Here is a 141,270-nt window from a genome sequence, read left to right as displayed (position 1 = left end):
AACGCTTCCATCTCTCATCAAGGGCGGGTGTCCCACGCCATCCCTTTGCTCCGGCCTTTTATTCCCTATGGGTCCCCTCCGGGATCTCCCTGCCTCGTTCCCTAGCTCCCTTCTCCCGGGCCTCTCAGTTCCCCTGGCCTTCCCCTTGGCCCCTAAGGTGCTCCCTGTTCCTGCTTCATGGGCATTGAGTCCAATCAGATCTAGAAATGCCCAGGGACTCTGCAGCTGCAGGGGATGGGGAGGGGGAAGGGGCTGGGAAGCTATAAGAGCAGGGAGATACCCTTCAGCAGTCTCACTTGAGGAGGGAGCCACATCAGCCTCTTCTGATCCTGAGTCCAGGCCATGTCCCACCTGCTGCCCCTCCTCCTGCTCCTGCTCCTGCCAGCCCGGGGATGGTCCAGGGAGGAACCCCAGAAGCTCTGTGCCCACAACTTCATCCGAGCCCTCGTGAGGGTCTGTGGCGGCCCCCGCTGGACCATCCCTGATGGAAGGCCGGGCACTGGGGGTGACCGTAAGTCCTTGGGACCGAGGTGGGTGGGGTCCCAGCTCCCTGGAACTGCTCATCTGTTTGGGTACCTGCATCTTTAAGGTGATTGATGAGCATGTCTCCAGACTGTGTCCAACTATGTCAATTTCTCCATCCATCCATCACTCTGCAATCCTTTACTAGACCCCCTGACCCAGAGGATAGGAGGTGAGTACCATGGGATAATAGAAAGAGAGCCCAATTTGGCCTTCCGTAATCAGGGTCCACCTCCCAGGCCTGCTCCCCATAAAATCAGATTTAGAATTGGATGGGACCATCTAGGCCAGGGCTTCTTCGCCCTTTCTTGGGTCCCAGGCCCTTCTGATGGCCTGTCCCGGCCTGGGGACCTCCTCTGGGAATCACGATTAAATAAATGGCCAGTGAAGGGAATGCCAAATTTCAGTTACAGGTGAGGGAAAATGAAGGTGCAACTTTTCCCTGTCCAAGTTCACGAGCTCTCCTGGAATCCGGCCAGGTCCGGGAACCCCAAGTTAAGAATGCCTGATTGAGTCCAACACCTTTATTTTAATGATAAAGTGACTCGGTTTACCCAGGATTACACAGCTTGTGGCAGATCTGAAATTCAAACCCAGGTCTTTGGATCCCAGATCCAGTGTTTTTTCTCTGACATCCCCAAGCCCCACTGTTGTGCTTTATAAAACTTAAAGGGTCAAGTAAAGGCTGATTATGCTTATTATGAATGGATAATAAATATCACTGTTAACATTCATAATGTGATAAATTAAATTAATAAGATGTTGGTAATCCATATTGATAATATTGTTGCTAATGATTGATAATATAGGATTTAGAGGTTTACATCTTAGAGGTCATCCAGTCAGTTTATAGAGGAGGGAGCTGAGGCTCCAAACAGGTGATTGACTTGCTCAAGCTCAAACAGATAGTAACAAGGTTAAGATTTGAATCCAGAGGGGCAGCTGGGTGGCGCAGTGGGTAGAGCCTCAGCCCTGAAGTCAGGAGGACCCGAGTTCAAATCTGGCCTCAGACACTTAACACTTCCTGGCTGTGTGACCCTGGGCAAGTCACGTAACCCCAGTTGTCTCAGCAATAAATCAACAAAAAAACAAGATTTGAATCCAGAACCAATGCTCTTTCCCACTATATCACAATATATTGTACCTCATTGAATGCCAGAGAGATTAAGCAATTTGTCCCTGGCCACACAGCCAGTAGGTATCTGAGGCGTCCGTGGGCTTCTGTGTCCACGCTGATGACCCTTAGTTGGGGAGGATGGGGGGGCTGGGAGGTACACTGCAGGGGACACATTTTGCTGACTTCCTTGGTCTCCGCCCTCCCTCAGGAGAAATATTTCAGTGGATGAACAACAGACCCTTCCGGGGACTGGCCCCAGATGCCAACATGGGAGAGGAGTCGGACGTGGGACTACTGCTGAGATCCGGCCTGGCTGTGGATGCAGGGGGGCTGGAGCCCCCCTCGAGGGTCCAATGGGCCCCCCGCCGGCGAAGAGCCCCCCGCCCAGCCAAGCACTGCTGTAGCAACGGCTGCACCCAACAAGACCTGCTGGCCTTCTGCCCCCATTAGTTTCCCAGACTGGTGCTCCCAAGGGAGCACAGAGCCTGGGGTCTAGCCTCAGCCCCCCAAGGACTAACATTTGGGTTCAAGCCTGTGGCCCCCAAGCAGCCGTGGCCGGGTCTGTAGCTCCCGTAGCCAGGAAAGCCGGGTTACCCTGCCAACCCTGAGCTCGAATATTGTGACTTTGAACGTCCTGATTTTGTCCTCTGTAATTGTCCCCGGGGAAAAATCCCTAAGAAACTGGCAAAAGGTTATGTTTGTCTGTGCTGTTGGGGGATGGGCTGGAGACCTTGGCTGCCGTCACTCCCAGCAGCAAGCTGGGTTATTACCTTCCCCAGTTCAAGGAGAAGAAAAATCTTTAATACAGTGGGGGGGGGGTCCCTAATCTCCCTGGGGTGGAGATGGTGGGAACCTTTTTGACCCCAGCTTGCAGATAAGGCACCTGAAAAGCAATAACAACATCCTGGATCATAACAGTCCAAGGCCCTTGTTTGCAGATAAGGAGCGTGTCTCTCAAAGTAAAGGGAGAACTCACAAAACCGGCCTCCAAAAGGGTCTCCTGCCTCCTCGGGGGGCTCTTTTTCCCACACTGAGCTGCCTTTGTGGATTTCAGGACCCGTGGCCCAGAAATCCACTGTGGCTCAAGGGACAGAACTCAGACTCATAAGGCCCTATCAATAACTGTGTGACCCTGGACAATTCACGTCTTAGTGCCTGTCTGCCTCAGTTTCTTCAGCTGTAAAACGGGATAATAATAGCACCTACCCACCCAGGGCTGTGGTGAGGATCAACCGGGACATTGGCAAAGTGCTTCCGTAGCACAGTAGCCAGCACATAGTGGTTGCTTAATAAATATTGATTTCCTTCTGGTCCGGCCGTCCTCTCCACAGTGCCATATTTCCTCCCCTCCAGCATCAATTGAGCTTAGAGTAAGGAAGATTCCTGGCACAGAAAGGGGGGAAGGGACACCCAGAAATCTAGAGGGGGAGAAAAATTGGGAGTCCAACCCCTGACGCTCCCTTCAAATAGAAGCTTCCGTGAACCCTGGGAGATCACGGATGGAGAGAAAGATGGGTTCACATCATTTTATTGGGGAATGCATTGTTCCACTCCCTCCCAGCATCCAAGTCCCAAAAAGTTAGCAGGACTCGGTACAAAGTCCCCTGGGCTTGGATTTAAGTCCTGGGATCTTACTGGTGTTGTTTTCAGTCTGACCGACCCCATTTGGGGGTCTTCTTAGCAGAAAAACTGCAGTAATTTGCCATTTCCTCCTCCAGCTCATTTTACAGATGAGGAAACTGAGGCAAACAGGATGAAGTGACTTGCTCAGGGTCACACCTAGGAAGTGTCTGAGGCAGATTTGAATTTGGGTCCTCCTGACTCCGGGGCTGGTGCTCTATCCACTGCGCCACCCAGGGCTCCCTCTCTCCCCTGGAGATTAGATTGTAAACATGTTGATAAGAACAGGGGAGGCCTTTTGACTCTCTTTGTGGCCCTCATGCTTAGCTCAGTACCTGGTGCCTGGCAGGAGCTCACTAACAGTAGTAATAATAACGATAGCTTTCCCTAGACCAGATGGGCATCCAAAATCATTTCCATAAATCCCTCTGGAGCCCCAGTCTCTTCCTGCCAGAAGAACGAGGAAGTCGGTGCTCTAGCTTTATAGCCAGGAGATTATTGATTTTGAACGGGAAGGGACCTCACTCATTTCACAAATGAGGGGACTTTCTAGACCCAGAGAAATAAATCCGTTGTCTGGTCTCACCCAGTAACGAGTCTCAGTGACAGGATTTTAACCTGGGTCCCCCAGCTCTGGGGGTATTGATTCCCCTACCATCTCATGTTATCACTGGGCGTGCTGTGTGGTTACATAGCCCACGTGGGACTTCCTTGGAAATGAGGACTCTTGGTGAGAGAGGGGCTCCTCCTTCCTTCTCTGTGTATGATTTCTTGAGGAAGAGCTGATGGACCCTGAGGGAAACCCAAAGTATCACAGGATTTAGGAAAATCTCAAAAGCCCACCCAATCCAAACTCGCCCATTTTGCAGATGGAAACATCTAGTCTAAGCTCATCCATTTTGCAGATGGGAAAATAAGTTTTGAGAAGAGAAGTTCAAATTTGACTTCAGACCGTTGCTACTTGTGACTGTGGCTTTGTACCTCAATTTCCCCATCTGTAGAATGGGGCTCATAATAGCGGTAACATCCCAGGATTAGGTGGACAACCTGAGAGAACATTTTAAAGGAGACTTGACATATCACACTTCTTTCCTTCATTCAATCGCCCAAGACCCAAGTTTTTGGGGCTGGTTTCAAAAGCTTCCGGGCTCTTTTCTGCCTTTAGGCTACAATCCCCCGATCTTGATCAAATAATCCAGGGCCTTCCCACAAAATGAAGGCTCTGGAAGCGATAACCTTCAAGTTCCCATTTGCTGGAAAATTATAATCATGATTTTAGGTTAATCTGCGTTCAACTGGGCCTAAGTCAGATGGGCAGTCCCATTAAAAACAGGCTTCGTGAGCAGATGTGCTGTTCCAATCTACCCCCACTTAGGGCCAGCAGCTAATCCAGCTTGGCTTTGTCACTGTCAGAGGTATCCTCCCAACCAGGCCCTTTCCTAATGTAGCCATTTCCCCCCACTTTTTCACTGATTCTAGGGTCTTTTCTTGAAAATGCCTGCCTGTGCCCATGCCTGGAGCACCCTCCCACTTCTGCTTCTTAGCCCCCCCCCCATTCTCTTAAAACTGAGCTCAAAAATCCACCTTAAGCAAGAGGCCATTCTGTCCCCCTCCCTCCTAGCCCCAGCCCCACTCATGCTTCCCCTTCCAAAGTTCCCTTCCAGCCATTCCCTCTCGTGTTTACCTAGTGATTTACATGGGTGATTTTGTCCTTTGTTCTCCAAGAAGACCCAGAAATCAGGGAGGGGATGTGACTTGTAAGGGAATTGGATTTAAGTGAGGGCGGCTGGGCCAGGTCCCGGCCTCACTTCCCCCTCCTGACCCGCTGGGCCCAGAGGCCAGATAGAGATCCGGACAGTTGGAGGCGGCCGGGATGCTGCGGGAGCTGAGGCCTTTAACAGGTTTCAGTTTGACTTGGGCAACACCCATTCAATGCTTAAGCCTCGGTAGCTACGGAGGCAAAGAATCTCCTTACCCCCCCCCTATTACAATAAATTCCGTGAGGGCAGGGATGGAGTTTTTTTTTCTTTTTCCTTTGCATCCTCAACTTTTTTCAAACTTAGCAGAAAATTAATAGATGTTAGTTCACCCTTGTGAAAAAGGACCGGGGCTTCTGGGTTGGGGGGGAGGGGAAGAGCAGCATTCTAAGGATAAAGTCAAAATTCCTTAGGGATTTAAGTCAGGGAAGAGAGAGGCGTCTCCTATCTGTGCTCTGGATCTCTAAGCTCCCTCAGCCCACTTTAGGGGGAAGACCGCAGAGCTTGCCCACTCTTTCCCCAGCGCCTCGGGTTTCAGAGTAAGGCAGGGGGTGACCGGAGACGGAGACCACTCTGGATCTCACCCCGGAGAGAGGGAGAAGCCACACGCAGCCTTTTGAGGAAGAGAGGTGGTGCAGCGCATAGAGAGCTGGACCTGAATTCAAATCTGGTCTCCGATATTTACTAGCTGTGTGACCCCAGACTAGTCACTTAACTGCTGCCTGCCTCCGTTTCCTCAACTGTAAAATGGGGGTTTACTTCCCTTAATGAATTCACAAGCTCTTGCAATTAGTGCCGCGCCGGCACACAGCAGATAAGTGCTTGTTTCCCTCCTTCCTTACTCTCAGAGGGTAAAGCGTGTAGAAAAGCCACTTCCCTCCTTAATCTACTTTTCCCTGACATTGTGCAGCCCTGTGCCCTGTCCGAGCTGTGATCTTCTCACCCTCCCTGCAGCCTGGGGAAGGGCTCTGCCACTCTGCCGACTGGGGAAATCGAGGTAGGATGTAGGAGAGGGACTCATCCAAGGCCATTCCAGCTGGGCATACCAGAGACTCTCTGTTCCCTCCAACCCCCCGCGAAAATTCACATTTCTGTAGCTTACAAGATGTGTTCCTCACAACAGCCCTGTGAGGTAGGTCGTGTCCAGTGCGCTCCCCATTTTACATGGAGGAAGCCGATTCAGGGCAGGGGAATGATCTGGCCACGTGTTGGCTTGGACGTTTTCTGTCCCGGTTTGTTCTTCTGAGTTATCGTGGGCTGTCTCAGTCTCTCCGGGTCTCATCCTCCAGTCCTCCAGGGCAGCCCTCAGTTACTCTGGGTGGCCAATACTGACTTGCTACATTTCAGATTTGGCTTCTTGAGGGCATCCCACATCAGTAGCATCTCATAGGGTAGGAAGCGATGAACCAGTAGCAGGTCCTGATAGAAGCAGGGGTCAAAGGACCCTATGCGAGGTGACGGTGATTGAACCCCAACCATCTTAACCCCCATATGCCTGGCTGGGGCCAGCCCTTCGTGCTCCAGGCACATGCCCAGATAGACATCATCAATTGGGAAGAGAGGGATGGTTTGGGAGGCGCGCCGGATGGCCCGAGTTGTGAACCGAGACATCAGGATCCCCCCCCCTCCACAGTAGGGGGGGTACCTCTCTTCCTTCATCACCATCTTGGAGATGTAGTATTTGCTCCATGGTACTCGGATGGGCCCCACGTGGCTGATGACATGCCCTATGTACAGGTGCTCGTCTGCTTTGTTACCCTGCAGATACACTACCATGTTGTCCGTGTGAGCGAAGACATCATCATCGCCGTTGAAGATGAAGGAAGCATCAGGGAGGTGGGCAGCCTGCCACTCTAGAAACAGGACCTAGCAGAGGGAGGAGAGCAAGGGAGATAATGCTGAGACCTCAGGGGTCATGGTACTCAGCGGTTAGTCTCTGAGGCTCTTCCTAGTTCGTGAAGTTCCCAAGGGTTCCCAATACCAACCCTCTCAAAGACCCTGGGGAAGAATTTCCTCCCCATCTTACCAACAGAGAACCCGGGCTCTGTCCTATCCAGGCATCTGAGGGCTCCAAAGCTTAAAGGGATCCCTGAGATCATCTAAACTAGTATTTCCCAACTCATGTAGCATTAGAGCATCTTGTCACTGAAATGCCCAGATGGGACTATTGGTGCTAAGCTAAAGAGTGAGAGAATGTGAGCATGATCCCTCTAATAAAGGAGGGGACACATGCTGGAAATTTTAGAAATTAAACTGAGCTTGATACTGAAGACTGAAATAATAATTTTAAGTCATTTCCCCTCTGAGTGTTTTATTTTCTCTTCTATAGTACGATATAATAGACTGGTTCTGAAGAGAGAAAACCTAGGCTCAGATCTCGTCACAGATGTTCATTAGCTAGGGGACTAGCTTACTAGCAAGTCATTAGACTTCTCGGGGCCTCAGTTTTCTAGTCTGTAAAATGGGAATAAAAATCCTCACCTAAAGTTTAAAGTGTCCTATCATTTGCCAGGTGCTGTGCTTACACTGGGGACAAAAGACAAAAGCGAGAGTCCCTACTGTCGAGCACCTCACATTCCACTGAAGAGGGGGAAGGAGGACAAGGATGTTCACAGATCAGCAAACATAATAAATAATATAAAAATAAAAAAATAAAATAAAGGATAAATGAAAAATAAATCCAAAATGAAGATGGCACTTGAAATGAGATTCTGAGGTCCTGCCCCCCAGCTCTGACATCTTATATCCTAAGGGCCCTTAAGCTCTGACATTCTGGGCTCAAGGGTCCCCACTGGCTCTTATGATTCTGTGAATTCGACACGTTAGAAAGGCCCCTCTAGCCCTCAGATTCACCCAGCCTTTAGTCACTGTCGAACAGTAAGGCTCGGTGGGCAGCTAGTCCAGTACTTATTTCAGAGAGGATCTCAAAGACAAGAGGGCCTGTGATTAGCCCAAAGTCACACCGTAAATTGAAGACAAACATTCAGGACTGCAGTTCGGGTTTCTTTTTCCTTCACCGCACTGCCAAGAGGAAGAAATTATTAATATAAATAGAGAAGATTGATGCTAATCGAAGAAGTCATGGAGGACAGAGAGAGACTTCAGGCCATGGGATGAACCAATTTTCTCAAAGTACAGCAGGTCCGGGTGGTGGAGTTTGAGATTGGAAAGGAGAAAGGTACCGGCATCTCCACCCCTGGGTTGGCCACTCACCTGCTTCAGGGTCAGATTGAAGAACGTGTCATGGAAATCCCACTGGATAATATCCCCATGAGCCTGGGCCTCCATGGCCAGGAGCCGATCCACTTTTTGAGCTTCCAGGATATCAGACTCTGTGCCCACCAAGAAGAGCCGGCAGATGGTGGCTCCTCTGACCTCTCTCTCCTCTCCCCACGTCCGACGAATGAGATCCCGCCTCTCGTAGTTCTTAGGAGATGACTTGATGGCCAGAAGGAGGAAGGGAGAACCTGAAGCTCCGGGGGACCTTGTGCACTTATTTGGGGGGACATTCTGAAGGATCGGGAAATCCCGGCAATGTTTGTAAAGGAGAAAGTTCTGGATGTTCCGGGGTTCGGCCGCAAAGCCAGACACGTTGGCCACAGAGTCATTGGCAAAGCAAGGTTCCAGAGGACGTTGAAACACGGTGAGAGGCTGGGTCTCCGAGACCCTTTGCTGCTGCTGCAACTCCAGGACCTTTTGGTGCGGGGGCTCGAGGGTTCCTGAACCTTGCCAACGGTTCATATAGGGACGCTGTGAGGCTTGGTCATGGAAAAGGAAAAACAGGAGCCCAACAGTTAAGGGCAAGAGGACCAATGCCTGAGTGACTCCTCTCTTCAGTGATCGCATGATATCCTGGTGGGCAAGAGAGAAGGGTAGGAATGAGTGGTCTTGGGATGGTCACTTCTCTCTGGGTCTTAATTCTGCAATTGTAAAATGAGGAGTCTGGTTAAATGATCTGTTAATTTCAAATCCAAAACTCCATGTCCCAAGGCCTCTTCCAGTTCTGACCTCCCGGGTTCTAAGGATCCTCCTAGATCTGACCTCCTGGGTTCTAAGGGCCCTCCCAGCCCTGACCTCCCGGGTTCTAAGGGCCCTCCCAGCTCTGACCTCCCAGGTTCTAAGGACCCTCCCAGCCCTGACCTCCTGGGTTCTAAGGGCCCTCCCAGCTCTGACATCCCGGGTTCTAAGGACCCTCCCAGCTCTGACCTCCTGGGTTCTAAGGGCCCTCCCAGCTCTAACATTCTGGGTTCTCAGGGCCCTCCCAGCCCTGACCTCCTGGGTTCTAAGGGCCCTCCCAGCTCTGACCTCCTGGGTTCTAAGGGCCCTCCCAGCTCTGACTTCCCGGGTTCTAAGGGCCCTCCCAGCTCTGACCTCCCGGGTTCTAAGGGCCCTCCCGGCTCTGACCTCCTGGGTTCTAAGGGCCCTCCCAGCTCTGACCTCCCGGGTTCTAAGGGCCCTCCCAGCTCTGACCTCCTGGGTTCTAAGGGCCCTCCCGGCTCTGACCTCCTGGGTTCTAAGGGCCCTCCCAGCTCTGATCTCCTGGGTTCTAAGGGCCCTCTTAGCCCTGACCTCCCGGGTTCTAAGGGCCCTCCCAGCCCTGACATCCTAGGTTCTAAGGGCCCTCCCAGCTCTGACCTCCTGGGTTCTAAGGGCCCTCCCAGCTCTGACCTCCCGGGTTCTAAGGACCCTCCCAGCCCTGACCTCCCGGGTTCTAAGGGCCCTCCCAGCTCTGACCTCCCGGGTTCTAAGGGCCCTCCCAGCTCTGACCTCCCGGGTTCTAAGGGCCCTCCCAGCTCTGACCTCCCGGGTTCTAAGGGCCCTCCCAGCTCTGACCTCCCGGGTTCTAAGGACCCTCCCAGCTCTGACCTCCCGGGTTCTAAGGACCCTCCCAGCCCTGACCTCCCGGGTTCTAAGGGCCCTCCCAGCTCTGACCTCCTGGGTTCTAAGGGCCCTCCCAGCTCTGACCTCCCGGGTTCTAAGGACCCTCCCAGCTCTGACCTCCCAGGTTCTAAGGACCCTCCCAGCCCTGACCTCCCGGGTTCTAAGGGCCCTCCCAGCTCTGACCTCCCGGGTTCTAAGGGCCCTCCCAGCTCTGACCTCCTGGGTTCTAAGGGCCCTCCCAGCTCTGACCTCCCGGGTTCTAAGGACCCTCCCAGCTCTGACCTCCCGGGTTCTAAGGACCCTCCCAGCCCTGACCTCCCGGGTTCTAAGGGCCCTCCCAGCTCTGACCTCCTGGGTTCTAAGGGCCCTCCCAGCTCTGACCTCCCGGGTTCTAAGGACCCTCCCAGCTCTGACCTCCCGGGTTCTAAGGACCCTCCCAGCCCTGACCTCCTGGGTTCTAAGGGCCCTCCCAGCTCTGACCTCCTGGGTTCTAAGGGCCCTCCCAGCTCTGACCTCCCGGGTTCTAAGGACCCTCCCAGCCTTGACCTCCTGGGTTCTAAGGGCCCTCCCAGCTCTGACCTCCTGGGTTCTAAGGGCCCTCCCAGCTCTGACCTCCCGGGTTCTAAGGGCCCTCCCAGCTCTGACCTCCTGGTTTCTAAGGGCCCTCCCAGCTCTGACCTCCTGGGTTCTAAGGGCCCTCCCAGCTCTGACCTCCCAGGTTCTAAGGGCCCTCCCAGCTCTGACATCCCATGTTCTAAGGGCCCTCCCAGCTCTGACCTCCAGAGTTCTAAGGGCCCTCCCGGCTCTGACCTCCCGGGTTCTAAGGGCCCTCCCAGCTCAGACCTCCTGGGTTCTAAGGGCCCTCCCGGCTCTGACCTCCTGGGTTCTAAGGATCCCCCCAGCTCAGATCTCCTGGGTTCTAAGGACTCTCCCAGGTCTGACTTCCTGGGTTCTAAGAGTTCTCCTTGCATTGATATTTTGTTTTTTAAAAGTTCTTCTCAACTATCATGTTCTTTAGTTCAAGGATCATCTCAAGCTTTATTAATCTGAAACTGGGGAAATTTTTAAGTAATAGAAGAAAGGAACAATAAAAATTCATTTAAAAAAAAAATAAAGCCAGAAATTAAAATTAGCTTCCCTATAATTGTCCCCCATTGCTTCTAGTTCTGTTCTCTTGGGTCAAAGACCACAAGTTGGCTACCTTTGTCCTTTGATGGCCCTTTAGATATGTATGGATTTTAGAAAATCATTTAAATTTTTTTTCCAATTCAAATTCTCCCTCCCCACACATATGCATCTTTCAAAGTCACTTTCAAAGTCATTGAAAGGGCAAGGGAAAAAAAAAACATTATAAATATGCAATTATGCAAAACAAATTCAGAAGGAAGAAAAGAAGGAAAGAAGCAAGGAAGGAAGGAAGGAAGGAAAGGAAGAAGAGGAGGGAAGGAGGGAGGGAAGGAGGGAGGGAAGGAGAAGAGGGGGAAGGAAGGAAGGAAGGAAGGGAAGAAAAAGAAAGAAAGAAAGAAAGAAAGAAAGAAAGAAAGAAAGAAAGAAAGAAAGAAAGAAAGAAAGAAAGAAAGAAAGAAAGAAAGAAAGAAAGAAAGAAAGAAAGAAAGAAAGAAAGAAAGAAAGAAAGAAAGAAAGAAAGAAAGAAAGAAAGAAAGAAAGAAAGGAAGGAAGGAAGGAAGGAAGAAAGAAAGAAAGAAAGAAAGAAAGAAAGAAAGAAAGAAAGAAAGAAAGAAAGAAAGGAAGGAAGGAAGAAAGAAAGAAAGAAAGAAAAGAAAGAAAAGAAAGAAAGAAGGAAAAGAAAGAAAGAAAGAAAAGAAAGAAAGAAAGAAAGAAGAAAAAGAAATAAAGAAAGAGGAAGAAAGGAGGAAGAGAGAAAGGGAATAGAGAAAGAGAAAAGGAAAGAGAAAGGTAGAAAGGGAGAGAGGAAGGAAGAAAGGTAAAAGGGGAGGGAGGAAAGTAAGAAGAGAATGAAAGAAAAAAGAGAAAAAGAAGGAAAAAAGGGAGGGCAGGAGGAAGGAAGGAAGGGTGGAAGAGAAGGAAGGAAGGAGGGAAGTATCATGCTTCAGCTTGAAAATTTATTCTTTTTCTATAATTTTATGAATGATAATAATAGTCACTATTATTATATTTTTATATATATATTATATATATATTATTATATTATTATATTTTAATTATATTTCTGTTACTCTTAAACTGTCTTCTGGCTCCCTTTAGATATTTGGACACATTTGAGCTTGTAATCAGATGATCTGAGATTGAATTCCCAGCTCACTCACTTCTTGTGTGACTCACCAGGGACATCTCTCTCTTTGGGCCTCAGGTTTTTATCCATAAAATAAACACCACTCCCACATTTCTATGCTCTCCCCCCATTCCTTCCTCCAGTCCTCGCTTCTCCCTGAGTAACATTCTTGCATCCTTCTGTGAGAGCACTCAGTAAGAACCTTCCACTGCTCCTCCTGCCACACACCTCAGCCTCCTCACCATCTCGGTTCTCCTCTGACCTTGCTCACCCTTGCTGATGTTCCTCTGGAAACACAGCCCCTAAATTAGATGGCGTTTTTCAGGTATTTCTGCTCAGGGTAGAAACCAGCAAGACAGCTTTCCTCCCTCATTCTGGAAGCTCTGTTTTTCTTAGCTCAGCCTAGAGTCATATGAGCTTTATGAGATCAGGGGTGAGGTCCACCTGTCAGCTCATGTAACATTGTGGCCAATATTCCACATGCTCTTTATTACATGAATTTCTGGTTTTCTTAGATAATCCCCATCTTGTGCTCGTGTGTCTGGATTTCAGAACACAAGTACTCACTCTAAAGGCAGAAGCTGGGTCCCCCAGAATCCTCTACGGCAGTTGTGCCCCCATACCTGCAGGATCTTGGGGGGGAGATTCAGGCCAGATTGCCATAAAGTGGGGTAATTCCCTCACGAGGAAGCAAGCACACAACCCCCCCAAGAGATATTAGCCACATGCAGCAAAGGGCCACTCCTCCCGAGCTAGTTATGGCTCCCACTGGGATTCCACCGCTCTGACCCCTGTGCATGGTCAGCCTTTTGTACATCATTAGCTACACCTTCCATGCTCTTCCACTGTTCACAGGCTTCCTGTATCTCCTCAACTGGAGCTTAACTTTCTTGCAGACAGAGCATTTTCTCTACCCCAGTCACCCAGTGCACAATTAATGCTTCATAACTTGATTAAATGGTTCCTGCAATCTTTTCAAATATGTGAGAACACCCTCTCTCTACCTTTCTATAATTTATGGTCTTAAAGATTTGCCTGAGGCTCTGAGAGATTAGCTGACTTGTTGCTTAGTCATTTTCAGTGCTGCTGGAGACTTTGTGACCCAATTTGGGATTTTCTTGGCAAAGATACAAAGATGGCATTTCCTTCTCCAATTCACTTTACAGCTGAGCTGAGGCAAAGTTAAGTGACTTGCCCAGAATCACACAGTTAGTGTCTAAAGTCAAATTTTAACTCGGATCTTCCTGACTCCAAGCCCCATGTTCTATCCACCTAGTTGATTTGATCAGCTAGTGTCAGAGGCAGGATCTGAATCTAGGTCTTTTCTCCAAGTTGAACAATTCTCTCCATCCAGCTATTCTGTCTCATATAGGAGGGAATGTCAGCCCCACATGTGCCAAGGAACTAGAAACTGAGTGGGTGCCCATCACTGGGGAATGACTGAATAAGCTATGGCATTTGATTGTTAGGGAATATTATTGTTCTGTAAGAAATGACCAGCAGGATGATTTCAGAGAGGCCTGGAGAGACTTACAGGAACTGAAGCTGAGTGATGTGAGTAGAACCAAAATTACATTGAACTAGATTATACCAAGATCAATTCTGATGGACGTAACTCTTTTCAACAGCAAAGTGATTCAGGCCAGTTCTGATACACTTGTGATGGAGAGAGCGTCTACACCCAGAGAGAGACTGTGGGGACTGAGTGTGGATCACAACATAGTATTTTCACATTTTTTGTTATTTGCTTGCATTATGTTTTCTTTCTCATTTTTTCCCTTTTTGATCTGATTTTTCTTATGCAGCATGATAATTGTGGATATATAAATATATATAAGAATTGCACATGTTTAATATATTTTGGATTACTTGCTGTCTAAGGGAAGGGGTGGGGGAAAGGAGGGAGAAAAAATTTGGAACATAAGTTTTGAAAGGATGAATGTTGAAAACTGCATGTTTTGAAAATAAAAAGCTTTAAATTTTTTTTAAAAGGGGGGGAGGGTCGGAGTTCATAGAAACTCACTAAATGCAACCTCAACCTGAAGCATAAGAGGTATGATGACTCAATAAACTTTGAGATATCTATGAACTCTGATATTCTCTGTTCTTGGCAGGATCTAAACCTGGATTTTGCTTTCCAAGAAGGCAGCCGACTTCTATAGCTTGCATAACTGATCATTGTCTCAGGCACAAAAACAAACTCATCCTTTTTGGTTCTCCCAGAAAGTCAAAACTCAGAATGAGCTGAGTCTTGAGGGACGTGCTGAAGTCCATTTTTGTTGTTACTGTTCAGTCGTTTTAATAGTGTGACTTCCTTGACAAAGATATTGCTGTGGTTTGCCATTTCCTTCTCTCACCAAGAGTCTGAGGCTGGTTTGCACTCAGATCTTCCAGACCCCAGACTTACGGCTCTTGCTGAAGTGTACAGGAAGCTTGAACTTTTCTTTGATGTTTTCTACAACAAAGTTAAAGACCAAGTCACCAAGGGAAAAAGCATTTAAGAAGCCCCTCTAAGGAATGGCACTTGCTAAGCCCAGGGGCCACAAAGTTCTGGACCTCAGGGAGCTTCTCGTCAATGAAAGCAGAGGACTTGCAAACAAGACCAGATAAAGTAGATGTAATCAACAGCTGGAGGGCAGGAGGGGAAGGGGAAAGAGGTCTTTCAGTAGAGACTTTGGTGAGATTTAAAGGAAATCTCGTTATCTAGGTTCAAGGTACAGGTGGGTTTGCTTCCAGATGGAAGAATGGCTCTGAGAATTCCATGTTATAAAGGGACAATGAAATGCTGCTTAAAAAAAAAGAAAAGAGGTGAATCCTATTTCTTGGAGAGTGCCATGGACTATAGGCTATCAGAGGTAGCAAAGAACAGAGAATGAGAGAACTTGTAGGCACCTCAAAGTTTATTTAGTCATCACACCTAGCGATGTGTGTGAGGACTTACACACAGTAAGCCCCAGGCTGAAATTGGATTTATGAGCTCCTACTAATTCTGACATTCCTTTTACATGACACAGAGTAGCTGGATGGAGAGAGTTGTTCAACTTCCTCCTGCATAGGAGGAAGGTTTGAGGAGTAGAAAAATTATCTCAAGAAACTGACTGTGGGGAGTGGGGAGGGAGAGAGAAGTAGACTTAGTGGGAAAGAGCTACTTGTTTTCCAAGGAATAAAATACTGACAAGTATTGCTGGAGGAGAATATACAATAAAAGTTGGAGGAAGAAAAAGAGTCAGGAAGTTGGAAACATCCTGATGAGGACATGAGAAAACAACCTGTCAATCCTTTCACAACAATAGAGAAGGTTGTTTTCCTCCTGTGACAGGTACCTAAGACAAGACAGAATGTCCCCAGGCTTGTGAAAATAATTACTACAAAGGGAGTCCTCTGGGTACAATTACTAAGGATTAAATTTTTCTAGAGGAGATCAACCCAAGGGACACTATCAAGAATGGAACACGGAAGATGGGGCAAATTCCAGCAAAGAAGAACAAGAATTATCTGGAGACTGAAGTGAATGCATAGGGAACTCACTACCCAACTTTGATTTTTAAAAGATGTCTATAGGAGATGGAAGCAAGGAAAAGCAGCCTCTGCTTCCTCTCCTTTTACTCCTCCATTTTTTTTTTTTTTTAAATACAAATCAGCTGTTAATTTATCTTCCTTATCTGACCTTAGACACTTCCTAGTTTGTGGCTTTGGGCAAGCCACTTTACCCTGTTTGCCTAGTTTCCTCACCTATACAACGAAGTGGAGAAAAATAGCAAACCATTCCAGTATCTCTGCCAAGAAAATTCTAAAGAGGTTTGACATCAGTGAACGCTGTTGTAGACAAAGTGCTTTACAAACCTTTACAAATCTAGCATTTATTATAATGTTTCCTCCCTGGGTTTTCATGACACTGCTATTTCTTGGTTATTTACAAATCTGATTTTGTTTGTTTGTTTGTTTGTTTTTGCTGAAACATCATCTAAATCTTACTGTGTGTGTGTTTGTTATGTTTTATTTAAACATATGCATGGGTAATTTTTCAACATTGACCCTTGCAAAACTCTGTTCCAAATGTTCCCCTTCTTCTCTTCATCCCCTCTCCTAGATGACAGGTAATCCAATACATGTTAAATGTGTTAATTTCAATATATGTATACATATTTATGCAGTTATCTTGCTGCACAAAAAAATCAGATCAAGAAGGGGAAAAAAAAACTGAACAAGAAAATAAAATGCAAGCAAACAACAAAAAGAGAGAAAATACTATGTTGTGATCCACACTCAGTCCCCACAGTCCTGAGTACAGATGGTTTTCTTCATCATTGGGACTGGCCTAAATCATCTTATTGTTAAAAAGAGCCAAGTCCATCAGAATTAATTATCATATAATCTTGCTGTTGCCATGTACAATGGTCTCCTGGTCCTGCTCACTTCACTCAGCATCAGTTCCTGTCAGTCTCTCCAGGTCTCTCTAAAATCATCCTGCTGGTCATTTTTTATAGAACAATAATATTCCATAACATTCATACACCACAACTTATTCAGCCATTCTCCAACTGGTGCGCAGCCACTCAGTTTCCAGGTTCTCTCTTCTTTTCCATGGTGATTTACTTAGATCCCACAGTTTAACTACTTCTATGCAGGTGACTCCCAAATATTCCTATCCAACCTTATTTTCTTTCCTGCACTGCAATTTCCTACATAATCCCCACCGACTGGCTCATAGATATCTCAACTAAAATGTCCAAATATGAGATAACAAGCTCATTATCTTTCCCTATGTGGGAATTTTGTTTTCTTGTCAGTTTTTTCCCCCCCTTCTTGATCTGATTTTTCTTGTGCAGCAAGATAACTGCATCAAATTTTTGGGCTGGACTGGTCTTGAACGGGGCTATGGAGGCTAGTTGGCTTCCTTGCCACTGAAGGCATAAAGTTTAGCCTACATGGAGTTGGGGTAGAAGGTTTTACTGGAGCTCCCTTCCAGATTGAGTAGTTAGTTGCCATGGAGAATGCAAAGTCAGAGGGAACAGTTCTCTTTATGTGAATTAGTATCTTTTTAACCTTAGGAATTTTATCTTTTTTTCCTGTCATCAGGGGACAAATTTGTTTTTATCACATGTCACAGTCCAGGAGTGCCTCATTACATTCTAAACAAAATGTTTTTATTCTGAATATATATATATATATATGTATATATATATATATATATATATATATATATATATATATATAAAATTATTCCTATGATACTCAACTCTTAAAGACATCGGATACATAATGGTGTACGCTTTCAGCAAAAAGGAGTACCTTATTACATTAAGTCTGGTCCAGAAGATTTTTGTACAGTTGACAGGGTTGTTTACAATGGTTTCATGTTAAATTCCTAATTTTTAAAATGGGGGGAGGGTGGAGAGAAGGCGGATTTAGAACAAATAGTCTCAGATGATGTGCTGGCCAGATACAGCAGTGAAGCATCCTGCAGCCACAGTGCTTTCTGAGCTATGTTGGGAACCTTCTCAGAATGATAAAGATGAGCTCCCATTCTTCTTGTAGCATTAGTGCAAAGGGTGCTTTAAAAAAAATCTGAAAGGAGCTAAGTTAATCTTCTTATTCAGTGCCATACCAATCAAACTCTCAAGAAATTATATTATAGTGCTAGAAAAAATAATAACATTCATCTGGAAGAACAAAAGACCAAGAATTTCAAGGGAACTAATTTTAAAAATGCAAAGGAAGGTGGCCTTGCTGTGTCAGACCTAAAACTGTATTATAAAGCAGCAATTATCAAAACCATTTGGTACTGGCTAAGAAATAGAATAGTGGACCAATGCAATAGGTTAGATTCACAAGATACAATAATCAATGACTAATAATCAAGTGCTTGATAAACCCAAAGATTCCAGCTTCTGGGATAAGAATTCATAATTTGACAAAAATTTTTGGAAAACTGGACAACTGTATGGTAGAAACTATGCATTGACCAATCTATCATCTTAAAAACAAGATAAGGTTGAAATGAGTTCATGATTAAATATAAAGAGTGATCCTATAAGCAAATTAGGAGAACAAGAGATAGTCTACCTGTCAGATCTGTGAAGAAGGGAGGAATTTGTGACCAATAACTAGAAAACATTATGGATAATTTTGATTACATTAAAATAAAAAGTTTTGAACAAAACAAAACCAATGAATCCAAGATTAGAAGGGAAACAGAAAACTGGGGAAAATTGTTTACAGTCAGGATTTCTGATAAAGGTTTCATTTCTAAAATATGTAAAGAACTAATTCAAATATATAAAAATACAAGCCATTGCCAGTTGATAAATGGTCAAAGGATATGAACAGACAATTTTCAAAAGAAAACATTAAAGTCATTTTTAGTCGTATGAAAAAAAATGCTCTAAATCACTACTGATTCGAGAAATGCAAATTAAGAGAAATCTGAGATACCATTTCACACCTTTCAGACTGGCCAAGATGACAGGAAAAGATAATGATAAATGTTGAAGGAGATGTGAGAAAACTGGGACACTGGTGCATTGTTGGTAGAGTTGTGAAATGATCCAACCATTCTGAAAAAGAATTTGGAAGTGTGCAAAGCGCTATCAAACTGCACAACACCCCCTTAGATCCATCAGTGTCTCTACTGGGTCTATAACCCAAAGATATCATAAAAGAGGAGAAAGAATACACACATGCAAAAATGTTTGTAGCAGCCTTTTTTTTTTTTTTTTTTTTTTTTTTTTTTTTTTTGTAGTGGCAAAAAACTGGAAATTAAGTAGATACCCAACAATTGGGAAATGGCTGAATAAGTTATGAAATGGAATATTATTGTTTTATAAGAAATGATGAGCAGGCTGATTTCAGAAAAGCCTGGAAAGACTTACATGAACTGATGCTAAGTGAAGTGAGCAGAACCAAGAGATCATCGTACACAATAACAAGATTATGTGATCAACTATGATGGACTTGGCTCTTTTTCAACAATGAGATGATTTGAAGTAATTCCAACCGACTTGTGAGGGAAAGTGCCATCTGCATCCAGCGAGAAAATTATGTATGGATACCAAATATGGACCAAAACAGTTTTTCCACCTTTTTATTTTGTTGTTTGCTTCTTGTTTGTTTGTTTTTCTCATATTTTCTCCCCTTGATCTGATTTTTCTTGCACAACAGGATGAATATGAAAATATGTTTAGAATGATTGCATATATTTAACCTATATTAAATGCTGTCTTGGGGAGGGGAAGGAGGAGAGAGAAGGAGAAAAAATGTGGAACACAAGGTTTTGCAAAGGTGAATGATGAAAACTATCTTTGCACATATTTGGAAAAATAAAATTCTATTCAAAATTTTTAAACATTTGAAAGGGAAATATAAAAATCAAACAATCCCTGATAGTTTTCAAAAAGTTGGATCACCAATTAAAAGAAAATAAGAGTAAATTGTCCTTGTATATTAAGCAATTAGAGGTGGAGGCAAAGCAGCTTTTAAGCTTTCCAAACTGTTCCTCCGAAGGGGTTTGGGGGATGCAGGTAGAGAATATGGTACTGCCAACAGCTCTGGTAATAACACTGATGAAAAGAACAATGATAATGGGAATTATAGAATATAGATGGCAAATATGATCTCTGACCCAAAAATTTTCTGGACATGTTAGAAAATCTGCCAAGATTAGGGCTACGAGGGAAAAGACTAGGGGTAGAAGTGCTCGATTTAGAGAGTAACCTAGAAATTGTCCTTTGTCCCTTTCCAGATAAGATAAAATGGTGAATTCTGTAGACATAGTTTCACAAAGGATAGCAAATAGGTGAAAATTTTAACTCTCTCTCTCTCTTTCTTTCATACACACACACACACACACACACACACACACTTCTATTTCAAATGCAATGATATCCTGTCTTTGGGGGAGCCCCATCTAAATTGTGTGGCCCCTTTCAACAAACCATGATCAATTGGTGAAGTTTAAGCCTGTTACTATGTTATTCCTTAGTCTAGACTAATGATATCCTTTCCCATAGAGATTTAATGTGATCATGGGATAGGTGATACTAGTCAAATTCTAATTAAATATCTGGGACAGATACAGTAAGGAGTCTCCTACTCCAACAAAATTTAGGACATCTCTGAAAGTCTCTGCTTTTTCATAGCTCCGCTACACCTGGCCATCTGGAATCATCCAAGTCTTTGCATTTAGATTTGAAAAAGTATGAGAATAAGTCTCCCTAAGGTAAGGAACAAAGTTTCTCCTATGTTTACATTATTGTAAAGTGAAAGACCACAGGGAATCATATGCTTGAATCCACTGGCTTGGGAAGGAGAAAGAGAAAATCATTAAACATAAAAGGGTTTGTTAGATCTTAGCAGGTCTTTTATACAAGGCAATTCTCAACATGTCCATAGGTTTATCCAGTTTCCATTGAGGTTTGGGAGTCAAGGCCACAGAGGGAAAGAACATTTCTTGCTCATGTAAAGTTGGGTGGAAGACCTGCTGTTTGTGTCTCAGTTGGGATAGGTATGGCTAATCAGGGCAAATATATTATGGACGTGGATATTAAGACTTGGGCCTACACAGGCATTTACATTTCTATACTTGTTCTTGTAGGCTGGGCTCAATGGATGCCCTTGGAATTGCCAGAGCCACCGTGTATAATTAAATACTAAATAATCTTAGATAAAGTGTGTGAGTATGAAAGATATTTCTTTGCCAGTAATGGAAATGAAGAAGGCTAAAGTACTTTGATATCTATATTTTCCATATAATAATGTTGTGTGCCCAATGAGGAAAGTAGACTGGAGACTGACAGTAGATTATTAGGCGTTAAATAAGATTTGTTTGCAAAGTATTTCAGCTCTTGTTGACCTTGTCAGGTTGGTGATCCAGGAAGTCCTGGGCTTGGACTTAATTGATTTTCCCATTGTCTTCTCCATCCCTTTGACCAATCATGAAAAATTTGTTCCTATCTGGAAAGGAATTCAGTGTCCCATCACTACTCTTCTTCAAGGTTCATTGAATTTACCCTCATGCTGCCAGATTAAGTGGCTTTTTCTGAAGAAGGCCACCTTGTCTGAGGGTAGTGGCACCCACTTTTATACTAAATATACTAAATATGTAACAATGGCTGGGCTAGATGAGGCCATGTGGTCGTCAAACAGGGGCAAGAACAGGAAATTAACCCAAAGAAAAATTAAGGGGGAGGAACTATATAAGGAAAACCCAGTTATAGATAAATAATTTGCTAACACTCTAAAGCTTACTAATACTCACAGACTTAGAAGGAAACTCAGAGGTTTATTATACTCCTTCAGGAAGAATTATATGACCAAGATGGGCAACATTTGGATATAATTCCAGTTAATCCTCTCTGCTCCTTCCTGATTTCACATTCTGGGGAGTTTCCAATACTTTGGGAAGATTCTATACAATTGGGACAAACAATCTAAGCACTTCTTTATTGCAAAAGTCTGGAATAAATGAAAGTGTGAAATAATTAGGAGGTGCTTTGTTTTTCAATGCTATGAGGAAAGTGAAACTATCTCCCTTTTTTGGCAATGGGAATTCACTGGGGGGGGGAAGGGAGGGGGGATCCTTTAGCTGACTAGTTAATAATTCCCAGTTTCTAGGTAGAGGCGAAAGGGAATTTGCACTCAGTTCCCACAAAGAAAGAATTCCCCAGCAACAAAGGCCTCTAAAAGACTAAACTAGCTAATAACAACTGCTATTTATATAATGCTTTATTTCAGAAGGCTTTACAAATGTTAATTCATTTGTTCCTCAAAACAACCCTGTGAGGTAAGTGCTATTATTAATCTCCCTTCTACAAAAAAGGAAACTGAGAAACAAACAAAAGTGATTTACCCAGGGTAATCTAACTGCAAAGTGTCTCTAGCAAGATTTGAACTAGTTTTTCTGGACTTCAACCCCCATCAGCTATTTATTGAATCACTTAGCTGATTGTCATCCAATCCCTACTCAGACTAATAGAGAAGTGGAAGTTTGATCTGGTGGCCAGGGAACAATGAGTGGGTCCATCATCTCTGGGAGAGGTTCTGTCAAGAGATTAATGACTTCCTAAGCATACACTTTCGTACAGGTGAGTCATCTGTAAGGAGGATAAGTAACAGTTTTGGATTATTTTATTTTCCTTCCTTCCTTCCTTCCTTCCTTCCTTCCTTCCTTCCTTCCTTCCTTCCTTCCTTCCTTCCTTCCTTCCTTCCTTCCTTCCTTCCTTCCTTCCTTCCTTCCTTCCTTCCTTCCTTCCCTCCTTCCTTCCTTCCTTTCTTTCCTCCCTCCTTCTTTCCTTCCTTTTTTTTCCTTTATTTTTTAAATTCCCCATCCTAGGAAAAAGTTTTGACATAAGTATATGTCAAAAAAAAAATTGGTGAGCTTCTAACACTAATGTGTTAGTGGCTTCCTATAGTGTATCCAACAAACAAAAAAATAGTTGGAAGAGGAAGAAAAACATGACTAAAATTAAGAAATACAATTATCCCTTCTATATCACAGGGATAGTGGCACCCTCATAAAAACATGGAAAATCCATGGAGAATTTTTTTGGCTCTTTTTTGTACCAGAAAAGATGTCTGAATTTTTATGGGGTGTTTTTTGTTTTGTTTTGTTTTTTCCTGAGGCTGGGGTGAAGTAACTTGCCCAGGGTCACACAGCTAGGAAATGTTAAGTGTCTGAGATCAGATTTGAACTCGGGTCCTCCTGAATTCAGGGCTGGTGCTCTATCCACTGTGCCATATGGGGTGTTTTATTATAAAATCTGGATTAAGTATTTGATCTTGATTATATTATACAATACTATACATATATTTTATGAATTTCTGAGTTTCTAAACTTTTTCTATATCTTCTGCCTTCACATGTTGTCTGTAGCTTCCACATAACTTCCCAAAAAATCCCATTTAATTTCTAATGCCTACCTGTGAAATATCAAAACTGTGAGGGGGGAAATCACAAAATAGATGGGATAACTATACAGTATTGTACAGAAGCTGAGATGATCTGAAATGATAACAGCCAGCAATGTTTTAGTGCCTTCAGGTTTGCAAAGTGTCATATATATATTATTTGATTTCATCCTTGTAAAAAATCTTAGAAGATAGCTGCTGTAATTATCTCCATTTTACAGATAAAGAAACTGAGGCTGAAAGGTAAGTGATTTCATTGCCCAGAGTATCATAGCTAATCAAGTTCATATCTTCCTGATTTCAACTTGGCCATAATCACTGAATAGGTGTTGCCTCAATCAAACTGAGACCTATTAAAGCCCTTAGCTTTAGGCTAAGGTTTCCCAATGCACCCAGGCCATCTCCAGTCATATGGATCTACATTTGGCCACTGGACCCAGATGTCTCTGGAGGGGATAGGAAGGCTTTATACAATCCTCTCACTTATATCCAACTCCTTACTCATGCAAGTCATAACATCTCCCTTCTGTCACGGTCCTCTTTGACAACGAAGGATGAACAATCATTATTGTATATCCTATAATACTGTGGCGATTAAAATCCAGCCTCACTTTTGTCCCCTCCCAATTTTATTTTATTTTATTTTTCAAAATAACTGAGGAATGACTGTGGCTAGGACTCTTGCACCTAACTCAAGTACTTGAGCTCTCCATCTTATTGTTCAATAATATATAGTAGCTATTCTTTTCTTCCAAATAAGGGACTTGTGAGTTAGGGGAACAATAGGACTTCTTAAACTTTTATGTGTGTGTGTGTGTGTGTGTGTGTGTGTGTGTGTGTGTGTGTGTCCTGGAATCCCTTAGGAGTCAATCTAATGAAGTCCAGGTGAAGATCTCTTCTTAGAATCATGTTTTTAAACCCATAAAATAAAATACATAGAAGTTCCAAAGAAACCAATTTTATTAAAAATACTATTAGCAAAACCCTTCATGGTACATAGTAAACAAAATATTCTTCTTTTTGCTCATTTTCACTGTCTATACTGATTAAGCAAAACACTGAATTTGTCCTCAAAATCTTGAGTCATTTCAGAAATGGGATTTTTGCCAGTGTAGTGAAAAGAATGTGAGTTGAATTTATATTATAGGTTTTTCTTGAACCTATATTGAAATAAAATAATATAATCTGTATCATCTGTGCTGTGGACTTAATTTTCTTCATACTACTCCTGGCCATCTTGGTTGTCTATACAGCAATCAACCTACTGACAACTTCATTACCCTTGTATGATTTGGATTTTAATGACATGTAATGTTCCAGGATTTCTATTATTTGTATTAAGCTCTTCCTCCAAAGCTATTCTAGGATTCCAGTGTCTATTCTAGGACTGTTTTCTTTTGTTTTCTGAGTGAGTCATATTAGAATTGTTTTAAGAAAGTACCTAGAAAATGGTGGGGATCTTGCCACCAAGAGGTAGAATGTGGTAGGAATAGTATTCATTTTATGTCAGTTGGGTAGGTTATTCTTTTTTTTTTTTTTTTTTTAACTTTGCTGAGGCAATTGGGGTTAATTAAATGACTTGCCCAGGATCTCACAACTAGGAAGTGTTAAGTGTCTGAGACCAGATTTGAACTCCGGTGCTCCTGAATTCAAGGCTGGTGCTCTATCCACTGCCCACCTAGCTGCCCCTGGGTAGGTTCTTTAAGGAGGGCAGAGAGGCTGTTTGGAGAGTTGGCATAGGGAGTTTTACTAGTTTGAGACTGGTCTGGGGAGAACTGGCATGGAGTTTTGCAACAGATTTTTCTGTCCTTCAGGGAATGTCTTCCTGACTTAGCCTGAGTAATTGCCACAATAAATGCAGAAGGCTATAGGAGTAGCTGTTATCATATTAATTAGTTTCTTTTTAACTTCAGGGATTACATAACCTTTTAATCCTTTATCACTAGTAAAAAATTTTTAATTGTATTTTATGGTCCATAAGTAACCTATTTCATTCTAAATCATGAATCACTGGACTGATATGAATTAGCCTAACCCAGAATACTCCTTCCCACCTTTCTTGTGAACTGCCTCTTTCTGCTGAGGACATTATCCTTCTCCTAAAAGGGCAGGTTCATAACCTCAGCATAATTTTTGACTCCATGATCTTTTCCCAAATGTGCAGCTGCCAGATCTTGTTATTTTTTTTCTCTATTATTTCTCTTGTGTACACTCTCCCTTCTCTCCATTCATTTGGTTGTTACCATGGCTCAAGCCCTTATCATTTATTAACTGGCTGACTGCAAGAGCCTACACTCATTGTTGTTCATGACACAAGTCTCTCCTGCACAGCTGCCACAATTATTTCCCCAAAGCACCTACTATGTGCCTGGTATGATGTTGAGTTCTATGGAAAGGCAAAAAATTGTTCCCACCCTGAAGGGCCTTCCAGTCTAATGGGAAAGCCAACAGGTAATCAACTACAAACAAACAAGAAATATACACATATATTAAATATATCATATATACAAAGTATATATGTGTGTATGTATAAACTATATATAAAACAAATCTATATTTCATATAGGAAAATATCCATGCTATATATGGCACATATACTGTTCATGACAAATATTGCTACACACACCACAAATATACATGTCAAAAATGGCTATATATGATATATAGTATACATAATTAAATATATATGACATGTATATTATGTATACAATACATGATATATATGAAAAATATATATCTATAGACACCATACATGACATATATATATATATATATATATATATATATATATACTGAAAATATCAAAGTTAATAATAACTCTCATTTCTCCTGCATTAATTCCCCAATGTAAATTATTTTATGCTGTGTTAATTTTAAAATTGGATCTGCACCCACCTGATTACATCCCTGAGTTGAGCTCAGGATTTCCACATTCCTTCTGAGTTAGTTTAAAGTTATAATTAATGGAAGAAATGGTTAATACCATGGAGCTTTGAGAAAATACCCAGGCCAGGTTATCTTTAAGTCCTGAAGCTAGAACTAAGAGATAGTGAAAGCTTTCTCTCTCTAACAAACCTTCCTAGGAACCAGGAAGTACTTAACTCAGGTCCATTAATGAGGCCTGCAATATGCAGCCATCTGCATCCCATAAATCCCATAAATGAATCTAGCATCCCTCCATGACAGAAAGGGGTGGTTACTAGCCCAGTGCTAGTCCCTTTCCTTGATGTAACCAATCATCTTGTCTTTACCCCACTGTCCCAAGATGCTGTCTACCCTGTAACCAATCACACGGTCTTCCTCATCTACCTTACTCCCCCCCAAACTATAGGAAGGCTAGTGAGCCCTACCTTGGGGTCTTTGGTCATTGAGAGAGGCCATTGACTCACTTTCTTGGTTTCTGTTAGTCTAATTAATAAATTGACCATTTATTAACAACAAATTATTATTAACAATGCTCAGACTACAGGTTACCTTAATTTTCAAAAGGAAGAACACTTTATATGACAAATATGACAGATACATATATCTATATCATAGCTATAGATATATATATGACAAATAGGAGATAAAAAGCAAATGTGTAGCCCTGTTACTCCTCTTCTCAATAAATTCCAGTGGCTCCCTATTGCCTCAAGGATTTAAGGGATATCATAACCAGGCTGCGACATAATTTTCCAGTCTTATACATTACCTTGCCTATTCTAAAATTTCAATCTACTCTTCTTGCTGCTCGTCATGTATGGCTCGATCATCTTTCATCTTTGTGGCTTTGCAATGGCCTAGAATAAATATACTTTTTCTTCAATTCTGCTTCTTACAAATTCCTTGTTTCTTTAAAAATCCAGCTTGAATCACCTTATATACAGATGTCCCTAGCTATAAGTGCTCTTCCCACCTGAATTATCTTGTATGTATATAGTTCTAGCTGCATGTACTATATACGGTAATAAGATATATGTATTGCTTGAGGGAAAACATGGCCATTTTTGTTTTTGTATTCCTAGTACCTGGCAACATCCTCTCTCACTTTTGCCTTCAGATTGCATTTTCTACCCTCTTGCCTCAACCTAGGATTTTTTTCCAGCCCAACCCCCTCTCAGCTTCCCAACGAGTCCTTTGTTGCAAGAGTCTTACACAGTCTGAGCAAACAGAGAGATCAACGGTCTCATCATTGTTCCCCGAGGGCTGAAACCCAGGGTTTTTTTTCTCAGTCCCCCCACCCCTCCCCTTCCTTCCTAGTAGACTCCCACTCGCTGTCCTTCCCCCAACATAACCCCCTGCTCTTCTGCATATACCTGACCCCAGGTATAGAAGTCCTGCTGCCCCCTCTCCAGACAACATTATCCTTATCCTTCAAGGTCCATAATGAACATCATCTCTTCCAGCAAGTCTTTGTCGTGAAATATCCAATTTGGATTTGAAGTCAGGTTCAAATCCTTCCAGACACTTATTAGTGTGTACTGCTTACCTCCCTTGGGCCTCAGTTTCCCCATTTGTAGGGTGTTGGACTCAGTGACATCTAAGGACCTTTCTAGCTCTAAATCCTTCCCAGAGCCTCTCCATTGTGTCCTGGGCACTCCCACATTCCTGTGTCAGCCTATTTCCTGAGGGAGGGGGTAGGGAAGAGATAGGGAGGAGATATTGCCTTTTTTCTCTGATTATCCTTATCTCATCTCTCAGCTAGCCGGTGAATCCCATCAGGATCTGTTTTACCTATTCCTCTCTTTCTCAGCTTTACTCAGCCCAGGACCTTACCAATAGCAAAGGGTAGATGATAAAGTTTTGAATTGAAATGAAAGTGCCTTAAATGAAAAATCTTTAAATCTCATAAACTGTTGAATGTATGAAAGGAGAGGACTGGAGGGGAAGTTGGTTTATTGTGCTATTTGGTGCAGGGGTTAGAGGGTTGGGCTCGGGATAAGAGAGTCCTAAGTTCTAATGCTGTATCAGAGATTTAGTAGTTAGGAGACCTGGGCAATTAATTCACTTTTACTTCTCAAAGCCTCAGTCTCCTATTCCATAAAAAGAGGAAATTGAACCCAATGGCCTCCCAGACCTTCAGGTGTAGCCCATGGTTCTTATGCTGATCTTTCTACTTACTATCTCTATATACCACAGGGCAAAAACTCCTTTCTCCTCTGAGATCCTAGTTTCATCCTTTATAACACACAAGGGCCAGAGTGAGTGATATCCAAGATCCTTTTCAGTTCTGATGATTTTAAGAGTCTTGTGGTAGGAAAAAATCAACTAGTATCCCAGGGCCTGGTACAGGGAGCCTAGGATCCACCTGGCTTGGGGGATGGGAGTCATTCAGCACCCAGAACTAAGCCAGAAAACATTAGGCGTCATTCAATTTCACAACCATTTTTTGAGTATTCCTTTATGTCCAAAGACAAAACCAACACATCCACTGCCCTCAAGGACCTTATATTCTATTGGGGGAAAACCAATATATACAAAGATAACTATCTACAGAAACTACACAGAGTCATCTGAGCACCCCCAACTCTACCACTCTACCCCTTGTCTGGCAGGGTAAAACCATGCCCTCTAGCAATAGGGGTTCTGGTTCCCAGAAAACAATGACACTTCTCCTACCTCTTTCCCCTCAGTAATGGAGGGATGGAAAATTGAAGAATGGCTGCACAAACTATGGTATATAAATATAATGGAATATTATATTTACTATAACAAAGGGGGAAGGGACAGTTTCAGAGAGACCTGTATGAACTAATGTAGAGCAAAGTGATTAAAATCAGAAGGACAATTTATAGAATACAACAGCACCTAAAGACAAACAACTTGGAAATATTTGAGAACTCTAATTCATATCAATTATGAAGTATACCATCTACCTCAGAATAGAGAAGTAGGGGACTTAGGCTACATGCATTCTTGAACATGGCCAGTTTGTTTTCCTTCATAATGCTTGTTTGTTATCAGGGATTTTAAGATTTTATTTTACATACTGGTGAGGGGAAGATAGGAGGAAGAGAAAAGTTTTGCTAATTAAAAGAAAAAAAGTTAGGGTGAATACAGGGAAAGGAAAAGGTCAAAATCCCTTTGGCTTTTGGGACTTCTGGGTCTGGTTCTCCAGTTTGGATTCTTCCTAGGGCCCATTCTCCAGGAGGAAAGACTAGCAAGGGAGTCAAAGAAGTGGCAAAGATTTTCTTTTGCTCTTCCCCCAACTCTCTCCAACTCCTAAAGTGAGGGGGGGGAAAAAAGGCAAGAAAAACATGTTCTACCCCAGGAAGTAGCTGGATGATCTTCAATAATCAGATTAGGGTGTGGTCAGTGTGCAGGTGAGAGATTGGGAAGAAGGGTTGGGAAGAACAATAGAATCAGAGAGAAACTTTAGGGCTGAGAAACGATTCTTCTCACTAAAGTATCCATACCAAATCTTCTTTCAGCCTTTGCTTGAAGACTTCCAGGAAAGGGGAAACCACAAACCTTGAAGCAGCCTCTTCTACTCTGGGGCAACCCTATTTGGTAAGAAAATTTTTTCTGATCTCAAGTTTAAATTTTCCCCATTCCAGTTTTTCATATATTTTCTTTCTATGGGTTTTAGATAGATACTGCTTATTATTTTAAGGAAAGCTCCCTTTATCCCTATGCTCTCTTGTGCTTTTAATACTAATGGGTGCTGTATTTTATCAAAAGTTTTTTCTGCATCTCTTGAGATTATTATATAATTTCTGTTGGTTTTGTTATTGATATGGTTGATCATGGTAATAATTTTCCTGGTAGTGAACTAGCCCTGCATTCCTGATATAAATCTCACTTAGTCCTAGTGTATTATTCTGCTGATAAGTTGCGGTTACTTCTTTGTTAATATTTTATTTTAAAAGTATGCATCAATATCAATATCCATTGGTCTGTAATCTTCTTTCTCTTTTTTGGCCTTCCTGGCTTGAGTATCAGTTCTGTTGTTGAGGGCGGTAGCCCCTTGGTATTCTTTGTTTGATCTCCAACTTCCTTTGGGACTTGGACCTTTGATACAAGATGTGGTCAAACTAGTTTGGGCTATCTGAGATGGCCAGGGTTTTACAGCCCCCCATCTAATTTGCTCAGATAGACCAAATGCCAGCAGGGGAAGAGACTTCTGTCTGTCCCCAAAAGATGACAAGAGAATCCTAATCTTAATTTACATCAGTCTCAGGAACCTCCCTATATATCACTGCATAAAAGAGAGAACGGGAATCTTCTCTTTGCAAATGGCCTTGTACCATGCAGCCATTTTGCCCACCGGCTCTGGTGTTTCCATTCTAATCAATAAAGACTATGTTTCCATACAGCATTAAGTAGCAAATTCCTTTGCTGCCCAACCCGCCCTTGGTTACTTTGGGGAAGGAAGGAGAGAGAGAAAAAGAACTGACCCATCTCTGTTTAGACCACAGTTTACTCCTCAATTTACTACTCATCATTTGGTGGCCCGATCTTTCGAGGTAATTTTACTGAGGTAAGCTGGAAATTCTCCCTTTTATAAGCGTGGGCAGATTAAAACCAAAATCCCGGGAAGAATAGTGATTTTAAACTGCGGGGAGCTGAAAGAGCTCTGGGAATCGTTTGATCTGGGATGCTAGATGCAAATGGATTCTGTTTTGGGGCAGATATTTCCTAAAAGGGGAATATTTGTGGGACCTGACAGAGACGTGTGATCAGGTTGCGCTATAAAAGTGGAAATTTTCGGGCTTGTGTAGTGGTAAAAATGGGTCAACTCTTCTCTTCCATCCCTAAAGACTCACCTCTGGGATATCTCTTGAGAAACAGGAAAAATTAGGCCTCAAGGATTTCAAATTAAAAAGTCTTATTCACTTCTGCAACGAAGTGTGGCCCCTTTATCGACTTTATCAATGTGGCCTGGCCTGTTAACGGATCTATTATTTTCTCTACTATTAGGGAATTAGATCTATATTGCAGAAGACTCGGTAAATGGTCAGAAGTTGCATACGTGCAAGCTTTCTGTGCCCTCTACAGGGATCCCAAATCGCGGTTAACTTGGATGTTTCTGCCTAAGTTTACTGAGGTGGAACTGGGGAGAGGCGCTGATCTCCAGCAGAACTTAATCCCAGAGCTGGACTCCGGGAATACTCTGATGCTTTTGCCCTTCTTGGCTGAGAAGCGGAGACCCTTCCTCCTCACCCTGCTCCCTCCCGGCTCCTACTCAGGTTTCCCTGCCCCAGAGCCTCCTATCCCTACCACGCAGCCTGACTCTACCACAGCTGCGGCCCAGGACTCTGATTTAGCTATCTCTAAGCCTGGCCTCCGAGAGAAATGGCCAGCTCCTTGGGGGAAACGCTTAGACTGCAAAGGTCCCTCCCTTCTTGAGCTTAAAGTTAATTAGTTAGTGCTTTTTGGGGAGTAGTAAAGCTCCACCCTTTTTTATATGCAATCATTGTATCCTGATTGCTTGGGCAAATAAGCATTTAGTCTGGTCATCTGTCTGCTACTGTTAGAAAAGACTAATGTTTTGTTTTAAAGTTTTCAATCATTTTTTCACATAGGAAGCTGCTGACCAATCTATTTTGGCCTCTTCACATTTTTGCAGCAGTACTATGGACCAGTCTTTCTATCACAGACTGTTCTAACCTTTATTTGTTAGATTTATGTTTTGTTCTAGATTTTGGGTCAAATTTCAGATATTGACCTGCTTCTGGGACCTAGATCAGCTTCGATTGTCAGCACAGCAGACCCATCCCATGGAACGAGAGCCTCCAACCATTTCTCAGCCTGCAGCAGCTTTAGAAGAGACAATGGAATAGACCCTGCTGCTTCTAGGGAACTTTGGGCTGATGTGGAGGACTTTAGGAATGGTTGATGAATGACTTTTAAACCTTGTCTGGGTTATTTATTATTGTGTTAAAATTTGGGTTGGAAGTGGTTAAAACTGTGTAACTATTGCTGTTATTCTAAGACAGTATGGGAGATTAGCTTTGACTTTCTCAGCATTTTCTCCTACTTCTCTTTAATAGATGGGCCATTAGCATTTTACCAACAGCCCACAGAGGGGATCTGAGATATTTCCCCATTTCCAGGTGTCACCATCTCTACCCTGGATGACACCCCACTTTTAATCTGTTCCTGAGATTTGTTTTCTCTAGGCTTCAAGTTTTGTATTCTCATCTGGACTTCAGACTGGAGAAAATTGACGGGACAACTGACTGGGACACCCCTTAGATGCCCTGTTGCCATCCCCCACACCTCACACCTCACCTCCTGGCATGAACCCCAAATCTCTTCGACCCTTGTCAGCTCGAAGTAGTAGCCCCTATTCCCACATGCATGTGGAGGTGACTTGCTTGAGGGGAGGAACAAGACAAGGGGACCCCACTACTCTGAAGATCCTTGGAGAAAATCTTCCTCAAATAAGAGACTCTGCCCCAAAATTTTTTTCTTAAAAGAATTTAAGAGTTAATTGCTTGAGGGGGGTTATGTTGAGGGCGGTAGCCCCTTGGTATTCTTTGTTTGATCTCCAACTTCCTTTGGGACTTGGACCTTTGATACAAGATGTGGTCAAACTAGTTTGGGCTATCTGAGATGGCCAGGGTTTTACAGCCCCCATTCTAATCTCAGATAGACCAAATGTGCCAGCAGGGGAAGAGACTTCTGTCTGTCCCCAAAAGATGACAAGAGAATCCTAATCTTAATTTACATCAGTCTCAGGAACCTCCCTACATCACTGCATAAAAGAGAGAACGGGAATCTTCTCTTTGCAAATGGCCTTGTACTATGCAGCCATTTTGCCCACTGGCTCTCCGGTGTTCCCATTCTAATCAATAAAGACTATGTTTCCATACAGCATTAAGTAGCAAATTCCTTTGCTGCCGAACCCGCCATTGGTTATTTTGGGGAAGGAAGGAGAGAGAGAAAAGGAACAGATCCATCTCTGTTTAGACCACAATTTACTCCTCAATTTACTACTCATCATTTAATACTCATCACTGTATTTGAGTCATAGAAGGAATTTGGCAGTATTCATTCTTTACCTATTTTTCCAAAGGGCTATAAAAATTCAACCCAGCAAAGCTATTACTGAATCTATATCCAAAGGGAATCATAAAGAAGGGAAAAGGACCCACATATGCAGAAATATTTGTAGCAGCTCTTTTTGTGGTACCAAAGAACTGGAAAATGAGTAGATGCCCTTCAATTGAGATAACTCAATTGGCTGAACAAGTTGTGGTATATGAAAGTAATGGAATATAAATATAAAAAATGATGAAGAAGCTGATTTTAGAAAGTCATGGAAAGATTTACAAGAACTGATGCTGAGTAAATCAAGCAGAACCAGAAATATATTGCATACAGTAACAGCAAGATTGGATTATGATCAACTATGAAAGATCTGATTCTTCTCAGTGGTTCAGTGATCCAAAGCAATCCCAGTAGATTTTGGACAAGAAATGCTATCTGTATCCAGAAAAAGAACTAAGAACACTGAATGTAAATTAACACATGCTATATTCAGTTTTTTTTTTTTTCTGTTGTTTTTTTTTTTTTTTCCCTCTCTACCGTGGTTTTTCTCTTTTGTTCTGATTTTTCTCTTCCAACATGATTCACAAAGCAATATATATTAAAAATAAATACATTTACTAAGAAAAAAACTTTCTATAAAAGACATCTTCTTCCTTCCAAATACCCATATTTACAACCTCAGCTCTTCCCTATCTCTCTCACCGATAATATCTAAGCAGTTGACAAATCTGGATAACTCCCTCACATATCTTACATATGTCACATCCATCCTCTTTTCTTTTTGTACAAAATCACCACCTTCATTCCATTTCTCCTAGACTACAGCAATAACTTCCCAATTGGCCTCCTCACCCTGAGTCTCTTATCACTCTAATTTATCTTACACCCAGCTATTAAACCAATATTCCTTTTTTTAAAATTACATCAATATATATTTGTGGAATAAAACAAGCATTTCCATAACACAGTACAGTAATAAAGATGATTGTACATGGAACCATAAATCTGCTGTGTATAACTAGCTCTTCCTTTCAAATGTCCAACAAAATTATAGTGTAATTTTTTTTCTCCCCTCCCTCAATTCCATCCTAGAGAGGGTTACCATTTGACACAAATAGAGGTGTGTGTGTGTATAGATGTAAGTATACACACACATATAGGGGTACACACATAATATACATATATTTTATATATACATATATATTTTTTTTCTACATATACTTCTATTTATTAGTTCTTTCTCTGGATGCAGATAGCATTTTTTTCATATGTCCTTTATAGTTACCTCTATAAGTTGTACCTTTATATATAGTATTTTTATAGATAATTTGATATTTATAATAGTCAAAATAACTTATTCACCCAGGCATTTTAAAAATGTTATTACTCTTACTGTATACAATATTTCCCTTGGTTCCCTTGGGTCCTAAATTACAGGTCAAGCAAATTGTCATCCATCTGCTTAATCAACTCCAGTGACTTCTGCTAGCCGCTAGGACAAAATACAAATTCCTTTCTTTGACTTTTAAATACCAGCACAATCTGGTTCCAGTTCAGCTCTCAAGTCTTATTGTAATTAAACTATTTTTTTCAAGTAACAAGTATTTTTAAAAATTAATCTGTACCTTCCATTGACCAATTTTTAAAAAATTTTCCTGACATATTCCAACAAAACAAATTCCTATATTGGCTATGTCTGCAAACATCTGTCTCTTCTGCCTTTTAAATTTAACACCTCCCTGGCAGGAGTTGAGTGACAGGTTTCATTTTCATTCTTTTGGTCTCCTGGTTGGTCACTGCATTGATCAGAATTCTCGGGTCTTTCAAAATTGTTTTCCTCTAATATTTGCTCTGAACAGCTTACTTCTCTTTGTATCATTTCCTAGAATGCCTCAGTTTCCTCCGAAATTGTCCATTTCCTATGACACATGAAAATATTGTTATATTCCTGTAACACCATTTGGTTAACCATTCCACTTCCAGGTTTATGGAAGATACTCTCCCATCATGCATTTGCCATACTAACTGGCTAGATTCTACCTCCCATCTTTGCACGTTGGTACAAATTGTTCACGCTTGGAACTCTCCTTCTCACTTGGGCCTCTTGGAGTTCCTAATTTCCTTTGAAACTTAGCTTAAGTGAAGCCTTTTCTGATCTAACCCAACTGTGAGTTTCCTTCCTTTGTGGGAGAGGGGTGTGTATGCTGGTAAATGTTTACTAACCCGATTGGGGATGGGTAGGGACAGTTAAAGTTCAGTTTTAAGATTAATTTGCACTCATATTTTCTCCATGTAGATAAGCAATAAAATTCTAGCTCAAACCCTGATTTGTAGTTCTGCCAGGTTTCTGAAATGTAAATGCTTACACTAAAAACATTCCATATGCTTATTTTGGTATATGTTGTCTCCAAAAAAAGGGTAACTCCCAGAGAAAAGGGTTAATTCACTATTGTCTTTTTAGCTCCAGCACTTAATCCAATGCTTAGGTTTATGTAGGCATTTAATGCTCTGGGAATTGAATTAAGATTAGTTATCCCCTGTTTGGACATGTATACATATATTGTATTTAATTTATACTTTAACATATTTAACATGTATTGGTCAACCTGCCGTGGGGGGTGGGGAGAAGGAGGGGAAAAATTGGAACAAAAGGCTTGGCAATTGTCAATGCTAGAAAATTATCCATGCATATATCTGGTAAATAAAAACTATAATTAAAAAAGAAAAAGATTACAGTTATCCCTTTTTAAGGATTAGGGCATGGAGCACCCATGATCTGGAAAATGCAAGTAAAAATTTTTGTACCTTCCTTTGTACCAGAGAAGTCTGAATTATTATGGCATTAAAAGATAAAATATGTTGAAATTGTACAGTACTAAACATATATTTTATGCATTTTTGAGTTTCTAAATTTTTTTCTGTGTTATCTGCTGGACTTTGCTGATAAGATGTCGACTAGCCAAGTCTCTCCCTTCTATGTTTACACGGGCCAAAAAAAAAAAAAAAAAAAAAGCCTATTAAATTCATTCTTAATGGATTCAGTTCAATATTCTAAAAGTTAATGTCTTTTCAAATCCTGATCTTGTCGTCCAAAATACAATCTACCCTCTGATCTATATGTCATCTGTCAATTTAACAATCATGCCCAGTGCCTGGCATCTGAACAGTACTTCATAAATGCCTGCTGAATGATTCATTTCTGCATTTACCTAAGGCTAATAAAAATGTTAAATAGCCAGAGCCAAGCACAGCTCCCTTGCTGATTCTATTGGTGACCACCTTCCATGCTGATCATAAGAATCATAGAGTTAAAGCTGAAAGAAACTTTAGAGGTCATTTAGTCCAACTACCTTTTTACAGAGAAAAAGCTAAAAGCCAAGACACTACAAGTGATTTGTTCAAGGTTGTATAAATGAAAGAATCAAAATCAGCTATAAATCCTAGATTCTTTTCATTGTGCCATGCTATTTCCTTATTGAAAGAGGAACTTCTCTTTTGATCCACTGTTCAACCACTTTCAAATTCATCCAATTGTTCTGTTGTCTATAGGCAGCTATGTTAACCAGTAAAGAAAATCCATCAGCTCTTCATCTGGAGTCAAGAAGATCTGAGTTCAAATCCAGACTCAGATACTTCATTAGTGTGTGACTTCCTCAGTTTCCTCAATTGTAAAATGGGGATGATAATAACATCTGCCTCCTAGGTTGCTGTGAGGATCAAATGAGATCATATTTGAAAACTGCTTAGCACAGTGGCTGTCATATAACAGACACTATATACATCTTATTCATCGTCACCGTCAGGATTGCTGTTTAGCCCACATTTCTCCATTTCCCCCACTTTGTTAATAACTGCTGAAATTTTCATAAACTCTACCTGCAGCATCCCCTGGATTTGTTTTTTAAAATAGTCAAAAAGGAAAATAAATTTAGTCAGATATGATTTGCTCTCAACCACTCATCCATTTAATCTCGGGCTGTTGATTTCCTCTCCAGAAGTTCATCAACACCTCTTTAATGAGCCTTTCTAGAATTTTGACAGAAATACAAAACTCCATTCTCTTCTCTTTCTTTGAAAATCGGGACAATACAGGCTCTTTCTCCATTTGGGCAACAGATTTCTTGCTCATTATCATTTATCAAAGATCCTTGACAATCCTTCAGCAACTTAAGCCAAGCTAACAAGCTCCTTCCCTGGACTAGGCCACATGCTAAGCAATGGAGATACAGAGAAAGTCAAAAATAGTCTCTGCCTTTAAGGAGCTCACAATGTAATGGGGAGTTGTGCAGTCCCATCTACTGGTCCTTCCATTACTCTGTGACACAGTCTACCTGCTTGGGTGGATTACAGCCTCCCATTAATTCTCTTCCTGAAACCTCATTTTAAGAAGGGAGCCCTGGTCACCCATCTCTTAATTTCCCGGTTGGCTACACTCCTTGAAGTCTTTCATTATGCAACTGGACCCCGCAGAGCTCTAGGTTTCTGATCCTATGTGCTCATTCTCTTCCCATAGCAAAGTTTATATTTCTTAAGGTCAGAGATGGAACCATTTTAAAATAATAATGGCCCTTAGCACAAGTCTTTGCATACAGTAGGCAATTAATGTGTTCACTATCCTCTATCCAGGCAGGTGAATCAAAGCTAGCTGTCTGAGTGACCACTGACTGTCATCAGACTATGAGTCTCCTGTCCTGCCCTGCCTCCATCTTAGGGCAATAGGGAGAATTTGAGGAGAGAATGGGTTAGAGCTTTTATAAACTTCTGAGGAAAGTAAGCTATCATTTATTCTTTTCTTCTAGAAAGACACATTTCCATTCCAAGCCTCTAACTCCAATCTAGAGTTGAGTGACCTGATAAAATGTTGCCCTCCCAACTCTGCCTTCCCCTAGGGCAGCTGGGTGCACCTGGTTGGATTCCTCTAGGATCAGGGGAGGAAGAGGTTATATGCTTGTGCCAACAAACCTAAAAGATTAGCAATATTAAATAGATTCAGGTCATGGGCCAACCTTGGGCAAAGCCCTAACAACCCTGGATTCCACACCTAGTCACATACTGGCCCATTAACACATCATTCCACCCTAAAAGCTTGGCTATATATTTTAAAGGACTTTTAAAACTCACAACCCTGGACAAACCCTTCCTGGTTCTGGACTGAGTCTATAGAAAAGGAAATATTTAACTGTGAATATATATGGAAGGAGGCCTTGGTCCTGTGCGGACCTAGCCCCACCCTCATCTAAATGGTAAATAGCTGTCAATCCTTGCCCACATCTTACTCTGGCTCCTGATGTCAGGCTGGCCACCCAATGTGCCCTGATCTCTGGATCCAATCTCTCTCTCTCTCTTTTTTTTTTTTTTCTTTTTTTCTGAGGCTGGGGTTAAGTGACTTGCCCAGGGTCACACAGCTAGGAAGTGTTAAGTGTCTGAGACCATATTTGAACTCGGGACTTCCTGAATTCAGGGCTGATGCTCTATCCACTGCGCCACCTAGCTGCCCCCGGAATCCAATCTCTTCAAACTTCTCAGTCCTGGCCAGTATGAGAGATGGTTCTTGAAAAGCAATGGTGCCCAGGACACCGCTTCAGCCCACAGCCTTGGCAACCAGTCTCTTTCCATCCAAGTGCCATTCAAAGGGGTTAGACATCTCCTGGGGTTCTCCTCAAACTGATGGCAGAAGGGTCCAGGGCCAGAGCCTCTGGGGGGTCTGATCTTTCAGGGACCCTCCTAACTCTGACATCATTTCAATAGCACCTGTTCCCCTGCTTCCAGTATGACATGCTTATAGGAAATCCCTTTACCCTCTCTGGGGTAAATTTCCCCATCTGTAAAATAAGGAGATTGGAGTGGATTGAGAGCTCTTCATTTACAATCTGTGGCTTTTTTTTGGTAGTAACTAATTCAATATAATTGATTTTCTTTATAATAAAAATAAAGTTCAATACACACACACACAAATTAATCCCTGGCCTAGATGATCCATAAAATCTCTTCAAGTTCTGGAATTATATAGTTTATTTAGTGGAATTATATATTTATATAGTGGGCCAAGCTACTGCAACTCATTAAATGATCAACAATAACAAATAGATTCACAGAAGCATAGATCTAAGACAGAAAGGGACCTCAATGATCATGGAATCCAATCTCATTTTACAGATGGGGAAACTGAGGCCTGGAGAATGAAATGACTTGACCAAGGACATCATCAGAGGCAGGATATAAACCAAGCTTTTGCTGATTCATTGCTTTCTGAAGTACTTCACTCTGCTTCTTTTATAAACTTTCTGTATACCTAATAATATCACTTTCCAGGAAAACTATTTTTGAATAGATGCAGACTCTGCCGTAAGTTCATTTAAATTCATTTTAAACTGTTAATTCAAAGTGTATTAACTCAGTTAGTGGATAATAATAATGGTTAGCATTTATATGGCACATTAAGATTCGCAAAGCACTTTACAAATATTCTCATTTAAACACCCTGTGAGGAAGATGCTGTTAATAGCTTCATTTTACAGATGAGGAAACTGAAGCAAACCGAGGTCAAATGGCTCATTCAAAGTCACACAACTAGTAAAGAATCCAAGATGGAATTGGGTCTTCCTGACCCTAAGTAGATCTAGTGCTTTAATTACTGCATTACCTAATTGCCTCAAGATAGTTTAGTCATTTTTTCAGTCACTTCCAGCTCCTCTTCTTTTGGAGTCTTCTTGGCTGACGTACTGGAGTGGTTTCCCATTTCCTTCTACAGATGAGGAAACTGAGGCAGACTGAAATGACTTGCCCAGTCTAGTAAATGTCTGAGGCTGGCTTTGAACTAAAGAAAAGGAGTCTTCCTGACTCTAAATTCAGCACTTGACTCACTTTTAGCACCTAGTTGCAGCTGGCTGCTATGAGATCTTGATAATACAAAGATAACTTTGTGAAGATTTAAGACATTTTCTAGGTAAAACGTCAATTAATCCACAAACATTTACTAAACACCTACATGATGTTGTGTTAAGTCCTGGGGATAAAATGAAAGGCAAAAGCTAGTCCTTGATCCTGAGGAGACACAGTCTCACATGTAAACGAGTATGGACAAACAAGGTAGACACAGAGTACATTGAGATAAAGACCAGAGAAACATGAGCATTAGGGGGAATCAGGAAACCCATACAAAGTGGGATTCTAGAGGAAATTTGAAGGAAGTCAGGAAGTGGAGATGAGGAGGGAGAGTATTCTAGACATGGGGGAAGAGCCGCTGCTCTAGAACATGGAGTGGTAAGGGGAGAGGAGTCAGGTTTTATATCTGATCATAGAAGTGATAAAGAACCACCTGAAATTGTTGAATGTCAGGGAGAGAGGGGGACAGGATATGGTCAGCTCTCTACTTTGGGCCGGTTCATTTGTGCTGAGTAGAGAATGGAGTGTAGTGGGGGATGAGTCAGCCGGCTAGTACAGTGGTCAGGCATAAGGTAATGAGTGTCAGAGGAGAGAAGGGGGCACATAAGAGATATGTTATGAAGGCAAAATGCACAGTTCTTGGTAACCAACCGGATGGGAATGGGCAGGAGAAGGGAGTGGGGAGCCAAGGATAAAACCTAGAGTGTCAAGCCTGGATGGCAGAAGACAGTTGAGTCCTCAGAAACAATGAGGAAGTCAGGAAGTGGGGAGGATTGGGGGTTGGGGGGAAGATTTCCCATTTTTAAAGATTGGAAACCACTGACTTGGGTCATTTTTCTACATTTCACCCAGCTCCCATACATCTTGATGTCTGTAGTCAACAGTTCTTGGAAGCTTAGATACAGAGGCCATTTTATACCCAAGGTACCTCTCTCCAAAGCCGTCGGGGTGACCGTCCCACACTCTCCGTTCTAGTCAAACTAGCCTGCTAGCTTTCCGCAGAGGGCCTGCCATCTCCCAGCCTTCCCTCCACATCTCCCGGAGAAAGGCCCCTGGCTTTCTTCAAAACCCTTCCAGGAGCCCATCCGTTACTCTCTCTCTTGACTTTTATACTTTGTATCAATTTAGAATTTCCCATATTTGTATCCATATAGTATCTCCCCCCCCTCCCCCCACCCACAGCCAATAAACACTCATTAAGAGCCTACAAAGTGCTAGAGCCGGGGAGCTCCAGCCGCGAAAAAGGTTACATCCCAGTGGAGTGTTTCCCCCAAACGCAAGCAAATGTATACAATGTAGATGGGGAGTAATTCCGGGTCCTGGCCCCTAGGAAGCCAGGAAAGCCTCCTCGGGCAGAAGGGGGGAACCGAGCGGAGCCTAGAAGACACATTCAGAGGCGGAGACGAGGAGGGAAGGAGGAGGACTTTCTCCGGAGTGGGGATTATTTCACCGCGGTGCTCCCCACACCTCCCGGGCTCCTGCTACACACCTGACATAAACATTTGTGGAATTTATGTTAATGAGCATCCCGACGGTCTCGGGTGCCTTCCCCGAGCCCTCCTGGCTCTGACATTCCGTTCTCCCGTACTTACGTTCTATGCCTTCCAAAGTCGGCCACAGGCTGCGGGGTGAAAGAGCATCGGACCACCGCGGCGGAGGGAAGTAAGCAGAGAAAGCAGAAGCGGAGGCGGGGGGAGGCGGGCTGGGCTGCAGTCTGGGTGTTTTAAATGGAAACCCTTAGCACCCTCAGCCGGGGATTTTTACCCCAAACTGGGTGTCCACACGGTCTCAGGCCCCCGCCCGGACAACGGGTGAAGGGGCTCCTGGGTCCCTAGGTGGGGAGGGAGCGGCTGGAGTCCCGGGACTATTTCAGCTCCTGGTTTTCCCGAATTCTGGATTCCTTACATTCTAGTTCCACCCAAAAGTTTCCCGTAAAGGAGAAGGAGGGATTTTCCTTCGGAGAATTGGAAGCAGGTGACAAGCTCAGAATTTGGGACTGGCCTTTGGTGTCTGCCCCAAGGATCGGCGGGGGAGGGGGGACTCTGGTTGGTTCAGACAGTTCACATCCTCAGAAAGCTCTTTGTCCCTCAAGCACCAACCAGGACGCCAAAGGAAATGGTGGTGGAGGGAGACTGGGAAGGCTGGGGCTTCTCCCTAAGATTCTCCTCCCTTGGAGGTCTGGGAAATCAGCTCCCCCCAACTCCTCACTGTCCTAAGGTGAGCCCCGTCCCCTGGCAGGAGGCTGGGTGATCTCAGGCCCCCTTCTTAAAGCACTCACCACTAGGCAGCCCGGCCCTTGAAGCAAGAGCTCTTCCCTGGAAACCGGCTCCTACGTTCTGGCCACAGTATTTCCCTCTATAGACTAAAAAAGCTCGGTTTCACCTGATCGGAGAATTGGCCACCTCCCCTTCTTCCCCCGCCCAGCTCAGGCCCCTCCCCGCAGCCGAGCCAAAGTTTCCTGGACTGAGGCGATGCTCGGTGCTTTGCTGGGAGACTCGGAAGTTCAGGTAGTTCAAACTCTTTTGTCTTCACGCTCAAAGTTTCTCCCCTCATTTCCCAGTTACAAAGAGCTTGGGCTAAGAGGAGGAAGACTTAGAATTCCTTGCTACACCACAGATTTTTCTGCAGCAAATTGTTGAGCCTCAGTTTCCCCACTTGTCAAATAAGGACTTTGAACTAAGTGGTCTCAGAGGCTTCCTTCTCCGTTCCTCTCCCTCCTTCCCGCCCAATTTTGATAGTCTTTGTTCTGTGATCCCTCCTAGTTCTAATATTCTGCAATCCCAAAAGCCCTGCTGGCTCCCACGTTCTACATTTCCAACTTCTCTCCCCGCGGCGACGCAGTAGGCTCTAACGTCCCTTTCCCAACCCGCGGGTCTGCCCGGTAGGCGTCCGCCTCCTCCGCCTCAGTAATCTCTTAATATTACCCCTCCTCCAACACTTGGGGCCTCTCCTAGCTTCGAGGAGAAAAAGGGAAGAGGTCCTTCCCTTTGAGATGTAGATTGGGCTTTGTTCTCAGAGACAATTAACACCTCAAGGCTACTTTTCTCCCTCCGCTTCTAGACACTTTTTTCTTTACCAAACCCCATAAACATCCTCTCCCGAATTCCTCTAACTGCCCTAGGTAGGAGGTCCGGAAGAGGGAATTTCTCCCCCTTAAAAAATGGAAAATTAGGAAACTGGAACTTGGGGGTGGGGGGAAGACTTGTTCTAGTGACTGGGAATGAATCAGCTACAAAGGCTCCAGCTACCTGAAATGTCCCCATCCCACAAGCAATTATTTATTTATTTATTTTTTTACTTAGAACCCTTCTGGCAATCTGGTGAACTGGATCCCTGAAGTAATTGAAGGTCAAGCTCAGTTTCCATCAGTGGTCAGTGAAAATAAAGCTAATTTTTGCCCTAACTAGGCTCATGGACCTTCTCACATCTTTCTATGGATCTTGAACATCTTCAGATAAAGAACTCCCGTCCCAGGGCATCCTGGGAAACAGTGGAAGTATCTGAGGGCTCGAGAATCAAGAAAATTTATCTGAGGGCCCAAGAATCAAGAAATTTTATCTGAAGGCCCATGGCCAGGCTCATCATCTCAGGAACAGGAAAAGGTTGGTTAAATGACTCAGAGTAGATGGCTAAAGGATGTGTTGGAGGATGTGTTGGAGGGTAAGCAGGGCCCCCACCCTCTGAGAGGAAAGATGAGGATATCACTTCATAGAATAAACATCTTATTTTGCCAGCGCTTCCGCCCAATAATTTCTGTTTTTCATCCTTATGGTGTGCAAATATGTTTTGAAATAGGTATACAAAACCCTCCCATATCCCAGAACTATATCAAAATTGTAAATATGTACATTTTTATCAAAATTGTAAATATGTACATTTTTTCAAATTGTGTTCAAATATACCATGAAACTAGTTTAAAGAGGCTAGATGTCCCAGCTGTGACTTCTTGTGCCCAATCTTCCTGGAACCCAGATATTGAGAGAAACCTTGGTGGTGAAGAAATCTACCATTGGAACCAATGAGCCAAATTATAGCCAGTCTCTTCCAATATCACGGGATTAGGGATCACAGGATTAGGGATCAGGGAATCACAGGATCAGGGATCAGGGGATCACAGAATCAGGTTTGCCTTCCTCAATAAACCAGCTAGTGAAGTTTCTGGTCTTATGTACAAGTGTCCAGTACAACTTAGCGTGCTTCTACCCTTCTCATGCCAGATCCATCTTTCCCTCTAGAAGAACAGTCCTAGGACTAGGGAAAAGGGGAGGCAGACAATATCTGAGGAAGAAAGATTGGTTCGAGGGGGAGGTAGGAGCTTTAAATAGGCCAGATACCAAATTCCAAAATGATTTCCAAAAATGAACCTTGTAAGGACTAGGAACTTGTAGGAGGAACTCCGAAATCTAAGCCATGATGCTTACAAGTGCCAAAGATAATGTCAAAAAACAAAAAGGAAGGGAATTAGAGAGAATGGTTTCTGGGATGGGAACCAGGAGAGCAGATTTCACAGAGGCTGAAGAGAGATAGGGCTGGATGTGGGGGCCCAAAGACCTGAGCAGGATAGAAGTCCACCTCTGCCACCCACTGGCAAAGCTAGTAAGTGACCATCAGCCTTCAGTAAAATAGAACAATTGTATCTCCCTTGGCAAGATAGGTGGGAATCCAATAGAAGATAACCTGTGTGGGGAACCTGCCAAATTAATACTAAAGAAAGATAAAAGCCAGTAGCATATGACTAGCCTAGACATTACCATGTTTAAGGACTCTCTGGGTCCTATCTGACATCCATGATATCCTGGGTTCTAAGGACCCTCCCAGCTCTGACACTGTTCTAAGGCCTAGGGCCCTCCCAGATCTGATATCCTCCCAGCTTTGAAATTCCATGTTCTTAGGGCTCTCCCAACTCTTACATTTTGGGTTCCAACACTGCTGCTTGCTGATCACTGCTGCCTGCTGATCTTAAGAGCTTTTCCTTGAAAAATCCTCTCCAGTGTGGAGAGTATCTGGATGAGGTTTCACACTGAAAAGTTCCCAAAGTAGCCAAGCTAGGCCCCCTCCCCCTCTTTCCCCAAATGAGAAGCCCAGAGCCAGAATAGTTTTATTAGAAAATAAAGTGTTTATTCAAATGACATAAAACCTCAGGGGCTGACCTGGCCTTGGGTTGAGCAGGAGGAATGTGGGAGGGAAGAGGAAGTTCAGGGGAAGGGCTCAGCCCAGGATGGGGAGCTTTAGGCCCCCCCTCTTTCCCAATTATTCTAGTCCAAGCTAGGAGCTGTAAAATCAACTTGGGCCCAAGTTGGGAAAGAGGGGGGGCTTAGACGACTCCCCCATGGAATCCAAAGTGCAAATCTAAGCCCGAGAGGAAGCAGCACAGGCTAGCACAGTCCAGCTCCGCAGCTGGCCAGATAGGTCCCTGTGGAACAAGAGCAGCTTGCCTGGGAACAGGGAAATGGTGTGGGCTTCCTTGCCTAATTCCATGCTATTGAACGGGTTCCCCCCTTTCCATTCTATCAGACCCTCTGGAGGTTCCCTTTTCTCTTCCAGTCCCAGATTTCAATCTATTCCCTCCTCTCCCCTCATCACCTCCAGGCAGCACAACTGCAGATCCCTTCTTGAGGACCCAAGGGTGGAGCCTCATGGAGACTTTGATGATGAAGAAGCCTGGGGAAGGGGAGAATGGCCCCCTCCCCATTCTAGTACCTGTAGTAAATCTTCTCTTCACCAAAGACATGCGGTATCCATTGCCCACAAGCTCCACATCCACCCCAGACAGGGTGCTGCCCTCACTGGTGAAGTGGGCTGCTACCGGGCTAGGCAGGCTGGGTCCGGACAGAGGTTCCCAGCTGGCAGAGAGATGGCCTTGGCCTGGGGGGGGGGTAAAAGGAGCCATATGCTGGTCCAGCCTAAGCTTGGGAAGCAGGGCATTCTCTGACACCGTTCTAGCTCTGACCTCCTGGCTTCTAAGGGGCCCTCCCAGCTCTGACCTCCTGGGTTCTAAGGGGCCCTCCCAGCTCTGACCTCCTGGGTTCTAAGCCCCCTCTCAGCCCTGACCTCCTGGCTTCTAAGGGGCCCTCCCAGCTCTGACCTCCTGGGTTCTAAGCCCCCTCTCAGCCCTGACCTCCCGGGTTCTAAGGGCCCTCCCAGCTCTGACCTCTTGGGTTCCAAGGGCCCTCCCAGCTCTGACCTCCTGGGTTCTAAGGGCCCTCCCAGCTCTGACATCCTGGGTTCTAAGGGCCCTCCCAGCTCTGACCTCCTGGGTTCTAAGGGCCCTCCTAGCTCTGACCTCCTGGGTTCTAAGGGCCCTCCCAGCTCTGACATCCTGTATTCTAAGGGCCCTCCCAGCTCTGATATCCTGGGTTCTAAGCCCCCTCTCAGCCCTGACCTCCCGGGTTCTAAGGGCCCTCCCAGCTCTGACCTCTTGGGTTCCAAGGGCCCTCCCAGCTCTGACCTCCTGGGTTCTAAGGGCCCTCCCAGCTCTGACATCCTGGGTTCTAAGGGCCCTCCCAGCTCTGACCTCCTGGGTTCTAAGGGCCCTCCTAGCTCTGACCTCCTGGGTTCTAAGGGCCCTCCCAGCTCTGACATCCTGGGTTCTAAAGGCCTTTCATCTCTGAGATTTATATTTTAAGGTTCCGTAAGGGAAGACTTAGGACTGGGGACACACTGCCAGAAACCTTAAGAGGAATCTCATCCTTCTTCCCCCCCCCAAGGGCTCACCCCCTTCTTCTGATACATCTGGAAGTCTCCATAAAAGCCTCTTCTCCTCCAGGCTCCTACAGGTAGAAAAAGGTACAGACCTCAGCTAAGTCTACTAGCCTGGGCCGAGTCCCTTCCTTAAACCATTCCTACCAGAGTACAGACTCTTGGCTCTGGGTTCCTAGGCCCAGACAGATGCACTTGGGCCTCATCTAGGATCTCAGTCTCATCCATAGGGTGACCCACTCTTGTATCTTTACTGAGAAAACTCCAAATAAGCTCACGAAGAATCAGACGTGATTCACAGATAAAACAGCTTTTCTTCACCCAGCCATTCATCCGGTTCTTCTAGGTCCCACTTCTGGTCAACTTCCCGTTTCCCTCAGAGCTTACACACCATTTACTGAGGTCTGCCCAGCTGGTAACTTCCACCCTCAATTACCTCAGTGCTCTGCATACAGCCAGCACATGATAAGTTATGTATCCACTCACATGCTTATGTGGCTTCCCTGGGTGGCTTCCTATGTAAGCAAGTTCCTTGAGGGTCAGGACCGCCCGACTCTTTAGCATCGGGCACAGTGCCAGTACTTCTAACAGGCTTGTGGACTGAAGTTCCAAGATCCCAGAATATAATAAAAGTCCCCTGTAGCTACATCCTCATTGGAAAACCCAAGGAAGTCTTACCAGCTAGCAGAAGGCTGCAGACGGACGTTGGTGACTGGCTCCTCCACAGGCAGCAGAATCTGGACATTGGTGAGTGGGGTGGGCAGAGCCATGGCGCTTGGGCAATAACTATACTCCACTGAGACTTGGGTCAGGGCCCGGCCACATTGCCAGTGGGCACTGAGCTGCAGAGGGGCCGCCTGGGCCCCAGGCTTAGAGAACTGGGCAAGGAAAAGGGCAGCAGTTTAGGGAGAGAAGCAGCTGGTCTTGTCCCCTTCCCTAATTTGTTCTGTGGGTTGGCTGAGACCCCTTCCAACTCGATCTGCTCAATACTGTCTCTGTATGTGAAAGTTCCCTATCCTGTCCATTGGAGTGCCCTAGAGAACTCCCTTCCCATCTCCCTGAGTTTCCATTTAGAGCCCCCATCCCCACTCCCATCCCCATGTCTAGGCCTTGAGACCACACGGCCTGGGCGTCTGTGGAACTCCCACCAACTTTCCCTCCATCTCTTGCTATCACAGCTGACATCTTCCTTTTGGACTCCCAGCTTCCCCTCTTCCTGTACCCCCCCTTCTAGGCCTTCACCTGGTATCTAAGCAGCACCACATTGTAGTATGAGGCTGCCGGGGTCTGTTCCGCCTGGCGCTGGAGATGCCCTGTCAGAGCAGACATGTTCAGCCAGAAGTCCTTGGTGGCTGGGTCGCTTTGAGAAGGGTCACTGGAAAGCAGGTTTGGGGCTGGTGGGTCCAGGCTCCCCACAGCCATCCCGAGCTCCGGGACAAAAGCTGGCTCTTTCTTCTCTCCCCACCCCAGTTAAGATCCAGGGTTTCCTTCCCTCCCCAACACTCCCACCCAGTTACCTCCTAGCTTTGGTCCCGTGCCCCCAGGGTACCCCCACAACATTGTGGCCAGACCAGCTGCCCCAGCCTCCTCCACACCTGAAGAGCAGGTCAGCGTTGGGCTGGAAGTGTTCAATGATGGTGGTTCGTACCAGACGGAAGCTGAGCACAGGCAGGGGCATCGTCCCATTGAACACCCTCACAATCCCCGCAGGGAAGGACATGGTCAGCTCGCCTGTCACCTTCACCATGCAGCTGTGGGGCACAGAGCTCAGAGGGGGCCCTGGGCCTCCCCTCTCCCCTCCCCCACCCTCCCACTGAATCTCACCTCCAGAGAAAAGAGCTTTCCAGAGCGTAGCTATGGCATCATGGATACCACGTTGAAGTGGAGTCAAGGAGACTCCAGTTCAAATCCTCCTTCAGACTCACTAACTTTGTGACCCTGAGCATAGCCTCTTTCAGCCTCAGTTTCCCCATTTATAAAATAGGGATCATAATAGTACATACCTTCCTGGGAAGGAAGTGGTTCCTGAGATGAAACACTTTGTATGTCTTGAAAGGCTTTATAAACAGTCTCAAAGTTTATTATTTTCATTTTTGTATTTTACATATTTTATTATTCTGTTAATGTTTATCTTACATTTATATTATAGTTCTATAATATAATTTAAATATATTTTACACCAGTGGTCCTCAAACTTTTTAAATAGGGGCCAGTTCACTGTCCCTCAGACTGTGGGAGGGCTGGACTATGGTAAAAACAAAAGCTCACACTCTGTCTCCATCCTCAGTGGGCCACATGTGGCCTGTGGGCTGTAGTTTCAGAACCCATTTTACACATTAAAAATGGAATATTTATATATTTAATGTGCAAATATATTAAAATATATGTTAAAAATTATGACATTTTATGTAGATTTATAAGATACATCATATATTTTATATAACATATAACATAATTGTGTTGCTTTATATTATATAAACTATATAGAGTTGTAATTTAAAAAATTATATATAGTGTAATAAATTTTATTAATATTTTTATATTACATGTTTTGTTAATGTGTAATACATTTTCTATATTGTATATTCTACTAATGTATAATATATTTAATATATTTTACATTGTTTTGCTTTTTGCTAAAACCTGTGATTCAGTATTATAAATTTTATTAATATTTTTATATTACATGTTTTGTTAACAAATTTTCTATATTGTATATTCTGTTAATGTATAACATATTTAATGTATTTTACATTGTTTTGTTTGGCTTTTTGCTAAGGCCTGTGATTTTATCATTGTAGGAAACTCCTAGTATGTCAGCTTCCTCCACAGACGCAGCCCCGGGGTTTCTCCGGCCTTTCTAATCTCAGCCATTGGTCTGAGCCAGGAGAGGTGTTTTAGAGGCCAAATGTAAAAATAGCCTTTCTGTCCTCCCCATTATGTCTTCACAGCTCCCTTAGTAAGATCCTAGGCTATCACTGCATCTGATGTCACTGTTGTCTACAATGTTCTTTACTATCCATGATCTCACCTGAGCCTCAGAACTCAAAATAGTTCAACAGAACTATTTTGCATAACTATATGGATATGTATACATATAGTGTATTTAACTTATACTTTAACATATTTAACATGAATTGGTCAACCTGCCATCTTGGGGGAGGGGAAGGAGGAGAAAAATTGGAACAAAAGGTTTGGCAATTGTCAATGTTGTAAAATTACCCATGCAGACATCTGGTAAATTAAAACTATAATTAATAAAAAAAAATAAATACTAAAAAAAAAACTATTTTGCAAAAAGGGAAACAGTCTCAGAGGAAGATGCACCCCGAAGGTGGTCCTGTAAGTTAGTTAGGGAACCTCAATTCTTATTCTAGTTCTATCCCTGATCTCTTGATCTCTGGAATTCTTAGGGGGCAGGACTACCATAGCTCAAGAGGCAAGGAGAATGAGTGATGGTCAGACCTGCCAGCCCTCTTTCCTCCTTAACCCCATCTACTCCAATCCGTGTCCTACCTGAGGGCATCCTGGCCCCGGAAGTAGGCATTTATGTACTCAGTGAAGGCTGTGGCTACAGGCAGGGCATCCTGGGAACCTAGCACCACAGGGCTCGGACCCCTGGAGATCCCTGTGGGGAGAGGGAGGGAGAGAAAAATAAGTCCCAAGAGCCAGGCCTGCCCCTCAAAGAGTTGTATCAGAGGATAAAATAACAGAGCCAGGAAATTCCTTGGGGATAATCAAATGCAGCCTAATTTTACAGATGGGGAAACTGAGGCCCAGAGTTGGGGAGGGGGGGATACTCATCCAAGTCAAATCTGGGCAAGGCTGGGACTCAGAATGACAGGATGTCACGGTTAGAAGGCACAGATTGCAGAGAGGAATGCCCTTAGCAACAGGTGGTACAGGCTGTCCAGGGATGGGAAGCTCACTACCAGTTCCACTTCTGAGCAGCCTTCTTGGTATCTAAGTTTTTCCTAACTTAGAGCAAGAATCTGCCTCCTGGACCTCTCTTCCATCCATTGCCCCCAACTTTGCCCTCAGGGGACATAACAAAGGAAGTTAATCCCTTTTCCTCTGGAATGCATTTTAGGCACCAAGAAGATTTTAAGAGTTTGAGCTGGCCCCTTTCTCAGAAGGGAAAACTGAGGTCCACACAGCTGAGAGAGGCAGAGTTGGGGACTGAAACTTTTAAGGATCTCCTGTTTCCCAGCCCAGAGCCCTCTCCTTTCTGTGACTTACACAAGCTCTCCACAGCAGCTCAGAGCCCCCCCCCCACTTCTGACTCCCACCATTCCACAGGCCCCCAAGACCTACCAAGGCTTGACTGGGAGAATCCGCTGTTCCTCTCTGGGAAGCTGGTGGGGCCGGAGGAACTCAGTGGGGAGGGACTCAAGGAGCGAGACTGGAAGCAAAGTAGAGACCATTGGAGCTGGCCAAAAGTCAAGTCTGGCCCTCTTTATAGGAAAACAGAGGCCCTTAGACTTTTTCTTAGTAGCATCTATTTAAAACCAGCCACAAGCACCATATGTAATGGGGACAAACTAGAACTATTCCTAGCAAGATCAGGGGTGAAACAAGACTGCCCACTATCACTATTATTCTACAATATTGTATTAGAAATGTTAGCTTTGGCAATAAGAGAAGGAAAGGAGATTAAAGAAAAATAAGAGGCCCAGAGACCAGGGAGTTGGGATGTGAACCCTGCACTCTGGACTCCCTCCCCAGAGGTAAACTCCCACCCTGGGCAGTGCCCAGTGCCCACCTCCCTATGTTGTCCCGAGAGCCTCTTCCCATTCCTCTCCACCTCCAGGTCCTCTTTTTGTCCTGGGACTGTGACAGCCCAGAACCATGAGTGACCATGTACTATAGGAAGTCAAGCATGTGTAGCCAGCTGCCGACCCCATCCTCCCAGGCGCTGAGCTGCCCTACCAGGTCTCCATTGCTCCGGGTGAGGGCACTAGGTATCTTCCTGGTATGGCCTCTTCTGGGCAGCATGGCCTGTCCCTCTCGCAGCCCTGTGTCAGGCAGAGCAGGCACCTGGTCTGGGTATTGTGGGATGAGAGACGAGTAAGAACAACAATAGTAACCATAATAGTTAATATTTATGTAGCATTGTAAGGTTTGCAAAGCACTTCACATGCACATGTAAAGTACACATATATAAGTGCACATATATGCATATATATGATTATCTGATGCTTTCAACAATCCTACAGTGTCATCCTCACTAGGAAAGCAGGGCTGATAAGGGCTGAGTGATTTCCCCAGGAACCTGGGCAACTTGAAGTATTTGGGGCAGGATTTGAATTCAGGTCTACATGACTGTGTAAGGTACTCTGTCAGTAGAATCCAAAGGATACAAGTTAATGGTGATTAGAATTTCCAATGAAATTTGGGAATTTACTTCTAAATCTACAAAGTGTTTTCCCTCACAATAGTTCCCTCCAGGGTATGTAAAAATTATAATCTCAATTTTACCAATTGGGAAACTGAGGCTCAGAATGGGGAAGGACCCACCCTGGGCTGTACCTGGAGTCATTGGCCAAGCCAGGACAAAGCTTCCTTGTCCTTCTGTGTCCTTTCCACCACATCCTAGTGCTTCCCTTCCATATTCATCGTACCCTAAACCCCCAGGCATCATGGAAAGGAAGAGGAAGGGAGAGGACTCAGTTTCCCTGAGCAGTGGGTAGTAGTCAGAGGAAGGCACTGTCACTGGGTGTATTTGAGCAGAAGCTTAGACCTTCTGGGAAGATGCAATAGCAGGAGGCTGGTCCGGACCTGACAGCTTTCTGGGGGTTCTCCCAACTCTGAGACCTCCTGAACCTGGGAGAACTGGAAATCTTGGGGAGGGGACTCAGACTCACCATCACTGGCCCAGGGGTCAGGGCTGGGCTCGGATCCTGGAGGCCCCCCTGGCGCTGTCCAGGCCAGGCAAGTGTGGGGCCGGGATGATGGGGAACGAGGAGGTCTCCTGGTCCCAAGTGGACTCTGGGGTGTGGCTGGTCGGGGAACCCAGGAGTCTGGAGAGGGGCCAGGAGCTGGGTGGGATGGAGAGTCCAGGCCTGAATCTTCCACATTCTCTGGGGATGAGGAGGAAAAGGGAGAGGGGCTGGAGGTAAGGCCATAGCTGCCAGAACCTGGAGAAGGGCAGAGGGAGAGGAAAAGAAGGGGATCAGACACAAGGGAGTCCAGTCTCACAGCCTGGCCTCCCCAAGTGGCCTTCCCTCCAGCATCACCTGGAAAGTCTTCTGGCTCCAAGGCTGACTCCAGAGGAGGGCCAAACAGGGCCTTGGACAGCTGTACTTCTGCTTGGGGTGTTTCTGCACAACTGGAGAGGGAGGAGGGATTAGACAATGGATCTCAAAGGGTGGGGAGGGAGGGGATTAAACAAAGGGGGAAAGGGCATGATCCAGGGTTCAGGGGAGAAGATACAGGGAACAGAAGGCAGAGGGTTCTTCATCCCCCTCCCTCCCTACACACGTACACACCTGATGGCTCTGGAGGCCGAGTGGGGCCTCAGTCGTTTCCCTGACATCTCCCCTGTAAATAGACCCCACAACTCAGTTTAAGCTCATGTTCTCCCATCCATTACCCACAAGATGTGCCCACCAGGGGTCCCCAGAGGCCCTCCTCCTTTTCCCACTCAGAACTCAGACTGGTCACTCCAGGACAAGGACAGACTCCAGTCCCAAGAGCACAGAAGTGGTCCAGGAGCAGAGGTCTGAGAGACCCGGAAATTGCCAGAGGCTCCAGAAGTAGGCCGGGGCAAGGGCCCAGCCGCTCCCACCTTCTGTCTCTCACTGCCCCCAGCCCTGCAAGAATGAAAGGTGGTACTTACGGGAAGAATGGCGTTTCATGGTGCCCTGTGAACAGAACAGGGATGTCAGGCAAGTGACCCAGTGTATACCCACCAGCTACCCCATCCTGCAACCAATGGGCCAATGCGCATGACCTCTGACCTCCCACTGCCCAGCTCCTTACCCCAGGGGCTGGTGGCAGGATCAGGTTGCCCGCTGTGGCTTTGAGCTGGGCCGCAGCAGCCTCAGTGTCCCGGGGCTGGCTGGGGGGTAGAGCTGGCTTGATTTGCACAAAGAACTTCCGAGGTTCCTCCTCATCATCGAAGTCAGAATCACTGGACGAGCAGAAGCGAGAGTTCTCCCGCTCTGGTGCTCAGGGGGTCAAGGAAGTGAATGACTGTCACGCCCTCCTGGCCCCTCTCCTGCCTCCACCACAGGCATCTCCCCCCCCCATCTCCCCAGTTAAGAATGGACAGAGCCTCCAATCCCACAGACTGCACCAGTGGACAGTGGAGATGGACTCAGAACCTATGCCCAGGTGGCAAATACAACTCCAAAAACTTATTGGCTGTGTGACCCTGGGCTAGGCCTTTCACTTCTGTTTGTCTCACTTTCCTCAACTATAAAATAGGGGCGTAATAGCACCTACCTTCCAGGGCTGTTGTGAATATCAAGTGAAATAATATTTGTAAAGTTTCAGCACACAGGAGGAATTTAATAACTATTTCCTTCTTTCCTTCCTCCATTCCCTCTCTTCCTCCCTCTTTCCTTTCTCCCTCTTTTCCTTTCCTTTCCTTCTTTCTCTCCTTCCCTCCTTCCTTCCTTGGACCAGGGATTCCCTTAGTGTTCCTGTGGGTAGCCGCACATCTTTTGCTCACACAAGTGGCTCCCTGAAAGCAGACCCAATGCCAGGGTCATCATAAATTATTCTAAGGGACAGAGACTGGACCTGTGATCTAGCTGATATAAGAACTCCCCGATGAGTTCCCTCCCTCTACCAATTCAGGTTGGTCCCTGCCAAGAGATCCCAGCCTCCCTAGAGCCTCAGTCATACGGTCATACAGCCAGTATGTTTCAAAAACAAGACTCCAACCCAAAAACTTGATTTTAAATCCACTATGTTTTGCTGCTTATTATTATGATTATTCCTTAATATATATATATATATATATATATATATATATATATATATATATATATATATATATATATATATTCCTATTTTAAAAACACCAACTTTAGAAAATTCTCCAAGTTCATTAGTTGCAGAAAAAGTGTTATTGGCCGGAGTGTCCTTATCTGGGAATTCCCTAGGCCAATTAAATCAAAAGCCCGGACCTTGTTACCCATCCTCTCCCAGGCCTGCTCCAGGGTCCAGCCCCAGGCAGCGGCCTGGCTGCCATTCTCCAAGCTGACCACCAGGTGGTGACCATTTACCACTTTCCAGGCCTGAATTCTGAGCTTGTCCACTGAGCTGCCAATGGCACAGGCCTGGCTAGGAAGGGGGAGAGAGGGGCAGGGAGTCTCTAACTTGGCCCCACTCCCCAGGTCCCACCTTTCCTGGACTAGGGATGGAAGGATATTGTTCTGATTGACATCTGGCCGGACAGAAAATCCTTCCTCGTCCACCACGGGGCATGTCTGGGGGAAGAGGTGTGTCAGGGCACTGGGAAGGGGGGAGCCCCCATCTCATGCCCCCTCAGACAGATACCCCCCCTAGGAGAAGGGACAGTGGGAGGAGCCCGGCTCCCCTCAGGCCCAATGCTCCATCAAGCACCGATGACTTTGTACCGCTGGGTCCCATAGCTGGGAGCCCCGACTCCTCACCTATGCTCCTTCAGTTCATATCCTTGGCGCCCCCCCCCCAGCAGCCGCGGTTTTCACATAACCTTTTTATACTCCGTAATATGTATCTCGCGTGTCCCTAGATAGCTACATGCCTTCTTCCAGAGTAGGATGTGTGCTGCTTCAGAACGGGACTGAATTTGTTTGCCAGCCCTTCCGTGTACCACCCCAGCACTTAGCACAAAGCCTGGCTTACAGCTTGTTGGCCAAGTGTTATTGGCTGACCCAGGGTGTGATTTGGGGGAAGATCTTCCCCTTTTGTTTTGGAGGCTTGGTTACCTATACTGACTTCCTCTCCTCGAGTATGGTTTTTAAGGGCAGCTCCTTGTCTTCTGAGTAGAGGTGGGAGCCTCCCCTGCCTTCAGTCTCCCCAGTGCCCCAAGCCTGGGCCCCCATCAAGATCTCAGGCTTGAGGAGAGCAGAACTCTCACAGCCCCTACTCACCACTGATTCAGCCTCCGGGGAATCCCTGGAGGAAGAAGATCCCAGACTATTAGAGACCGGCTCCCCTTTGAGCCCCATCCTTTCTCACCTTTCCTTAGAACTCCTCCCCCCAGCTCCTCCATGCTCACATCCTCCTCTCAGATCCCAGAAGGGAGTTCCCTTTTCTCACCTCACAACTTTCTACCCCAATCCCCCATCCCAAGGGTATCTTAGGCCCATCTACACTCCCTTCTCTATTCCCCACTCCTACCACAAACCCCAACTGTCTCAACTCTGACATCCCTGGCCTCCCATCACCCACTATCTCCAGCTCAAGTCAGGATCACTCAGAAGATGGCAAGGACGCCTGGTGCCCCTCATGGGGGGGAACCGGGCTTCCTGAAACGCTACGTACGATGGCCGATGTTCACGCTCCCTCCGGCTCAGCCCGGGAATTCGGAAGGGCCTGCTTCCACCACTGGCTCGGGGGCGTCTCCCACCTGTGTTGAGGAGGGGGGAATAGGGAGGGGATAGACAAAGGCATTGAGCCCCAAGAGAAGGGACCATGGAATCTGGCAGCTCCAAGAGAAGAAGTCATGGAATCTGGAAGCTCCAAGAGAAGGGATCATGGAATCTGGAAGCTCCCTGAATTTGGATATAGTGGGAAACATAAGGAGAAAGAAAGGAGCCCCCCACACCCGCCCCACCATGCCACATTCCCCTTCCCCTCCTCTGTCCAATTGCGAGGATTCTGGGGTCTTCGGACAGGAGTAAGGGGAGAGGGGGTGGAGGGCCCAGGCAGGGCCTCCAGGGGCCCCCACACGTACTTGCCTTCCGGAAGGGCCATAGAGCTGTACTCCTCAAAGTCTAGGACACCTGAAAAAGAAAAAAAAATTGGGAGAGCCCATCAGCTACTTTCCTGCCATCTCTATCTGTTGAAATCTTACCTTTAAGGGCTATCTCTCTTTCATCTCTCAGAATCAGATCTTTTTTTAAAATATATTTTAATAATTTAAATCAGAATCAGATTTTCAGAGCTCATCAGGTTCAGAAACCTTGACTACAACATCCCCTTTTTTCACAGAAGAAGAAACTTGGCCCAGACACAGAAGTGACTTGGCCAGATCATAGATACGGCAGAGAGAGAAACTAGGTCTGCTCATTCTTAGTTCATTCATTTAAATCTAGGAGGGAGCTTAAAAGTCCATCCAAATCTGCCTACAGATAGCTTACCCAAAGATACACAGGCAGAGCCAGAATTTGAACCCAGATCCTCTAAGTCCAGCACTCTTTCTGAGATCTTTTAATTTTAGAGTAACATTTAACTTTGGGGAAAAAAAAACACAACAAATACCTAGCTACAATGTTTAAAGTTAGCAAGGTCCAGTCACTGATTTCTAGTTCTGCCTTCACAGGGCCCTCTCCCTCCTCATGGCAGGCCTCCTTTGGCTCCTCACAGCACAGAAGTGGCCCATAAGGTCCGATAGTAGGTTAGTAAGGTCCAGCCACTGACTGCCCGTTGTCTAAGGCCCAAATTAGCTAAGTAGAACCCCCAGGCCACTAGACCAATCTTTGGCCACGGCATCCCACGATGCCTGCGTCGGTCCTTTTCACATCTATGGTGGAAAAAAGGGCAGAGGATGCAAAAAAGCATGGCTCCGAGACCATTTATGGACCTGCACTCAGGCCTGGCTCCCTAAACGGTAAAATCCTTGTCCAATGACAGATATAGGAATATGAACCCCAGGAATGCTGATATTTCCCACATAATGGGACTAGCACTGAAAAGAAGTTTCAGCTAAACGATAAGACAGCTTTTGGGCTCGGCTCAGAGGGGCTGATACAAAGGAATTGGCAACATGCTTCACTGGGTGTCCATGGGTAACAAAAGGAACTTCATTTCATGGGAATGAAATCCCACTGCCATTTTCCTTGAAAACACATCAGCATTTATTACAAAGGACATAAAAATTCCATAGAGCATAAGAGTGCAAGATCCATGAAGCTAAGTCAACAACGGGTCACCAAGCATTAACCTTAATACTTAACTTCAATATGACAGTGGGTAGGGGAGATGTTATCAACATTATGTTGCCGGAGATGGCCCAAAGATTAAGAAATAAAGTGGTCAAAAGCTCATCTGATTACTCAAAAGTCTCCCATCTGAATCACATAAATCTGAGGATTCTAAGAGGCTGCAGCAGCCATAAGTCAACCCATACAAAAAGGAATCCTCACTATAACATACATGACAAATGATTGTCAAGCTCCTTCATGGAGCCCTCCAAGGGGGCACTCACTGCCTCCACAGCAGCTAAGTTGTACTGTTATAGAGCTCTAATCACTAACAAGCTTTCCCAAATCTAAGCTGGTATTTTTCAACACTATTCCCTCCTTTTGGTTCTGCCCTTTGGGACCAAATGAAACAAGTCAATTCTTCCTCCACATGACAGACCTTCAAATACTAGAAAACAGCTGCCATGTCCCAGAACTCCCAATGGCCTCTTTTCTCCAGATTCCTCACTTCCTTCAATGTCTCATGTGATCTGACACTCAAGGCCCTTCATCATCTTGTTTACTCTCTGGTCATTCTCTAACTTGTTAAAGTCCTTCTGAATCAATGGTCCCCAAAGTAGGAAGGTAACTATGACATTCTCACTATTCTGGGGCAGGCTCCCTGCCTCAGATTTCTAATCTAATCTAATCTAATCTAATCTAATCTAATCTAATCCATCTTCCACTAGGTTTCCAAAGTCATCTTTTTAAAACACACATCTGACCATGTCATGTAGTCGGCTCCCTATTATTTCCCAGGATAAAATATAAAATCCTCTGGGATTCAAAGCCCTTCATAACCTGTCCCCTTCCCACTTTTCCAGTCTAATTAAACTTTGGATCCCCCTCCCACATATACTCTGGAGTCTGAAAACAATGGGCACCCCACTGTTCCTCATACATGACATTCCAGGTCCCTACTCTTTCTGGCTGTCACCCAGGCCTGAATATTCCCCCCTCCTCCTGCCTTCCCCGGCTTCCTTCAAGTACCACCTTCTACCAGAAGCTTTTTCTGATCCCTTTTAATGTTGGTACCTTCTCTCTGTTGTTGTTTTTAATTTATCTCATCTCTTTTGTTTGTACGTAGTCATTTGGATTTTTGGCAGCTAGGTGGTGCCATAGTACAGAGAGTGCTAGGCCTGGGGATAGGAAGACTCATCTCCCAGAGTTCAAATCTGGCCTCAGACAAAATTACTAGCTAAGAGATCTTGGCAAGTTATTCTACCCTGTTTGCCTTGGTTCCTCCTCTATAAAATAATCCAGAGAAGTAAAGGTCAAACCAAGAAAACCCTGACTGGGGTCATGGAGAGTCACACACAACTGAAAGCAAATGAAAGACAAAGAACAAGAGGAATATTTTCTGCCTTTCTTTTAACTGCCAGAATTTAGCACCGTGCATGGCACATTCACAAGGACTTTTGACTGCTTGGAAAATGAGATAACACTTTCAGTGAGCTCTCCAATACCAAAACCCCACTGAGAATCTTCCATGATGCTTGAAGACTATAAATCATGGTATATTCATCTCTGCAGATGATTCAAAAGCAATAGAAATATCACAAGGTCCTGGAATTATGGGTAAATGGGTAAAGAGTTGGAAAGGCTCTCTGGGATCATTTACTTTACAGACAAGAAAACGGAGGTGAAGAGAATGAAAAGAGAAAAAAGTTTCCCATTCTCTCAGACCTAGATTCAAACCTAGAAGCTGAGTGGGCATGAAGTGATCGAAGTCTATTGATAACAATGATCTGCACATTGAGAAGTGATAGAATTGCAAGGATTGCAAAAAGAAGTGAGCCAGTTATAAAGGCAAAGGATAACAGATAGAAAGCAACGTCCCATGGGTAGCCAGGAAATATCAAAAAGACCCAAAGCGGTCTCTCGTGCATTGAGTCATCCTCTCTGGAGGATTACAGGGCAAGGGGTGGGGAAGAATAGAGAATAATAACCCCAAATGTAAGTTAGGATTAGTAGCAGTGGAGAGAGTGCCCCGAGTGTCATACATCCATGGAACTAGTAGGGTATGAATCAGAGTGGTGAAATGAAAAAGAATATCCTGACTCTGCTATTTTATGACCATCGGCAAATCATTCATTTCTCCAAGCCTCAGTTTCTCCATCTATAAAAAAGGAGTTGGATTAGAGAGCCTGAGGTTCCTCCTAATTCTAAATCTATGACAGCGTATAGAATCTTATTTACACACCTTAATTAAAATATTCCCTTGTAACTCGTCCCACTTCTCTTAATTGATAGTCTATGAAGCCTCCTTCCTTTCTTCCCCTCCTTGGAGCTGTGCTTCTCTATGTCCTTGTCATTTAGCATTCTAGTAATTTGGGGTCATGTTCTAGCCCCCTGCTAGGCGGTGAGCTGTATGAGGGCGGGGGATGGGTGTGTTATTTATTCTCAGATCTCCCACGGGGTTCTGCCCTGAGTAGGCGCTCGATAAATGTTTGCTGGTTTTGGTCTTATATCCCCAGTGTCTTGTAAATAACAGACATTTAATAACAGTTTATAGAACAAAAGGCAAAATGGATAAATGAACTAATGGCAGTGGCAGCCCCCACATTTAAAGGACTAGAAGACTTACAAAAATATTTTCCTGATTATTATCCATAGCTCTGAAGGTGTGACGGCACCATTATTTTGTACCTTGGTCAAAAGCCATATCTGAAGCAAGGTGATTTTGGGATCCTAGGGGGCCCAAAATGACTTTGTGGACATCCCCAAGACCCTGGTCTCAGGGGGATGGGTCTGAATGGATAAGGACAGGATGTGTGATCTATTGGGTATGAGGGAATCAAGAGAGAAGTCTCTTACTAAAGGTAAACAAAATAATCTAATCCCAAAGAATGAGTGGGTCAAAGAACATAGAAAAAATAAAGAATTTCATTAAAGAGAATGACAACAATTAGACAACATAAACAGTACTTGTGGGAAATTCTCATATCAGTCAACAAGAGAAAGAATAGATCAATGATTGGGTTTGCAATGACAAAAATTAGGGAAAAAACCCAAAAATATACCCAAATTAAACACCAAATTGAAAATCCTAATCAAGAGAGATTAGTTTAATAGTAAGAAAACCAATAAACTAATAAATTAAGTTGTTTTTTTTAAAGTAAAATAGATAAAACCATTGACTTGAATTTTAAAAAAGAAAACCAAATTATTATTAAAAATGAAAAGGGTGAATTCATCACTAATAAAGAAGGTATTAAAGCAATAACTAAAAACTCTTTTGCCCAACTATATGCCAACAAATCTAAGTGAAAGGGATGAATATTTACAAAAATATATATTGCTCAGATTAATAGAAGAGAAGTTTGAATACTTAAATAACCCTTTCTTAGAAAAAGAAATTGAAGCCATCATTGGTTTCCCTAAGAAAAAAATTCTGAGGACCAGATGGATTCATAAGTGAATTCTACCAAACACTTAAAGAGCAATTAATCCCACTTTATGTAAATTATTTGGGAGAATAAGCAAAGGAGGAATCCTACCAAATTTCTTTTATGACCCAGATATGTTCTGATACCTAAAACCAGGAAGAGCAAAAACAAAACCAAAAATAAAGCTATAGACCAATTTTCCTAATATTTATGCAAAAATTTTAAATAAAATAAAATAAAATTCTATAAGCAGATTACATCATCACAAAGATCATATAATATAAGCAGGTGGGATTTACATCAAGAATTCTGGGCTGATTCAATATTAGGAAAACTATCATCATGATTAACCACATCAATAACAATAATCAACCAAAAAAATCATAATTATCTCGATACAGGAAAAAGTTCTTGACAAAATATAACATTCATTCCTCTTGACTCTATAAAGAATAGGAATAAGTGGAATTTTACTTAAAATGATAAATAACTTTTATATTAAATCATCACACCAAATATTACTTGAAGGTTTCTAAGCTAGAAACCGTCACAATAAAATCGGAGTGAGACGAGGATGTCCATTATCACAACTATTATTCAATATTATACTCAAAATGCCAGTTACAGCAGTAAATAAACAAAACTATCACTCTTTGCAGATGATATGGTATATTTGGAGAATCCCAGGAGAATCAACTAGAAAAACCAGTTGAAAAAAAACCAGTTTAGCAAAATTGCAAGACATAAAACAAACCCATATAAATCATAATGATTTCTATATATTACCAACAAAGTAGAGCAACAAAAGATAGAAAGAAAAATTTCATTTAAATTTATCATAGGCAATATTCAAATACTTGGGAATCTATCCATCAAGACAAATTAAAAAAACTACAGAAACACGAATTGCAAAACACTTTTTACATGAATAAAGTCAGAACTAAATAAATGAGAAAAATATTAATTGTTCATGGGCAGGCCAAGAAAATATGATAAGATTGACAATTCTATCTAATCATCAAAGACTTATGTGAACTGATACAAAGTGAAGTGATAAGAATCAGGAGACAAGTACACAGTTACAACAATGTTGTACAATGATCAACTGTGAATGACTTAGCTATTCTTAGCAATACAGTGATCCAAGAGGAAGATTCCCTAAGACTTACAATGAAAAAGGCAATTCACTCCAGAGAAAGAATTGATGAAATCTGAATGTAGATTGAAGCATATTATACTTTATTTTCCCTTGTTTTTTCTTCTACAATATAAGATACAGAAATATATTTTGTATGACTATATCAAATTGCTTGCCTGTAGGGGAGGAGTAAGAGTGTAGGAGGGAATGTAGAACTTAAAATTGTAAGAAAACAAAGGTTAAATATTGTTTCCACACACTTGAGAAAAAAATTAAAGTCTTAAAAAAGAAAAAAAAACCCTATTAATACTGTGCTTTTTTTTTTTTTTTTTAAGCTTGGGCTCAGGTCTTCCAGAAACAACTTTGATTTAATTTAACATTAATATATATCCAAAGCCATTTTTATCTTGGAAAGAGATATGCAAAACTAGCATAAGTCCCCATGCCTTTTGACGTGACTTCTCTGCCCAAGATGAATTGAAGATCAATCTCAAACAAGGAAAACACCTCTTACAACATAATCTTGGTTAACATTCCAGAAAATGAGCAACCAGATTCTCTACCCACTTCGTCCTGCACTACTCTCTTCAAGGAATCACTGGAGTTCCTCGAAAATAGAATCTAATTCTGAATGGGAGATGACCAGTTCCTCCCTTTGAAGAGGGATATTTAAAATTGTCTTTCATGTGATTATTGCAGAAAAGATGGAGAAAAGTGAGAAGGTACAACTCAGTGGAGTACTCTGGGTTAATAGCTGAAATCATTAATATTTCACAACATCAGTCTGGAAGGAAATCTCCAGAGGAATGGGCCCAGAAACCTGTGGGGAACCATACCTCTGGGATTGACAATTAAGAGTGATAAATGCTTATCAAATTTTCAAATAATACAAAGATAAGAAAAATAATGAAAAAAAAAAAAAAAGCTCAACATGTTGCGATCCAAAAAGATTCTATCACAGTAAAACATTAGGCTAAATTTATTAAGATGAATTTTGTAAGGATAAATATAAAGTCACTTGTTTTTCTTTAAAAAAATCAATTTTATAAGTATGATATGGAGAAGGCATGGCTTGCTAGCAGCTCATCCGAAGAAGAGAGGGGAATCTTAGTAGATTATAATATCTGTTTTATGGCTTCTCCCAGCTCTGACATCCTGGACTCTAAGGGCCTTCCCTAATTCATTCTGGGTTCTAAGGATTCTACTAAGCTCTGACATGTTTTAAAGGCCCTCTCAGCTCTGACATCCCAGGTTCTCAGGGCTCTCCCAGCTCTGACATCCTGGGTTCTAAGGCCCTCCTAGTCTGACATCCCAGGTTCTAAGGGCCCTCCCAGCTCTGATATCCTATATTTTTCTAAGGCCCTTTTCTGTTTTGATGTTCTATATTCTAAATGTCCTTTCAGCTCTGAAAATACTTAGATTGGAAGCCCTCTTTCCTCCATGAAGCTTTTCCAGGTAACTGAAAAACTAAAAAATTAAAATGAAATGAAATGAAAATGAAGCTCAAGATGAAGATGTAAACTCATCTCTTTTCACACTCCAATGACATAACAACAAATTTCAAGCTTGACCTGAGCAGAGAACCACTCACCTGGCTTTTCCCGGCCCGTTCCCTTATTCTCAGCAAACTTTCTCACCAGAGTTTCCACACTCACATTTTCCACATTCTGCTTGAATTCTTCATGAACCTACATGCACCAGAGGGAGGTGGAGAAATAGTGCATTATTCTGGGGAAGCCCAGATGTGGCACCCCTTCCAGACATCCTGTAGCGTAGGACCTTTTCCCTGGGAAGGGGCCCCCCTTCTCTCCTCCTGAGCCCCTACTCAATGGCTTCCTCTTTTGAGGAGTTTATCCCCTGAGACAGGCGGATGTTGGGTGGGAACCCACCTGCTCCTCTCTCCCAGCCTTGACCTCACCTGCCCAATCTGTACGTGTGTGTCTTCCACAGAATGAGCATATGCTCCCAAGATGCCCTTCATGTGTCGAAGGTGGGTTTCCTCAATGGCCTGGAAGCGCTGCCCACACATAGGAAAAAGGTCACATGGTACCTGCTTGGCCAAGACCATCCTACCCCTTTCCTCTCAGGAAACTTACTCCCAGCCCCTGAATTAAAGTCAAAAATAGTTCTCTGTGGACCACAAAGATCATATTCCTAATGATCAGCTCTCACCCATGTATCTGGCCACCCTCAAATGTCTTCTGTGGCTCCCCAAAACCCACAAGAGGAAGGCTTGACATTCAAAGCCCCAAGCTCCCACTCCGGCCCTGTCTCCCCATTCTCCAGCTCCATGTAAGCTATATTATAGCCAAGTTAAATGATTCAACATTTCCCTATCTCAAACTACACTCTTCCTAGGCAATATGATTTTGTTCAAACCCTTCCCTAGGCCTAGAAATGCTTTGCTCTCCATTTTTGGTGATTGGATCCTAATGATCCTTCGGGATTCCCAGCCTTTAAGAAGACTTAGATCTTGCATCATCCCTACATCCTATAAAGAGTTCTCCCAATGGGATCACAGGCTGCCAGGCTGGAAGGGATGAGAGATTTGTTCACAATCACACTATAAAAGGGAATGGGTTTGGAGTCAGAAGCCCTGGCTTTGAATCTTATTATCCTTATTAGCTAGCTGGACAAGTATTATTATCCTTATTAGCTGGCAGGACAAGTTGTCGTCTTATCCTTATTAGCTAGCTGGACAAGTCCTTTCATTTCTCTGGGTCTGTTTCCTCATCCACAAAATCAGGGCTTGGAGCAGATCATGAAAGCCAGTTCCAAATCCTAGGATTCCCCAGGAAGAGCTACCTTGAATTCTCACTGTATTTGATTTACCTTTTTAGTATGGTCCCTTTTACTTAATAATATGGACAGAAGGGCCTTGTATTTCCCCTCCTAAGCAAGGAGCTCTGTGAAGGTAGCGTTAGAACCTACTGCCTCCCTAGACCTCCTCCTTAGCCCAACACAACGCAGTCTAGAGCCCATCTCTGAATGTACGCTGAATGAGAGGGTCAGTATTAAGTAATGCTGGAGCTCTTACTGGCAACACGCACAAGGAAGTAACCCAGAGGATCTATAGGTCTTGAAGGGTTGTCTATTTGTTTCTCTATTTGTTGTCAGAGAGCACTCCCTGGAGGGTGTTCTCCCCATCCCCTGTATTCTCATACCAGTGCCGATTCCAGCATCTTCCGCTCAAAATCAGCCCGGGCATTATTGTACTTTTCCACAAAGCGACGCAGAGTCTCTGCTGCCTTCTTCATCTTTCCTTCTACCTACAAGGGAAACAAGGAGGCTTTTTTTCTAATTAAAATAACATTTAAAAAATCCTTTTGCTTTTACGTTTTAAAAAATTTAAAGTTTTTGTTAGTCCAAAAAAAAATTGTTAAATATGGATCTGCTAACCATTATATAAGGAATTAAATATATATATATATATATATATATATATATATATACATATATTGTGTATATATATATCATAATTATACATACATATAATTACATGTATATTATAAATATATAAATTCAAAGTTGAGAGGCAATTAAGGGTACAGTGGATAGAGAGAATTCAAATCCAGCCTCAGACACTCATTAGCCATGTCACCCTGGACAAGTTACTTAACCTGTGATGTATCAGTTTCTTCACCTATAAAATAGGGATAATAAAATCTCTCTCAAGATTGTTGTGAGGATCAAATGAAATAGTATCTGTAAAAGATGCTTAGCACAGTACCTAGAGTACATAGAAGTACTATAGGAATACTTATTTCCTTTCCCCTCTTCTCATTCTCAATGGATAAGTCATCCAAGGGCATGGACAAACAGAAGAAGTGTAACCAATTAATAATACGAAAGACTGCTCCAAATCACTAATAAGAAAAGAAACACAAATCAGCTTAACTCTTGAGGGTCCACCCTCATATCCAACAAACTGACAATGATGATAAAATGAGTCAATTTTGGAAGGGCTACGGAAAGACAGGCATACTAATACTGTTGATGGATCTGTGAATTGGTTGAACCATTCTATAAAACAATTTGGAATCATGTGAAGAATGTGTCTAAAATGTTTATACTCTTTCACTTTCACAACCCAAGAAGTTCAAAGACATAACAAAAAGTCCTGTAGAGGCTGGTAATGAAGAATTGTTTGGTAATGAATTATTGGAAATAAAGTAGGAAATACCTAAACCAATTGTGAATTATAGAATTGAAGAATTGAAAAGGATATCAGTGTCATATGGTCCAACCCACACACAAAAGAAACTCCCATTACGGCATAATTGACAAGTAATCATGCAGCCTCTACTTGAAGAAATCTAAAGAGAGAAATCTTACCATCTCTTTTAAGGCAAACCCATTTCATTCTTGGACAATTCTAACATTTTTTTTTATTAAAGCTTTGGCTTTTTATTTTCAAAGCTTATGCATGTACCAGATCTTAAATTATATTATAAAGCAGCGGTTACCAAAACCATTTGGTATTGGCTAAGAAATAGACTAGTTGATCAGTAGAATAGGTTAGGTCCAAAGGACAAAATAATCAATAACTCTAATAACCTAGTGTTTGACAAACCCAAGGACCCCAGCCTTTGGGATAGAACTCAATGATTGACAAAAATTGCTGGGAAAATTGGAAATTAATATGCCAGAAACTAGGCATTGACCCACACTTAACACAGTACACCAAGGTCAGGTCAAAGTGGGTTCATGACCTAGGAATAAAGAATGAGATTATAAATAGAGGAACAAGGATAGTTTACCTCTGAGACAGTAGAAGAGGAATGAATTTATGTCCAAAGAAGAACTAGAGATCATTATTGATCACAAAGTAGAAAACTTTGATTATATCAAACTGAAAAGTTTTTGTACAAACAAAATTAATGCAGACAAGATTAGAAGGGAAACAATAAACTGGGAAAACATTTTTATAATCAAAGATTCAGATAAAGGCCTCATTTCCAAAATATATAGAGAATTGACTCTAATTTATAAGAAATCAAGCCATTCTTCAATTGATAAATGGTCAAAGGATATGAACAGACAATTCTCGGATGAAGAAATTGAAACTATTTCTAGTCCAAATCATTATTAATCAGAGAAATAATATTGTCTCAATTTATCTCTTAAATCTATCATCTACAGTATTTCTGCTCTCTTCAGTCACTCACTCCTTTCCATGACAGCCATTAAAATATTTGAAGATTACTATTATGTTCCTCCCAGGTCTTCTCTTCTCCAGGCTAAATATGCCTAGTTTCTCCCAATCAATCTTCATTTGTTAAGACCTTCATTACCCTAATAATTCTTCTCTTGATATTCTCCAGTTCATCAATGTCCTTCTTAAACCATGGTGCATAAAACTAAACACAATACTCCATATGAGGTCTGATGAGGGTAGAAGAACATGACTATCACCTTCTGTTGTAGGAAGGTAGGCCCTTCCTTATTCATGCAGCAGTCTTAGACTGCTTTATTTTCTTTGGCTACCATATCACACTAACAGATTCACATTGTAGTCCATTATAATCCCAAGATCTTTTTCAGAACAAATGCTTTCTAACCATGCTTCACCCTTCTGTGAGGGTAATTTCTTTGGTTCCTGAGTATAAAACTTATTTGTGTGTATGTGTGTATTATAGCCCTGGGATATTTTATTTTCATCTTTAAAGAGAAAGGGAGAAAAAAATTCAAGTTTTTTAAGTTCTTAATCTGGTTGTGGCCACATGTAAACTTTACATTTATCTATATGGAATTTCATCTAATTAGGCTCAATTTGACATTTTAATCCAGTGGTCCTCAAACTTTTAAAATAGGGGGCCAGTTCACGGTCCCTCAGACTGTGGGAGGGCCGGACTAGAGTAAAAACATAACCTCACACTTTGTCTCCACCCCTCAGCCCATTTGCCATAACCGGCTGGCCTAATAAATGTCCTCAGCGGGAGCATCTGGCCTGTGGGCCATAGTTTGAGAACCCCCTGTTCTAATCTGTCAAGCTAAATCCTGACTATCACCTACCATTAATTATTCCTCCTACCTTGAAGTCACCTGAAAATATGAGCCTGTCATCTATGCCTTTATCCAAATAATCAGTAAAAATGTTAAACAGCAAAAAAATCCAAGTATAAATCCCTGGAGCACTCCACTAGAGATTTCTTGCCCTGTTAATACTGAACCATCAGCAGCTATTCTTTTGAGTCATCTAGGCCTGACTCAGGCCTATTATCATCTACTCTGTCTCTCCATCTTCTCCACAAGAATCTTATGTGAGAATTTAACCAAAAGCTTTGCTAAAGTTTAGGTAAACTATATTCCTTTCCCCTCATCTACTTGTACTAGTAGTCCTGTCAAAAAAAGAAAAGATTATTCTGGCATAACCCATTATGAATGTTAACTCTTTATAATCAATGCTTCCCTTTCCAAACATTCACCATCTATTTCTCCCAAAATAAATCTACTCTCGGATTTTCCTAGGAAGGGAAGTCAAACTCCCTGACCTGTGGTTGGCAGACTCTATACCCTATCCCTTTTCTGAAAACTGGGACAACATTTGCATTTCTCTAGTCTTGTGTTCTCTCCTATTGATTACGGTCTTTCAACGATCAGTGGCGATGCCTCTGCCGTCATATCTGCTCATTTCTTCAGAACCCAAGAATGTAATTCATCCTTACAGTTGTGGTACATGAATGTAATAAAATATTGCTTTGTTATAAGAAACAATGAATACCAAGAATTCAGAGATGCATAGGAATGGATACAAATGGATACAGAGAGAAGGAAGCAAAAGCAAGAAACAATTGACACAATGACAATAGCAATGGGAAAAAACCACAAAGAAGCCAAACTGAACACTATAATTATGAGAAAATGCTCCTCCCGCCCTCCTTTGCAGAGGCGGGGGCCCGGGGGTGTGGATTATCACATAGGCTGTCAGACCCAGCTGATGGGTAGGTTGGCTTAGCTGAACTTTTTTTTTTCTCTCTTTTTATACTTTTTTTTTTTTTTTTTAAATGAGTGGTGAGTCATTGGGGAGGTATGTATTCAGAAATGAAGGTGATAGGAAAATAAAAGAGTCTAATATATCTCTGTAATACCATGGAACTCCAATACAAGTGACAAAGTAGATGAAAGAGGGTAGAATGTAATAAGCCTAAAAAAAATGTAGATGGGGGAGGAAGGAAAGGAGGAGGAGGAGAAGAATTAGAACTAAGTATGCATGAAATAGGTAAACAGAAGAAGGGGATGCAGACATGAAAGGCAGCGTCATAAGGGCATTATCATATTAAAGATCATGTATATTTAAAACAAAAACTGTACATGGGAGATTCATAACTTCAATCCTTCTGTCTTTTGAACGAGATGAGTAGAAATAAAGGAGAACAGATTTCACAGGACTCAGATGTGACTTGCTAAGGAGCAGAACATCTCAAAGGTGATTAAGGTTTCCAGTCTGGATGACAAGGAAGATAACAGTACCTTCAAAAGGAGGAGGATATTTAGAAGGCAAATTAAAGAGGGAACAAGACGTGGGCAGAACACTCAGGCAGATGTCCAGCAGGCAGCTGGAGACAAAGCAGGTGTTCAAGGGGAGAGATTCAAGCTGGACACAGACTTGAGCATCACCTGTGTGGGGGTGACAGTTGAACCCATGGGAGTTAAGTGATCAAGGCTTAGGAAAGAGCCAGAGTTATTGTGGTCACCACAGTCATTGATGGGGCAGGAGGAAGAGGATGGAAAGGAGACCAAGAAGGCACAAGAAAGACAGAATAACCAGAGAATGGCTGTTGTCCTTCGTTCTTGAAAAATGACATCACCATATCAGGGTTGATGGATGCTGTGTCTGACAGACTGATCAGACTAACAGGAGCCACTTGCAAAGCCATAGGTCTGACACAAATAGTCCCAGGGAACATCTGCGAAGGAGATGTCTTGAAATGTCTGCATCTCATGTTTCTTTGGAGCTACCAAAATTCTGCTTCCCTCAGAAGAATACAGGGCCTTCTTTGACGCTGGCACACCGTGCTGTTATTAGGTCTCCTGTGCCAGCATTTCCCATTCCAGACAATCGATCCCAAAGTTCTTCAGGAAGACCTTGAGCCTGCCCTTGTGTCGATTCTTCTGAGCAGCTCGTGAGCACCTTCCTTGCAAGAATTCTCTGTTAAAACAGTCTTTTAGGCAAACAGATTTGCCTTTCGAACACCATGGTCAGATTATACCAGCGCCATGCTAGCAAAGTGAATCGCTTCCATTTGAATTATCTCAGGAAGATTCTGAAGATCACCCGACAAGATAAGGTATGGACACCAAGGTCCTTTCTAAACTGCCAAGCATTCCGATTCTGCTGCAGAGAGCTGCTGCTAGTGTTTGTACTTCATTCTCAAAGAGGCCCATGACATCAGGGAGGATGCAAGTGAGTTGAATTTAAGTAAGGGAGGGCTGTGCCAGGTCACCAGTCTCACTTTCTCCTCCACAGCCACTTGGGTCCAGTGGCTAGATGTAGATCAGGAGGACTGGAAATGGCCCTGGATGCTATGGGAGACCTTGTGCACAACCCAAGGAAAGGATAGTTCTGAAAACTACTGAATGAGAGGGTCTAGGAAGAGAGGGAAATGGTTATCAGTATCAAAACCTGCAAGGAGTCAAGGAGGATGAAGAAAAAGCAAAGCTCAACTGGTCAAGGTCACTGCTGACTTCTGAAGAATATTATGTCAGGAGAGTGGTGGGAGTGTAGGAAGCCTTAGTGTCCAGGGTCAAGGAGTGAATGAGTGATGAGGAAGTAGAGGCAGAAAGTATAAACTGTTCTTTCCAGAAGCCTAGCAATCAAAGGAAGGGACATAGGATGTTAACTGGAAGGAACAGTACAGCCAAGATAAGAAAATAAAGATAAGAGAATGCTTTGTCTGTGAGTAGCAGAGGAGAAATCAGGAGAGAAAGAAAATAAAGACAGAAAAATCAAGGGAATAATTCTCAAATGAGGGGATAGGAGATGGAACCATAGGTACAAGTAAGCAAGGTTAGTCTTGGAAAGGAGAAGGGTCACATTAGCTTCTAAGACAGGTATTTTCAGGTGTGGAGCTGCCAGAGAGCTCATTGTGAATGGTATCAACCTTCATTAAGAGAAATAAAGTTTTCTTCATAGAGGGGAGATGAAAGTTGGGGGCTTTGAGTAGATCACAGAATCACAGAAGGGGCCTCAGATACTACACAAGTGACAAGAGTGTCTTCTACACTGTATACAACAGGTTATCATCTATGCAAGGCAATCCCAATAAACTTTGGGTAGAAAACAACATCTACATCCAGAAAAAGAATTATGGAAATTGAAGTAAATCAACACTATGTTCACGTCTTTTTTCTGTTTTTCTTTTCTTTCATTTTTCTCTTCAGATTTTTATCCCCCGTGATTCATAGAAATTTCTATTTTAAAAAGTTAATATAAAAATGAATGAAAAAAATATATAGCCAACTTTTGAAGACCTATACTTAAGATGGCCTACCCCTACCTTCAACCATGGCACCCCATTCTATTTCTGATTAGCTCCAATCGTAAGATATTGGTCCCGACTGCAAGCCTACACTCACCTCTCTTTGGGGACCAACAATCTAATCTCTCTTCCATAAGACATTTCTTCAAAAACATGTAAGTGGCAGCCATGTCAAATCCTTCCTGATTCTTTTCTTTTTTCTAAAATGAACTTTCTTTTGCACTGAATAACGAGACTTTATTGATATTACACAATAAAACTATAAATTTACTCCACTACTACAAAGATGCTTTGTGGCAAGGATGTGAATGGGATCCTTAGGATAGGGACACAAGTTAAGGATGAGGGCTCCACAGTGGTGGAATTTTTTGCTTTCAACTAATGCTTTGCTTTCCACTGTGGTGAATACTTTGGATATTCTTCAGCCCCTCAATGTCCTTTCTAAAATGTGGCCCCCAGAATGGATCAAAATATTTCACATTACTTGATTAGGTCAGAGGATAGTTGGACTATCACATCTCTTGGTTTGTAACCTCTGCCTCTCTAAACATGGCCTGACAAACACTGAGTTGTGGGGAAACTACAGCATACTATGGGCTGACACTGAGCTGCTGTTACTGAGTCATGACTTCATCTGAGGTTTTCTTGGCAGAGATAGTGAAATAGTTCATTATTTCCTTCTCTGGCTAATTTTGCAGATGAGGAAACTGAGGCAAATCGGGTTAATTTGCCCAAGTGTCTAAAGCTAGATCTGAACTCACAATAATGAGTCTGATTTCCGACTATCCACTGTACCTAACTGCCCCATATTGAACTTGGAGTCTACTAAAACTCCAAGGTTTTTTTGCAGGAGTCTAATCAGACCTTCTTAACTTTGCCTTGAAAATTTGATTTTGTCTAAATTTAGCTGTAAAACTTTACATTTTAGAGCAGCTTGGTAGTGCAGTGGATAGAGCACCAGTCCTGAAGTCAGGAGGACCTGAGTTCAAATCTGACCTCAAGACACTTAACACTTTCTAGCTGTGGGACTCTGGGGGCAAGTCACTTAACCCCAATTGCCTCAGCAAAAAAACAACAACAATAATAACAAAACCTTTACATTTATTTCTATTTATTTCATCTCATATTGCAGCTTGTGGCAATCTTTTTCCAATCTAGACTCAGATATCTAATGTTTTTAGCATTGTGTCATTTATAAATTGCAAAAACAATGCTCTTGCCTTTATCCCAGAATTTGATGAAGGATAAATCCCTGGGGCCCTTCACTAAAGACTACTTTCTAAGCTGACATCAAACCACTAATGACAACTATTTATGCCAAGCCACTCAACTCATTCTGAATCATCCCATACTAGGATGGATTTTTATTTACAAGAACAGCATGTCAGATTCAAACACTTGGCTAAAATCAAGGTAAACTGTCAATTTCCATTTATCAATTTAATAACACCTTGTCAAAATAGAAAATGAAACTGGTCGGATGGGGCTTGCTCTTGAAAAAACCATGCTCCTCCTTGGGAAGCTAGGTTCCTTGGCTAAATGCCTACTAAGCAGCTCATTTGTAGGACCTTCTAGAATCCTGCTCAAAGTTCACTGGCCCATAATTGGCAAATTTTTTGAAAATGTTAATATTTGTCATTCTCTAGTCCAGTAGCACCTTTTTTATTCTCCAGGCTCTACAATCATATAGGCTAGTTCTTTCAATCTCCAGGGAGGAAGTACATCTGGACCTAGTGGAAGTAGTGGAAAGATTTCCAAGCCAGAAAGCCCAAGACTGGACACCAGCTTGACTGTTTACTTCCAGTGTGACCAAGATCTGCAACTCAATTTTTTCATATTTAAAATGAGGGGGTTGGACTAGATAGTTTCTCAGGTCATAGAGGACTTCTATGAGCATACGTAAGCCCCCTGATTCCAGGAGTCCCTAATTCTTAAGGATCCCTGAATCCCTAATAAATAATCCCTATAAATACCTATCCCTGAATCTTTCTGATCCTTAAACCAAGAGTTTTGGAGTTGGGATGATCTTTCACAATTTCCCTAATTATCCATTCTCTCATGGGCCATCAGTTTATCCTTTCTAATTCAAAAGATCATTCTCTCTCGTGAGAAAACAAGCAGAATCAAAGTTGATCAGCTCTCTTTACTCTTGGTATTAACATCCCAAACACTCCAGTAAGCAATCCTAACTCTTCTGACCCTTCCTTACTCCTAATACAGCTCTGAAAAACTCATCTGACTTAAAACTGTCACTTTCCTATTTTCTCACTATTCATCCTTGTATTCATCCTCAATCATTTGACCTTGCTCTTATCTTCTGTATGTGTCTTTTTCAAAAATCTAAATTAGTTGACAAGTTGGGTTCTTCCCCTTTTCTTTCTTATTGCAACAGTTTCTCTGTTTTTAGAATTTCACTCAATTGACTTCCTATACTTCCTGCACTATCTTTTTTTTATTTAGTAATTGTAGCTTTTTATTTTTCAAAATACATGCAAAGATAGTTTTCAACATCCACCCTTGCAAAATCTCGTGGTTCTAGATTTTTCTCCCTCCCTTCCCACCCCCCTTCTCCCCTAGACAGCAAGTAATCCAATATAGGTTACACATGTGTAATTCTTCCAAACATATTTCCCCGTATTATCATGATGTGCAAGAAAAATCAAATCAAAAGGGAGAAAATAAGAAAAAAAATTGTGCTACCTTTTATTATGAGATTTTAGTCTTATTCTTTCAATAAAAAGGATTTTCATGTGTCTCCTGAACCTCTTGGGAAGTGTGGTAAAGCCTGATACCATTATGGTTTGTAGCCTACATTCATAATTGAAAAAAATGCTCAATTTCTGGGAGAGAGTAACAAAAGTAAAGATGCCATTTCACCCCGTGTTCAAGGGTTCATGAATCCCCCTGAAATCCTTAACCCCAAGGTTAAGAAATCTGTTCTAAGTGCTTGTAAACCACAGAGTTTTAAAGGGGTTCCATCTACTCTCTAAATCCTTTGAAATTCACTATCCCCAAATCTGGGGTACAGGATACATTATATCTAACTCTCCTTTATTATAGATCCCAAACTAGAGTGCTAACTTTTCCCCATCTTTCATTATCAGCAGTGATGAAAATCCCACTGGAATTGGAAGGACCTTACTGGAGACTTTATAACTTTTAGCAAAGCTTTCTAGATGCCTTTTTGGAATCATCATCTGTGCATTTATGTGAATCACTAGCAAAGTTATTATCATAGGTTGTCTAAGTCTCTGAAGATTCTCCTTCATAACCTGGACTTATAGCCAACAAGCTGTCAATAAACAATAAATCTGAGATAAAATATGGATTGCTAGACGACGGTGATGAACAATAAACAATTATTCAGGTAGCCAAGATTTTCCCCAAGATTCTAATCATTTCCTCTCAATCCCCTAATTGAGGATGCTCATATGTCTATAAAAATTCCTTGATTTCTCCATTTCCTTCCAAAAATGGTTAAGGTAAGTTAAATTATTAAGGGAGGGTCTGCTTTGGAAAGCGAAAGCTTCAGCTGATGTGCAAATAACTGATCTTCAACTTTATTATATCTGTCACCTAGCTTAGGACCGATTTCCTTCATCCTTGTCTATATCCTCTTTCTCCCCAAGTGGTTAGTGGTCTTCTCTGGTAGCAATATTCTTTCCATTTCTACTTCTGTAGATCTTCACTTGGATGCTCTCAACTACACCCCATTCTGTCTGGTCCCTATATTCCCTTACACAACTATTTTCTTAATCTATAAGGCTATTTTGCTTCTTTTTTGTTTTGTTTTGTTTTTTAACTACTCCTGTTTCTTTGAAAAATAAAAAACAAAACCTCGAAGTCATCATCCAGCTAAGAGTCTCAGTTTTTCTTCTAAGCTTCTTAACCCAAGATGCCAAATTCTCCTCTTAGTATTAGGATCTTATAGATTTGAGGCCACGGATTTTCCTTCATGCCCCTTCCTTGAATTTTATCTCCTGTGAATTTCCTCCTTTTCTGCTGCTATTATCATTCCTACATTGTAACCTATTGGGATGGAGCTTGGTAAGTAGAACTAGATAGTTTTCTCTCTTTTGTTGCCTGGATTAGATTTGCTAGATTTCAAGAAAATACATTCTTGCCACCACTGGCATTTGATTCCTGACTGGGAGGCCATCACAACTACATCTAAAGCTATGGTCCAGAAACCCAAATCCTACTTTTTCCCACACCATCATCTTAAGCTAAGAGTTCTTAACCTTATTTGTATGGGGGTGTATGTCATGGCTCTCCCTTTGGCAATCTGTTAAAGCCTCTGAACTCCTTTTTAGAATAAGGTTTTTCAAAGGCTATTAAATAGTTTACAGAGGAAACCCAAAGATATTGAAATATAATTATCAAAATATTTTTTCAAAATGAGTTTATAGGCTCCAGGTTGGGAACTCTTGCTTAGCAATTTAATTGCTCCCTTTCCACATCTTTCATTATCAGCAGTGATGAAAATCCCACTGGAATTGGAAGGCCCTTACTGGAGACTTTATAACTTTTAGCAAAGCTTTCTAGATGCCTTTTTGGAATCATCATCTGTGCGCTTATGTGAATCACTAGCAAAGTTATTATCACAGGTTGTCTAAGTCTCTGGAGATTCTCCTTCATAACCTGGACTTATACCCAACAAGCTGTCAATAAACAATAAATCTGAGATAAAAGATGGATTGCTAGATGATGGTGATGAACAATGAACAATTATTCAGGTAGTCAATTTCGAGTGAGCATGGGCCACGTGAATTTAAAACTTCCTAAACAGAGAAAAAGATGGGCAAGACCAGCCTCAAGTTGCAGGGAATCAAAGGCAGAAGACAAAGCCTTTTAGAAATAGTTAACTTTTGGGCCAAAAGAATGAAAGGAAAAAAATTAAGGTCAAGAATGATGGATTGAAGTGGGGGTGGAGGAAATGCTGTTCAATCATTTCAGTCATGTCCAACTCTCCATGATCCTATTTTGGACAAACAGGGTTAAGTGACTTGCTGAGGAGCATACAGGTAATATCTGAGGCTAGATTTGAACTCATGAAGATGAGTCTCGATTCCAAGCCCACTGCTCTACAGATGGGAATAGGGAAGGTGGTCAAAGGAACCAGACATATCTTCATTAGGACAAAGAATGCACTTGGGACAAATAGCAGGGGCAGAGGGGAGCGGGAGGGTCAAGTGAAGTCAACAAGCATTTATTGAGCTCTTACTATGTACTAGGCTCTGTGCTAGCTCTGCAGTAAGAAGACTAAGAATTTAGAGGGAAGGAACCTGATATAAAATATCCAGCCCAACCCCTCCCTTTTTACAAATGAGGAAAATAACTCCCATGGAATGGAAAGGCCTTCCCAAGGTTCCAAAGTCAGTAAGTAATGGAATTAGAACTTGATTCCAGGTCAACCCTCAGGAGGGCTATCTGGGTGGAGGGACCAGGTTTGCTTCACCCTTTCTAGATAGCTCATGTTCATAGAGCCCTTTCCAGTTTAAAAAGCACTTTCACATCATTTCATTTGACTTTTCTAATTACCTATAATTTTCACCCAATTTTGCAGTTGGGCAAGTCCCAAAGAAAGGAAACAAAATTACCTAAATTTTAGCAAGTCAACTGCTTCTACTGACTAATCTTTCTGGCCCTTCCTTTGGACATCACTGGCCATGGCAAGGTACCTTAGTTCAGCAGAGGCTTCAGGGTCAACCAGGCTCCTTACCTTATCAATCTCTTTCTGATTAGTGCCTTCCTTCCTCAGGCGATCAAGCTCCAGGCACCTGTTCACATAGCTCTCCCTGGATTTGGGTAAGAGTTGGGAGACTCCATGTAGTGCCTGGACAGCTTCCAAGGTACCCACAGCTTCCTCCTTGCACTGTGGAAAGAGTGTCAGGGAAGAAAATCAGGAAGAACCCTTCGCTTCCCAAGAAATGTCTTTCACCGGCTCCTGGTGCTGTCCTCCCAGGCCCCTTCCCCCGGGCTGCATCGGCTCGAAGCACAAGGTAGAGGGGGGGCCAGACTAGAGGGAAGAGGGTGCTGGACATCACACCAAGTGATGGGGTTTGCTCTTTAATCTCAGGAATAACGGAAAATGGCCAGGAGATTGTGAACCCTCTGAAAAGCTACTGAAGGAGACGGACTAGGCTCCCCCTGCTTAGAGCGGAGGCTTTCAGTTTAATATAAGGATTGTTCACGTAATCGTAGATTTAAAATTGAAAGGGAACTTAAGAGGTTAATACCCAAAGCTCTCATTTGACTAATGAGGGAACTGAGTCCCAGAACCACCCAGCAAATACACATCTCAGGCAGGATTCAAACCCAGGGAAAACACCCTGATTTCAGGGCCATTCCAGTATAGAGTGGGCTTGGAGCAGGAGGTCCAGAGACAGTCCGGATGACCGCTTCTAAAACCTGCCCTGGACAGCTGGGACACTTAGGGGCCTAGCTGAGAATGTCCAGCTCATCTCAGACAAATGTCTCGGGGTGGAGGACCGGGGAGCAGGAAGGCCAGGGAGGGATGGGGACGCACCTTCTTGTGAGCTTTGCTCTGCTCCTCCCCATAGCGGACCACATCCTTGATGAGATCGTTCAGCTTCTTGGTCAGCTCCATGTGGCACAGTGACAGCTTGTCCGAGGACACCCGGAATACCTCCCACAGCGGGGCGAATGTCCTGTGGGCACCAGCCAGAGGCATAAAGTCCCAGACGCTCTTCTCATCTTCACTCTCACACAAGTTCTCTCTCACACACACTTTTCAAACTCCTCTAGCTAAAGGACATGTGTCCGTGGTCTCTGAGTCTCACATGACGAGCAAGGTCAATAAACATCTGCCCAAACTGGTAGTTTTGTTACTGACTAGACAGATGTTGACATGTGATGAGATTTTTTTCTCAGGATGAGGAATACTTATAGCCCAAAGGCCTTCATTCCCTTTCCCCTGTGCCCAAGCACCAAAGTAGTCAGCTTCTTTCACTTCTTTCCCAGCTTCCCAACAAGCCCCCTTCTCATCCTTCCCCCCATCCAGCTCACCCTGTGGGGGTCCCGTTGCCAGCCATCTTAGCAAGCTTCGCCATAGCCTTAGAGTAGGTCTCCTCCACAGTGGCCCTGGGGGGGTAGAAAAGATCAGCGGTTGGTGGGTGGAAAGGTCAGAGGCTGGAGGGTCTGGGGGTGGGCAACAATGTGGGAAAGGAAAAGGATGGGTCTTGGAAATGTGGGAGGGCTGAGGATTGGAAGAGCAAGGAGGGCAGGGAGAGAGGTACCTTTCTCGGATGAAATCAGCCAGTTCCTTGGTGGAGACCTGCCCCTGCTTCATGCTGTGGTAAAGAACATCAAAACCGTGGTTCTTCTCCCCCTAGAGAATGGGAGGGAATAGTCAGGTTGTGAAGCCGTCCCAGTGCCCTCCATCTTGGGTATCTCTGTTGTTTCCTCCGAGAGCCCTCCAAACTCAGACATCCCATGTTCTAAGAAACCTCCACTTTGAATAGTCTATGGCCCAGGGTCCTCCCAAGCTTGGACATTCTCTCTTCTGTTCTAAGGTCCGGTCCTTCTGGGATTTGGTTTTTCTGTAAGGGCTTCTCAGAAGAAGGAACTGAGGTTCTATGCATTCAGGGTTCTTCAGTGAAGGAGCAGTGAAATCAATCACTAGAGCTGGAACAGACCTTAGAACATGAAATGTTAGAGCTGGGAGGCTCCTTGGAATAGAGGCTGTCAGACTTGGGTGGGTCCTTAGAACATGGGATGTAGAACCCGGGATGCCAGGGCTGGGAGGGCCCTTAAAAAACCATCTGAAACACTATTTTATAGTCCCAGAACAGGAAATGGATTTGCTCAGTCACAAAGAGTTAGCAACAGTGTAAATCTGAGCCTAAGGACTACATTCACCTTCCCTGAGAATACAGCCTCGGTTGTCAGCAAGGAGGCTCACACCTTCCCCTGTGCTGGGACGATGACAACATCTATCATAACAGCAGCTGGTATTTCTATGGTATTTTGAGCTTTGCCCAGCAGTTTTCCCATATGTTCTCATTTGATCCCCACAATAAGTCTGGGAGACAAGTGCAGTTATCCCCATGTTACAGATGAGGAACCCAAGGCAGAGGAAGGTCAGCCGATTTACTTGTCTAGGGTTAAAGAGCCAGTAAGGGGTCGACCAGGTTCTGGGTTAAACCAGATGAGATAATCTCTCAAGTCCCTTTTCAGACCTAGTTCCGATGAACCCAGCAATTCTGGCAGGGCTAAAGTCAGATTAGGATGGGGGTCCCTGGCAGGGGAGGCAGAATGGGACAGCTCCCAAGGCCAGGGTGTGGTAGGGGCTGGGGGGTGGGGTGGACAGATGGCCCCGAGTCTAGAGGGAAACCAGGGAGAGCTCGGGATGGAGGCAGCCTGGGGTGGGGTGGGGGTGGCGGGCTGCCTGTCAGGCACCTGCTAGAACAGAGCTCGTTCACATCAATCCCTGTGACTCCAGCCCCCAGCGTTCTGCCTGGCATGTCACACAAAACAGCTTTTCTTTTTGCTGCTTAGCTTCAGCCAAGTCCCCCAGGCTTGGCCTGTGCCAGGCGGGCATGCAAAGGCCCCAGGGGTCTGCCCAGCGCTGTGTCTGTGTCCCCCAGATTCAGAAGCCCAGAATCCCCGGACGTCAAGAGTGCAAGCCAAACCATGCCCTGACAGGTGACCAGCCAACCTCTGCCTGAAGACCTCAGAGGAAGGGGAGAGCATCAGCTCCAATGGGAAGGCTCTGGAAGCCCCCCTCCACTGGGCTCTGCCCTTTGGGACCCCAGAAGACATCCAGAATCTTCTCTTTCTCCAGGCTAATCACCCCCCCCCTCCCCAGCTTCTTTAACTGCTCTGCTTATGGTCCCATCAACCAAAAAGCATTAATAATCCCCAGCTATGGACCAGACACTTTTCTAGCTCATCTACATCCCCCTAACCCCAGGCACCCAGAAGTGAGGGAGCCAAAGCAGAGGGACCGCCACCTTCACAATCCCAATGCCCCCCCCCCCAGACACCTTTATTACAGCACAGCCTCTCGACATCCCAGCTCAACTCATTGTCAGGAAGCCTTTATTGACCTCTCGAGCAATCTACAAGCATTTAGTAGATACCAGACACAGGCACTGGCAGGTACAATCCATGAAATTGTGGGAAATTTTGGGGAAAAACTGCCATATGAGACCAAGGCTGGCTCAGGCCTAGGGAAGACTCAGAAAAATGCTAACTCTCCTCACTCTCTGGGCAAACCTCTGCTGCAGACTTAGCATGTTCCCCCAAAAGCTCCCCACCCACCAGGGGTCCCGCCATCTTGCCTGTTACTGCCTCACATTCAGTTAGGCCCTAGTCTTTCTCTGGAGAATTACGGTCTCATTCCCCCCTCCCATCTGGACATTCGTCCAGTCTATGTCCCTCCAAAGATCCTCTGGATTCATCTTCCTAAAGTCCACATCTGATCACATCTCGGCTCCCTAAAGCCCACGGAAGGAAGTCCAGCCTCTTAAACCTCACATTCAGTGCCCTCCGTGAGTGACCTCCCACCTCTGGCTCCAGCTCCTCGGGCTCAGTCCTCCTGCTCTTCATACCCTGCAAACATGCCCTTTGCCACCATGCTACTTTAACATTCTCCATGGCGAGAGCTCCTCCTGCATCCCTGGCACAAGGCTCTGCCCACCTTCTCACCTGGAACCCTCACCCTGTGTCCCTTCAGCCCTCGGATTGGCGAGTTCCTCCCAGAGCATCTGCTTTCAAGAAAGTCACCAAGCCGGTCACCCTCCTGCCATCCAGAGTCCTCTGGCTCTGGTCTGGACTTCTCCACCAGGCCCTGGCAAGGCTGCTCTCCAGCCCGCTCCTCCCCTGCTCTCCCATTGCTTTGGTGAGCTGTCTCCTTGTTAGAATGTAAACTCCTGACAGGCAGGAATTCTCTCTGGGCCTGGTTTTTAATTTTTTTCCTTTTATTTGCATTTTTAGAGCTTAAGCAAGGGAGTTGGCACATACGAGGTGATTACCAAATAATGATTTCAAAGCCCAGCTCAAGGCATGTCTCCTCTGGGAAGCTGCCTCTGCCCTCTCCGGTCAACAGTAACCTCGCCTTTCTCTGAGCCTCCCCCCCCCAAACTCATTGTTTATTCAGTTCATGGGATACTTAGCACATCATGTCTCATAATATTAGTCATCTTTCCATATGAGAGTGCCCATCTTTCTTGTGAGCTTGTAAAGAGAAGGAGAGAGGAGAGGGGAAAAGAAAGGAGGGAAGGAAAGGAGAGGGGGGAAGGGAGAAGAGGGAAGGGAAGAAGAGGAAAGGAGAAAAGAGAAGGAAAGGAGAAAAGAGGGAAGGGAAAGGAGAGGGAAGGAGAAAAGAGAGAAAGGAGAAAAGAGGGAAATGGAGAGGGGAGGGAAGGAGAAAAGAGGGAAGGGAAGGAGAGGAGAGGGGAGGAAAAAAAGGAAGTGAATGGGGAGGAGAAAAGAGGGAAGTGGAGAGGGGAGGGGAGGAGAAAAGAGGGAAATGGAGGAGAGAGAGGAGAAAAAAGGGAAGGAGATAAGAGGGCAGGAAAAAGGGGATGGGAAGGAGAGGGGAGGGAAGAAAAAAGGGAAGTGAAAGAGGAGAGGGGAAGAGAAAAGGAGGAAGAAAAGGAGAGATGAAGGGAGGAGAAAAAATGAAGAGAGGAGGGCAGAAGGGAATTAGAGGAGAGGGGATAAGAAAATAGGGAAAGGGAAGAGTGGAGGAAAAAAAAGAAGGGAAGAGAAGGGAGAAGAAAAAAGGAAAGTGAAAGAGAGGAGAGGGGAAGAGAAAAGAGGGAAGGGAAAGAGATGAGGGGAGGAGAAAAAAATGAAGAGGAGAGGATAGTGGAAGAGAAAAGAGGGAAGGGAAAGAGTGGAGGAAAAAAGAAGGGAAGAGAAGGGAGAAGAAGAAAGGGAAGGGAAGGGGAAGAGAGGGAAGAAAGGAAAGGGGAGGGGAGAAAAAGTTTCAAGGAAACCACAGTTCTTGGGCCCTCTCAGTTCTGACCCTTCCTGCACAAATTGGGAATGGGGTTCCTTCTAGACTTGGCCCGGGGGTCTTCAGTTCTGAAGGCCATGGAGACTTGGAATATGTCTTACGTACCAGGGAGAAGAACCTTTGTTTGAAGCGACGACGGAGCATCCTAACAGGAAACCCCACCTCTGTTCTATCAAAAAAACAGAGGGGGAAGGACCTGGTTCAAGGTCACACAGTCAGCGACTGGCCCTGGACCGGATCCCGAACTCCTAACTCCCAGGCTGCCTTACAGCAGCTTGACATTTCCTTGATTCCCTCAAAGTTTTTCTCTTCCAGAAGGGCCTAGACCCCCTAGTTAAAGACAGAGAAAGCAGCTCGGAGAATCTGATACTAGAGCACCAGCAGAGCTGGAATTATCTGGGAGCTTTGTGTTGATCCTTCCCTTATATTCCCAGTGGTTGCTAGGGCAGTTTCCCCTTCTATGACCTCAAGGACAGCTCTTTCCCTCTATAACCTCAAGGATAGCCCCTCCCCCATGACCTCTGGGAAGGTTCTTCCTCCATGACCTCTGGATGGTCCTCCCCCCAGGACTTCTGGGTCCTCTCTCTCCTCTAAGTTTCTGTCATGCTCAATGATGACAGAACCTCAAAGCCATAACTCAATTCTAGGAGAAGGAAGAGGACCTGCTTCCTGTGGGCAAGGGGAACCATGGATGACTTCTCCTCCATTCCCAGTGGCAGGTCAGGGCATGGGGGAGAGGAGTGTGGCCCCTTTAAGGAGGGGACCCTGGCCCCAGGCTGTAAGTGGAGGTTGAGAAGCTGAGCTGTCTTTTCCTGGCTCTGTTGCCAGGGGCAACCATTTACTCAGCAACCTGGGTCTCCCTTTGGCAGTTTAGTAGGCTTATAGGAAAAATTAAACAAGGGGGGTGAAGCCCACCCCTTAATCCATATTTTCCTGTTTCTCCCCATCTTTCCAAGGTATAGCCCTCATCTCTCCTATGGGAAATCAGCTCTGAAGGTTCCAGGAAGCCCTCTGACCCTCTAGGAAGAGGGAGAGACAGTGGGGGGGAGTTAGAGAGAGATGGGAAGACATGGAAAAAGTCCCCAACATTTCTGGGTCCGAGATGGTCTGGAAATTTCCTCAGCCCAGAACCATTCCTGTCAGGGCACGAGAACAGCCGGGTTTTGGGGTGACCAGGGGACACGGACCGCACCCATAGCTGAGGACTTGTTCAGAAAGTCCCCCGCCCTGCTGGTACTCCAGTGTAGAAGATTAGGTGGGAAGTCACTGAGGGATCTGCTACCAGAACTCTCCTCCAGGAAGTCTTCCTTGGTTAAACCTGCCACCATTTTGGATTTCCCCCCCTGGCTGTCCCTCCAAGTCCAAGGCCGCCTCTTCCAGCTGAGTTAAGGGCAGGATCCCTGCGTCTCCCTCATCCGCCTTCCCTAAAAGGAGCATTTAGTACAGGCCTCCATTTTTCAGAAGTTCGGAGAGGGCTGCCCAAAGGCTGGGAGGCAGGAAATGTCAGAAGCCAGTTCTAAAATCTCCTTCCAGAGCGGCCTCCTGCTCCTCAGGCCCCCTCTCCTAATTCAGTTTTCTCCCCCTGGTGGGGAAGCCCCCTCGGGACAGGTGAACATCAGCGCTGTGTGCCACCTATCGTTCACTGACACCCGTTTGTACCACCCAGTATCACGCCTCCATCCTGGCAAGTGCCCCTCCCCCTTGCAAAATAAGAAGCTCTACTTACCCAAAAATACTCCCCAAAATAGGACATTGTGGTTGCTGCCGGTCTCCTGAAGACCCTTCCTGTGGTTACTCACTCTAGAGGAAACCAGCTCAAGTCAATCCCTGCTGCAGCCTCGGCTTCAGCCCCTGGAGGAGGGGGGAGAATTCCACTCTGTTTTTCTTTCCTCATCCCTAGGGCAGAGGAGAAGGGGGACCCAGTGAGGATCTGAAAGCTGGGAGGACGGAGGGCTCGGGGAATGAAGTTCTCCCCGCCCCCCCATCCTGGGCCTGGAAGCTGGCGGGAGAGAAATGGTGGCTGGCCAGGTTGGGAGGTAGGAGGGTGAGGGCCCGGCCGGGGCATCCGCTAGTCTGAGGCCCCGGCCGGAGTCGTGATTGAGTGGCAAGGCGATGGCCAACAAGCGTCCCGAGACGGAGGGACTCCCTATACCCTCTGAGGGAAGGCTCCAGAGGTCTGCTCCCTCTCCCAGGGAAGGATCCGTCCCCTCCCCGGCTGCTCCATCGAGCCGGCCCCAATCATTTATTAAGCATGAAGTGACATTTCTCACAGAGCGGGCGAGGCGCCAAGGGCTAGGTGGAAGGTACTTCCCAACTCGGTGACTTTGGGGAAGCTCCTCTGCCTTTCTGGGCGAAATGGGGGAGGGGTGCGAGGCTGGCTGGCCTTCAGGGGCCCTCCTACACCTGCAGCGGATAATCAGTGTTCCCGCTAAGGCCCTTCCGGGGTGGGGGTGGGGGCAGAATGGTGTTCTTGGCTAACCTGACCCCAGCCTGGGCCCTGGTAGCTGTCATAGGAGCCGGGGAGTAATTCATAATGCATGAGGCGGTGGAAGCTGGGTGCTCGCAGCAGCTGGGGAACGCCGGGCTGCTCTCTGGCGAGACCGGTGACTAACCCAAAGCAGACAAGCCCCCGAAAGCTGCATGGGAGAAGCTGGAACTGGGGGGGGGGAGACCAGTGACTTCCAGCAGGTCACTGCCCCGTGGGGTCTCAGGCTCATCTGGAAATGCAGGGTCAGACTGGGATGGGGGCAGGGACAGGGAGGACAGGAATAATATTTATAACACCATGTGCTCAGCACTCTGCTAATCACTTCACAAATATGATCTGATACACAACCTAATTTTGTATTCACAACAATTCTAAGAGGAAGGTGCTATTATCTCTATTTTACAGATGAAGAAAGAGAGGGATTTGCCCAGGGTCACACAGCTAGTGTCTGAGGCCAGATCTGAACTCGGCTCCCCCAGACTCCAGGCCCAGGGCTTTATCCCTGTCATACTAGTTTCTTTTAGGCAGATGGTCCTTTTAAGCCTGATGCCCTGATCCAAGCTCTAAAGATTGCAATAGCTCAAATGGTCTATATCCTGTGGCCCAAGGGCCCCGCTGGCTCTGACATCCCTCATCCTACCCCCCCACCCCCGCTCCGATGTTCTTTGTTCTCTGATTTTCAAGCCCACACTGGGCAGTGTGCAGTCGTGGGGGGGGAGAGGAAGGAGAGGGGGGTGCCAATCTCAATTTGACTCATGGGTGATATTGAGATACCGTGTGGAGGCCAGGAGAGGGCCGTGGGAGGGGGTGACAGCATGGCGTCTCAGCCCAGCAGAAACCCTGGCGGCTCCTGGCCACACACAGACAAGAGGAACCCCACGTGGGTGCCATGACAGCCTCACCTCCCACCCCTGTTCAGGGTCTGCAGGTGGGCGTCCTTTCACTTCCTCAGCCGCCTCCTCCCTCTACCTACCAAGCCCCAAACCAGAAAGAGAAGCCATTTCCCTCTAGAAACCCTGGTTTGGGGCTGCCCCGGGGGACACACTCACTCCTTGTGGCTGCTGAGTTTCTGTCTGCCCATGCCGTTGGCAGAAGGGGGAGGCCCCAGGGGGCCACGCTGTGGCTGCCAGGACTCACCCAGGACGGCTGGATCAGGTGCCCTCTGGTCTTCTCCATCCTCGGGCTTCCTTGGAGGAGGGACACCAAGGACAAGGGGCAGGGGCTCGACAGACACCCCCCGAGAAGACGTAAAAATTGAGCCAGCAGCGGAGACCTCGGTGCACTTCCGCCCGCACCAGAGCCTTTTTTGTGGGGCGTGACACCTGAGTGCTGGGCTGGGGCCCTGGCAGGAAGGAGGCCAGGCCGGGGAGCGACAAGGTTCCTGCTCCTCCTCAGCTGCTCCTGAGTGTGTGTGTATGTTGGGGGGGATTCTGCCCACCCCCAAATAGGAACCACTGGGGCAACTGGGGAGTGCTGGGCACTCTAATTCTAGCTTTGCCACCTGTGACTGACTCTTTTCTCATCTGTAGCGCTGGGAGACGGGACTGTCTCTTCTGATGCTGAGCTACAATTCGCGAAAGAATCCCATGTGGGGGTGAGTGCGATTATGGGGCCACCTTGGGAGGAGGGCAGATGGGACACTCAGAACACACACCCTCCAAAAGGGCAGTTTTGGGGTTTATGAGAGTAATTCCCATTGCTACAGGAATTCAAGATTCACAAAGCTCTTTCCCCACCCTAAGGGGGGGAAGCAGAGCAAGTATTAGTGTGCCCATTCTAGAGATGAGGAAATTAAGTCTTGGGGAAGTTAAGGAACTTATTCATCATTGGCCAGTTACTAAACACTGGAATCGTGATACTAATAAATAAGATAACCAAAAAGGGTCTCTCTTCCTACTCCAACCTGGGGGCGGCCCCCCCCCATGTCACCAGCCTCTCTCTAGTTAGGCAACCTTGAGACTTGGAACTGGGCAGAAGGCCACCGGCCTGGAGCGGTGGGACAAAGGGGTCCTGGGTCCTCGTCACAAGGTCACACATTTGGGCCTGAGGGCACAAGCACTTTTTAAGTGCCTTCTATATGCTGGGTGGTATATTTAGCCCTCACTGCAACTTTGAAGGTAGGTGCTATTATCTCCATTTTGCAAATGAGGAAACTGAGCCAGGGATGAAGTGACTTGCTTAGATTCACCCAGTTACTAAGCATCTAAGGCTTGATGTGTCTTCCTGACACCTGATCCAGTAGAGAGCGCTATCCCTGAAGGAGAGGTCACTGAGTCCTCATTTTCCAGAGAAAGACACTGTGGTCTAGAGGGGTCACACGGAGCCTGGGCCTCCAAGCTCAGCTCCCTGTCCATCAGGCTCCACACTGCCTCTGCCCCTGACTGTGACCTTGGGTGACCTCCCCCCATTCCTCATCTGTAAAATGGGGATAATATCCCTGCCTGGCCCCTCTCCCTGGGGACTGAGTCTCCCCTGAGCTGCTGGAGGCTACAAAGCCCTTTGTAATCCTCAGCACAACATCAGTGGGAGCTCTGGGGAGTACTGAGCTCCTGATACGCATCTAGGACCCGGGGCAGTCGGGCTCCAAGCCAGACCCCAGTCCAGGCCTATGTTGGACCTTAACCCTCATGCTTCAGATGAAGCCTGGGTCTGCTCTCCAGGGACACGACTTCCCCAGGTCTGAGGGAAGGGAGGCCCGGGTTCCCCATCCTCTCTCCCCCTATCCTGGGGTGGAGGGAGCCAGAGTCCCCGAGGATGGAAACCCTGGATGGAAACCAGCTAAGAAGAACTGAGCCAGAGGGGATGCTCTGGCCCGGCCTCTGGGTCAGGGGGTTCAGGAGGGCCATGGGAACAGGTCACGGGCCTGGCAGGGCCTGGGGAGAGATGGCTGGAGGGCCTGCTCTCTCTGCCCTTCCTGCTCAGGCTGAGGGAGGGTTGACTGCCCCATTCTGCCACAGCTACAGTTACTTCCAGGCTGTGTTCCCCATTAGTGTGCGAGCTCCCTGAGGGCAGGCCCAGGCTTTTGCCCTTCCTTGTACCCCCACGTTAGTCCTTAACAAATGCCTGTTAACAGATATGGGAAAGAGCTGGGGGGTGGTCAGAGAATCACAGGATGCAGGCTGTCAGAACTGAGTGGGCCTTGGGAACACAGAAAATAAAATAAATGTCAGGGCTGGAAAGGACTTAGAATGGAGAACACAGGTTAAAACTAGGACCTTGAGATGTAGAACATCCCAGATGAAGGGCCCCTGAAAATGGAGGCCCCAAGAATAACTCACAAGAACAAAAAGAGGCTTACGGTGAGCCTACCACTTTTAAACTCTCACACTTCACTTTCTGGGCTGAGTTTTCTTATCTGTAAAATGGGAATAATCATATTTGCAGTGAAAATGAAACAACTGTATGACATACATCAATAATATACATAACATAACTATCAGATTGCTTACTGCCCTAGGGAGGGGGGTGGTAAGGAACGGAGAGAGATGATTGGAACTCAAAATTTAAAAAGAATGAATGTTTAAAAATATCTTTACATGTAGTTGGAAAAAGTAAAAACTGTTACAAAAAAAAAGAAAAGAGGAGAGGATAGAGAGAGGGAAGGAGGAAAGGAAGGGAGACAGGAAGAGAAGGAAGGAGAGAGGAAGGGAGGAAGAGAGGAAGAGAGGAAGGGAGAGAAGAAGGGAGGGAGGGAGGAAGGAAGGAAGGGAGGGAAGAGAGGAAAGGAGAGAGGAAGGAAGGGAGGGAAGGGAGGGAAAGGAGGGAAGGGAAGGGAGGAAAGAGAAAGGGAGAAAGGAAGGGAGGAAGGGAAGGGAGAGAGGAAGGGAGGGAGGAAGGAAGGAAGGGAGGGAGGGAGGAAGGGAAGGAGGGAGGAAGGAAGGAAGGAAGGAAAGTAAGAGATATTCAAGTTTCCATGTGCACTAAGACTTGGGGCAACCTGTATGCTCTGCAGGGATTGCCATAATCAGAGTAAGATCAGAGATTTAGAGCTTTAAGGGACCTCAGAAGCCATCTAGGCCAATCCCCTAATTTTACAGGTGAGGAAGCCCTAGGGAAGTTAAGTGACATAGTTATTAGCAAATGGAAAGATTTGCACTCAAGCCCTCTGACTGCTGAGCCGACACCCCTTCCACTAGAATATTTAAGAATAAAGATAATCAGAAGGAACCCTTGTGTAATTATAATGAGCTTCTTGAACCCCAAGAAGAGCTAGAAGAAATGCCTCTTTCTTCACCGAAGCATGGGCGACTAGGGGTTGGAAGGCCTCACACTCTGTGGGACTCCCAACCTTCTGGCTCGCTTTGCCGCCTTTTGGTTTGGAGGTTTGTTTCTGGTATAATGGATAGCCAGCTTCAAAGCCAAGTTCAAATCTTGCTGCTGACATATCTTGGCTAAGCACTTAACTGCTCAGTGCTCTAGGCAGCTCTCTAGGACTGATTTGTAGGGGGGAAAAAAAAGGTGTTAAGGTGCTGACCTGCCTGGATAGAGAGTTTCCTCACTAGGGAGTTCCCGACAATCAGATCTGGGATTCGGTGCCTATCTCTCCATTGTTATAAGGGATGGCTCACTGGGTGGGAGAGGGAGGAGGGACATATTGAGTAATGAAACTATGTAAAAATAAGAGACAGAGATTCCAATTGTAAAAGACAAAGAAAATAGTTGCCCAGCCTCTTTAGCATATAGTGATAAGGAAACTCCTTTGGAAACCTTCAAAGATATAGAGGGCCAGGGAAGGGTTACTGAATACTCCCCAGGATCTCCTCTTCCCGCCCCCCCCACCAGCAGGGACTTGCTGGAGAACTGAAGATAGGGTGGGGAGGGGAGCAAGGGGAAATGGGCATCCAAGGAGATCCTGGCAGGGGATCCCCAATGACAGAAGCCTCAAGGGGGGAGAGGGCTTAACAAATGCTTAGTGATTGTTCCCCGACCCCTGCTCTGATATCTAATCGAGGCTCTAAAAGGAGTCGACTCCAAGAGAGTATTATTGAGGAACAGGGACTGGGGTTCGAAGAACTGTGGACAATTATACCTCCATCCCCCTTCCTGAGGCAGTCATGGGAAGAGACTGCCAAGATTCTGGAAGAGTCACGGCTGCTCAGTATTTCCCTCGCTGGCTACTCTCACTTCGGATTCTACGTTTGCAAGGCGGAGGTCTCCAGAACTGAACTAGAACCAGGACGAGGCTCTTCCACCGCCCCGAGCAATGACCCAGAGCCCGGTACCCCGGGATTTGTCTGGCCGTACCATTCCCAGGGACACTGATGCTCACTGTCAAGTGGGAGGGAGGCAGGAGCTATCCAGCTTTGCTAGATCAGGAAAACAGCCACGGGAGAAGGAAGGTGCGTACCAACCACACCCAGAGGCCAAACCTGCTCCCAGGCGTGGGTGCACGGCCTCCTGGAGGCACAGACCTGGTATGTGGGTCAGGAAACACCCTATGGGGGTGAGGATGCCGGCCAGCCAGCTCCCCCTCCCACAGCCCAGGTGGGATGGGTGAGAAGTGGAATCTTTCTCCCCTCAGCTGTCAATCATAGAAAGTGAAGGCAACTGGACTGGAATCTTAGAACGTGGAACACTGGAGCTGGAACCCAGAGTGTCAGAGCTGGGAGAGCCCTTGGAAATGAAAAATTTGCTCCCTCCCTCCCTCCTTCCCTCCCTTAGAAATGTGGAATATCAAAACCGAGATGTTGGAACGCAGATGTCAGAGCTGGAAGGGCCCCCCTCATTTTACAGAAAATGACAGCATACATTTTTTCTGTGTTTTAAGGTTTATAAAACACTATTCTCAAAACAACTTTTAAGTGTCAGTGCGGGGGGGGGGGGGGGGGGGGCAGCTAGGGGGCGCAGTGGATAGAGCACCAGTCCTGAATTCAGGAGGACCCGAGTTCAAATCTAGTCTCAGACACTTAACACTTCCTGGCTGGGTGACCCTGGGCAAGTCACTGAACCCCAACTTAAAAAAAAAGTGTCAGTGCTGAAACATAGATCTCATAGGTTCAGAGATCATTTCTCTGATGTCTTCATTTTAGAAAAGGAAACCAATCTCCAAAAATAACGTCAAAAGCCACACTGACAACAAGTGCAACGATCATCTCCATTTGATGGATGGTCAAGCTCGGGCCCATCCTCCCGAGTTCAAATCTGCCTCAGACACTTCACGCTTCGTGATCGTGGGTAAGTCACTTCACCCTGTTTGCCTCAGTTTCCTTATCAGTAAAATAAACTGGAGAAGGAAATGAAAAACCACTCCATTCTCTCTGTCCAAACCACAAAATGGGGTCATGGAAAATCAAGCACGACGAAACATGCTCAGGCCCAGAGAGGGGAAGCATTCGTCCAAGGTCACACAGCCGTCAGTATATGTCAGCTCCATAGTCTTTTTGTATCGATCTCATAGTGATTTTATTATTTGTACAAGCATCACAAACCCATTTTACAGATAAAGGAATTAGACTGGGGGAAGTTCCACACCCAGGCAGGGGGGACTTGGGAGTACAACCATTGTGTCTGAAGCTCTTGTCCCAGAGCTCCGAGGTAGGGATGACGGTGGAGAACCATTACTGCCTATGGAACCAGTGGGGCCGGACGCCCTCCACGTCTCCCAACCCGAGTGAGACTGGGGATGCTCGGGAGAAGGAGAGCTAACCGGAGGGGGTGTCTGCATGGGAGTGATGTATATAGCACGCTATTAATCAGCCTAATCAGCCAAGCAACACCCCCCTCCCCCGGCCCGCTCCCAGCTTGAGCTCAACCAGATGCTCACTGCCAGGCCTGCTCTGGGAGAAAGGCAGGTTTGGGGGGAGATGCGCTCCCCGAACGTACACACACACACACTCGCACCCTCCTCCTCCTCTCCCCCGAGCTGCCGGGCAGAGCTGCCAAGTCAGTGAAGAGAATAAGATCTGATTTTTATTTTAATCCCGGAGCAGATGCTCTGCTGAAGCTGCCACGAGCGGACACGGCCCGTGCCAGCCGGCCCTCGGCCCCACACGGATGCCCCCGGCCCAAGGGCAGGGAGAGGCCGGGCCGGTACCGGCAGCAGCTCAGGTGCCCTCGGCCTGGGCCGGCCCTCCAAGCCCGAGCGCAAAGGCAGGTGCACCGCGGCCCGCCCGCCCGCCCGCCTCAGGCTCCGCACTGCCCCGGGCCCCTCAGCCAGGCCCCCTCCCCCCGGCTCCCCGCTCCGTGGGCCGGCCCCATTGTCTCCTTGAGCAGGAGGGCGCGTTGGTGAGGAGCTCTGCCCGTCAGTCTAGCACCTTCCCGGGGGAGAAGTGGGGTGGGAGCGGGGAGCACGGATACGGAGGGGTGGGGTTGGCCCTCTGGAGAAGGGCTGGTGATGGCTGCTCCCGAGGAGGCGATGAGAAGCTATTGTTGGGGGGAGAGGAAGCTCCAGGAAGAGGGGAAGAAACGGGGCGATGCTTCTAGTGCGGGGCGATGGGGGCCGCGCCGCGGGAGAGGGAGGGGGAGAGGTCACGGCCGGAGAGGTGGGGGCTTGCTCGCGGGAGAAGCCGCTCCTGAAGGGGCTGCGGAGGAGGGAGGGGAGGAGGGGAGGGGCGCCGCTGCAGGAAGGAGAGCCGTACCCCGGGGATGGGCACCCAGAGGGGCGCGGAGCCGTCTCCCAGTGCCCGGAGGATCCGAGGGCACCAGAAGCAGCGGGGACCCGGGGGCAGCCGTTCTCCGCACCGGCCGTCCCCGGAGCTGAGGTCGCGGCGAGAGAAGGCGCCCGCGCGCCCCCCGGACCCGTGGGGCCAACGCGGCCACTCACCTCCCTGCGGCCCTCGCAGCGTCCTCCTCCAGCCGGCGTAGCCACCTGCGGCTCCGGGCCCGCCGACGCCGACACTGACACCCCTGCGCGCTGGGCATCGGAGCCCCGCCCAGCCCGACCCCGCCCCCCAATGGGCGGAACCCACGCAGCCCACCCCACCCCCGCTCTACCCCTCCCCCCCGGCGCGCGGAGCACACTACCCAGTTGCGGAGGGGGCGGAGCTGCCCGACCACTCCCCCGCCATTGGTACGTTTTGAGCATGGAACTCTCAACCTCCTCTTCTGATTGGCTAAGTTCAGGAAGGCGGTCCGTCTCCCCAGGAGACACTGGAAACGATTTACATACCTTAAAGGGATCTCTCTTTTAAAAAAACAAAAAAATAGGCTCCTGCAAGCCCCTTCCCACAAATTTGAGATCGTGAGAATTTAGGACAAGGAGAGGGAATGACCGTCTCTCCGCTCCACACCCCGACACAGAGGACCAGAGGGACGCTCCATCTCCCCATCCCACTTTTCAGGGCTACTTTCCCTCCCTACCTCCACAAGGGAAAAGATCCGAATTTCCCAGCGACTCGGACCTCACGGAGCAGCCGCCTCCTCCGGCTGTGGCAGCGCCTCCGTTAAGATGTGGCTGCATGACCTCATGGCTGCCGCGAGCAGAGGGAACTTCTGCATGGGGGTGGGAGGGAGATGGGGAGAATCCGAGATTCCGGGAACCATCATCAAGCCCCAGCAAAGGGAGGCAGGAGAAAGGCCCCTGGACCAGAAGCTTGGAGCCCGAGTTCGAGCCTCTGCCTTCGACGTGCTGTATGCCCCCGTGCGAGTGCCCTGCCCACCCTTCTCAGAGGCAGTGAGTCCGCTCAGACTTGTCAAGGATGCCAGCTAGAGGGCAGCTGGGCAGTGGTGGAGCAGCGGCCCTGAAGCCAGGAGGCCCCGAGTTCAAATCCGCCCTCAGACACTCACCGCCTCCTAGCTGAGGGATGGGGCAAGTCACCAGCTTGCCTCCCCTCTGTAAAACGAGAATGGTGTACCCAGCTCGGGCTCGCCGGGATGTGAGCACCAGAGAGCGCGCTGCCAAACTTAATGAGCCGAGGGCGGAAACTGTATCTTCTTGTGGCCTCCCGGCCACCCACTTACAGTACACAGGGTTTATAAGTAGCTAGTGCAAAGTAACAATAGTAAAACTGCAAAGGGCAACCTAGAAGTCACCAACTGTCCCATAAATTAGGGGAGCTTCACATTACTTGCAAACCACTCCATAAAACAGGGGTGCATGGGAGCAACTGGCAACTGTCCCATAAATTAACCCAGGCTCCTTAGGCCAGCTAGACTGAAGGTAACGGCCGGCTAACTGCCTTTAGCCGGGAAGCTTCAGATAAGCTTTAGATATGCAGTCCAGAGCAGCAAAATATTTACTAAAGAATTAAGCGGAGGGAACCGCGGATTACTTTGAAACAATGTAGATCTTAAATAACTAAGCCTAAATTGCCTGGATGATAGTCAGTCTGCTCTAAATCCTATAAAATGGGATCTCAAAGACCTGCCGCCCCGCCCCGCGCCAATCCGGGGTTATATAATTGTCTCTACCCCTCTCCCTCCCCAGGATCTTTCCAACCAGTCCGCCTTCTGCCGTCCCTTATCTCCACTGCATTCGCCTCGGTGCTTTCCACGCCTTGAAGCATTATTCCCCATTTGCTGCCTGGCTAGTGTCAAACACACTGGGCATGCCTTCTCCCCCCAAAATGATCCCCTAGAAATCCTTTAAGGCAGAAACTGGAACTTACCCCACCTAGCATCTACCCCGGACAAGCATGCAGGGTGAAGTCTTTGACAGAAAGCCAGGCCCCTGGATCTTGGGTCTCCCTTACATATCCCCCTTTATCAATACATTTACACTACATAAACACTAATATTTTTTAAACAGATGATTATCATTGATTAGCAACTACTGATTGAGAAAATACATGGCTAGTTACATATCTGCCCTGGAAGAGTGTCAAGATCCAAATAATGAGAAATCCCCTCTCAGTTCTGACTGTGTGTTCTAACAGCCCTCCCAGCTCTGACCTCCTGGGTTCTAACAGCCCTCCCAGCTCCGACCTCCTGAGTTCTAAGGGCCCTCCCAGCCCTGCCCTCCTGGGTTCTAAGGGCCCTCCCAGCTCCGACATCTCGGGTTCTAAGGACCCTCCCAGCTCTGACCTCCTGGGCTCTAAGGACCCTCCCAGCTCTGACCTCCTGGGTTCTAAGGGCCCTCCCAGCTCTGACCTCCTGGGTTCTAAGGGCCCTCCCGGCTCTGACCTCCTGGGTTCTAAGGGCCCTCCCAGCCCTGACCTCCTGGGTTCTAAGGGCCCTCCCAGCCCTGACCTCCTGGGTTCTAAGGGCCCTCCCGGCTCTGACCTCCTGGGTTCTAAGGGCCCTCCCAGCCCTGACCTCCTGGGTTCTAAGGGCCCTCCCGGCTCTGACCTCCCGGGTTCTAAGGGCCCTCCCAGCCCTGCCCTCCTGGGTTCTAAGGGCCCTCCCAGCTCCGACATCTCGGGTTCTAAGGGCCCTCCCAGCTCTGACCTCCTGGGCTCTAAGGACCCTCCCAGCTCTGACCTCCCGGGTTCTAAGGGCCCTCCCGGCTCTGTCCTCCTGGGTTCTAAGGGCCCTCCCGGCTCTGACCTCCTGAGTTCTAAGGGCCCTCCCAGCCCTGCCCTCCTGGGTTCTAAGGGCCCTCCCAGCTCTGCCCTCCTGGGTTCTAAGGGCCCTCCCAGCTCTGACCTCCTGGGTTCTAAGGGCCCTCCCGGCTCTGACCTCCTGAGTTCTAAGGGCCCTCCCAGCCCTGCCCTCCTGGGTTCTAAGGGCCCTCCCAGCTCTGACCTCCTGGGTTCTAAGGGCCCTCCCAGCTCTAATATTCTGTTGTGTGAGACCTTTGACCCTGACTCTCCTGGCCAGTTTTGAGGAGGCAGAGAGAGCCTGGGAGGACTCATGAACCAGCTCTTCCAATCCATATCTGAACAAGACCATGTGCTCCAACATTCTTGAAAATCAGTCAGTCTGTCTTAGCTGGATGTGAGAGAGAAAGCCAGCCTCAGTTTGCCTCATTTGCAACTTCCCAGATTTACTCCTGCTTTGCACCCTCCCTATCTTCCCCATAATGACAGCCTCCCTTCCTCCATTTCTTCCAGACTAAATCTTTCCACTGCCTCCAGCTGATTCTCAAACAGCTTCCCCAAGGTCCTTCACCCATTTCTGGCCTCTCCAGTTCATCAACACCTGCTCTAAAACCCACTGTCTAGACTTAAACACTCCAACCAGGGCAGGATACAGAGGATTTCTAACTTAGGATTTCACAATTCTGTTTTTCCACAAGCTTTTGGTTTCATTTTACAGACAGGAGACTGAGGGCCCAGAGAGAGCTGAAGAGATTTACCCAAAAGGCAAACCCCGATTCTCTTTCTCCCACCAAATTCAGTGCTTTTTCCTCCTCCTCCTCCGGTTCTTTGCCTGAGCTGCTCCCAGGGCTGCAGAGGGCATCAGAACAGATAAACTTCCAAATCCAATCCCTTTTCCATGTCCTGCCGCACCTCCCGCCCTCCTGGGCTCAGCCCATCCTAGTTTATTTTTAGCTCTGAGCCCCAGATATGATGGTGACCAGCCAGCTGTCAGGATTCCTGAGCAGAACATCCTCTTGTCCCACTTCCCTCAGGGCTGAGAAGAGGCCCCCCCGGGGTCCCAGAGCTACTGAAACAAAGCAACAAGGGCACAGAAATACAGGAAGAAAGAAGGCTTGGGGGAGGCAGAGGAACAAAGTACTCTGGGTAGCGACTAATACCTTCTTAATAGCAAAGGGCTCAGGAGCAGGTCTCAAATGGCAGAATCAGAGCCAACTGGGAGAAGTTATAGGGGAGAGATTCGGTTAGAGCTTGCAAGATTGTTAGAGATAAAACGGTCCAGCATCTTCTTAGAGATGGGGAAACTGAGGCTTAGAATAGGGTTGGGGCTTGCCAAAGATCACGGAGTAACTGGTAGCACAGTCAAGCCTGGAACATGGGTCTCCTGACTCCCAGTCTTTCTATTATACCACGATTTAGGCAAGAGAACCAGATCCTAGTCTTGGCTTGGTCTTTTTCTCTCTCCATGCCTCAGTTTTCTCACCTGTAAAATGGGGCAATACTCAAAGACTCATTCTCTGCTCTGGAGACAGATTGTGGCAGTGTGCCCAGTTTTTGTCAGGTTGTCATAGCAACCCTTCCACGCCTCCTCCATCCCCAGCCTGGCATCTGGCGGGGCTGTTCGGCAGGTTCCCACTCCCTCCATCTCCCATATAACCTTATGGTACTTTGGGCTCCCCAGACTTAGCCCAGGACATGAGGCTGGGGTCCAGCTCAGCACACAAATCGCCTCCACTTAGGGAGGATGGAAGTCTAGTAGACAGAAGTCTGGCCCTGGATCGGAGGACGACCCAGGCTCAAATGCCCCCTGCCCGATGACCTTGGATAAATCAAGTGAAATTTTCAGGACCTCAGCTCCTCCCAAAGGAGGATAACGCTACTTCTCTCCCAGGGTTGCTGGGAGGCTCAGGAACAGAAAGCCAGGAGAGCATTTTGTAAACCCTGGGGAAAAAAAAAAGGCCTTACATAAACGTTGCTATTATTAGCAGTAGTGATCCAGAAGACTTATTGATAATAATAATAATCTCACCACCTTTCTGGGCCCTCAATTTCCTCTTCCCAGGAAAGGAGGGCATCCTAGGTTCTTCCCAGCTCTTAATCTAGAACCCCCTGATCAAATTCGGGTTCCATCACTCCTCCCTAGATTGTGGAGGTAAAGTGACTTAATCTCTCTTCTCGAGAACAAGGAGGCCGAGCTGGACCATTTCAGCGTCCCTCTCAGCTCTAAACCCACTGATCTGGGAGAGGAGAAAGGGTCCGTGGGTTTGCTGAGGGGCAGAAGCAAGGGAAGGGAGGATGGAGAGGGACTAAGTTAAGGGTGAGGGGGGAAGGAGCTCCAGAGGTGAAAAAGCTTACTGGTATTGCAGCTGGGAGAGAACAAGACCCTCCTTTGCCCCCTCTATTCTACCCAGGCAGATCCCCTACCTCCTCACCCATTGTGCCACTCACTCCCCTGGTTGCCATGGCAATTCCCCAGCCCAAATATTCAATTTCAGCCCTGATCTTTTCTCCTGGGCTTCAGGTCTGCATCTCTCTGGCTGGCCCCTACCAACTTAAGGCAGCTAAGGGCACAGAGGATAAAGCACTAGGTCTGCAATCAAAAAGACCAGAACTCAAATATAGCCTCAGACCCATAATTAGCCACCTGACTTTTTGCCTCCATTTCCTCATCAGTAAAATGGGGATAATAACAGCACCTATCTTGTAGGACTACTGCAAGGATCAAATGAGATACTAATTGTTAAGCATTTCTGCAAACCTTAAAGTCCTAAATAAATAAGTGCCTAGAAGCTACCATCAGCGTCATTATTATCAAGGTGCTTATTATCTGACCCAGAATGAGCTTGCGAAACCAGTCTCACTAGTTCTGATTCTTGAGGTCATCCACTTCCAACAGAAGAAGAAACTGAGGGCCCAAGCAGCTCCATGACTTGTTCTCACATAGGTGGGAAGCTGCAGGACAAAGGTCAAACCCAGCCCCTCCCCCCCTCCAGATCTGTCGTCCTTTCCATCGAGTCCCATCAGGCTCCTTCCTGGAGCTATTTCTGTGAGCACCGCGGCCCTTCTAGCTTCCCGGGGCTGCCCACCAGGGGGCGCCTCTGACTGTCCCCTCCCTGGCCCTTCCAAACAATCCCAGGCCCCCTCACCTTCCTCATGTCCGTTTCTAACACCCGCCACCCTCCTCCCTTTCCCCACAGCCCAGCTCTGCTGCAAACCCGTCACCCCAAAGCCTGCCTGGCTCCAACTGGTCCTTCCGGCCCCTGCTCCACAACAGGGGTTTCCTCACACAGCCCTCTTTACTCTTTACCTCTTTACTCAGACCAGACTGCGGGCAATCAATCAACAAGCATTTAGTAAGAGCCAGCCCTGGGGCAGCCACAGACCCTCCTCAAAGAGCCGCAAACTCCCCCACCTCCAAGCTCTGCTTACAGGGACTGCTTCGCCTGGAACGTCCTCCTCCCCCCCTTAGGGAATTTAATTCCTCCCTTTACAGACCTACTCAAACTCCCCCTTTACAGACCTACTCAAATGCCACTTCCTCCAGGAAGCCACCCCTGAATTCCTCAATGAGCCTCCTTGAAGTTCCCATCCTCTGGTTCACTCAAGCCGTTTCTGTCCTGAGGTCCCGCCCATTCCATTCCAGAAGGATCTCCCCTTTTAGACCTCACATATAACCCTGACCCTGTGGGCCCCCCCTGGAATTATCTTACTCCAGTGCTCGAAGCCTGTGTTTTTATCTCACGACCAGTGGGACACCCCTGGGACCGTGGCTTATTTACATATTCTCTAGTGTCCAGCACAGGGCACACTGGTCACTTAAAAGTTGGCTGCATCATGCGGTTTTTCCCAGCTCAGAGTCTATGTTCTACAGAGCAAGGTCTCTTCTAGAGATGTCCTCCCAGCCCTGGTGCTCCATGTTATGAAGTCCCTGTCCAGTAACATTCTGTATCCTAAGGGCCCTGGGGAGGGCCTTCCCAGCCCTGACATCCCGGGTTCTAAAGACCCTCCCAGCCCTGACATCCCGGGTTCTAAGGGCTCTCCCAGCTCTGACCTCCCGGGTTCTAAGGGCCCTCCCAGCCCTGACATCCTGGGTTCTAAGGGCCCTCCCGGCCCTGACCTCCTGGGTTCTAAGGGCCCTCCCAGCTCTGACCTCCTGGGTTCTAAGGGCCTTCCCAGCCCTGACATCCCGGGTTCTAAAGACCCTCCCAGCCCTGACATCCCGGGTTCTAAGGGCTCTCCCAGCTCTGACCTCCTGGGTTCTAAGGGCCCTCCCAGCTCTGACCTCCTGGGTTCTAAGGGCCCTCCCAGCTCTGACCTCCTGGGTTCTAAGGGCCCTCCCGGCCCTGACCTCCTGGGTTCTAAGGGCCCTCCCAGCTCTGACCTCCTGGGTTCTAAGGGCCTTCCCAGCCCTGACATCCCGGGTTCTAAAGACCCTCCCAGCCCTGACATCCCGGGTTCTAAGGGCTCTCCCAGCTCTGACCTCCTGGGTTCTAAGGGCCTTCCCAGCCCTGACATCCTGGGTTCTAAAGACCCTCCCAGCCCTGACATCCCGGGTTCTAAGGGCTCTCCCAGCTCTGACCTCCTGGGTTCTAAGGGCCCTCCCAGCTCTGACCTCCCGGGTTCTAAGGGCCCTCCCAGCTCTGACATCCCGGGTTCTAAAGACCCTCCCAGCCCTGACATCCTGGGTTCTAAAGACCCTCCCAGCCCTGACATCCCGGGTTCTAAGGGCCCTCCCAGCCCTGACATCCCAGGTTCTAAAGACCCTCCCAGCCCTGACATCCCGGGTTCTAAGGGCTCTCCCAGCTCTGACCTCCTGGGTTCTAAGGGCCCTCCCAGCTCTGACATCCCGGGTTCTAAGGGCCCTCCCAGCTCTGACCCTCCTGGGTTCTAAAGGCCCTCCCAGCCCTGACCTCCTGGGTTCTAAGGACCCTCCCAGCTCTGACCTCCTGGGTTCTAAGGGCTCTCCCAGCTCTGACCTCCCGGGTTCTAAGGGCCCTCCCAGCTCTGACATCCCATGTTCTAAGGGCCCTCCCAGCTCTGACCTCCCGGGTTCTAAGGACCCTCCCAGCTCTGACCTCCCGGGTTCTAAGGGCCCTCCCAGCTCTGACATCCTGGGTTCTTAAGGGCCCTCCCGGCCCTGACATTTCTGAGGGCCTTCCCACATTCTCAGGTTTGCTCTAACCTTGTCTTTGCTTCCCTAGTGCCTAGTCCCCAGACCTGGCCTTTGCCCCTCAGCCCCACCTTTCTTCAATCCCCAGAAAGGAGCCAGGCCGAGGGTGGAGCAGGAAGTGAAGCTCCTTTTAATGCTGTGTATCAGTGACATTGGTCGGACAGACAACCTGGAAATGTGAGGGATTGGGAGTGGAGGGGAGGAGTGGGGGCGGCCCCTTCTAGCCCTGGGGCCTAGTTTCCACTTCCACTTGCCCACCAGGGAGGTGGTGGCTGGGATAGGGCTCTGGCTGGAGGCTCAGTGGTGCCAGAAGTGTGTGTGCCAGTTGGTGTGTGTGCGTGTATGAGCACCCAGGTGTGCCCACGTATGTGCGCCATGGACGCCCACATGCGCACACAAGACTGAGGGTCAGAGGTGGCCAGGAAGGGCTAGAACTCCACCTTGCAGGCAGGGAAGGTCTCATCCTGCATGGCGACTGTGCTGTTGCTGCCAAGCACAGTGATCCCCAGGTCCTGCTGTCGTCCGTGTGTCTCCTGGTACCACTCGTGCATGGCCAGGGAGTCAAATGTAGGAATGAGGGTCACCTGGAGACAGAGAGAAGAGCTGTGGGACACACCCTGGGCAGGGAGGCCCCCGTGGGAAGTCACCAAGTCCTGGAGAGCTCCAAACACAGGCCCTGAGACTCCGGAGGAGAGCCAGAGAACAGATGCCTCCTCATTGGCAGAAATGTGGTACAGCCACATCCCATTGCCGGGTCTGGAAAGACAAGTCAGAACATCCTCCTGCCCCAAGGCTCGCAGATGACTGGGTCACTCCTAAGTGAAGGCATTTACTTTCCTGGCATTCAGTGCTTCCAAACAAATCCCAAACTTCTCTCCATCACTTTCCCATCTAGAAACTTGGGCTCAAATCCCAGAGTGAATAGCCTCATGGGCTGTAAATACAGCTCAAGCTCATTTAAGTCTGGTTTTGTTTTCCCATCTTGCCACGAGGGTCCTTCACCTGTATCCAAATCTGATTTGCCCTTCCCTGATTCTAAAGACACAAACTTTCTCTGGCTATGTTTGCCAACACAAATCTGGTTTGTTCCCTAGTGGGGAGAGGAAAAGAGTGTGGGCCTGGAATTTCCAGTCATAGACTTTAGAACAGAAGGGAATCAGAGAACATCAAAGTCCAGAGTTTTCAGCTTTTTGCCCTCCTTCCTTGTATTCTTTGCTACAATCAACTATGGCATAAAATAAAATGCATCTACAAAACTGTGGTATAAAATAAAGTGCATCAAAAATTGTGGCATAAAATAAAATGCATCATGCACCTACAAACTGTGGCATAAAATAAAATGTATCATGTATCTACAAACTGGTGTAAAATGCATCAAAAAACTGTGGCGTAAAATAAAATGCATCATGTATCTAAAAACTGGCATAAAATGCATAAAAAATTGTGACAAAATAAAATGCATCATGCATCAACAAACTGTGGCATAAAATAAAATGCGTCAAAAACTATGGCATAAAATAAAATGTATCATGTATCTACAAACTGTGGTGTAAAATAAAATGCATCAAAAATTGTGGCATAAGATAAAATGCATAAAACTTCAAAGGAAAAATATAGATGTACACATGTAGGCTACAACACACATGTGCACATGTATACGTGGGGGGGAGGTGCGTGCAGAGATGTGCATGTACAGGAGGCACACACACGTGGAGTTGCTGGGTAAAGAACTCATTCCTAACTCAAGTTCTGACATAAATGTGAGGGAGCTCCATCGCCACCCCTGGCCCCTCTTCTGACTCCAGGGTCAGGGGGCTTCTCCTGGCCTCCCTGCCTCCCCCCTTTCCGTACCGAGCCCAGAACACCTCCCCATGCCCACCTGCAGGTCTGCATCCCAACACTCCTTCCCAGCCAGCAGCGCGTCCAAGATGCCCCTCATGGCCTCCTCCTTGCCCTGGTCGTGGCCACTGATGACGTAGCAGAGGGCGCGGACTCTCCGGAAAAACTCCTCATCCACAGAGCGGGCACTGGCTCCCCCGGGCAGGTAGGCCAGGTCCAGGTAAACAGGGGGTCCCGGGGGCACAGCAGCTATGCTTGCTCGGCCTGAAGTCAACCCTGCAGAAAGAGGGTGACCTGACTTTCCCCGCTCCCTCTGGCCCACGGGCACAGAAGGCAGAGATCCCACGGGGACAGGGACAGTCTCTGCTGTTGGAAGCACTCCCACCTCCTCCCCACTGGCTTTCCTTGGGCCTTCCTGAGGCTCCCGCCACAAGCTCAAGCCCATCCACCCCAGGAACCCTGCGGGCCATTGGCCAGACCGTGTGTCTGGGACCTTGCCCTCTCGCGGCCTTGGGCTCCAGCTCTTTCCTGAAGTCCATGGCCGCTCCTAGGCTGGCCCAGCCCCGCTCCCCCAGGAGCTCCAGGAACGAGGGCTCTGTTCTCTCGGCCTCCTCCCTAACTCACCTGATGGAGCTCGGGGACCCGTCCTGGCCCCACTGCTGCCCACTGCGCGTCCAGCCACACTCCCCTTGGCGTCAGCACCTGATCGCGGACCCCTGTCCGTGGGTTCACTTCTGGTACTGCTAAGAGGCCCCTTGGCCTTGGAGCCTGGCCCGGGGGCAGCTTTGGCAGGCCCTGGGCTGGGGCCCGTCCGGGAGGGAGCCTTGCGGAGGGAGGCCCGGCTGGCAGTTTCGCGTCGTTTGAGGTGGTCGGGGGGTAGTGTCTCGGGATCCACCATGCAGATGCCTGGCTGGGCGGGCAGGGGGGGTGGGTCTTTCATTGGGGCGGGCAGGGGATCCCGGGAAGGCCCATAATTCTCTGTGTCCTCCTCATCTGAGTCTGGGGCCAGCGAGGGCCCATCTTCTGCCGTGGGTGGGGGGTCTGAGTCTGAAAGGGTGGGCAATGACTCGCTCACTGAGGTGGGCGGGGTCTCCTCGGGGTGCCCTCCGCTGCCCCGGTGCCCTCGGGCCAGCTCCTGGGAGCGAGCGCTGCTGTCATTGGAGATGTCCCGGGGGCTGGCTGGGCCCCCAGGGGTCAGAGCTGACTTGGGGTGCTCAAACTCACAGGGGGACACCAGGCACAGATCCACGTCGTGGGGCGAGGCCGAGCGTGGCGGCCGCGTGGCCGGTGCCCTCAGCGGGAGGCTCAGCCCCACCTTGCCCGGCTCTACGTCACCAGCGGCTCCTGAGGGGGGCAGTACCTGCTCGAAGGACACCGACAAGGACTCATCCACCTCCGTGGAGTGTGGGGAGCCCACCTCCGCTGGCAGGGAGGGCGTGGTGACCGTGGGGGAGACATCCGGACCCGCTTCGCGGAAGGGGCTCAGAGCCAGCCGCTCAGCGCCCTCGGGGGGCCTCCGGGGGCCAGCGGGCGAGGGCGTGGGGGCCGCTGAGCTGGAGGGGGACATCAGCTCCAGGGTCTTCTCCTCCGAGCTGCCGCCGCCGCCTCCGTCCTCACCAGCTTCCCCAATGTGGTTCATCAGACCCTCCAAAGGCGGAGTCAGGCCCAGGCCCAGCTCTGGGCTCTGCTGCCCAGGTGGGGTCTTGGCCAGGGGCGATGGGGAGCCTGGGGCTGACGGAGGGCAGCCATCGCTGCAGCGGAAGATGGATGGGCTGTCCCCCTCAAGGGCAGACCCAGCTCCTGGGCCCGGGGTCCTGGGAGGTTCCCTGCTTTTGGCGCTGCCCACCCTGGAGGCTCCCGGATCCTTCAGGGCTGCCCGAGCAAGGCCCTTGTCAGCCGCCTTGGTGGGGGGGTGAACACCGCTCCTGCGTGTGCTCCCGGGTCGCGAGGGCTGCTCGGCGGCTGCTGCAGATGGACGGCGGCCGGGGACCCTGGTGGCCCCCGCCTTCTTATCTTCGGCTCGGGGATCCTTCTTGAGGGGCTCGGCCTTGGGTTTCCCCTCTGCCCTGGGCTCTCTCTTGGGGACTCCTTCCTCTCTCTGGGCGGCCCGTTTCTCTTCCTTGCGTGCTGGGGCGTCCCCCCGGGCACCCTCCTTCTTGGGGGGGAGGCTGCGCTCCTTGCCCGGCTTGGACGGCTCCTCTGTGGGCCCCCGGGGCCGGTCCCTCACCGAGGCCGGTTTGACCTCCTTCCTCTCGGCCCTAGCCGGCCGGGACCCATCGGCCAGGCTGCTCCTGGACACGGAGCGCAGGCTCTCCTTGCTCTCGGCCCGGCCCGGAGTTGGGGCCGGGGCCTCCAGGTCCTGGGGGGTCACCACGGGCTGGCGGAGAAAGGCCAGGTGCTGGAGCTTGGCCAGCCCCTCCAGGAGCCGGCTCTGGGGGGTGCAGCCAGGGAAGAGCACCCGCACAATCTTCTCTGTGGGGCTGGCGGGGTGCCAGACCAGCAGGGCGCAGGCGGATGCTGCCAGGCTGGGCAGGGCCGAGTCCCGGCCGGTCCCGGCCCGCGGAGGGTGAAGCACGTACATGTCCAGCCGGCCCACACCCATCTTCAGGAACAGGACCAGGGGCTCGGAGGGCACCAGGCTGCGGCACAGGGGCGTGGGCGCGATGCCCAGCCGCTCCAGGTAGCCCAGCGCCAGCCCCGCCTCGTCGTCCCCCCACACCGGGCGCCGCTCCCCCGTGTTGAGGAACACCACGCCCAGGTCGGGGGAAATGAGGTGCCGCAGCCAGTCCTCGCTGCCCCGCCCGCCGCCCGCGGCCACGCCTGCGGCCTCCTCGTCCCGCTCCGCCAGCTTCCTGCGCAACAGGCTGTTGATGCCCGGCAGGCTGTCGGCCCGCGTGGCCAGCACCGCATCGACGCGGTCCAGGTGCCTCACGAGCTTCCAGAAGCTGGACCGCGCGCTCGAGCCGCCGTTCACCAGCACGGTGAAGCCATTGACAGCAAAGAAGGCGGCGTCACCCAGGCCGCCGGGGAAGACGTAGCAGCACGGCCGAGAGATCTTCAGGAAGCCCGCCGTGGCCGGGGGCTCCAGCAGGTCGAAGGGCGAGGGCGGCTCCAGGGACTCAGCCACGTACTCCAGGAACTCGCGCAGGCCCTCCGACTCCGGCCGGTGCCCGGGGGGGTTCAGCTGCAGCTGGACAAAGTCCTGGAGGCCGGAGCCATCCAGCCCGGGGTACGCCCACTCCCCAAAGTCGGGACAGGTGATGGTGAGCCTTGGGAGGGCCGAGGAGGGTGCAGAGCTCCGAAGGTCCTCGATCTAGGGGAAAAGAGGCGAGCCTGAGGCCCTCTGCACCCAGAGGCAGCGGGCATGGGGCCCTCCCCAGCTCCCTGAAGGATCCAGGAAAGGTATCAATACCCCTGGAATGAGGGGAAAGACATGAGCTGTCTGGTGGGAAGTGATGGGGAGGATGGGGGAGGAGAAAAGGGAGGGGAAAGCTGAGGCAGGGAAGCCTCCTCCCAAACCCCTGCCCAACCAACACCTGCTCACCTCTTTCTCAGTCAGGATCTGGAAGAAGTGCCGAGGGGAGAAGCCGCCCGTCTGCAGCAGGAGCTCCCCCGTCTCCTCCACGAAGGGGCCGGCCAGCACCAGCAGCTTATGGTAAGAAGGCTCCAGGAGCAGGTTACGGAGCTGGGGCAGGGAGGGGCGTGAGTCAGCACATGCCCTTTAGGGCCTCCCTTATCCTCTTCTCCCCATCCATAGCCCATCATTCCTCCATGGCCTCCCACCTCTGAAACCCCCAGAGGTAGAGATGATCAACCAGTCCAGGGGCTAAGGGGCACATGGGAGGTCCCTCCTCCCTGCCCCCAATGCTAGGGCCTCCCCTCCTCCATTACTGTCCAGCTACATTCTCTAGACCTTGCACAGACAATTTCTTTTTTGCACGATGGCTCTCCTCTAAGACTGACTCCCTGGTGGGAGGCCAGCGAATACCCGTTCTTTGTAAGGAGCCAGATACGCAATCCTGACAGCTGACTGACAGGAAGACCAGGGGCTTTAGGAATGGGGATGGGGGGAAGTGAGGTTCAGAAAAAAAGAACAGACTCCTCTCTTAAATCTTCCCAGAGCAAACCTCTCTCATAACAACAGCTCTTCCCAAATTGTCACGTCCTCAACCCCAGCGCCCACCTCGTCAACAAGGGACTTGTCCGAGGGGTTCAGCAGCACCAGCGTTTCTAGCTCTTCTCCCCGGTGATGGAGGCTTCTTTGACCTGAGAATAGAACATGGGAGGACAGAGCCGGGAGGGCCCTTAGAACCCGGGATATCAGCCCTGGAAGGGCTCTTAGAACATATGTAATGTCAGAGCTAGAAGGGCCTTAGAATCCAGGATGGCAGAGCTGGGAGGACCCTTAGAACCCGGGATGTTAAAGGTAAGAAGTCTCTTAAAAAAAGAAAATATGAGACTTGGGAGGGCCCATAGAACACCGAATTCTAAACCCAGGAGGCTACCAGAACATGTATAAAAGGACACAACATCTGTGACTTGTGTCTAGCTAATCAGAGATTGAGATTCAAACCCTTGGAGGGAGGGGTGGAACACAAGTCCACCCTCTCTCCCCCCTCCCCCAACATCACCTCAGACTGAAGCTGGATTCATCCCCCAGCCAGCTGGCCAGAGATTCAGGACAGGAAGCCTGGATTTCAACAAGACAATGCAAGTCGGACACTTCCTTCCCACTGGCTAGGAAAGGGAAAGCAGGCTGGTCTCTCCCTGTGTCACCTGCATAGGATCAAGGACTGGGGTCCCGTGCTCATTGGGCAGGCACTGTTCCACCCTGGCAGATGGGGGGACAAAATCTCTACACTCAAGACCCATATGGTCGATCTGATCTCAGGGTCAGGCCCTGTCTTGTACCCGAAGGTCTGGGGCAAACAACCAGGCTTTTCTACTCCTCCCATGGCCAAGTCTGTGCCAGACAGCCACTCAGCAAACACTTGTGGGCTCTCAGCAACCATTCTTCCTACTCCTTTACCACCCACTCCAGATACCTGGGGAGGGCAGGGAGCTACGTGCCAGCCCACAGAGTGCTTGGATCCTAGGGAGCTTCTCTGAAACCGGAGCAAGGACCAATAATGGGGCCTGGAAAGTGTGGCTACCTCCTCACCACCCAGGCCAGCTACCCTTTGATGCCCCTTAGGGCCTATCTCAGGGCCTTTGAGGAACATAAATCCTGATGAGAAAACAAGGAACAGGTGCCCAACCACTAGGAGCACGAAGGAGACAAGCCCTGGCCTCTGCCTCTGGTCCCTTGAGCCCTAACCTCCCTGGCTCCCACCGGGGCCGTGTGTATCTCTCTGGTGGCTCTCAGCAGAGGGCCAGAGGCAGGATCATAGCAGAAAGGAACCTCAGATCACCTAGGTTAGAATCCAAGCCCCTCATGTGACCCACAAGGTCACCCAGGGATGAATCGATGAACGAGCACTTATGCGAAAAACACAGAAATCCACCCTATCCTCATGTTTCTGTTCTAACCAGGGCACAGTCTCGCACACATGTGGGCACAGTGTAAAAAGTGAGAGAACATAACCTTGAGGAGAAAAGCCTGAGTGGCCGGGAGGAGCCTCTGGAAGAAGGAAGTGACAGAGTCTGCAAGAAAGTCAGGAGGGAGAGCATTCCAATCAATTGATAAATATTTATTTATGTGTGGGCACTGTGCTAGAGATACAAAAAAAGAGGTAAAAGATAAGGAGCGTACAACTGAATGGGAGAAACAACGAGCAAATATGTGAACAAAATTTTAAAAAATAAAGCAGTCATTAACAGAGGAAAGGCACTGGGGTTGGGGAGGTCTTCCTGTAGAAGGAGTGAGAGACTTAGAGGAAGCCAGGGAGGTCAGTGGTCAAAGCAGAGAAGGGAGGGTTCCAGCCGTGGGGGAAAGCCAGAGAAAAGCCAAGAGATGAAGGGAAGAAAAATCAAGAAGCCCCAGATGCCAGCTCCATAGCCAGTTCTCTTCATTGTCCCCCTCAGGAACTGCTGCTACTGCTCAGTTAGGCCATGGGCTGAGCCCTCAGAGCCCACAAGGAAACCTCAGGGCTTTCAGGCTCTGTTAACTTTCCATTTCCAATTTTATGACTTACCACTACATTATTAACACTTATATTTGTAATATCTAAATATTAAAATATCCACATGATACTAATAACCACATCGCTTCTTCCCTCCAGCCCACTTCCCCTCACACAATCTTCTAAACTTGGAGATTTGCTGCCATGCATGAAGTCAGGTATTAGAGAGGGAGCCCTAGGCTTGGAGTTCAAATCCTGCTTCTGACACTGAGTTTCTTGGAATCTCACCTAGAAAATGGGGAGGTGAAAAAACAATGCAACAAAGCCATTCCAGGATCGTAACCCTTGAATGAGAAGCCACGTGCATGTACTTTGTAAATGTTAAGATACCATGCAAAGGTCAGTAAGTATTCCAGTTTACAGATGGGGAAACTGAGGCCCAGTATGGGTGACTCAAAGTCCCAGAGTGAGTAGAGTTAGATTCAAACTCTGGTCCTCTGATTGCAGTGGAGTTGTTGCTGGTAGTGATGCTGGCGGTGTTTTTGTTGGAGGGGTTAGTGGTGATGGGGGTGCTTCCATGGTCTCCACACTGAAGACTCCAAGCAAACCCGTCCAATGTTTTTCATTCCCAGGGAAATTATAGTCCAGTTCTCAAGTCCATCCATCTGCCTTGCCCCAGGGGCACACTCCATCTGATACTGCCTTGGCTTGTCCTGTCCCTCTCACTGCCTAAAATGATTCAAGGGGCCTTTGTGATTCCTTATTTGCTCTGGGCCTGTCCCTACATCAGATCCTCCTAAACAGATCATCTAATTCTTTTAAATACCTTAAGGCAGCTGCCATAGAGCTTGCCCTTCTGCTCTCTGACCTAAACACTTCTTTCAGCTGATTCTCAAATAGGATGGACTGGAAACCCTCTACCATTCTGGGTAGTTCTGACATCACCTCCAAATTACTCATCTCCTTGCTAAAACATGGCGCCCAGAACTGAATGTGTGGGATGGATTCTGCCCTCCATCAAAGCTAAGAGTGGAGCTGATGGATATTCCCGGTCGGGGACAGAAGCGGAGTAGGGCAAAAAATCCGAAGAGAAGAGAAGGGAAGTTAGGGTGACTGCCACACAGAAAGGGAATCAAGAGTCCAGCTTAAGCCCCTTACCTTTTACAATGCTGGAGAACGTAGCTGAGTGACGGGAGACAAATATTTTTAGCTGTTCATCCAGGTTACAGATTCCTGGGTCAACATCCCAAGAGCGGATCCCTGTTGTGGAGAAAAGACAGAATGGTTACTCTGGTCCTCTCCTCACAAAATGCCCCCTTTAGCATCTCTAAGGGGCCAGTTTGGAAGATGGATTCCCAGCCTCCTCCTATCCTGCTACAGCTTTTTCTTTCTTCCTCACAAAATTCTCTTTTTGTCCAAGGAGGTGAGGAATCCTTAAAGCTAGAAAGTCAGAGCTGGAAGTATGAAGAAGTATATACCTCAGGACAAAACATCAGAAATGGAAATATGAAGAATTATGTATATACCTTAGGACAAAAAGATCAGAAATAAAAAGCATTCCCAAAAAATAAATAAATAAAAACATCAAGGAAAAAAAATCAGAAATGGAAGTGCAAAAAAGTATATACTTTAGGACAAAGAACATCAGAGCAGGAGGTATAAAGAAATATATACCTCAGGACAAAATCATCAGAAATGGAAGTATGAAGTATATACCTCGGGACAAAGACCATCGGAGTTGGAAGGGCCCCTTAAATGTTAGAATGGCAGTCAGCGATGGAAAGACAAGCCCATTCATGACTACCGGTAGAGATGTGAATTGGTCCCACCACGGTGAAAAGCAATTTGTAATTATTCAAAGAAAGTCACACTCCAAGAAAGTGTCCCTATCCTCTGATCCAGACATTCTCCTGCTAGGCATGTGCCCCAAGGAGGTCGGTGTATTCAAAGAAAGGTCCCACAAATGCCAAAATATTTATAGCAGCCCCCCTTTTTTGTTAGAATAGAAAAACAGTGGATCCTCCTCACTTGGGAAATGGCTACACAAATCGCTGCTAATGAAAGTGATGGAATATTATTGTGCTGAAAGGAACAACAAACATGACGAATACAGAGCAAGGAAGCAACCAGAGCTGGGAAAGCAGACTATGCGATGGACCACGACAATGAAAATGGAGAAAACAAAACTTCTAGAAACGAATGCTGAGAAATGATAACGCCCAAGCTTGATTCAAAGGAGAGATAGAAGGCACCTCCCTTTTTTTCAGAGGTACACTTGAGGTGTGGAACGCTGCAGATAATGCCTGACTTCTATCAGCTGGTTAGTTTTGTTAAATACTCTCCCCACCCACACGACCCCTCTAGAAAGATAAGACTTTTGGGGATTGTGGGGAGAAATAAGGAACGCACTGGGAAAATGAAGAGATAGAAAATCAAAAGATATCAATAAAAACCTATTAAAAAAAAAAAACAGAGGTAGGAGCAATCCTGTTGATTCAATCTTATTCTACAGCAAGAGAAACTGAGGCCCAGAAAAGAGGTCTTTGTTCAGTTACATCATATCAACAGGTGTGGAATCAAAAATGAATCGCTGAGCCCTGTTGAAAATTCTGTAGAAGGGTAATATAAGGTTATCTCAGACCTTCCTTCCCACAATCCCTCCCCTTCAAATCTCTGATGAAGGCCTATCCTAATAGCTTACATCCTCAGGACTTCTGACTTTGTAGCCTTTCATGTTACATCTCTTCTTGCCACAGGAGGCGGGAACCCTGCTGACCCTGAGCTAGGAACACACATGATTGCTGCATTTCCTTCTCCGCCAAACACGTGGAGATAGGGTGGGGTGATACTGGGTTCCCCTAACCAGAAAAGTATAGGCTAGAGATAGTTGTCCACTGGACACAAAGTGGAGGGCAAAGGGCTCCTGTGAAAATGGATATATTCTATATGTTCGTGTCCTTCCCAGAGTGTGTTCCAAAGAGCTTCCCAGCTCTGACCTCCTGAATTCTAAGGGCCCTCTAAGCACTGACATCCCGGGTTCTAAGGGCCCTCCCAGCTCTGATCTCCTGGGTTCTAAGGGCCCTCCCAGCTCTGACCTCCTGGGTTCTAAGGACCCTCCCAGCTCTGACCTCCTGGGTTCTAAGGGCCCTCCCAGCTCTGACCTCCTGGGTTCTAAGGGCGCTCCCAGCTCTGACATCCCAGGTTCTAAGGGCCCTCCCAGCTCTGACATCCCGGGTTCTAAGGGCCCTCCCAGCTCTGACCTCCTGGGTTCTAAGGGCCCTCCCAGCCCTGACATCCTGGGTTCTAAGGACCCTCCCAGCTCTGACATCCCGGGTTCTAAGGGCCCTCCCAGCTCTGACCTCCTGGGTTCTAAGGGCCCTCCCAGCCCTGACATCCTGGGTTCTAAGGACCCTCCCAGCTCTGACATCCCGGGTTCTAATGACCCTCCCAGCTCTGACATCCCGGGTTCTAATGACCCTCCCGGCTCTGACCTCCCGGGTTCTAAGGGCCCTCCCAGCCCTGACCTCCCCGGTTCTAAGGGCCCTCCCAGCTCTGACCTCCCGGGTACTAGGACTTTCCGAGTTCTAGGACTCTGACTTCCTTCAGGAGCATACTGTGTTTACACCTATCTATAGCTTTTATGAACAGAGATACTTTTCTTACTCAGAGCGAGTCCTTCAGAGCAGGGACTTTCTCTGTACACCCAGTGCCAGCTCCAGGGAAGCACAAACTAAACGCTCACCGACCAAAGCCCCTCCAAGCCCCGATTCTGTTTTAATTCAATGAACATATTTCTGAAGGGGTTACTGTGTCCGAGGAAGTGGGCAGGAGATACACGAAGAAGATAATGTCACCGGACCCTGCCGGATCAGGGCATGAGGAGGCAGACGGGGGCGGGGGCAGGTGTGTTACGCAGAGGCTCCAAGCTCCGTCCGTTCGGAGACCCTGGCCGGGACTCTGCTATTTGGAAAGCGGCTCCAGCAGCTGCCTTCCACCTTGCAGCTGTGACTCAGAGGGAGCCGGTGCCAAGGCCCCCCCAGGGCAGGGCCGGGCGAGCCCGGCCTCCTCCAGCCCCACCCCAGCAATTAGTGCAGTGGGAAGCCTTAGGGAATGGATTCTCAGGCGAGCTTCCCTCCTGCCCAGCAGAAGCCCTGACCCCGAGTTCGGCGGGCTGGTTTGTTTTCTCCCCTTTCCTTTCTCCACATCTCGCTAGTTTTGTCACCAGAGGGGAAGCCAGCCTTTAGGAAGCATCTTCTGTGGGCCGGGCGGAGTCCCATTTGTGGAGGGCAAGGTCAAAGGATTCTCCCCACGCCCATGGGGGAAGCCATCAATATCTGCAACCATGTAGCAACATTCCCCGGGCCTCCAAGGGATGAGGCGAGCACCTTCCCCTTCACTCTCATCTGCCCCTGCGGGACTTCGGGAAGGAGGCTGGGCAGGCACTGTGCTCCCGAGTCCAAGACCAGAGCTGCAGTCCGGGGCAGGGCCGTGCCCATTTTACAGACGGCTGCCCGCTCCGGAGCTGTTAGGGGATTGCCTGCGTTCACGTGACTCCTGAGCGCCCAGCGGGGGAGCCCTCTTAGGTGCCCGCAGATGGAGGCCACCTGTGAAAAAGAGGGAGCTGCCCCGGCTCCAAATGCGTGTCTATGACCCTCCATGAGGAGGGGGCGGGGGCGGGGTCTTTATTTGTAGCCCGGCACACAGGAGGTTGGGGGAGGCGCAGCCTTGTCTCTGCCCTACAAACTTTTAAACAGCGCCGGCCGCCATCCCTGGGGAAGAGAGAAGCAGCCGCCTCCGCTCCCGGACACCGCCTCCCGGTCCGAACATCGGGACTGGGAAGAGACACTGAGGCCGCGGGGCGTGCGGCGGTTACGGCGGGGACCAGAGCGCGGCCCTCCCGGTTCCTCCATCCCAGGCGCCTCCCTCCCACCCTCCTCCCAAATAACGGAACTCCGGCCTCCTTCCTCTCCCAGCTGCCCGGGCGGGCCAGGAGACGGGAACAGCCCGGCCAGGCCCGGCCCCGCCGCCCCTCCTTCGCCTCCTAGGGCCCCGGGGCCAGGAAGGGGAAGAGCCTCGGGGGCAGGGGCGGTGGGGGTACACGAGGGGCCCCCGATCATCCCCACGCGCCCCGAGCACTCGGCGCCCCGCCCCCGGACCTCCAAGCGTGCCCACGAGGATCTCTAGCGTGGCCTTCCGGAGGACTTCCAAAGGCGCTCCCCCGAGGCGGCGCTCCCCCGAGGCGGCGCTCCCGGCGCAAACCCCCGAGGAGCGGGACTTCCAAGTGTGCGCAGAGACCCCCGGGCGCACCCGTCCCCGAGAGGAGCCCCACGGGAGGGCTCTCCCAGCGCGCTCCCCAGGAGGAGGAGGGTCTCCGAGTGCAACCCCCGCCCCCCACTCCAAGAGCATCCTCTCCGGGCGGAGGGTCTCCAAGCGCATCTCCCCCACCTCAGGAGGACTTCCAAGCGCACCCGCCCGGGGGAGGGTCTCCAAGCGCGCGTCCCCCTTCCCCCAACACGGGGGATCTCCAGGCGCCCGGCGCACGCAGCCTGGCCGAGCTGGGCCGGGCTCACCTCTCTCCAGCTGGGCCAGCACCGGGCGCAGCAGGCCCGGCCGGGCGCACTCGCCGCCCACGATGACCAACAGCGAGCAGCGGCTTCCGCCCGCCGGGGCCGGGGGCTGGGGCTCGGGCTGGGGCTGCAGCCGTCCCGGGATCGCCGGCCCCGCCACCGCCGCCGCCGCCATCTTCAGCCCCGGGGCCGTGACGTCCGGAGCAGACTGTCTCTCCGTCCTCCCTCCCCCTCCCGCCGGTCCGAGCCCGCCCTAAGCGCTCCCCGGGCCCCCTCGCCGCCCCGCCCAGTGATGTCATCGGCAGCCAACCAGCGGAGCGTCAGGGGTGGGGAAAGATTTAGGCCCCGCCCCTTCCTTAAAGGATCCTCTAGATGAACCATGGAGGGAATTAGATGGATAGAACTGGAGGGATTGGTGGGGTCCAGAGGGGGCTTGGGAAAGGGAGGAGCAAGTTAGGCTAGGCCTTGTCTGCCAGTCTCCCCTGCTTGCATCCCCTCCCTGCCAGTGTCTTTGTCTCCTAGTAGTACTAGTTGTACTACTATACCTTACATCACGTTGTATTCCAGCATATTAGATTGTTATATCACATATTAAGTGATATTTTGCAAACATTAAAGAACTATAGAAGGGCTGCCATTATTGCCTGACCTATTACGTCATATTACATTACAATATTGAATAGTGTTACATATATACATGGTATATGTCACCCTGCATTACATCCTACATCACATAGCATGTTATGTTGTTGTATTTGTTATCTCTTTCTTTGTATCCCCCGCACTGGCAGTCAGAAATCACCTTACATTGGGTTATGTTATATTCAATCAGGCCCGTGATGTCACTGGTGAGGAAACTTCCGATTCTAACCGATCACTGCTCTGCAATTTATGGTCCTGGTCACCCCACTCACCCAGGCTCACGGGACATCAGGGAATGGATGGCTCTGAGAGCGTCCTGACAGAGCCGGGCTTTCTGCTCCTCAGCCAGCCTCCAGCGAGGAGGCAGATAATCCATTAGATTATAAAGTCCTTGAGGACAGGAAATATCTTTTATTTCTTTTTGCATTCCCAGTGTTTAGCACAGTGTCTGACCCATAGCAAATTCTAAATAAATGTTTATTGATTGATGACAAAACACCTTCCCCACAACTTTTTTTGGGCAAAACTGAGGACTGGAAAGGTAAAATAACATAGGATGTAGAGCCAGAAAGGAATTTGGGAATTGTAAAATATTGGAAGATAAGTTGAACTTGAAGTCACAAAGTTCTGGGTTCAAATCCTTCCCATGTCTCCAATCTTGGGTAAGCCTCAAGTTTCTGAAAGCAAAGGTGAGAAAATACTAACCCTGGAGCCAGGAAGACCCAAGTTCAAATTCTGCTTCAGACACAGTAAGTTGTATGATACCACTTTAATTTCTGTTTGCCTCACTTTTCTCATCTGTAAAATGAGGATATTGACATCACCTACCTCCAGGGTCATTGTGAAGATCAAATCAAAGAATACTTTAAAAGTGCCCGACACAAAGAAAGTGCTTATAAATGCTTTTTTCCTTCCTTGGGGGAGGGGAGCAGGGAGAGGAAGGATACGAAATGAAGCTTTTATCATAAAAAAGGGGTAAAACACATTTAGGAAATCCGTGGCCAGGGAAGGGAAACATGGAATAAGAGCTGAAATCACTGGAAGCAAACAGTGGGGCAGGGCAAGTTGCCAGCTCTGAGAAGGCCCTGATTTCCTGGTGGATGACTGGATGGGATGAGATAATGTGTGTCAAGCAATTTGCAAACTTTACAAGCCTATATAAATGTCTGTTGTTATTGCCTTGGATTGAAAGGGGCTGTGGACTTGGAATCAGAAGAATGCTCTCAGAATGAAGTCCCAGCAGTGACCAGCCACAAAACCAACTTCAGGCAACAGAACTTGATTTGGAGATGAAGAACTTCTCCACATCTTGCTTCTTTTTACCAGCATTGGGCACTAACCACGCACTGGGGAAAGTTTCCTCGTCTCTAAAAGGAAGGATAGTTGATTATTACCATCGTTGCCCTAAGTAGTCCCTCCCCCGTATTTCCTTATTATATAAAATTTCATAACATCATTATTTTATTTTGGGGAATATTAACAATCGTTGCTGGTGTTTGCTTTGAAGTATATTATGAATAGAAGGTCATATGTAATAGGAATGAAAGATTGTACTGTTATCTGCCCTATACTGAACGTGAATTGGATTTAAGTAAAGCAGAGGCTCACAACATCATCAATGTCACTATTCCATAGTCACTAAAGTCCAGTGGCAGGACAAGTCAGGATGACTGGTGCTGGCCAAGGATGTAATGAACAACCTTGGTGCTTCAATGTCTGACTTCTTTTTTTGGCCATTGGAAAAAATTGTTCTCATCCGCCCATTCTTGTTAGGGAGAGTCTTCCCATGCTTGGGGTAGACCTTCCTCTAACAAACAGATTTGAGGCCTGGTTTAGCCTGTCTGCTCACGTGGTTTTACCGAGGTGTGGTCACTTTACATGCTACAGCTTTGTGGCGCTACAGGTGAGAGTTGGGTAACAGATGGACACTAAAATTTGATGAGCAGCTTTGAAAGGTTTGGCATTCTTCCCTGATTGCCCCAATGCCCCAAGGTTGTGCTGGTGGCAACAAAAAGAAAGAAAATTTAAAAAAAAAATGAACCAAGTGGATACAAAAGATGTGGTGGATGTTATATCATTATCGACTTATAGCAATAAAATAATTCCAAGATCTTGTGCTATTAATATTTGTGCAGCAACAACTACACCCAACTCTAAACTTTAAGCAGTGAAGAAACACTTCAACTGTGTGAGTAGAAACCCTTTGGAGCATAACTTTAGTATAGCAATAAAATAATTCCAAGATCTTGTACTATTAATATTTGTGCAGCAATAACTACACCCAACTCTAAACTTTAAGCAGTGAAGAAACACTTCAACTGTGTGAGTAGAAACCCTTTGGAGCATAACTTTAGTTTGATCTACAACTGAAGCCAAGTAAAAGCATTTATATTGATGAATCCCTAAATTCCAACAGCTGCCAACAAGAAACGATGGCTAGCACCTCCCGATGCTATGGTTTAATCCCAGGTGGATTTGGATTTGGGGAAAGCCAGGAAAGAGATGACCTTATGAAGGTAAATGACAGTATTCTCTTGACTCAATATTCCCATTATATTTTATTTTCCTATCTATCGAGCATGTGTACAGTCTTTAAGGTTCTCAGCCCCTTCCTCTTCCCCACAAAACATTTCTGGTTCTTGTAGGCACTTTACTGTCCAGGTAAGCCTGACACTAGATCGTGGGCCCCTAACTGCTTCTTCTTATATTTCTTTTCTTGAGAACTGGTGATTTAATTATAAGAGATGGATTTGGGGAAGTGGCTTCCCCAGGACTTTGGGAGTACCTGGGATTCTCAGTTGAAGCTGACTGACAGCAGAAGGAATTTTTCACAAATATAACCTTGTTTTGTTTTGTTTTTCTTTTTTAAGATGTTACTGTTTTCTTTTTTCTGATTATACATGTAGATTAATTTTTTTAAATACACATTTCTTTATGAATCAGAGAAAAATCAGAACAAAAGGGAAAACCACAAGAGGATAAAAAGGAAGAAAAATAAAAAAAGAAGTGAACATAGTATGAGGTGATTTACATTAGGTTTCCATAGTTCTTTCTCTGGATATAGATGGCATTTTCTATGCAAAGTTTGTTGGAATTGCCTTGTGTTGAACCACTAAGAACCAAACCTTTCATTGTTGATCATCACACAATTTTGCTATTTAATGTATTTCTGGTTCTACTTTTTCCCCCCAGCATGAGTTTGTGTAAATCTTTCCAGGCCTTTCTAAAATCAGCTTGTCATCATTTTTAATAGAACAATAATATTCCATTACTTTCATATATCTTAACTTATTCCCCAATAGATGGGCATCTATCCATATTCCATTTCTTTGCCCAATACACCATTCTTGGAGAAGATGAACAGGAATACAAGCCATTCTCTAACTTGCAAAGAGATATGGATCTTGAGAAAGTTGGGTAGAGCAGAGCAGAGAGAAAGGGAAAAGGAACATTTGAAAGCCACCAAGTGTTTTGATCTTCCAGAAATAATAGAAGTTAAGGGCTATTATATCATATGTAATATAATATATAAATTTAAGCTTACACATCTTTTGTGTTTTCAATGTTTTTTTTGTGGTGAAGGAAATAAATAGTTGTTCTATACCAAATGTACACAGAAATCTTCTGTTCTCTTTTGTGGAAACCCTAAACATAAACTCTAAGCAGTTTTCCCCATAAAGACATAAGGAACCAGAAATAAGAAGAAAGATTCTGACTCCTCTCTTAAACCAGCAAATGGGAGCCCAGAGTATTCCACCAACTTCCTTGCTCAATAATCTTTTGTTGCTTGTAGAAAGTAACACAATAATATTAAGAGACTCCAATGTTCATTTGTTGTGGGCCAGGACATTAATGGAACTGGGATAGTTTGAGATAATCCCCAACTTTCTATGCTGACTCTAGGAAGCACATTGGGGCAGTTTGAATTAACTGGGTAGATTGATCAGGAACTCAGCTGTGGTTCCCTTCCAGCAAAGAGGATACAATAGCATTTTTTTTTTTTTAAGAACTTTGAGAGCTCCCAAGACCCAAGAACTTCCTTGAAGGTGACTTTTAATCTTTAAACTTCCTGTGAACTCCCTTTTACTGTTTTGGAATCTAATTTCACATGGGGATTTCCCAAATATGTTTTTAATTAAAAGACTTATTCTCAAGCCCCCAAAGTAAAGTTATAATTGGTACATTCTCTCTCAGAAATGGACCTTCCTGAAGGATGTTCTGGATTCACAGATATTGCTCATAAAGACTTTGTATAGATAGGACATATAGTAGTATATAGATCATTGGTCATTGTTTTTATCACCTTTTTTGGGAGTATTGATAGGCCCAAGATTTTTCCTTTGCCTGGGATCTCTTCTATTCCCTCAGATAACATGTATATTGCCCACTCGATGCCCTTAAAAGTGTGTTAACACTCTGCCACCTGTGAACCTACTCTTTGTATATTTGATGCCATCTAGCTGTTTCTATTACATTTATTCTCAGTGTTGGGGTACCTATCTCTTCCATGAAGAAACTGAGATTTTAGTGGCCAATAGTAGGGCTTCCACTCCTTGATGGAAAAAACAATTTGATTGTTGTAAATCTTTTGCATTATTCTTCTGCTTCTAACTCTCTTTTGATTTTCATTCTTGAATCCCCTTGGAATGATATATAGAAGGTTTTGATACATAGAAAGAAAGAAATATTTTTCTATTCATCTTTAAAAGGGGGAGGGGAGGATTGATTACTTAATTACTTAATTTAAGTTCCTGGTTCTATAGTATCTTAAATGTTTCCTCACAAACAATCTTGAACAGTAGGTCATTCAAGACCAACTATCCCCATTTTATAGATGAGACCATTTGTCTGAGGTCACACAGCTGACTCCTAGGTTGTCCTGAATCCAAATCTCCACTCAGGAAGAGAATTTTACAGCTGGAATGGACCCTTAGAGATCACCTCACGTAACTCCCTTATTTGATCCTCAGCCTTTAGCACAATGCTGGAAACAATACAGGCACTTAATAATTGCTTGTTGATTGCTGGATTTTACAGAAGAGAAAAATAAGTTGTAAGGAGAGGAAAGGACTTGTCCAAGATCACACAGCAGTTATTTGCAGAGCCATCCAATGAAAAGAACCAGGGAAGTTAGGAACTTCTTGCCTGCCTATATTTTCCCCATCTTCCAAGTCCCACATCAAATACTATTTCCTCCAGGAAGCCTTCCTTGATTGCTACTCCCTTTCTCGCTTCCATTCTTATTTTTTTCCTTTGAACATCCATTCCTAGAACCCTTATTATTGCCTCCATTTCACAGGCCCTCCTCCTTAAAAAAATAAAAGGTGGAGAATATGGAAGGGGGGTTGTGGGTTAAACCTTCAAGGATGAATATAACAGTTGGGGTGCATTCCCAGTGTATATGGCACTAAATAAACCTAGGGAACACACTAGAAAAGCCCCTAATTTGTCTGGAGTGCTTTGTACCTCCAATACCAGCATGAGGTATCAGGATCTTGGTATTTGGGGGAGAAGAAATTTCAACCCCCATAGTGGAGGAATTGATCAAAGGAGAAACTGGCAGCAGAGAGGTCGTTAACGGCTGGAAGAGAGCCAGACCAGAGCCCTTCCAGCCTGGCCCTCACTTCCATCCGGCCAGTAACAGTCACGAGTCCCTTTCCCTGCCCCTCTGGCCACTTCTGCATTTTGCAGACAAATAAAAACAAGTCAGGGCCTCAGGGTGCTAAAAACATGAGTATGATAGCATCAAGGTCCAGCCCCAATGGAATCCTACTTTTCAGGGTCCTAAAACCTTCCCCCCACTTCATCATTCTAAGCTTGGAACTTTAGCCCTGCCCTCAGGAGCCTTCTGGACTGAAGGGCAGAGGAAGAGTCAGTCCCTATCTGGAAAGGTTTTCGTCTTACCCTAACTCCTGCCCCAAGACTACTATCCATCACAGCTATACCAATCGGACTCTCATTTGGGGCTGCCCACTTTCCTCTCATCTGAAAGTCTAGGGATTGATCCAGCCTGGTTTGGAGAAAGGGAAATGCTGGCCCAGGCACTAGGAAGCCTCCATGGGAGTGAAAGAGTATACCTGGTTTATTGATATTATCATAGAATAGATCCTATTCAGTCCCTCCACACCAAACTCTGTACCAATCCTGATCTTCCCAAGGGAAGGTATAAGAAAGACTCAGCCACTCATTAGCTAAGTATCACAGCAGAAAGAGATGACCCTTATCAGATCACAGAATGCTAGAGCTGGAGGTGGGAAGGGACCTTTTAACAAACAACAATGACTTGAAAAGCTTTTGAAGAACATAGGGAGTCAGAGCTGGAAAGGAAGCTAAAATTACAAAACATTTAGAAAGATTGGTACCCCCCATGTATTCAAAGTGCAGAAGGCAGATGCTGGTATTGCTAGGTAAAGCAAGGAATATCCTATTGTGAGGTATCAGCTTCTTATATGGGAACCAAAGGAAGGAAGCGTGATAAAAGGATGATCACTGGCTATAAGGTGCTATCCAGAAAGCACCTGTCTGGATCCCTGTCTCCTTGAACCTCAAGAAGGGTTCTTATTCACCTCTGTTTAGGGTTAAAATATAAAATTAATGTGATATAGCACTATCCTTTCCCATCCAGATTCTTACCATCTCCTCAACTGTATCAGGTTCAAAAGAATAACACACTTGTATCCTGGATTATGATTCGATTACCGAATGACTTTGAAAGTTCCTACCTTTCATCCCAAACACCTTCCCCTCTCCAAGTCAATACTGCAATCATAAATAAGGGGAGAGAGATGGTTCAGCATATGGTAGGTCTCTTTCTGATAACTACAAAAATGACCATTGCCTCCTTCATTTGCTAGACAAGCTCTAAAATCTGAAAATTCCCATAGATCTCTTAGCACATCACTGATTTATTTCCCAAAGTGCATTGTTTTACAAACTCAAGCTCCATGCTCTCTCTTGTCTCAGAAGGGATTTTCTGGGGTTCTTGAGTGCCCCAATTTCTCTGGCAGTTCAGATACCATTAGCTTGAAATTCCCAATACCTAAAGAGTGGGGATCCTACTCTTATGTAATACCCTCCTCACTTCACCCCTTATCTCATTGTCCATGCGGTCTCTCTCTGTGAATCTGTTTTTTTCTGAAAATTGTCTATTCCTGGTACCTTAATGGTTCCTGGTAATTCCTCCCAACTTTTCCCCATTTCTGGTCCCCATCAAGGACCATCTAGGTTGGAAACTATTGGGGCATGCCAAGGAAAAATGTGCTTAAGTAAGTATTACACAGAGACTGATGCAAGGGGAAATGGTGCTGGATTTGAAGTCAGGGTACTCGTATTCAAAATTTGACTTTGCTATTTTCTCTAGGAAAAGTGACTTTATCTCTTGACTTCAATTTTATTATCAGTTTCATATCACATTCCTTAAAATAATAAAAACAATAATAAAAAACTGAAGTGGTACTTAAGGGATTTGGAGAGGTTGGATACACTGATAAACTGTGGGCAGAGCTAAGAATTTAGTCCTATCATTGGGGAAAACAATTTGGAATTATGTGAGAAAAGTGAACAATCTTTTCATAACTTTTTACCTAAAATTCCCATGACTAGAAATGTGTTCCACAGAAATCAAAGAGAGAAAAGTCCAATACACAAAGTATGCTAATAGTCTGAGCAAAGTTTTAAGCTGCTAGAACTGAAACACTATGAAAGCTTGATCTTATGTTATTAAGGCTTAAAACTGCATTGAGACTTTTGAGACATCTCACGTTTTGTATGGCCCAAAACTGAAAACAAAGGTGGGAGAGTTCCATTGATTTGGGGATGGCTGAACAAAATATGGCATGCAAATAGGACAGAATATTATTATGTGCTAAAATAAACTCAGAGTAGATATGTGGAGTGGATATTAAAGGTTATGCCCTTAAAAATTAAAGAGAATACTTGTTACAGCAATGATCCAATAAGAAATAGAGGCTACCAAGCAAGTTTCAGCCTCTCGTCCTCCCAATGTCTCCAGCCGGCACAAAGTTGAAAGTTGGAGTGAATCTTGACTCTGAATCCCTCAAAGTCCTTTCCTGAAGTTCTCCCAAAGATCCCTTGAAGTTCTCCCTTGGTTCCCTTGAAGTTCTCACGAAGTTCTGAGAGCTTCTCGCTTATATGTTCCACACTAAGCATACACAAATCATTATGTCATGAGGAAATCATTATTTGTTGTAGGATTAAATCAATGCCAAACTAGATTTAAGCAGTGTCTCCTCAATTCCACTTAGTACCTTGTTTCAAGTTCTGCCCATAACATCTCCTTATAGGGTCAGATCAATCATACTAAACTATGCTAAATTAGATAACTATTGTGTCTATTCATTCCAGTGACTTAGCACTCTGTAAGAATCCTAACAACTACACACCTCTGAGACTGGCTAAGATGACAGGATATGTGATAATGAATGTTGGAGGGGATTTGGGAAAACTGGGACACTGATACATTGTTGGTGGAGTTGTGAAAGAATCCAGCCATTCTGGAGAGCAATTTGGAACTATGCTCAAAAAGTTATCAAACTGTGCATATCCTCTGACCCAGCAGGGTTTCCACTAGGTTTCTATACCAAAGAGATCTTAAAGGAGGAAAAGGGACCAACATGTGCAAAATGTTTCTGGCAGCCCTTTTTGTAATGGTAAGGAAATGGAAAATGAATGGATGCCCATCATTTGGGTACTGGATGAGTAAGTTAATGGTTTACAAAGGCAATGGAATAAGACTGTTTTTATGAAATGATGAGAAGCATGATTTCAGAGAGGCCGGTAGAGACTTACATGAACTGATGCCAAGTGAAATGAGCAGAACCAGGGGATCACTGTACACAGCAGCAGCAAGATTATAAGATGATTGATTCTGGCGGACGTGGCTCTTTTCAACAATGACATGATTCAGGACAGTTCCAATGGTTCAGTGATGAAGAGAGCCATCTGCACCCAGAGAGAGGCCTGTGGGAATTGTTTGGACAAAAACATAGTGTTTTCACTTATTTTGTTGCTGTTTGTTTGCATTTTGTTTTCTTTTTCATTTTCTTTTCCATTTCATTCTGATTTTCCTTCTACAGCATAACCATGGAACTATGTAGAGAAGAATGGAACGTGTTCAACCTCTGTTGGATTAGTTGCCATCTAGGGGAGGTGGGGGGGAAGGGAGAGTGAAAAAAATTTGGAACCACAAGGTTCTGCAAGGGTGATGTTGAAAAATATCTGTGTATATGTTTTGAAAATAAAAAGCTTTTAAAAAAAGAGAGGTAGAACGGCCTAGATGAGGGAGGTAGATAAATGGAAAAGATTTGCAAAGGAGAATCAGAAACCGTGGAGCTCAATAAGCAAGTGTTCAATAAACCAGAAAAAAAAAAAAAAAGAAATAGAGGCTATTACACAAAATAAAATAAGCAATTTTGATTACATGAAATTGAAAATCTTTTGCATGAAAAAAATTAATGAAGCTAGAATAAGAAAAGTGGTTGATTATGAAAAAATCCTTTGTATCAAATATTCTGCATAATAGTTGATATTCAAACAACTAATAGCAATCTATAAGACCAAGTGACATTCTATTCTAAGGGGAAATAACAAATATGTAAATAAAGATATTGCAGTCATTAGAATGTAAGCTTTAGATTTGGGACTGTTTCTTTTTTATGTAAATATTCCCAGTGCTTGGCACTGGGTATTTTGGTCTGGGAAATCACAAAGATGATGATTGGAAACATGAAAGGAAGGGCAGAAAATGAGTAGAATGAAGAGGAATCCAGGAAATCCAAAGCTGAGTGACTTAACTTCCCTAGGAAATGGTCTCTAGTTGTTTCTCTGGATTCAAAAGGAAAAACACCAGGGCAGTGCTCTTTTAAAAATTTCTTTATTTTTGCAATTCTCTTTTTGTGTAATTTTATTTTATTTTTTATAAAGCTTTTTATTTTCAAAACATATGCATGGATAATTAGACAACATTGACCCTTGCATAGCCTTGTGTTTCAGATTTTCCTTTCCTTCCTCTCATCCTAGATGGCAGGCAATCCAATATATGTTAAACACGTTAAAATATATGTTAAATCCAATATGTATAAACATATTTATACAATTCTCTTGCTGCACAAGAAAAATCAGATCAAAAAAAGAAAGTAAATGAGTAAGAAAACAAAAAGCAAACAAACAACAACAAAAAGAGTGAAAATACTATGTAGTGATACACATTCAGTTCCCACAGTCCTCTCTCTGGGGGCAGATGGCTCTCTCCATCACAAGATCATTGGAAGTGGCATCAATCATCTCATTGTTGGAAAGAGTCAAGTTCATCAGAATTGATCATTTTATTATATTGATGTTGCCATGCACAATGATCTCCTGGTCCTGATCATTTCACTTAGCATCAGTTCATGTAAGTCTCATTAGATCTCTCTAAAATCATCATGTTGATAATTTCTTACAGAACAATAATATTCCATAACATTCATATACCACAATTTACTCAGCCATTCTCCAACTGATGGGCATCCACTCATTTTCCAGTTTCTTATAGGGCAGGTGTTCTTAATTTGATTTCCATGGATCAATGGGACAACATTTCTGAATTTATTTATTTTTATTTTTTAAAATATATACAAAAGATACAAAATACATACAAAGAGTTTTCAACATTCACTCTTGCAAAATCTTGTATTCCATATTTTCTCTCTCTCTCTCTCTCTCTCTCCTTTCCCATCTCCTAGACAACAATTATCCAATATAGATTAAACATGTGCAATTCTTCTAAGCATATTTCCACATTGACTATGATGCACAAAAAAAATCAGATCAAAAAGGAAAAAATGAGAGAAAAAAATAAGCAAGCAAGAAACAATAACAACAAAGATAAAAATACTATGTTATGATCTACTTTTAGGATCCATAGTTCTCTCTCTGGATGCAGATGGCTCTCTTCATTACAAGACTATTGGAGATGTCCTGTATCCCCTCTGAACTTTTTTTTTCCCCCTGAGGCTGGGGTTAAGTGACTTGTCCAGGGTCACACAGCTAGGAAGTGTTAAGTATCTGAGACCAGATTTGAACACGGGTCCTCCTGACTTCAGGGCTGGTGCTCTATCCACTGTGCCACCTAGCTGCCCCCCCCCCCCCGAACTTATTTTTAAAAATACTTTGATAACACATGTAACTGGGAAAAAGTAAAATATTTTTTAAAAAGAAAACTGTTAGAAAACTATTTTGATAACCATATTTTAGTATAACTAATTTTTATTGTGAGCCTGTGCATTTTATTTTGTACATTTAAAACATGATTCTGAAGAGTTCACGGGCCTCTAGAGAGCCAACAGGGACCATAAGCTTGACCAGACTGTCAAAAGTTTCCAGGACATAAAAAAAATTAAGAACTCCCTTGGTTGCTGGCAAATTATGAATTAATTAATTAGTACTAGTAATAAAAATCGTTCATCATCTCCACTACAACCCAGCCTGAGCTGGGAAAACAATCTTTCCTTCTTGGTTTGGATTTCCCCTTCTTTCAATTTTACTCTACATTTTCATAATCTAACAAATATATTAGTATATAGGTTTCCCACTTTAAAATATAGCTTCAAATAGATTGTTGGGAGTATTAAATGAGATAATACTTGTAAAGCACTTAGCATAGTGCCTGGTATGTAGGCACTATACAAATGTTACTTATTATTAGTTAGTTATTATTATTCCAATCCCATGACCTTGAGCCATTCTGCAACTCCATATTTAAACAGTCCAGAAGGGACACTCCATTCCAACTCTGTCAGCCCCTCCAGGGCTTATTCATGAGATTATCACTTCTCTATAGAAGTTACTTCAGCCAAAAGCCACAAGAACTTTGGGGATTCTAGGTAATATTTACTGGCCTGCTGATGGACACCAAGTTTCCATGGGAATGCTTGGGATGAAGAGGAGCAAGTGTTGCAGAATCTCTGCCAAAAGAAGGCCTAAGGCAGTTAGAAAGGATAAACCTGAGGAATTCAGAGAAACATGGAAAAATATGTACGAACTGATGATGCAAAGTCAAGAAAGCCTGAAGAATGATGGCCACAATGACCACAATTATGTAAATGAAAAGAAGAGTAATTATAACACAAAATGTTGATTCCAGAACATAGGTGAAAGAATAGACTACTTATAATAGCATTTTATAGACAGACAGATAGATAAATAGATATAGATACAAATATATATGATCTCATTGGATCCTCTTACCCACACTGGAAGGTAGGTGCTCTTGCTACATTTTACAGATGAAGAAACTGAGTTAAATGATTTGTCCTAGCTTGAAGTAGATTTTGATTTCCAGTCTTCTTAACTCAAGTCTATTTATGAAACCCATTTCCCACCTCGTGCTTCCCCTCTACTGGGGGAAAAAAAAAGACAAAGGAGAAGGGGGTAGAATGATGTCTACATCATCTTGATCACAAGGGAGGGTGAATTGGCTATTCCTAGAAATGACTGTTTTGCAAACAAAAGGCATCAATAAAACTTGCTTTGTTTAAAAAAAAGTTTCTGTTAATCATCTAGTTTGGAGGGAGAGAACAGGAAGGGTGGGGAGACCACAAACTCCATTCTAACAAGGCTTTTCTCTCCCTTGCGTTTGCTGGGTACCTGACTCATATAGCCAAATAATGCTGCTTTGTAGCTGTTTGCTCCTGGGAACCTGGACAAAGAAAACCAAGATTTGTAAATATGAAATTGGGAGTAGGATACTTGCTGGCTTCTGAATTAGTGTTCTCCAAATGTCAAGTCCCTTGGCAAAGTTTTACTTGCCAGGAAAATTCATACTATTAAATAAACTTTGAAATGATATTCTCCCTCCTTGCAGCCATCACATCCCTGAGGCAGAGCAGAGCAGGGGGTCTCACATAGTGGGGGCACATAGAAGGCAGAAGAAGGGGAACTAAAAGAGCAATGAATAGCATAGGAATTAATTCCAGAAGTAAAAGTACAAGTAACTACAGTTCAGCAAAAGGGGCTTTCAAAAGTGTAAAATCTGTAGGGCACTGAGAGCAGTTGTACTCATGAAACAGGAGAAAGAACAGAGCTTAGCATCTAGTTAGAAAAGAAAATTAGGGGCCTGGAGTCAGAAGATCTGACTTTAAATGTGACTTCAGACACTTATTAGCTGTATGACTCTGGTCATTTCTGTTTCTTCACCTGTAAAAAATGAACTGGAGAAGGAAATGGCAAACCATTCCAGTATTTTTGCCCCCAAAAAATACCTCAAAAGGGGTCACAAAGGGCCAGATGAGACAGAACAACAAAAAAAGGATACTTAGTAAAAACAGGAAGTTAGTTACCAGATGGCAAATCCCTCAACTATGTGCTGCTGATCTATCTTATGTAACTGTGGGCTTCTCAGGGCCCAGGTCCCCACAAATGGAAGGCATTCAGCATGCTCCTTGCCCCAGGCTCAGTTTCTGGTATTTGTCTCAGGCCTTTGAGGTGCCAATTCCAACTTTCTCTTTGATTTTGTATATTAGGGACTGTTTAAAATATAAAGGCAGAAGAGGCCCTCAAGGCCATCCATAGCTGGGTGAAACTCAAAGAGAAATGAAGTCTGCTAAATACATAAAGTTCCCTGCATTTTGATTTAGAAAACTATTTAAAAAAAATCCATCAGTGGAAGTGGAAATCTTCAACATAAAGAAGATCCAACTCACTTCCAGTTGATCAATGATGGACAGGGGTAGCTGCACCCAGAGAAGGAACACTGGGAAGTGAATGTAAATTGTTAGCACTACTGTCTATGTACCCAGGTTACTTATATCTTTGGAATCCAATACTTAATATGCAACAAGAAAATGGGATTTACACACATATATTGTATCTAGGTTATATTGTAACACATGTAAAATGTATGGGATTACCTGCCATGGGGGGGAGGGAGTGAAGGGAGGGAGGGGATAATTTGGAAAAATGAATAAAAAAAAAAACAAAAAACATGTAATTGGGGGAATAAAATACTAAAGTTTTATAAGATGAAAAAAAAAAAGAACTAGAGACAAAATTTCTAGGTACTTAACAATCATTTCATTAATTATGGCTAGCAAATGATTAATAACAGTTTTATTAATTATGACTAAAATAAATAATAAAATGTACTCTCAGGGATTGAAATGAATCATAGAGGCCACTCATTTGTTTATATACCCTTGGCAGAGTGGGTGTTTCTAACAGATGAAAATTAACTCTGGTTAACAATTAATGAGAGAATTAATATTATAAGAAGTAGGCCTATTCTAATGAGGGATTGCCATACACAACTTTGATTAGATCACTTTTATTCATCTCTCCTCAGATCACTCCTACCTAGGCGATATAGACAAAGAGGTATACCTTTACCCAAGTCTGCTTCAGTAGGACACGATGGGCCAGACTTCACCTACATTAGATTCTCTTTGTAAGGTTTTCTAGGTGTGTGGGGTCCCACTCAAGTTCACAAATTATATACCCAGATTAAAAGAGCATGCATTTCAAGGATTTGGATAATCTTATGTATCCTTTATAAATGTCCTTTATAAATCACCTGAATAACCTATAGGAATTTATTTCTAAATGTGGAAAAACAAAGGAAAAAAAACTTAATCTTAATAAATAATTTGTTGTTATTACAAAAAAAAATCCATCAGTGATAGAACAACACATTAAAATAACATAGGAACTACACTTTAATCTGGCTCAGGCTAAAGGCTCCATAAGGGAGTTTGTTACCTCTGATTTAGACCACCCATAATTTAAACAGGGAAACGGAGGCTCAGAGAGCCTTAAAGTGTATTTCCCAAGATCAAAGAGGTTAAATGTCGAAGAGCCAGATTTCATGTTCTGAGTTCATCCTCTTTCCTTATTAGAAGCTTTTACTGGTTAGGAAACAGATGCCCTCAGACCTGTTTGACCAAGGTCATATAGCTAGTAAGTGGCAGAACTAAGTTTGTTCTGTAGTTTCAAAGGAAAAAAGTCCCTTCACAAAATGAACTGTTCTCTTTGGGAAATAGCTAGTTGTCTGTTTATAAATAACAGTCTAATTAAGTGTATTACATTAGGTTTGTTCATTGCATCCAATTTTCATTTTTAAAGCCACGTGGCTCTAAAAGGGAGACCTTTTTATATACTACTGTGGTGGAGTTGGAATCAGAGCATGGGAGAATAAATAGTAATGAAAATTTAGGTAGATCATTTCTCCTCAACTGACCTCAGTTTTCTCATTTGTAAAATGGGAGTACTGAATTAGATTGAATAAGGTCCTTTCATACTCTAGACCTTGTGATTTCTAAAGCCTTTTTAAAAAATAGCTTTTTATTTTAAAAATATATGCAAAAATAGTTTTCAATATTCACCTTTGCAAAACCTTGTATTCCAAATTTTCCTCACTCTCCTCTCCCACTCCTCCCCTAGAGAGCAAGTTATATACTACATGTTAAACATGTGCAATTCTTCTATACATGTTTCCATATTTATCGTGCCGCACAAAAACAATCAGATTAAAAAAGGGAAAAAATGAGAAAGAAAACAAAAGCCAGCAAACAACAAAAAAGATGAAACTACGATATTGCGATCCTCATTCAATCCCCAAGTTCTTTTTCTGTATGCAGATGGCTCTCTCCATCACAAGTCTATTAGAATTGACCTGAATCACCTCACTGTAGAAAAGAGCCACGTCCATCAATGATTGGCCCGAGGTCACACGGAGGTAATTGGCAGAACCAGTATTTGAATATAAGTCAATGACATCTTTACAAATCCAGGGGTCTCTTCGCTGCGGGGGTGTTCTCACTCCATTCTATTAAGGAGCCCACCCATTTACAGAGTGTCCTGGGGGATCTCCAAGAATCAGAACATGGGTGGAGGAATATGCAGCCCCTCTGCTCACAAGGAACGAGTCACTGACGGAACTTCTCCGACTTCTGTCTGCCACTTGGGGACCTTCTGCTGGAACGGCTTACCTCACCAGGGCCGGGGGTTCTGATGCTGGTGCTGATGCTGGTGCTGAAGGATGCGCAGCTTAGGTTGCTAAGGCTGCAGAGGCAGTTCCTGATTGGCTGGGATTTATAAATATGCAAATATGAACAACCACAGTTTTCTACCTTCGTTTTTCCAATCCAATCTTCCGCGGGTGGAAAGGAGGAAAGATCCCAGGTCACTGATTGGAGGGACCCTTATGAATATATAAACATATTCCCACCCACCCCCAGCCCACCCCCATCTCCCTTCCCTCTCTCAAGCTTCCTTCCTCCGGACTTTCCCTACCCTTTAGCGCGTCCTGGATTGTTTCTGGGATTGTGTAGAAGGCAGGAAACCAAGGGGGTTCCTGATCACCCATGGCCGGGGGCCTCCGTGCTGTAACCAGCAGACAAAAGTTGTAACGGGTCGTTACATTAGGCCCCTTGGGGGACCCCCAGAACCCTGAAGAGAAGATGTAGCCTCGCCTTGTCTGTGACAGTGGCGGTGATGGGGAGTCTCTGTTTAAAAGAAAAAAAAGCCTAGGATTAGGAGCGTATTGTGGGGGATAGGCGGATAACTGCAGAACGTGACAATTTGCAGCTGGACTAGATGAATACGCAAACGATTTAGATTGGCTGGGAAATCATGAATATGCAAATATTCTCTCCTCCTCTCTCCACCCTCCCGAAAAGGAAAGGGGAACTGCTTTTGCACAAATGTTGAGAACGGCTCTTGATTGGCCGGGCCTTCATGAATAACGGCGCCGAACTAGGGCGGGAGGTTGTTAGGATTAGGTGCAGGCGTGGCTGTAGGAAGCGGCGAAGGGGAGGTGAGGCTGCGTGCGCTCTCTTCTAGCACTGATGCGCCTGCCCAGCCCCCAGACCCACGGGAGACGTGGGGCATGGGGAGGAGGTCGCCATGAATCCCTGGGCGTTTCTATCCTTTCTAGCAAAGCAAGCCCTCACTTCCTACGCCGTGCCTCAGTTTACCCTCTTTCTCAATTGAGGAATATTAGGGATGCTCTCGTAAAGATGCTCCAATTCCATAGGTTCCCAGGGGAAAGGAGATGATCTGTCGCGACTAGAGCTCCTGAATCTCTTCCCGTCCAGGAGCTTACTTTGTGTGTGTGTGGGTGGGGGGGGGAGTAAAAGTAGTGGTCCTCCTGCCAAAGAAATTCGGCCGCTGCGGCCGCCGGGAATACGGAGGTGCCTCTGAGGGTTCGAGGGCAAAAGGTCACCCCGTGCCCTTGAGGTGGGAGAGCCCTCATGTCTCCCCTTCCTAGCGCTCTGAAAATATAGCTATGACCCCCGTACACATTTGTACAAGCAGATTTGGAACGAAGTCAACAAAAAATTATTAATTCGTTGATTCATTGTGTGCCAGGCTCTTACTAAGCGCTGGGGGTTCAAAGGTCAAAGACAGTCGCCGCGCTCGGCGCTGGGGGTTCAAAGGTCAAGGACAGTCGCGCGCTCAGCGCGCTCCCAGTCCAGCGTGGGAGACCACGTACGAACATGTAGGGCCAGGCAGGAAACACACGGGAGGCGATCCGGGAGCCGGCGGGAGCGGAGGCCGCCCCTCCCCCCTCCGGCACACATTTGCACAGGCCCAGCTGAAGAGCAGGTGTGGGGCGGAATCCTGGAACAGCCAATCCCACCCCGGGGCCTTCACCACAGAACGGGGTCCAGAGGCCTGGGAGAAATCCAACCCCTCAGCTTTACTGACGGTAATCTGGAGCCTAGGAGGGGCGTCAGGCCTCGGAGGGAAGGTTTACATCGGGGTCCTTTGCCTTCAGGCCTCTGCTCTTCCCCCCTAAGTCACGGGAAGCCTTTGATCATTGTTAACAGATAATACTCGCCAAGTGCTCAGCACCACGTCTGGCACGGGGTGGGGGTGGAGGAGAGGAGGAGGAGGGAAAGGAGGAGGGAGGGGGAGGAGGGAAAGGAGGAGGAGCTAGTACTAGTAATAGTAGTGAATATTTATTTAGCACTTAATATGTCTCAGCTACAGTGCTGGGCTACAGTCAGGAAGGCTCAGCCGTGTGAAGAAGCAGAGGACATTGTGTAATGCAAAATGGACAACTTTATGTTAAATGTAAAAGTTTTTACACAAAACCAACACAAACCAGATTCAAAGGAAAATACAAAGCTGGGGGGAAATGTTTACAGCCAGTGTTTCTGATAAAGGCCTCATTTCTAAAACATATAGAGAACTGTGACAAATGTACATGAATACAAGTCGTTCCTCAAGGGATAAATGGCCCAAGGATATGGGCAGATGATGAAATTAAAGCCGTGTGTATGAAAATAGAAGCCCCTAATCATTCACGATGATTTTTGCTACCTGTGTGATCTTGAATAATCTTTCTGGATCCCATTTTCCTCACGTATCAAATGTGGGGGGAGGGGAGGAGTATCCTCATAGTCTTAATTTACGTCATTTCTGAGTTTGACTTCAGAGTGCAGATCTTAGAATGTCGGAGGCGTAAAGGTCATGTGGTCCAACTCTGCCCAAGTAGGGAAACTCCCCGCTCAGAAAGGGGCGTTCTTCTCCCGTTCCCCTGAATTATACTTAATTGTGTGTCTATTGTATCCTGCAGGTATGATAGAGGCTCCTTGAAGGTAGGGAATACGTTTTTCTTTATGTTGTAGACATTTAGACAATGTTTTATTAAAATGCATGAGGCTCCCTTGCTCGTTAATGGTACAGAACCCCTGGTGTCCTGAGCCCTAGTCCAGGACTTCTTCCTTTCATTATTTATTCATTCATTTATTTATTTATTTATTTCTGAGGCTGGGGTTAAGTGATTAGCCCAGGGTCACACAGCTAGGAAGTGTTAAGTTTCTGAGACCAGATTTGAACTCGGGTCCTCCTGAATTCAAGGCTGGTGCTCTATTCACTGCGCCCCCTAGCTGCCCCCTTCCTTTCATTTTTAAATGAGAAATGCACCTTGGATGTGAAATCTTTTGACTGAAATATCAAGATGCCTTCCTGTGCAAAAATAAATTACCTTAGCGGTTTTTAAAAGCACAGTCCCTATTCTGGGAAAGGATTATGGAGAACAATCATCGGGTGGCTATTTGTGAGATTATCTCAGAAATTCCCAGATTTTCCATGGTTTTCCTGAGACCTTTCTTTTAGCCTTCATAGGTTAAATGTAATACTCTCTAAACAACAATTCAAACAAGCAAAAAAAACTCATATCAGGTTTGATTGTTTTCTATAATATTAGATGGAGTTGAAATGATCTTTATGTTTCCTTAAGTCTATGACTCTGAACCTGTTGCTGTCTAGCATCTTTAATCTTTTTTTTCACGTTCTTTTTTGTCATTCTACTGGTATTTTATTTTTCCAACTACATGGAAAGATAGTTTCCAACATTCATTTTTGTAAAACCTTGTTTTTAATTTTTCTCCTTTCCTCTCTCTTACTTCTCCCCCTCCCTTAGACACCAAGCAACTTGATACAAGTTAAATATGTACAATCTTCCTAAACATATTTCCATATTTGTCATGTTATACAAGAAAAATCATGAAAAAAAAACACACAAAAAGGTGAAAATACTACAGCATCTTTGATTTTGAATGAATGAAAAGGGATTATTAAATACTTACTATATATCTCTCACTGAACTAAGCATTGGTGATGCAAATATAAAGAAAACAAGAGAGTCCCTGTCCTCAAGTGACCTACATTCTGATAAAGAGGGATAACAGGTAGAATAGAATAGAAGAATAGAATCTGGAAACCATGTGCTTTGTTTGGTAAATGAAATCATAAGGATAGTGAATGGAGTAATAGGACACATGACAGATGTATCCTTCCTAGAAATTACTAATTCCTAGAATATTAATTCCGGTGCCCAGAGGTAGAGTTAGAAAGAAAAGAAGAGGGAGGAAGAAAAGGAAGGACGGACATGTTTGGAACACGTTCGTGGTGACATGGAATGTAGATGTCTGGTGGAGCATTCCAGTGGTTCTGGGTCCGGCAAAACAAATTTCCCCATCGGCCAAAAATGCGCATCTCGTTCTGTAACATGAGTTGGGTACTACTTTGTCAGGAGATGGGTATAATGGTCCATCAGTGATCCTCTAGGATTATGGCTAGTCAGTGTTCTTAAATCTTTCAAAGTCATTTAATTGTTCAAATGTTATTTTACAAGTTCTTCTGATCCTTCTCATTTTATTTTCTATAAGTTCATTAAGTCTTCTCAAGTTTCTCTGAAACTGTCCCTTTTTATAATTTCTTACGGCACAATAGTATTCCATGACATGCATATTCCACAGTTTTATTTAAATCTCCATTTTGATGGGAAACCCACAGTTTTTAATTCTTTGTTGTTTGTTGTTCAGTTGTGTCCAACTCTTTTGACCCCATTTGTTTTTTTTATTAATATTTATTGATGGATTATGTTAATATTTGCCCTTCATTCTCTCTTTTTATTATAGCTTTTTATTTATTTTTATTTTTTTATTTTATTTTTTTTTCCTGAGGCTGGAGTTAAGTGACTTGCCCAGGGCCACACAGCTAGGAAATGTTAAGTGTCTAAGACCAGATTTGAACTGGTGTCCTCCTGACTTCAAGGCTGGTGTTCCATCCACTGCGCCCCCTATAGCTGCCCCTATAGCTTTTTATTTACAAGATATATACAAGAATAATTTTTCAGCATTAACAGTTGCAAAACCTTTTGTTTCAACTTTTCCCCTCCTTTTCCTCATCCCCTCCCCCAGATGGCTGGTTGACCAATATATGTTAAATATGTTAAAGTATAAATTAAATACAACATATGTATACATGTCCAAACAGCTATTTTACTGTACTAAAAGAATTGGACTTTGAAATAGCGTACAATTAGCCTGTGAAGGAAATAAAAAATGCAGGCAGACAAAAATAGATGGATTGGGAATTCTATGTAGTGGTTCATAGTCATCTCCCAGAGTTCATTCACTGGGTGTAGCTGGTTCAGTTCATTACTGCTCTATTGGAACTGATTTGGTTCATCTCATTGTTGAAGAGGCCACGTCCATCAGAATTGATCATCATATAGTATTGTTGAAGTGTATAATGATCTCCTGGTCCTGCTCATTTCACTCAGCATTAGTTCATGTAAATCTCTCCAGGCCTTTCTGAAATCATCCTGCTTGACCCTATTTGTTTTTGGGGGTTTTTTTTGGCAAAAAAAATTGGAGTAATTTGCCATTTTCTTATCCAACTCATTTTACAGATAAGAAAGTTGAGACAAAGAGGGTTAAGTGACTTGCATATTTAAACTCAGAAAGATGTCAGATTCCAGGCCTGGGACTCTGTGCACTGTGGTGCTAGCTGTCCTAATTTTTTTCCACCACAAAAAGAACTGCTACAAATGTTTGTGTACAAATGGACATTTTTTTGGTCTCTTTGGGGTACAAGCCTAGTATCACCAGATTAAAAGGTATGCAGTTTATTTTTAATTTTTATCTTTTTTTTTTTTTTTCCCTGAGGTAATTGTGGTCAAATGCCTTGCCCAGGGTCACACAGCCAGGAAGTGTTAAGTGTCTGAGGTCAAATTTGAACTCAGGTTCTCCTGACTTCAGAGCTGATACTCTATCCATTGCACCACCTAGCTGCCTCAGTATGCACAGTTTAGTAACGGTAGTTTTTGTCTACAATTCCAGATTGCTTTTTGGAGTGACTGGAGCTACTCACAGCTCTATCAACAGTACATTAACATGTCTGGTTTGGGTTATAGAGGGTGAGGTGTTAAGAAAGGGCTAGTACTTTTTCAGGGCTACTTATTCACCTTTGGTGTCCAGCTCTCATGCACATCTTATCCCTGGCTCCAAGAAGCTATTTTAGTACGTCCAGTGGCCACAGTCTTGTAAAATAGTCTTATCCAGGTTGAGGATAACCTAAGGGTCTCAGACCATTGGTGAGTTGAGGGTGGGGTGGTATTTACCCCCAAGCATTTTCTCAATGGAATGGATGGATGAGAAAAGTTTGTTCCAATAGCCATGAAGGCAACTGAAGCAAGCTCTGTGGAGCCTTAGAGCTTGATCAAAGGACGCCAAGGTCATCCACTCCATCCTTGGTCAATGTCCATCATGACTTTCATTATATCTTTGAATCTTTCAGTTTAAAGAAGATTAGAAGCCTTCCCAAGGTAAGGGTCATAGCTCTAAAATTTTCTTGATACCGCAGGGTAGCCAGCTGTTGGGTCAGGGAGCACATCTGGGCTTTGACTAGGACAGATCTTGTAGTGTTCTTAGCACATGAGGTGGTCTTTGGGGATGCCAACAGTTTTAGCAGCCATGGGAACCTTTTCTGGCTAGCTGTGAATGTTTTTCTTTTTCTTTTGGAAGTCATGTTCTTAGGACTTTGGAAAAAACTTTCTTTTGGAGATGGCATCTTATAGAGTTCATAGTAAACTACTTCTGCCTAGAATGGGCTTACTAAGAAGGGGACAAAATTATAAGACAGTATGATATTTAAATAGTGAGGAAGCAAAGATGGTTCAATGAATAGAGTTGGGCTTGGAGTGAGGAAGACTTAACTTCCTGAATTCAAATCTGCCTTCAGACACTTATTAGTGTGTGACCCTGGGCAAGTCACTTAACAGTATTTGCCTCAGTTTTCTCAAGTGTAAAATGAATTGAAGAAGGAAATGGCAAACCACCTCAGTATCTCCACCAAGAAAACCCCAAATGGGGCCATGAAGAGTTGGACACTATTGAAAACAACTGGAAAAAAAAAAAGAAGAAGACACATAAAAACCTGGACAAGAAGAAAACTTTTAAAAGTGTTTCTCCACTCCCCGCCCCCCCAGGCTATACCATTGGAATGTCAGAGAAGGATGAGGAAGAAAGAGAGAAAAACAGAAAAGGGAGAGAGACAGAGATGAGACAAAGAGAGAAATAGAGACAAGGAGGGGAGAGAGAGAAACACACGGAGACAGAGAGAGGAAGAAAGAGAGAGAGAGAGAGAGAGAGAGAGAGAGAGAGAGAGAGAGAGAGAGAGAGAGAGAGAGAGAGAGAGAGAGAGAGAGACAGAGAGAGAGAGACAGAGAGACAGAGAGAGAGAGACAGAGAGAGAGAGAGAGAGAGAGAGAGAGAGAGAGAGAGAGAGAGAGAGAGAGAGAGAGATTCTGCTATTCTGTGACTTTGTAAGCTTCATCTTATTCTTCAAGTCTGGACTTTCTCCTTTTCCATTAACTCTTCAACTCCATATAAATGGAACCTGGAATGAATGTGTGTATATGCCATGTGTTCTGTGTATTTTTTGCCCTAACTTATTTCGTCTGGGCTGAATACACAATAGTTTCAAGTTTATTAAGAGTAGTTTCAGGTACTCCTAAAAAGACATGAGGGCACCCCACCTTATCCTGGCACGCTTCAAGCCTTGAATAAGATATTGGACAGCCCTGTCAGAAGTTCTGGGTTCTAGTGCTTTTTCTGCTTAGCTCTTTGGCCTTGGGCCTTCCCCTGTTGAATTCTGCCCATGGCTCATCATGGCTGTCCTGAGCTGCGATCTGTGTTGGAGGAAGTAGCTACTCCAGGGAGATCACGGATCCTTGAAGTTTTTAATTTAGCCTTGGATCATAAGAGACTTAGGTTGGATTGCCTCCAAGGGCCTTTCATGTCCTGACATTCTGTGATTCAGATATCTTATTACTCTTATGGGACAAGTACTGCTACATAGCTACCTGACTTCTCTTGGCTTATCCCCTCAGTGGTTTCTGCCAACAATACTTCATCCAAAATGGCAGCACCGACTCCATGACTGCTGTATTCCCCAGTCACGTTTTAACTGAAAGGGAATGACTGAATATGAGTTACAACTTTTAGGAGCCAACACAACATGCACTCAGAGAGTGGCCAGATCTTGTGCAGGTGACCTGGGACAGAGGTGTACCAAATGCTCCCCATACCACACTACAGTCAGCAGTACTTGGGGAAGCAGCCCAAACCATATTACACTGTAATTGGGGAATATTTAATAAAATAAATGGAAATACAATAAAAGATAGCTAGTGTTAATTCGTGCTTGTCTGAGGTCATGTGAAGCCAGCAGGGAAATTTAGGTGTGATTTAGAGCCCTGATTTCTTTTGAGTTTGACACCATTGAACTGGGGTATCACTCATCTTCTAGGTCAAAGAGAATATGCTCTAGAGGGGACCCATCTCCTTTCACACTTTGGACCTCCTCATGTCTAAGTACCACAAACACTGGAGACATTTTGGAAATAAGCTCTCACACTTTGGATTGTCTGAGAACACTGGAGAATGAATTTCAGATTTATAGGGTGAGGAAACCCAGACCCTCAAACAATTAGTACTTGTCAGTCTAAACCACCAGCCATCCTAGTGGTTCTGGGAGTCAGTGTCATAGCAACCAGCAAAGTAATAAAGGAGTATTTGTACTGTTGAAATGAGTAGTAAATAAATGTGTTTATAGATTTGAGGATGAAAAAGCGAGCTGAATGGTATTGAACAGAAACTAAATGACCACTCTCAGGGAAACTAAATGACCACCTCTCATACTCCTGTATGGAACTGGGGGTTGGATCAGATGTCATCTAAGGTCCTTGCCCTAGAATCATTAAATTTCAGAGCTAATGGGACTTTTAGACTATAAGATCATAGAATTTCAGAGTAGAAAGAGATCCTTAGAGGTAATCCATGTTGAGACCCTTAGAGATGATCCAGTCCAATGCCCTTATTTTATAAATGAGAAAAAAGCCAGCAGAAGAGGGACTTAGTGAAGGCATCTTGGCACTTTAGTGACAGCCCACTCTAAAAGCCCATAAATCTGTAACTCTAGAAGATTGGGTTTGAAAGCATAATGATGATAGAAAGGCCTTAAAGCTCTGCTGCCCTCTAGGGTTAGAAATTAGGGTCTTGCCAATTTGAAGAAGAATCATAGACTCTACAACTGAAAACGGACCTCAATGATCATCAGAGACCAACTCTTCCAAGAAATCTAGAAGCCCAGAGAGATGAACCTTTCTCAAGATTGTATTAAGTAATCAAGAAATGGAGTTTGAATTCTGATTCTCTGAATCCAAATCCAGAATTATTTATTTTATGCCTTCCTTTTTCTCAATTTACACAATTTATTATTGACATACAAGAAAGTTGGGTGGTCCAGTGTGAACTGAGTTCAAATCTAATGTCATATACTTACTAGCTGTGTGACTCAATGAGAAGGTATATTTATTTTTTCACTGTATAGTATTTAAAAAGAGAATTTTAAAAATTCATATGGCCAGAAAAGGAAAAGCTAAATGATGGAAAGAGTCATCTGATACACACACACACACACACACACACACACACACACACACACACACACACACAGAATTATGGAATCTGAATGTGGATCAAAGCATAGTATTTTCATAGTGTTTTTTGTTGTTGCTCGTTTGCTTGGGGTTTTTTTCCCCTCATGTTTTTCCCCCTTTTTGATCTGATTTTTCTTGTGCAGTATGACGACTATGGAAATATGTTTAGAAGAACTGCACGTGTATAACCTGTATTGGATTGCTTGCTGCCTAGGGAAGGCATAAAGGAGGGTTGGAGAAAAATTTGGAGCTCAAGATTTTGCAGAGGTTGAAAATTATCTTTGCATGTACTTGGAAAAAGAAAAAGCTATTATAAAAAAGGGATGCCACTTTAATTGCTGTTTGCCTCAGTTTCCTACAGTGTAAAATGGGGATAATAGTAATTACATCTATCTGCTATGATGATAAAATGAAACAATAATTATAAAGTGCTTTGCTAAACATTAAAGTACTATATGAATGCTAGGTATTATTATTTGTGTAGAATTGACTGTGAAATAGTGAACTGAGTGGCATTGAATAGAGACTGAATGACCACCTCTCAGGGATTATTATTGTTATTATTAGTTTCCATGATTATGGCCAAGTGCCTGGTTGTAATTGGCCATAATCATGGAAAGTCATAATAATAATAACAATAATATTTCTGGTTGGTATAATTTGACCCATCTTAAACTTAATTTAATAGTTTGTGTTTACCAGCTGGGAAAGAATAGGAAAGGGAAATCTTGTGAACTTTTTACCTTTTGAATGTCCCTTTATAGTTTCAGAGCATCCCTGGAGCAATTTGCCACAGCTACCAAAATGGCTGTTTAAACCTTTGGTGAATGTTTCCCTTTTTCTGATTTAGCTTTTCCCACCTGGGAAATGAGGGGGCTGGACAGAAGATTTCTCAAAGCCCCTTTAAGTTCTGACATTTTGGTTTCTGTGTTTCACTCCAACCTTGATGTTCTCTGTTCCAAAGTGCTTTTTCCCTCTGTATATTCTAAGATCCTCCTGGCTCTTATGTTCTCTAGTTTGAGATCCTTTCAGTCCTAATATTATATGATTCTTTATTTTGATT

General features: G+C 45.6%; 4 protein-coding genes and 3 long non-coding RNA genes across 16 annotated transcripts; 2 read left to right on the top strand and 5 right to left on the bottom strand.

Annotated features, from left to right (window-relative positions):
- Positions 1 to 250: 250 nt before the first annotated feature.
- INSL3 (insulin like 3) lies at positions 251 to 2,956 on the top strand. Its single transcript, XM_074302231.1, has 2 exons — positions 251 to 511; positions 1,848 to 2,956. The coding sequence occupies exons 1-2, from the start codon at positions 343 to 345 to the stop codon at positions 2,087 to 2,089; spliced, it is 411 nt and encodes a 136-aa protein (XP_074158332.1). The 5' UTR covers positions 251 to 342; the 3' UTR covers positions 2,090 to 2,956.
- Positions 2,957 to 5,012: 2,056 nt separating this feature from the next.
- B3GNT3 (UDP-GlcNAc:betaGal beta-1,3-N-acetylglucosaminyltransferase 3) lies at positions 5,013 to 21,426 on the bottom strand. Its single transcript, XM_074302225.1, has 3 exons — positions 21,408 to 21,426; positions 8,230 to 8,868; positions 5,013 to 6,882 (listed from the first exon to the last, which is right to left on the bottom strand). The coding sequence occupies exons 2-3, from the start codon at positions 8,860 to 8,862 to the stop codon at positions 6,322 to 6,324; spliced, it is 1,194 nt and encodes a 397-aa protein (XP_074158326.1). The 5' UTR covers positions 8,863 to 8,868; positions 21,408 to 21,426; the 3' UTR covers positions 5,013 to 6,321.
- Positions 21,427 to 45,014: 23,588 nt separating this feature from the next.
- FCHO1 (FCH and mu domain containing endocytic adaptor 1) lies at positions 45,015 to 93,074 on the bottom strand. 8 transcript variants are annotated; one of them, XM_074302217.1, is made up of 27 exons: positions 92,984 to 93,074; positions 84,460 to 84,629; positions 79,006 to 79,097; positions 78,776 to 78,850; positions 78,276 to 78,417; positions 77,469 to 77,621; positions 65,429 to 65,533; positions 64,183 to 64,281; positions 63,856 to 63,952; positions 56,514 to 56,558; positions 56,098 to 56,182; positions 55,704 to 55,728; positions 54,998 to 55,055; positions 53,599 to 53,783; positions 53,456 to 53,480; positions 53,106 to 53,157; positions 52,854 to 52,945; positions 52,482 to 52,754; positions 51,547 to 51,659; positions 50,932 to 51,019; positions 50,134 to 50,245; positions 48,213 to 48,368; positions 47,860 to 47,992; positions 47,296 to 47,495; positions 46,633 to 46,688; positions 45,619 to 45,783; positions 45,015 to 45,331 (listed from the first exon to the last, which is right to left on the bottom strand). In XM_074302217.1, exons 2-27 carry the CDS (start codon positions 84,484 to 84,486, stop codon positions 45,294 to 45,296), a joined length of 2,691 nt encoding a protein of 896 aa, XP_074158318.1. In that variant the 5' UTR covers positions 84,487 to 84,629; positions 92,984 to 93,074; the 3' UTR covers positions 45,015 to 45,293. The 8 variants fall into 8 exon arrangements, 7 of the variants coding, with proteins under 7 accessions (XP_074158318.1, XP_074158311.1, XP_074158316.1 ...); XM_074302210.1 differs by lacking the exons at positions 84,460 to 84,629; positions 92,984 to 93,074 and adding exons at positions 52,147 to 52,239; positions 82,839 to 82,958; XR_012488190.1 differs by lacking the exon at positions 92,984 to 93,074 and adding an exon at positions 86,359 to 86,517 and having other exon boundaries at positions 45,238 to 45,331; positions 47,296 to 47,535; positions 47,840 to 47,992.
- Positions 77,159 to 78,582, top strand: LOC141562265 (uncharacterized). Its single transcript, XR_012488191.1, has 4 exons — positions 77,159 to 77,193; positions 77,313 to 77,423; positions 77,508 to 77,748; positions 78,310 to 78,582. It is a non-coding gene; the product is annotated as an uncharacterized LOC141562265 (long non-coding RNA).
- Positions 93,075 to 100,913: 7,839 nt separating the features above from the next.
- On the bottom strand, positions 100,914 to 114,500 carry MAP1S (microtubule associated protein 1S). 2 transcript variants are annotated; one of them, XM_074302184.1, is made up of 7 exons: positions 114,278 to 114,500; positions 109,866 to 109,967; positions 106,829 to 106,911; positions 106,190 to 106,330; positions 103,270 to 105,958; positions 102,686 to 102,921; positions 100,914 to 101,390 (listed from the first exon to the last, which is right to left on the bottom strand). In XM_074302184.1, the coding sequence occupies exons 1-7, from the start codon at positions 114,447 to 114,449 to the stop codon at positions 101,235 to 101,237; spliced, it is 3,579 nt and encodes a 1,192-aa protein (XP_074158285.1). In that variant the 5' UTR covers positions 114,450 to 114,500; the 3' UTR covers positions 100,914 to 101,234. The 2 variants fall into 2 exon arrangements, with proteins under 2 accessions (XP_074158285.1, XP_074158291.1); XM_074302190.1 differs by having other exon boundaries at positions 102,686 to 102,909.
- A 1,170-nt stretch (positions 114,501 to 115,670) lies between these two features.
- LOC141562189 (uncharacterized) lies at positions 115,671 to 128,387 on the bottom strand. The gene is made up of 2 exons (XR_012488174.1): positions 127,163 to 128,387; positions 115,671 to 116,283 (listed from the first exon to the last, which is right to left on the bottom strand). It is a non-coding gene; the product is annotated as an uncharacterized LOC141562189 (long non-coding RNA).
- Positions 128,388 to 128,963: 576 nt separating this feature from the next.
- On the bottom strand, positions 128,964 to 132,733 carry LOC141562163 (uncharacterized). 2 transcript variants are annotated; one of them, XR_012488173.1, is made up of 2 exons: positions 132,617 to 132,733; positions 128,964 to 131,412 (listed from the first exon to the last, which is right to left on the bottom strand). It is a non-coding gene; the product is annotated as an uncharacterized LOC141562163 (long non-coding RNA). The 2 variants fall into 2 exon arrangements; XR_012488172.1 differs by lacking the exon at positions 132,617 to 132,733 and adding an exon at positions 132,012 to 132,285.
- Between the last annotated feature and the right edge of the window lie 8,537 nt (positions 132,734 to 141,270).

Source organism: Sminthopsis crassicaudata, chromosome 1 (assembly GCF_048593235.1).
Source record: "Sminthopsis crassicaudata isolate SCR6 chromosome 1, ASM4859323v1, whole genome shotgun sequence".
Taxonomy (NCBI): domain Eukaryota; kingdom Metazoa; phylum Chordata; class Mammalia; order Dasyuromorphia; family Dasyuridae; genus Sminthopsis; species Sminthopsis crassicaudata.
This window is presented reverse-complemented; position numbering and strand designations above follow the sequence as displayed.

What these genes read in the sequence shown, in the direction of transcription:
- FCHO1 (XM_074302201.1), bottom strand. Translation starts at nt 82,877, where the DNA reads ATGCTCCGTCGTCGCTTCAAACAAAGGTTCTTCTCCCTG. An exon ending in TCGGCCTCCAGAGCCATCAG is followed by an intron (nt 52,946 to 53,105) that starts GTGTGTACGTGT and finishes CTCCCTCTCCAG; the next exon opens with TTGTGCAGAAACACCCCAAG. An exon ending in AGATGTATCAGAAGAAGGGG is followed by an intron (nt 45,784 to 46,632) that starts GTGAGCCCTTGG and finishes CCCCCCCCCCAG; the next exon opens with GCCAAGGCCATCTCTCTGCC.
- B3GNT3 (XM_074302225.1), bottom strand. Translation starts at nt 8,862, where the DNA reads ATGCGATCACTGAAGAGAGGAGTCACTCAGGCATTGGTCCTCTTGCCC. An exon ending in TCAATCTGACCCTGAAGCAG is followed by an intron (nt 6,883 to 8,229) that starts GTGAGTGGCCAA and finishes TCCCTCTGCTAG; the next exon opens with GTCCTGTTTCTAGAGTGGCA.
- MAP1S (XM_074302184.1), bottom strand. Translation starts at nt 114,449, where the DNA reads ATGGCGGCGGCGGCGGTGGCGGGGCCGGCGATCCCGGGACGGCTGCAG. An exon ending in GCTGGCCCAGCTGGAGAGAG is followed by an intron (nt 109,968 to 114,277) that starts GTGAGCCCGGCC and finishes TCTCCACAACAG; the next exon opens with GGATCCGCTCTTGGGATGTT. An exon ending in AGATCCTGACTGAGAAAGAG is followed by an intron (nt 105,959 to 106,189) that starts GTGAGCAGGTGT and finishes CTTTTCCCCTAG; the next exon opens with ATCGAGGACCTTCGGAGCTC.
- INSL3 (XM_074302231.1), top strand. Translation starts at nt 343, where the DNA reads ATGTCCCACCTGCTGCCCCTCCTCCTGCTCCTGCTCCTGCCAGCCCGG. An exon ending in GCCGGGCACTGGGGGTGACC is followed by an intron (nt 512 to 1,847) that starts GTAAGTCCTTGG and finishes GCCCTCCCTCAG; the next exon opens with GAGAAATATTTCAGTGGATG.